This window comes from Caloenas nicobarica, chromosome 6 (genome assembly GCF_036013445.1).
Source record: "Caloenas nicobarica isolate bCalNic1 chromosome 6, bCalNic1.hap1, whole genome shotgun sequence".
NCBI lineage: Eukaryota > Metazoa > Chordata > Aves > Columbiformes > Columbidae > Caloenas > Caloenas nicobarica.
This window is the reverse complement of record NC_088250.1, coordinates 8,998,029-9,117,055: the sequence shown is the minus strand read 5'-3', so window position 1 is coordinate 9,117,055 and position 119,027 is coordinate 8,998,029. Positions and strand designations below refer to the sequence as shown.

General features: G+C 44.0%; 2 protein-coding genes across 3 annotated transcripts; one reads left to right on the top strand and one right to left on the bottom strand.

Annotated features, from left to right (window-relative positions):
* Window positions 1–15,510: 15,510 nt before the first annotated feature.
* Window positions 15,511–38,197, top strand: ATIC (5-aminoimidazole-4-carboxamide ribonucleotide formyltransferase/IMP cyclohydrolase). Its single transcript, XM_065637695.1, has 16 exons — window positions 15,511–15,589; window positions 16,263–16,389; window positions 18,122–18,198; window positions 19,236–19,302; window positions 21,450–21,538; window positions 22,815–22,966; window positions 23,099–23,255; window positions 24,812–24,937; window positions 25,096–25,203; window positions 26,447–26,532; window positions 27,743–27,832; window positions 29,507–29,635; window positions 30,600–30,692; window positions 36,144–36,326; window positions 37,220–37,375; window positions 37,859–38,197. Exons 1-16 carry the CDS (start codon window positions 15,568–15,570, stop codon window positions 37,976–37,978), a joined length of 1,782 nt encoding a protein of 593 aa, XP_065493767.1. The 5' UTR covers window positions 15,511–15,567; the 3' UTR covers window positions 37,979–38,197.
* Window positions 38,198–42,749: 4,552 nt separating this feature from the next.
* Window positions 42,750–96,841, bottom strand: FN1 (fibronectin 1). Of its 2 annotated transcripts, XM_065638247.1 has the most exons (45): window positions 96,661–96,841; window positions 96,243–96,371; window positions 94,655–94,792; window positions 92,736–92,867; window positions 92,486–92,623; window positions 89,909–90,067; window positions 88,314–88,514; window positions 87,642–87,821; window positions 85,929–86,105; window positions 84,842–84,994; window positions 82,842–82,970; window positions 81,086–81,229; window positions 78,587–78,708; window positions 77,203–77,380; window positions 76,904–77,080; window positions 75,291–75,419; window positions 75,083–75,172; window positions 74,332–74,526; window positions 72,585–72,857; window positions 69,063–69,329; window positions 67,404–67,498; window positions 66,872–67,040; window positions 66,487–66,573; window positions 65,593–65,784; window positions 61,748–61,930; window positions 60,690–60,779; window positions 59,846–60,115; window positions 59,346–59,462; window positions 58,748–58,912; window positions 57,894–58,049; window positions 56,881–56,994; window positions 54,884–55,153; window positions 52,860–53,047; window positions 51,672–51,759; window positions 51,315–51,491; window positions 50,989–51,078; window positions 50,592–50,771; window positions 49,972–50,061; window positions 48,662–49,128; window positions 48,061–48,199; window positions 46,452–46,616; window positions 45,120–45,245; window positions 44,425–44,531; window positions 44,030–44,140; window positions 42,750–43,582 (listed from the first exon to the last, which is right to left on the bottom strand). In XM_065638247.1, the coding sequence occupies exons 1-45, from the start codon at window positions 96,824–96,826 to the stop codon at window positions 43,508–43,510; spliced, it is 7,188 nt and encodes a 2,395-aa protein (XP_065494319.1). In that variant the 5' UTR covers window positions 96,827–96,841; the 3' UTR covers window positions 42,750–43,507. The 2 variants fall into 2 exon arrangements, with proteins under 2 accessions (XP_065494319.1, XP_065494320.1); XM_065638248.1 differs by lacking the exon at window positions 54,884–55,153.
* Between the last annotated feature and the right edge of the window lie 22,186 nt (window positions 96,842–119,027).

Here is a 119,027-nt window from a genome sequence, read left to right as displayed (position 1 = left end):
AATCAAAATCCATCCACAGAACAAAGCGTTGCTGGCAACTTTTCAGCTGTCTGTTTGGCAAGACGCATGTGGGGAAAATGTGGAAGAATCTTATGAAGAAGAGCACCACAGCCCATGCGGGACCATTTCCTACCTGGAAGGGGTCAAGGAAGGTTTCTGGGGGCCAGGCTTTGGAGAGGGAATAGAAATGATGCTTTTGAACATTCTGCATCAAAGCTCTCTTGAATGTACCACTGTTGCCTCTGGTACTTTTTGCTAGGAAACAAAAAGCTTCTGTGGCAGCTACCAGCAGTTACAAGAGTGGAGCTGTGTTACTACTGGGGATAAAGTTCTATGTCTGCAAATGCGTATCTGAATTTTTAAACAAGTCTGTTTGGCACTTTCCACAGTGCTTTTCAGCAAGCACTCTATACTTCCAGTAGGAGCACTGGCACTTTACTGGGAGCAAATCCTGTGTTTTATTCTGAAAGAACATTTGCGGTTTGTTGCTCTCAAGTATTTAATTTTTTCCCTAATGTTCATGGTGCAGCAATGTAGGGTGTAAGTGAGAGAACTGTCTTTCCTTAAAGCAAAAGATCCATTTTCAGCTCTCACAACTGCAAAAAAATAACGCTAAAAAGACATGGACATCAGAGAGATCACATAATGCAAATATGTCACTATTTTTAATGGTTTGGAATTGTGAAACTGAACTTGTGCTTGTCCCTCTGCCCACTGCACATGAGAAATTTGATTCTCAGAGTTATGCTCCCATGATCAGTGAAGAGAAGCACATCATGTGCTTCCAGCTATCCTGTTTAATGCTTCAAAATTCACCACCTAATACTGCGATAAGCTGCTCTCAAACAAGTTACAGATTCAGGATTATTTTCAGAAATAATAGCAACCAGCAATTTGGCATCCTCTGAGACAACTGTTATTTTCTAATGGGTTGTTCACTGTGACCCCAAATAGACAAAATTAACCTAATAAGGTATTCATTATGTATCATTTACCAGCTTGTGCAAGTGTCAGTCTGGAATGCAAGACCACACCTGACCTTTTAATAGGCACATTTTTCTAACAGCCTCTTTCTATCAGTTTGTGTTGTAAAGCAGCTTAGCTTTTAGCCTGGTGACCGATCAAAATATCCCTCTTCTGCTCTAGCACTGAGCATCCTGCTCCGTTACTGCTCCACAACTCCTATCGCGCCTCTTAAGTCCTGTTCCTGTGATGAGCAGAAGGAGCATTGTGTCTTCTGGGGCCTCTCAGAACATCTCTATTGCAGGTGTGGGCTACCAGAAAAGAAAGAAAGAAAACAAACAAGCAAACAAACAACAAAAAAAAGACATCGAGCACAGAAGCAGTGACCTACTGTTGCAAGGTGATGATAGGAGATGGTTCTCTCTGGCAGGTCAGCGTATGTTGGGATGTCCCATCCATTACAGAGGCTGCTCTACGTCAAAGCCCATGGATCAATGTGAAAATGAGACATTCCCCAGGGCAGTGCCCTGACTCCCATACACTGACGCAAACAGCAGGAGCTCTTAAAATGTCACTGCCTGTCCTGCTCCTGCACTCCGAGTTCCCATCCCCTGCAGTCTGACCTGCCGGGGCTTCTGTGGTGCAGTTACTAGATGCATAGTAAATGCATTATTAGATGCATAGTAAATGCATTATTAGATGCAATAGTCAGATGCAATTAGTTCGAGTTTTAGCCATATGCCTCAAGATGACTAAAGCTAATCTCAACGGGCAAAATGGGTTTACAAATGGCGAGCGGCAAACCAGTTGCCTATGAAAGCAGCGACATCAAACTGCATCGGCACTGACTCCTGAGTCAGTGCAGCAAAGCAGCAAAGCATGAAGCTGTAACCCAAGTTTGCAACTACCCTGCAGCTCTTAAAATATCAGAGCCCATTCTTAGCTACCATGAGTGTTTTGAGAAGTTCCTTTTTTATGATTTTTATATGAGGCTCAGAGCATCTTCCCCACTGTGGGGGAAAGAGGTAGCTGTCTCGAACCCAGAGGAAAACCGGTGCCACTCATCTTGAAGTGATGCTGTGAGATGCTCCCACTACCCGTTTTAAAGCCCATGAGCTCCTGCATCCCCTCTCTGGGGTCTTCCCTGTCCCCGTCTGTCTGCCTTTACCTTGGCTGCTCTGCGAGGTGAGGAAGATCCAGTCAACTAACCGCTAAGTCCTGCTAACCAACACAGACACATACTGCAAAGAGCAGAGATGAGACACCTTCAGATTTGCCTTGGGACAAATGTGTCCAGGTGCCTGCTCCCATTAGCTGCAGTGGGGACGCAGATACGGTATTTGATTTCTATGTCCATGAGAAACCAGGAACCGCATCAGAAGGAAAGACAGAAAAGATGCAGAGCTGCTTCTTCATCCCATTTTTTGAAGTGGCTGAAACAACCTACGGATTGGTGCCGCTGCTGAGGCAAACTCCTTTTCAGTTGCTGGAGAATTAAAGGAAGAAAAGTATCAACATGAAGACAGTTTTTGTTTTACAACAAACATCAGGCACAGGCAGCTCAGCTGTGCCAAGTACAGACAAGCACGGCTCTAAGCTGCCTTTTGCTGTGCAGGTACTGAAGTCTCAGTCCAGAAGGGTGACTCTCAAGCTCTCCGCAAGAACGCTGGCTGATACAGCCTTCCAAAGCCCAGGCTGTTCCACGGCTGTCGATGCAGAGCCCAAGGGTGCTCTGTGACAGCGTGACAGGTTCAGTAGGGAAAGGCAGACAAAGGTTCCCAACGCACCGTAACCAGCTCTATCTGTGGCACAGGGAAAACCAACTCACATAGGCTGAGGGTTCTTTTAAAATGGAAGGTCCTTTCCTTTGGGGTACAGTTTCCTTTCACTTCAATCAATAATCTTTTGTTACATTAATTCAGAGACAGAAGTCAGCTGTACTGCATTCATGCTCTTTAATTGTCCAGCTGGAGAAATCAATGCTTTTATTGAATTAGCCAGTTGCCACAGCAAGTTTTCTTTGATTTCTAAGGCTCCCATGAATCAATAGGAGCCTGTCATTGCCTCTAAATGGAGTGAAGTTGGTCCCCAAGTCACACTGGATGAAAACACAAACCTTCCTACAGAATTCTTTGCATTAGGTGGGTATAAAACTAGTTGGCAATTTGCTGAAAAACCACCTGCAATCCCTTCCTCCCCTGCCTCACCAACTGCCCTCAGCTCCTAACTCCACCCCTGCCTTATCAATTCTCATCTCTCACACTTACTATCTTCTGTTTTCTTCTTTCCTTATCAGCTTTTTTGTGCTATAGGCGAGATCTCCTGCTGCTGTCTCCATATCATCTTCGGTGCAGGAGTCTATGCCAGAAACATCTTCCCCTATGCAGGTCCCAATCTGATAAATCTAAATGTCTCCCCAAGGCTCCCTTCCCTGTGCTGTCGTCAATAAGTCATCTTTAATCAAAGCGCCGGTCCAAATATTTCGGGGGTTTTTTTGCACAAAGGTAATTTTGTTGTTGTTGTTTTCCAGCCTTCCCATAAAACTGGCCATTTTTTATCAGCACAGCTGGCTGGGAAGCATGACTCATACATAAATTACCACTTTTACTGCGTTCCTTCCCTTTGTCAGCCCTTCTGCTGTCAGCTACGTGGGACAGGACCATTATTCTTCAGTGTTTAGCAAACACTCTACACATAATGGGCGATACTGTAAATAAATGAAAATAAGATCTGGAATTAAATGAAAGCTGACTGACAGGAATTTTGTGAAAGCATATGAGCTTTGCAGGTTTTTAATCAGCCATGCGGCACTGGTACATGGCATTTACAACGGCTCTGTCGTACTTCCAGAGTGTTAGACAGGATCGCAAGGGGATGGCAATGGAAAGCAGGTCTTTAGCTCTTTTACCCGTGGCTCACTTCAGCTGATTAAGAACAATCTGTGCCTCATATGCTGAGAAGTGCAATGTAACTTGTGACTGGCACAAAATGATGGATGGCCCGGCATTTATTGCTTAATCAAAATTTCTTCCTGGAAAACCGGGGGAAGCGGTAGAAATTAATGCTAAGGAAGGGCAGGCTGCAGGAGGTGTCAAAGTGAAAAACTGATGGGGGAAACTTCAAAAGACAAGTTGGCCCATCGTTAGTGAGTGCAGAAGTTCATAGAAATGTGCAAACAAATTTTGACCATGTCGTAGAGAAGACAATAGTGAAAGGCAAGGACTGCAAAAACTAGCAAGTGCTAATCTGAGCAAAACCGAAAATCAGGGGAAAACAGCCAAATAAACTCAGAGGGCTGCAGTATTTCAGGTACCAGGCAGAAGTAAAAAAAATGAGTAGCAAGACGAAAACAAAACTGGTGCACTGCACGACACAGCTCCAACGTGGACATCAAACTAGCATCAATAATATTACATGGTACTATTTGTAGGAGAAATAGCAATGTTTTCACAGTGCCAACAATGAGAGGCTTGTGGATGCACATGTGTTTGAAATGGATGTTGTTTGCGTAGTGCTCCCTACCCCAAACACTCAAAACTTTCAAGTTAGGCTTGCGAACGGTGAAACTGGCTTGAAAATTAACAGGTTTACAAACTCCATGTATTCTGAATGTCTGCCTTCTAGTTTTCAACCTTCATGCAACTTTCAGTCACAGCTTTTGGGCTTCTGCAGTAACTGGAGCTTCATTTTCTGAAAAATAAGAAGAAAAAACCCCAATCGAACAAAAAACCAAACAAAACCAAACCACTGAGAGTCTTGTCAACCTCAGAAAAAAATCCAAACCACTGACTACTGCAAGATCTGCAGTGAAACCACACGATCAGCAAAAGCCAACTGCAAACCAAGTAACAATGAGTCTTTGGACAAAGGAGAATACAAATACAGATGTCAGTGAAGAGGTGAAATCAGAAGATGGGAAAGGACTGGAAGGAATTGATCTAGAGGTGGCTCGTTCAGATGAGCACAGATCAGCAGCTTTGAGGCACCTTGTTAAGCAGGGTCCTTTCTGCCCAGCTCAGAATGTAGACTGGTCTGTGGGGAAGAAAACCAGTAGAGCCTAATGCGTCCAGGTGGGTTTTGAATGTCTCCAGAGAAGGAGACTCAACAACCTCTCAGGTTACTATGGAACTTTGTTTCATGTATGAATAATTCTTTATCCTGCTATTATTTCCCTACACTGAGTCTAAACTTTTACCAAACGGCCAAGCAGCTCAGATCAAACGTGAAAGAAGGAAGATGTTACAATCTATTTATTAGCTGCTAGTGTCCAGTTGTACAGCAAACCTTTTGTGGGAGGAATGGCAAACTGCACCAAGGCTTTTGCTAATAATGTGGAAACTTCTTTACGGATTAAACCGGGAAGGCTAAATCTACTCCCTGCTATAGCCCCGGCTCATGTCTGTTGTGTGACGGCAGAAGCTGCTCCAGTTGTCACGCTGGAGCTCTGCAACAGAACTGGAGATGGGACTTCAAATGCTGGACTTCCCACAGCCTTGGCCTTTATCCCTGCTTCTTTGGGAACACAAGAAAACCCACAAAACACAGCATTCAGGGTCTTCCCTATGCCTAAGAGGCTTAGAAGAGGATCTCTTTAGCCTAAAACATCTCTGAAGGAAAAAGCTGCCCTCTTTACAGATGGGATGATGCTGATGATACAGTGAAACTAGGAACAGTGGATCAGTAAAGGAGGACTACAGCAGAGAAATGTCAAAACCGAACAAAAAGACAGGATGTGAAGAATTAACTATCCTTTCCCCAAAATTTAACATTAGACCTGAATCTCTAGTGTTAAGCCAGGAGTAAAAAAGATTTCACATGATTCAATCATATGTATTCTTAACTCCTAGTCTCAGTGTCCTCCTTGCTATGGTTTACAGCATCAATGCGATTTGATGCTGCCTAACATGGGGATTTCAGTCCCTTGCAGGAATTAATCTAGAAAAGAAGAACTCCCCGTGTTCTATTTAAAGGATTTTTATCTGACCCATTGTGATTAAACTGCCTCTTGCCTGGAGAAATCTTCCCCCATATGTTTGTTATAATGCTGATGTGTGCTTGTGAGAGGAGTTAAATGGACATGACCAATCCCAAGCAATTATTTTTCCAGGTTCTGACAAGGTGTGTATTTATGTGAAAAACAGTGTAAATAAAAAATAATCCTACCCTCTCATCTCTGCAGAAATAGCTAAATGTTGCATATTGTCAGCTAAATTTTACTTTTTGGGAATTTTGTCCCCAGCATGTTCGCTTCTTTTCAACTACATTAAATTAGTGAATAAAACACAGCAAAATAAACTGAAGTGTTACCCTGTCCTTATTAGTCACCCAAGTCTTGTAAGACAATGGGATGAGGCCATAATTATGTGATTAATGATATTATCATTAATTAAAAAACAGGGCTGGAGAAAACATTAGTTAGGTAAATTGAAGAACATGGTTGAAAGTCTATAGTTGTGTTTTGCAGGAAGTCCCATGAAGTTCCCTCGGGCCCTGCTGCCTTGGCCTGAGTCCCAGGCTCAGTTTTTACCAGTGAACTCATCTGGGGCCAATTTTGTCACCCTCTGTGCATCTGTTAATTTGGCCCAGGAAAGCAGCTCTGCCTGTTGGGTGTCACTGGACTGCCGGCTCCTATGGCACAGAGGTGGGTGCTCGGGGACTCCTTCTCCGAACCAGCCGATGCACAAAGCCGTGGGGTGACAAACCTGAACCCTGCCAAAGGGCTGACACGTACGCTTCCCGTGATCTGACGGATGTCAAAATAGAACTTGGTGATTATAGCTGTTTCCCGAGAGCCTTGCTTTCTGCTCCATTCCACTCTTCTTCCTCCTTGCCACTAGAATTTCCAGTGCCTACACCCACAAAATTCAACCTACAACAGCCTGTGGATACACAGAGGGTTAAAATCCCAAAAGAAAGCAGGCACTAGAAAAGCAAAGACTTTGAAGAACACGATAACAAATAGTCTTTAAAAGAACACTATAAAGCTTCCCCCCTTGCCCAACTCTCCACAGAATTGAAGCATGGCTGATAGCTCCAGTGACTCCAGACCAAGAGCCGCTCTGAGCCACAGGGTCACAGTTTCAATACCTGAAATGCCGGGAGACAACCAGAAGCTAGTGTGGAGGAAAGGCGCGCTATTGCAAAGCCAGTGCTAATCCTCCTATCGCCCCGGAGGGGTCAGACCCAGCCACCTTCTTCGCTGCTGATCTGCAGGCACCAACAAGCAAGTCAGGACATAGCTTTGCAGGCTGGCAGGAACCACGAGCAGCATTGCGACTCTGCCGCTCCAGGGTAATTAGTACCTGCCTCGGCTCTGCCTAATGAGGGGTGGTATTTGCCATCCCCATCCCGAAGGCTCCCTGCCTCTCGCAGGTGGATTTGCCACATCCAGGCAGGCAGATCCTGCGCCCACGATTAATGCAACTCAGTCCTGCCCGAGGCTTTTCATCAACAGATTTCAACTGCGCTGCAAATGCGGGCACGTTGTTGCCCCTTGTTCACAGGCAGGGAAACACAAACAACCAGCACTTAATTCACACAAGATTATTGTGCAGGAAGCAGAACTTGCACCTCCCAAGTCCAGAGCTGGGCAAAACCTGCTCAAAAGTTTCCCTGGGGACCCTGGTTCATGGAATAGTAGGTATATAACTAAATTCTGAATATAACTAAAATGTTATGTGGAAAATGACATTGTTTATTCTAGAACCTGGAAATGTTCATTTTAAGGCTTCCTTGATCAATTTCAAATACTTGCTTTGTAATGAAAGCTGAGAAACTTGGCTTTGATTGAGGTGAAAAATAAAAAGGTTTGATTTAATTATGTTTTCTGAGGAAAAAAATCCCCTTCCTTTTCCTGCCATTCCTAGTCATAAAACTTCAGTGAGATGATTTTGAAAAGCCAGACTTTGTCCTATTGCGACTGGAGACTCTGAGCAAGGAAGGTCAGAACAGAAAGGAGCCACAACTGATTATGAATGCAGGGCACACAGGATAACAGCCTTTCAGAAAGCACAAGAAACTCCTGAGGAATCCAAAGCCACTGAGTTTTGAACACAGAAAAGAAACAACATTTATTTTCATTTTTTAGCTCCACAATTATTCATTAAAATGTTATCCATGTTTCTAAGGCCAAAATACAGTGACCTGGTCCAGTTTCTTGGGAGGAAAAAAAACAGACTAAGTGATTTATGCAAAAATGTTTCACTCTATCTTTCCTTCTGTGTTTTTGGTTTGGTTTGGGTTGGGTCTTTGTTGTTAAAATGAGAGGATGTGTAAAATCAGCAAGATCTGAAAATGGATGATTTGCTGCAACCAAGAACATTTTCTATTAGAATAGAAATATCTGCCAGCTAGAGACTGCTCCAAGCGTTCGCTGGCCATGGCACTAACTGCTGCGTGATGCTGGACATGTCTCTTCATACAACCCTGTCTCTTTTTCCACCCTCCTATTTGGCCATGATTTCTATTCAGGTCACAAGGTCTTACAGCAAGCCCTGTTTTTATCCTACATCCCAGCTCTCGGGGGTCCGGATCACAGTTGGCTCTAATGTAGCACACACAAATAACCACCTATGGCATTCTTTCCAGGAGAGCCTCCTTGTGCTACCTTTGGCAAACTGCTGTTTTTTCAGGCATTCTGCAAAATGGCAGCTCTGTCTACATTTGCTCTCAGGTCTCCTGTCAGCCCGTCAGCGATCCCGCAGGCTTTCCTGTGTCCCCCAGTGCACTGGGAATGAATAGAGGCTCACAGCACTTGCCCTTCCCGGTAAGCCAGCCCCTGGATATCAGACAGAAAGGTGAGCAGAAAGTTTGATGGAGCTGAGGGACAGGGTTTGTGCCTAAACCCTGCAAAGCCAATACCGGCCAGTCTTCCACTGAGGGAAAATTACTTTTTCCTCCCTGTCTCCAGAGCCTCTCTCTTCTCCACACAAGTGTCTCAGGGACTTTTTGGACCAAAGATAACTGAGGCTGGGTTGCTATATGCCTGAGTTCCTTCTTAATCTGTTGCAGGCTCTCTCGCCAAGCTCCACTAATTTCCAGATGCTTCTTGACTCTTTACAATCAGCCTAGACTCTATTTGTGTTGTGTACTAAGAACTGCTCAATGACGATCTGCTTTGTTTTTTGCTTTTTGCTCTACAACAGATGATTCCTGGTGGACAGTAAAACTATAATATGTCACTTGTCCCTCCAGGCCCTTGCTGGGAGACAGGACAACACCCCACCCAGGGAGCATTTCATCATCTCCCAGATGCTGTCAGAGCAAATTCCAAATATCCAGGGAACCACAATGAATTAGCATGCAAATTGAATCCTAAGCCAAGATTCATGTCACTGTCATCTTTATGTATTAGACTGTAGATCATGAAAGGAATTATATTTCAGCTGGCTAATTAAGTAAACATGAAGCAAATAAAGGGTAGCAGACAAGGGGTAGGGTCTAGGAGCTTGGGTTCAAGTACTGGCTGAGGCAGAAAATCCTTGTGTGACAACGGGCAAGTTTGTTAGGGGCAGTCTGAAATGCACAAATGACAATGGGAGGCCATTAACGAGATCTCGAGATGGACTCTTGTCAAAGTACAACACAGATTTCCACTTCCTCTGTCATAGAATCATAGAATCATTTCGGTTGGAAGAGACCCTCATCGAGTCCAACCATAACTTAACTCTGGCACTAAACCATGTACCTAAGAACCTCATCCAGAGCAGTACGCTGAAACAAGAGGACTGTGAGATAAGTTAAATAAAAGGCTTGAGAACAAAGGTTCTCCCTGCCTTCTGTGTACAGGCTGGGGTCTTCCAGAAGGTCTCTCCCAGCACTTGACTCAGCCCAAACTCCAGAGCGTTCGGGCAGCTACAGCGAGCACGCTTGAGCCTCACGCGGGGAAACCGTAGCCGAAAGATGGGGAAACTAGCCAGATCGCCTGTTTTAAAAACAAAGGTGCCGTGTTTCACATAGGCATCTTTTGGTGCTTCCACTCTGATGCCAGAAAACCATTCCCCATTTGAACTGTCCCAGCGCTCTCTAGCGGGAGCCGGTCCCTGCGCAGCCCAGCAGCATCCCTGCAACGCTGCTCTGCCCGGGACACAAAGTCATCTCATCGAAGTGTCCGAAGAGCTGGGGGCAAAGGGAGACCAGGATAAAACCAGCTCCACTGGGGAAGGGTCAATGATTTCAATGGTCAAATTAGAGAAAAGGTAAAACAGCCTGGTATTATCTGAGGATAACGTAATTTCTTCACAACTACAGCAAAAAAAACCCCACAAAATTATTTTCCCCTTTCTTTTCAATGGGAATTCTTCCTTTCACTTTAATAGCTCAAGGAAGCACGTAAACAAACTGAAAGTGGTGAGATTTTTTTTTTTTTTTACTACGAAACCCCTATTTGCAATTACAAACAGACATTTCAGTCACACCCTTCAAGCAGCATCTTCCTCCCACACCTGCACCCTGTGCCTCAGCAACATAAAACCTCCACTGCCTCCACCTCGCGCAGCTGGCGCTGTGCTGAGGGACACAACCTTTCTGTGGGATGCCACTCTTCCCCTTTGCTTACACATCAGAGGCTGGTTCCTCACCCACCAATACAGGGTTTCACGCTCTGGGATTTCATTGTCCCACTGCACAGTGGTTTCAGACGATAGAGCAAACACCAATTCGCTAAGAGGAGAAACTTCTTCTTACCTTTTTATTATTATTATTCTTTCTGTGCTTGGATAGGAACAAGTCTTTGTCAGGAAAGGAATGGGAACATTCAGAAAATAAATTGTTGTTCGGTTTATGCACCTTTGGGTCTCATTCATAAACCAGAGCATTACGAGAATAACTGAGGTTGAAATGCGCAATATTTATTCTATTAGAAGGCAATAGTTTCTTTGGCAGGAAAAGCATTAGAAAGTGATATAAAAGGTTTGGGAAAACCGACCACTTATGTTGATGCTTGAACATGACCTTCAAACCCCAGGTCAAATTGTCCACACAAAGCTCTTTGGTGTCTCTGAACCTCAGCTAATAGGCTCGTCATCACCTCTGCGGCTACGGTGGGACTCCGATCACGGATTTACAAAGACAGCTGCCAGACAGCACGCCAGCCCCACGTATGTGATTTAAACGGGACCTCCAAGGAACACAGTGAAACAAAAGCTGCGCTAAGCTGATAAGGGTTGAAAAAGAAACTCAAAATGCATCGGAGCTCTTGAGTCTCTCAGTTTTTGTGGAGCACTCCCGGCGAGCCTGCTCATCAGCTCAGCTGCTGGAGTTACCCCAGAGGTTTGGTAGCTGGTGGCAAGTGACATGGGCCGTGTGACACAGCTTTCAAACAAGGTTCAACTGAGCATCACTTAGCAGCTCTTCTTCTCCCAGAATACACCAAAAAGACTTCACCCCACAGTTCCCATCAACCCTTAAAGCAAAAGGCAGATAAACCAAAAGACTGGATATAGCACTAGCCATTGAGAAACAGCCTGTACTAAACGGCACTCCCACCTCTATTGTTGTGTAACATTTGAGACGGGGCATTTGAAGCCTGCTTGAGCATGCACCTTCATGAGTACTCAACTCTGAGACAAGTAATCCCATAATACTGAGCGTAGGGGTATATACAAGTGCTTGCAAGACTGTGATCTCTGCAAGACTGGAGAACCTGAGGCCAAGTGTCTGGCAAACAGCATCCTGAAGGAAGATACCACATCCCAGAACAATGCAGATGATAGCAGTGCCCCTTGTGAACGCAAGAGCTTCCTCACACTTTCTTGTTTCCCATTTAAATAACTGTCAGAGAAGAAAACAGGAATTTGCGTAGGATGGAGATGTATGTATTTGTCTGACATCACGCTCAATACCACCGTGCTGAGATGGTGCCAATCACAGCTTGAAGGCAGCTCAGAAAGAGCAGGAAGAGGCAAGAGGTTATTTCTATGTGAACAGAGAGTGGGAGGTACATGAATGAAAGCAGGGCCTGGTTAAGGAAAATAAACTTGATACGATGAAGAACTTCAGAGTCGAAGGTTGTTTTTATACAGGCAGAGATGCCCACAATATCACGCTTTTCCAAAGCAGCGTCATGGCAATGAGCTGCATTTACTGAGGCAGGGCCGATCCAGATCAGACCACCACTGTACCACTCACCACCGATTACACTTCATCTCCTCAGCCATGGTTGCCCCAAACCAGACCAACCGGGGACTTCCACTTTGGTTTCCTACATTTCAGCTGAGTCTCCCTTTGTCCACTGTCAGGTCCAGCTCACCCCTCTGCCAGACCCCCAGCAGCTGCAGTATTAGCTAGAGAAACTCAAGCTTGTTGGCTTCCTACCCCAACAAATTAATACGTAGCCAAATTAACCTGTTTTCTCTACGCTCCTCCAGAAGTGCTACATGGAAAAAAAAAACCCAATAGAGAACAGACTTACAACAGAGACTCGGAGCCAAGCTGGAAAGCATTGGTATTACTCCCTGCAGTCTCAAGAGAAGGGAATCTAGGGTATTGTCTTGACAACAGCAAATGCAGGAATGCCATCCCTTTTGTATGTCTCTATTCAGCTTCATCCTCTTTTTACTTCTCTTTATTAACACAGCAGAGTACATTACTAATTAAGCCTGATTTTCCTTTCTTGGATGTAGGCCCTGGTATGATTTAGAAACAACCTTAATCTGGTATTTGCAATTCTAGTATTTACCTCTTCCTATGATTGCCAATATGATGTTAGTGCATTCTTGGCTCAAGATGAGCTTTTGCAATGGTTTAAAACATGAGGAAAAACTCCAGTGAGACCTCGAATCTATTGAATAGATGACAGGACATGAGCAGAGCACAGGGTATTTGAATATCCTTTAAATGTCACCAAAACCAGTTAATTAGTTAAGCTCTATAAAGCAAAACTAAGCCTTTGGGGTGGCAGACTCTCTGTTTTCCCTGCATGGCCATCCCAAAATCAGGATATATCTGTCACATCCAAATTCACGCACCCCTCTAGCACACAGACAGAATGTCCCTTCTAGGACTTCAATCCAAGAGAGGACATAGGGTAAACCCAAACCGCCCCCTGCCACGCAAGCCCCTGTGCAAACAGGAACCTCATCTCACGTGCCAAGGGACAACAAACTGCTGGAGAAGCTAAAAAAGCAAATGCCACTGTTTAGGCTGGTAACATCCCTGTTTTTCTGAAAGCAGTAGCAGCCCTGTCCTCTTGTGCACAGGCTGCCATGGCCACCCGCTCGCACGCGGCTTCTGCAGCATCACAAAACACCCTGCTTCACGAACGGCTTCTCAGGCACTGCACCAGAATACGCAATTGTTCTCCAACATTGGATAAATATGCAGAGCTCTGCTGAATTTTCCATTTTCACATACATTAATCATCCCTAAAGCCCACCTTAGCTGTACGGATCGGTACTCTTTGTACAACTTTTATTCTCTCAAAGGTGTGTATTTTCATAATGGTGGTGCTCATGTACCACTTAACAGTATATTTTCATTTGGCCCCAGCCACACTTAGGAGCAGTAATTTATTACCGCTTGTCACTAGCTGCTACTAAGAGTAATACATATACTGGGTTTATTTAGTGTGTTTAGTATTTCTTGCTTGACTCTGTCTTACGCAGACAATACTGCCCAAGCCCAGAGATTCACAAATCAAACCAGACAAATTTCTGTGCCTTCCACCTGCACTCACTTTACACTTCCCAGCTTTTTGTCTTCAAGATCTAGAAAATGTCATTTATTTGTTCTTTTTTAATGATCGTATAGGGCCTAATTCAGCCTGCCTGCTCCAGGAGATGCCATGTGTACAGTGAACACCTACGTGGATGATGAAAACATGAGAGAAGTATGTGGGGATGTCTCAGAGGCCTGCCCGTGCTGGCTTTATTGCTTAAGGACCTGATTAAAAACCCATATATCAGGCACCTACCACCCCAGACATAACACATGTAAGGGACGTGTACATTATATGAAGGCAACCAGGTCTCACCACGCTAGACCTGACAGCTGCAAAACATTTGCTGTTTTTCTGGGCGATGCTCCCTGCTGGGAATGGCAGCACTAACTGTGTGCTGCCGAAGTGACAGGACAGCCACCGAGAGGCCTCGTGCAAACACTGGCAGGGTGACAGGCAGGGGATGTGCTGCAAATTACCTCCAGAGATCCCTACCTGCAAAGCAGGGTGGGTTGCAGCTGTCCCACCGCTGCAGTTTAACCCTGCTGGGGTGGACAGGGGCACAGTGATTTTAACCAGCGATGTTAAAACCAACATGTTCTGTCACTGCTACCTGTCAACCACAAGCTAGAATGAAAACAAGAAAAACTCTTTTGCAAGGAGTTCCAGGAAATGTGCAGGTCTGTAGGAGACAAAATCTCTCTCTGTTAACTCCACTTAAAGAGAAAAATAAAAATCAAACAAAGAGAAGCATTATTTTACTATTTGCAAGCTTAATTTTTTACCTCAGACTTGGTAAACAAGCATTTTGTCTTTGTCCCCGCTCGTCAATAGATTGTAAGCTCTGCGAGACGATTTTCTACTGATGAAATTCCAACGAGTACTTCTGCAAAAAATTAATTGTCTTTATTGCACCACCTTTCACTGCAATGAGGTATTGTCTCACCTACACCTCATTTTTCACCTGCCTACTAAGTGAGTTTCCTGCCACAAAGAGGACCCAGAAAACCTTGCGCCCTGGCCACACTTGTGGCCACCCACCTGTCCCCAGTGGGACCTGGCAAGCGGGGGCACCACCAGCTGCAGCCGCCTCCTCATCCCAGCACTGCTGCCTGTTTGCAGGCCTTTCCTCCACTGCAGTGTGCTGCGTGCATCTACACGTGTGCTGCACACGCATAGCCACGGGCAATGCATGTATGTATGCGTGCATACATGCACAGCCATGTGCAATGTGAGTGTGCATAAACGCACAGCCATGTGCAATGCAAGTGTGCATACACGCACAGCCATGTGCAATGCATGTATGTATGTGTGCATACATGCACAGCCATGTGCAATGTAAGTGTGCATAAACGCACAGCCATGTGCAATGCAAGTGTGCATAAACGCACAGCCATGTGCAATGCATGTACGTACGTGTACATACACGCAGCGCAGGTTCACATGTGCGCTGCACACGTGCAGCACTGCACACCGAACACCCATGTGCACCCCACAGACACACAGCGTTGCACAGACATTCCCGATACCGGGGCACCCACAGCTCCCCCGGGCACCGCACACCCCGTGTTGCACAGGCAGGTGTGCTCAACACACACCTGCGATCCACGCACACGCGTGCCCCCCGCACCGAGCACTCCGCTGCCGCCCACGCACCGTGCACGCCCGCTCCCCCACGTGCCGCTTGCACACGCGCTTACACCCAACACGTGCGTTGCACACCCCCGTTGCACACCCCCGTTGCACACCCCCGTTGCACACCCCCGTTGCACACCCCCGTTGCACACCCCCGTTGCACACCCCCGTTTTCCCCCCGCCGCCTCCCCTCCACTCCCCGCCCCGCCCGGGCCGGCCCCTCAGGCTCCCGCCCCCCGAGCGCCCAAATCCCGCCGGGCCGCCGCGCTCGCTCCTTCCCTCCCCGCCGCCAGCGTGCACCCACGGACGGCGCCATGGCCGCCCGGCAGCAGCTCGGTAACGCGGGGGCGCCTGCCGGCGGGGCCAGAGCGGGCGGCCAGGCCGCGGCAGCCCGGAGCCGGCTGCGAACGCACGCTGGGGTGCGACCGGTCGCGGCCGCTGGAGCCGCCGGGGGGAAGCGGGGTGGAGGGGGAGCCGCTTTATGCCGCCTCCGAAATGGCCGTCGGGCCGAAGCGTATTTCCCGGCTGCCGCGTTCAGCTAAGCAGAGCGGCCCCAGAAGGCGAGGGCCGGCCGGGTCTCGGAGCGGGGCGGCCGCGTCCACCCCGGTAGTTCCCGTGCCCGGAGCGGGAGGGTGCGGGGGGACGCGCTTCCTTCCCTCCTGGGCTGCTTATACCTTGGCTTCGATCCCAGCGGGTCGGCCGCGCGAGTTTAAGCTCCCGAGGGAGGAGGAGCCGGCGGGGGGTGTCCCGGGTTCGGGGCCCCCGGGCAGGAGCCGCGGCGCTGCCGCCGCCGGACCCCGCTCCCGCCCGTGGTTCGCGGCCCCGGGAGCGCAGCCGGCGGCGGTGGGAGGGCAGGAGGCAAACCCCCGTGGCAGGCAGTGCCCTACCTTGCATCTGGCAAGATGCATACCTTGTAGAACTTAGAGAAGCTTCCGTCTCTTAGTCCTGTTGGTTTCTTTCTCCGTTCTGCTTTTAAAACCACAATATTTGTGCTCTTCCCACGTGTTAGCTTTGCTCAGCGTCTCTGACAAGACCAGCCTGGTGGAATTTGCGAAGAGTCTGAATGCCCTTGGCCTGGGTTTAATTGCCTCTGGAGGAACAGCCAAGTCCCTGAGAGATGCTGGTTTGCCTGTCAGGTACAGACACTTTCCTGTGTATCTCCACCAAAAATGCTCATTCGAGTCCTGAGGTTTTTTTAAATTGTTTCCCCATTTGTGAGCAAAAATGATGGGAAACTGGTCTGAAAGCCAGTCTTCCCTTCCAAAAAACAAACAACAACAAAAAACCTGTCCCAAAGCAAACTTCAGAACCTTCTTGGCCAGAAGCTGGTTGGCTGAGGCCAAAGAGTGCGGGTCAGCGCACAGAGATGTCAGGAGCATCATGTTGGAGATGGTGTCCTGTCTGCCTCGAGCCAGCTATTCTGTGAAGCAATCGGTTGTCTCGAAGTTCATAAACTGACCCTAGTGCTGCTCTTCACAGCCAGGTGAAAGCTGATCTTTGCATGGGCCTGGGACACAACTGACATGTGTCAGGAATAAGTTGAAGCTCACAAATGATTTTCCCAGCATGACGGTCAGCTTTTTCAGGCAGAGCCTTCAAATGTTGTGCATCCACTGTTTGAGAAGGGGCACGTAGAGTCACTAGCTGTTTTGGTCCATGTACCTGGGGAAATTTGTTTTAGTTTCTACCATGCTGTGACTGAAAAAAAAACCAGCTCTGGCCAAATAAAACTTATTTCCAGTGCGGTGATGAAAAGTCTGCCAATTATTTAGCAGCACAGGTGGTTGTGACACTTCTTTTGCTTTCAGTGAATCAATGGTAGGCCACTGGGATGCATCAGTATGAACATACACAGAGCTCCCTGTCCTCGCTGTTATCCAGCACTTGGTCAGGTTTCTCCAACTTCTTTGCTTGTCTGTGCTATCAGCGAAGCCTGAAGCAAAGAATGGTCACATTTCCCCTTCCCTCTCCAATTTATTGTTCCTTTACCATCACAAACAGTCACAGAGGGTGGTGAAACTTCAATGTTTTGGCTAAGCTGGGTAGAGTAAGAGCTAAGAAGAGTATTTGCTGAGGTATTGCTTCTGAGCAGGGTCTTCCATTCTGTCTCTAATCCATGTTGACTTGGGATTTGTTTGTCTTGGTTATTTCAGTGTATTCAGTAAATAACTGCACTGCTTAGCCAAGTGTGACCCGTGTACTTCATCTCCATTCATGGGAAAAGGGGTTGTTGCCCTTTTGGTATGGGCGGTTTGTAGTGAAATTTACACAACTTTTTGGTTTGGGTCACTTATTAGAAGGCAGGGTCCTTTCTGTCAGATGTAGCTTTTGCGCAAGATATAGATCCATGTCTTGTGAAGACTGAGAGCGCATTAAACTAACGTTTTGGCTGTTTCTACTAATCCTTCTCTACCTAGCAGCATTTTGCTAACTAGTTGACAGATGCCAACCATAATAAAGCCAATTGGATCCATCTTAATGTAGAATGTCTCATCTCAGAACTACTTCCCAGCCTTCTGTAAGAAGAATGCGTCGTAGTCTGTCACTCAGCATGGGTTTTCCCTTGCAATTTAGTGATACACCTTCCATATGTTGTGTTCTTACTGAGATACAAGATACTGAAGTTTGGAGGAATCATGCATCTGTTTTCTCTGTAAACTTCTCCTGTCATTGATGGAAGGAAAGAAAGCTAAGTTTATTTATCCTCCTTGCTGCTTTCAAAGCTCCTAGGGTTTTACTCTGCTTCCAGTAAAACCAGCATTGCCAGTAGGTGTAAATTACTGCCCCGATGGGAATAATAAACATTCAACATATAGATAAAGTCAGTATGGCTCATCTATTATCATGCTGTGTTTTCTCATTAAGCAGAGATGTTTCGGACCTGACGGGGTTCCCTGAGATGTTAGGTGGACGTGTGAAAACCCTTCATCCTGCGGTCCATGCTGGTATGTCTCAGCTAATACATTTTTAGTCTAAAAGAAATCTGTGGGCAATGAGGGTGGGAAGAAGGGGCTGATAGATGTCTTTTTTTAAGAGTTGTGTGGAAGAACTGAGTAAGGAGAACAGATTTGCTATAGCAGCGGCAGGACAGGTGAAAATCACAGGGTGGAGAAGTGCAGGGTGTCTGAATTAGCTGTTGCTATGCTCGCACCTCTGCAGTTAGCAGAGTTTTCCTCCCCAGGGCTACAAGTAACAGGGCTTCTCTGTAAATGCCTTTGCTCAGTCTTTGCAGAGTGAGTTTCAGACCTCTTCAGGTAGAGAGCTACACTGACTTTAACCTGTGGATGAACCCAGTGTGCAGCATAAGGAACATGACAGCATAGTCTTTAGTGGGTGATTTCTGCGTGCTCTTGTATTCCCTGGCTCCTGTTCAGGAAGGAAGATGTCTGATAATTGGTCAATCTGCACATTAACCCATGAGAAAATCTTCTGTTACGGCACTTGAGGTCCCTCACACTGAACCTGTTGCTCATCATACTTGTGGGCTGGAGACAATCTCCTCTGACAACTCTGAACGCAGGTGCTGTTGCTTATTCCGTGCCAGCCAGTCCACCTGTGTGTTTCTCCGAGTTCCTTTGACCCAAGCACAGCATCTTTTGCTTCTGCTGTTTCATAGGCTTTGGGTGTTGTTGGCTGATGAGCGGCAGGTGCCCTTTTCCTCTCCACGCACTCCTTAATGACAGTTCTAGTGTTTAAGGTAGCAACTGAATGCTTATAAAGGGCATTTTGGTGGCTGCTGTTTAGCACTTGGAATGCTTTAGGATTTAGCTTTGGGGGAAAAAAAAATGTTAGTATGGAGTTTGAACAGCCAAAGAGTCAGTAGAGGAGTAGCAACCATGGACTGTTGTCTGAACTGGAACCAGAAAGTTTACAGCGGGAAGTTTCTGAGGAAAAGCACAGTCTGAAGGAAGATGTTGAATTTAAAAAATGTTTGTTAATGATTTTTTTTTTTTAATAAAGATGTACTGTTGTTTGTAACTAGGCATCTTGGCTCGTAATATTCCAGAAGATAATGCTGATATGAACGCACAGGGTTTCAGCCTTGTAAGGTAAATGTTGGGAGGGTATGATGCAATTCATCAGTAATCAAAAATGAACATTGCAGACCAGTTGACACCAGTGAATTGGAGCAGCAGGGGTTGTAACATCTGCACACCATAAGATCTGCAATCTCCTTCCTTTTCCCTGTCAAAAATACAGTTTTCTACGGATGTATCTTCATCACTTATAGTAAGAGAAAACTCAACCAGGAAAGTTACATTGTGGTTTCCACAGGGAGCAGAGGTTTTAATTTCTTCTGTTTTTCTGGGAATTTTGGCACTTCACATATAGTCAATGTTGGGCCTTATTACACTTATTGCAAAGTTGAATTCAGTGCTTTTGGAGCTGATGCATCTTCCCTCAAGTTGGCTCTGGGTGTCTGATCAGATGACAATTCCTGATTTTGAAATACTTGCTTAGTAAATATACCCTTTGATATTTGCATAATGTTTACTGAGTTTCAACACATAAATAAAGAATAGACCTGAACAGACAGAAAACACACAGATAGCAGACAGAAAGCTGACTTTCCGAGAGCCATCATGAGAGCAAGTGAGCTGCAGCCAGAAATTGAAGTAACACAGTTTGTGCACTAACATGTACCAAAGGTTTTGTTTTTGTTAGAATGCATTTACTCTGTACACTCACATGGGGCAGTCTGGGGCTCCGTATAACTCATTGGTTTTAACATCTAACTAGTGATTTTAAGTAACCAGTTCTATGTCAGTGGGTATCTCCTGGTTTAGAAATGAATGGCCAAATTGAACATTGTAAATTGTAAGCAGAGCCAGAATGGGAGCCATAGTTTGACTGTGGTGATTGGGCCAGAATGTGTCTTAGCTTTTAAAATTACTTTTCAAAACCGATGTGCTTAGGATGGATGGATTTCCAGGCTGAATTTGAAAACCTGAAATTTAAAACCACAGGAATCCTCATAGATGGCTCAGCAGCAGTGGCTCTTCAGAGTACGCTGCATTTTAAAGCAGGCTCTGCTAAATTGCAGGGAGAGTAACATGCCTTTACATCAGTGACTTACAGCACAGTTGCATCCAGAGTAATAATGTGGAATTGGACTATCATCCATAAAGCAGAGGGAGCTGATCCTGAGCAGTAGGGTTTTTGCGTAGTTGTATAAAGTTCATATAACCAAGTCAAACTAGGAAACCTTTATTGATTACCTTGATTTCCACAGATGAAAGCATTAGCAGTGTTAAAGTCGACAGATTCCTGGTGGCTTGCAACAGGTCAGGAGCATGAATGGATTGGAGGGGAGTGGGTATTAGAAATAGAACAGACAACAAAAGACATGGTAGGAAATTTAGAGACACGAGGACCTCTGAAAACCATGCTGGAATAGTAAATTCGCTTGGATTAAAAACATTGTTTGTGAAGGTCAAAACAGATACTTCCTTTCACTACAGTTCATGTGGCACTGGTAGGATGCAACAGGGTAAATTATTACTTTGTGACTTCTGGAATACAGACTGTGGCTTCTTCCAGATCAGATCAAGAAAACAATTCCAGTAAGGTCAGTCTTAACCTTGAGAGGGGAAGTCAGTTCTACCCCCCGCTTTCGTGTGCTACAGAGGCTTTCTGGGATCCAGGCTGTGCACTCTGGTTTCATATACTGTTGGTATTTTAAAGTCCAGAAGGTGATAGGTAGGTCATTTTCTCTCTTGGAAAATTAGACTGTTTGTGCTTTGTTTGCAATGGAATTTGCTCTGGGTGCTTCCTCTTATGAAAGTTAGCAGATGCCTATTTTCAGTAGTGCTGAGAGTCCACTTTAAAGTCCTTTGAAATGGCTAAAGCTGTGCACCAAAATCACTACACGTTTAAATACAAGCCCATGTATTTAAAGAAACTCTTCCTTTTAACTAACTTCTGTTAGTTGAGGTTCTATACCATAACATTGTTTAATGCACAGAGTTCAATTAAATTGTAAGATGCATTTACTCTTCCACCATTGTAATATCACTAGGCTTTTGGCTGAACACCACTGTCTCTTGAGTCTTTTGGAGAAAGAAGCCTTGGTTACAGGCTCCCTGATCTGAGAGACAAGACCATAAAACCACTGGTAGTACCTTGTGCATGCCAAGACCAATTTGGCCTTTTTTATTTCTCATTGATTAACCCTACTGTTCCCCTCCATTCTCAGAGTCGTAGTGTGTAACCTCTACCCCTTTGTGAAGACTGTATCTTCTCCAGATGTAACTGTACAAGAGGCAGTGGAAAAGATTGATATTGGTAAGTTAAAGGGAGAGCAAATCTATTCTTCAAGCAGACTTGATGGTTCTAGTCTCTAAGGTCTCAGGTCTTTTCTTTTTGTTCAGTAAACCTCATTGCTTTTGAGCATACCTACAATTAAAATGACAAATGGCTGTTGTAACAGGCTGGCAAGCCACATTGAATAGGTGGGCAAGTCATGCAGTGCCCAAAGGAAGAAGCCTGATGTTCTGTAGAAGGCTGTGCTGGGACAGGCCAGGTGGAGCATGCTTCCTCTTGAAACCCTGAGAGCAGATTAAAACTCTTTTGCAGCCTGTGGCAATGTAATAAAAATAAAACCCATGAGCTTCGGAGAGAAAAAGCCAAACCACTGAAAGTGCTCTGGAGATTGCTGAAAACTTCGTTGTAGGAAGCCATTACAAGCAAAGGAGTTGGTCTGCATGTGTGGTACTTAGGACCTGAGTGTGGAAGCATGGATGTCTGTATCATCAGCAGCTTTGCTCTGCCTGCTAGTTATTAACCCCAAAAGGCTTTCCGTTCCTTCACTGCAGCATGTCTGCTTGGCGGCTTGTGAACAGAACAGACACAGATTTGTGCCACGAGGCTGGACTCAGATTGAATTTTCTTGCAGTAGTTTAGTCCAAACGATGCCCAGCAGAGCTCTCTATTAAATGTTTTGTAGAGTAATACTCTCTCTGCACGTAGCAGTGCCAGCCTCTACTTTTCCTTTGCACCAGCCTACTATCTTGTATGGTTTATTACAAAGTGGTGTAATAGCTGTGCAGAGTCAGATTTAAGGGGGAAGCGTGGCGTTTTATCTTACACATAGGGCCTGGGCAGGATTCATTAATATTTGCAGAGAGATTTGGGAACCTCTGTTGCTTGGCAGTGTAGAAGTAAATTGTCCTATAGACCCCTCCCCAGTCCAGTGTTGCAGAGGATGGTCTTTAAGCAATACATGGAGACAGCTACCCTCTTCAGGATGTGGCTGTGCTGCTTGAAGATGTTCTTGCCCCAGTTGCTCATCACAGCCCATGACCTGTTTCCTTGCTGCCGCAGCTCTGCTGTGTCTGCAAAGCCAGTGAATGTGCACATTCACTAGTGGATTGAGCCAAAGTCACAAGCTGTGTGTGTTTTGAAGAGCACTCTTGCAGTCCCTTCTCCCTGCTGGAGAGAGGGGAGCACATTCATCTGACATAAATGATTGATGCGTGTCCCTTCTTGGCTCCAGCTGCAGCTCTCTTGCTGTGCTGTGTCCAGGAGGGAAGAACTTCATGCCTCTGTCCTGCTCTTGCAGGAGGAGTTGCCTTGCTGCGGGCAGCTGCCAAGAACCACGCTCGTGTGACGGTTGTGTGTGACCCTGCAGACTACCTAGTGGTAGCTAAAGAGATGGAGACATCAAGGGATGGAGACACCTCCATGGAAACCAGGCGTCACCTTGCACTGAAGGTTGGTCGTGTTTGCTTGCAGCAAAGGGTTGGGCTGGAATGATTTGCCTTTCATTCGTTCACTTCTTTAAACACCAAATCCTTTGTACGTTGATGTTTGTAAGTTGACAGGTGTCCCCCATTCTGTCCCCAGGCTTTTACCCACACTGCTCAGTACGATGCTGCCATCTCTGACTACTTTAGGAAGGAGTACAGCAAGGGGGTGTCCCAGCTGCCCCTGAGGTACGGCATGAATCCTCACCAGAGCCCTGCACAGCTCTACACGATGAGACCCAAACTCCCCCTGACAGGTGAGGCCTGGGCTGTGTTGGCCAAAAGGGACCTCTGGGATAGCTGGGAAAGGAGGTGGTCGGGCACCGAAATGCTGTCTTGTACCTTATTCCAAGGGATGGCCAGCAGTGCCGTAAAACTACTTTATTACTGAGTAGCAGTAGCTTTGCAATGAGAGGGTTGAGCTGTGTGAGGCAAAAGAGCTTGTCTGCTGACCCTCACAAGACTTATTGTAGCTCCACTTTCTCTAGTGGTGGAAGGTTGTGTGTTCACACTGAAGATGCTTTGGGCAGATTTACATGGTACACCTTCTGCTTGACGTCAGATTCCTTTTGCAAAGGAAAACGTTACCCTTTTGAGATGCTTTACTGCTTTCCATTTTCCTTATTTAGTATCTTCCCATTCTTTTTGTGTCACCATTTACTCTGTCTAGAAACTAAGCTGGTCTTCTGTACATTTGAATGGGTTTTGTTCTTTTTTCTTCTTTCTTTGGTGGTTTTGAGCAGAGGTTTATTACCTTAGTTTTCTAGAATGCTGCTTCTGCTAATGGTGGCAGAGGGAAGGGTTCCTTGTCTTACTCACAAGAGTTTGGGACAGATCTGGTGTCTCTCTCCACCATTTTACAGGCTGTGACACTCGTCACTGTGAGGGAAACCCCGATTTTGGAGAGAAAGGAAATCTGGCTACTCCTGTCCTTGAGATTGCTTTTAATGTTGGTGAAACCAACTCTGCTGTGTGTGCAGGCATTATCCTGTTGAACAGACAATGAAGCTTTGTGTTGCAGAAGTTCCTTATTTCAATTCTGGGATCCCATAGGAAGCTTTCCCATGCCTGCGCTGGAAGTTGATTTGCTTGCAAGTCTGCTTCCCAGTATGGAGCAGAACAACACAGTTCACTTGTGTTGGCCCTGAACTGCTGCTAGAATGATCTTTTCTTCCTATCTCCTGAATCACTCACAGTCCTGCCAAGTCAGTACAAGCAGATCTTCTTGCAGGGCCAGGGCAAAAGGTTTGGAGAGCAGAATTTTGAATGACGTTGGCTAGTGCTGGAGTACTTTGTTGTATCAGAGCCATAGTCACTATATGAAATCTATTTGCTAGATTTGTAAAGAAATCTACTTGCTCAGGAGCAAGGGATGTGCTTTTTCTGTTCTTCTGCACTGCTGATGCGCCTTGGTCAAAACCAAGCTCGGGTAGGCTCCCTCAGAAAGAGATGGCTCTTGTTCCAAACGGCTGCCAGTTGAAGAACTCAAAGAACATAAGGGGGGATGTTCTTTTTTTGTTGTTGTTGTCATTCCTCTTTGACGGAGGGGAGGTGCACAGGGACAGTGTGTGTCTTGCTTCAAGGTCATATCAGCAGCTTCTGGTAGGGAAGAGAACTGTATTTGCATCTTCTCAGTCTCAAGTCACGGAAGCTTTTCAGCGCACTTAACCATTTGCCGAGGAGCCAGGGTCATTTAACAAGAACAATTTGTAGTGATTTCACTTATTAGCGGGAAAAATCTCTTCTGCTTGCGCTCCAGACTCTGGAGAGCAGACTCTGCCTGTTTTAATGTCTCTTTGCGCTGCCTTTGCAGTGGTGAACGGCTCTCCAGGGTTCATCAACCTGTGCGATGCTCTCAACGCCTGGCAGCTGGTGAAGGAACTCAAGCAGGCGCTGGGCATTCCTGCCGCGGCTTCCTTCAAACACGTCAGTCCTGCGGGTAGGGTGGCTCCTTGCTGCCGCGCTTTTCTCTTCGAACAGACCCCAACTTTTGGCAGGCCCTGCCGGTGGTGTATCCCTGGCAGCCTGGGGAGGTCCCAGGGGCAGGGACCAGGGAAAGGTTCTGGTGTAAGTGCCCTGGCTTGTGTTTCCCGCTAGGTGCTGCTGTGGGAACGCCTCTCAGCGAAGAGGAGGCCCAAGTCTGCATGGTGCAGGACTTCCACAAGACCTTAACGCCCTTAGCGTCTGCCTATGCGCGAAGCAGAGGTGAGAAACTGAGGAATAAACCTAATTCTCTTCCCAGCACCTGAGCAGCACGCTTGGTGCTTTCGCAGGCTCTTCCCTTTGCAGTGCGGGGTTTTTCTCCATAAGGATCTGGCTGACTGACTAAACGAACTGACTGTCAAAAATTGCTCTCCAAGTGGGCAGACCTTTGTGTATTGTTTCAAAGAGGCTAAAAACATGTTGGATTCTATTGCTTGATGCATATAGAAAACATGCAGAGTTGTTTTTTTTTTTTAATTTCAATGTGTGTATGTACACGCACATATAAATCTATGGGGTTTTAGCTAAAGGATGGATAAACAAATATCTGTGCTAGTAGCACACTCAAGTGTTCCACTGCATATGGGATGCTCAGGAGTACTTAACTTGAATAGAAATGTTTCTGCCCACTATTTCATGAGGTTTTTTTAGTGCTTTTTGTGCTTTAGAGCTCACCAAAAAAGTAAAAGATAAGTAAATAAGAATACCTTCCTCTGCTTAGCTGAGATAGTTGTCTAATTCTCCCATTTTCCATGGCATTCCTAGGAAATCTGCACAGATTCTAGAAAACAAAGCAAATTTGTTAAAGGTCACATTGGCTTGTGTTAATTTTTTGCCACTTCGGGGGCCACCTTTGAACGTTGCCCTCAGAAAATCATTGCATGATTGGTGGAAAAACAAACCTTTAGAATGTCAGGGACAGAAGAATTGACCTTGCTAAGTAGTAGAGCATCTGTGATGGGAGCTGAGTGCCGTTAATGGTTCACCTTAGCTATGCCACTTAATATAGAGAGTATTTATTTAAAAAAAAAAAAATTTAAAAAATTGCTCTTGGCTACATTTCTGGGTCTGGTTTCTTGCAGGAAGAGCCAGATGGGAGCATAGGCATCTAACAGCTTTCCTCTTTTTCTAACTGTCTCCCATCTAAAATGTTTCTGTATGATCCTTGCCTTTCCTTGTCTTCTTGCCATCGGAGCTGCTTGCAGTAATGGAGGTAGTTGTTACAGAGTTAGAGCTTTGACAAATGCAGTGAAGAAGGAAGAGTGTCTGAACTATGGGAATATTTAAAGGTGCACGTGTTTGAGATAGGATTTTTTCATCGTTATTGTGCTTACAGAGCTTTTTTTTTCCTTTTGCTGCGGGTATAAATTATTAGCTGTCATGAAAGATGACTGGATTGTAGGAATAAAGACTTTCCTTAGTATTATGCTGTAGTTTGGTAAGTTACAAAACTATGATTTTGCAGGTGCTGATCGGATGTCTTCTTTTGGTGACTTCATTGCGCTGTCTGATATCTGCGATGTGGCTACTGCCAAGATTATTTCCAGAGAGGTTAGTTAAACGGCAGCAAATCATTCCAGTGTAAAAAGCAGAATCACACTAGATGGAGTCACTGGTTTGTAGCAGCCATTCTGTTTGAATTTGACCCATTTTACTGAAGACTATTGGTCCATTTATGTGATTCAGTCTCGAGAGTGCAGAATTTACACTTATCTTTTGATGCATTTTTTCCTCCTACCAGTTAAAACCTGGCTGTGTGGGAGAGCCTGTAAAACAGCAGTGCTTGAAATGCTGCTTTCCAGGAGATGATGGCAAACCTCTGCCTCCGAGCAGGCCCCTGGAAATGAGCCCTGATTGCACTGTCACAAGTATCTGGTTGAACGGCTGTAATGGGAGCAGCAGAGGACCAGGGAGCTGCTGGCCACGCTCTTGCCCATGGCGGGAATGGGGATGTAGGTCTCTACCTGGACAGTTTATATAGGTTTTGTGTAGGCTCAGCCACTTTTAACTTTGCTGGATTCAACCTTAACTCCATAGCTGACTGCTTTGCGCAGCTCACGGTTTAAATACAGGGTTAAACATCTGGGAGTTAATGCTTTAGCAAACACATTTCATCCCCTTACATGTTGCTTACGATTTTATTGAGAGGGGGAAGGCACAACGCAAAGGGCTGTCTTGTACATTGAAGGCTTCTATTCAAACAAATGAAATAGCATGTTTGACTGGTTTGTGGGAATAACGTTTGGCATACAGTTACTTAAAAACAACCACTCACATCGTAGCATAAGAATGTGAAAGATGTGTATCGCTTCATGGCACCGATAATTGTAAACTCTTTCCAGTTTCAATGATGTTTAACAGCTCTTTTGCCAATTTTTTTTGTCTTACCGGGAGTGTCAGTGGTGAAGTCAAGTGTGTTTTGGTTTTTCGTGGTGTTGGGTGTTTTTTTAAGCCATGTTTATTGTTAGTGCTGAGAAGTGAGGATGTCATGCACAAGCTGTTTCCCCCTGGAGGGGAATATTAGTTATTAGTTCCATTCTGTTTCAAGTGATGGCACGGTATTTTTTACTGACTCCTAGTAGGAGCTTACAATGCTCTGTTGTTTCCAGGTCTGAAACCAATATTGTAATAGTGCCTTTGTTGTATGGTACACGTAGACCCCAGTAAGTGTGCCCTCAGTGCCCTTCTGGAAATGGCAGGTGGAGCTTTCAGTGTTAGCCCCTCTTTTTATCACATGGAAGCTGAAATCTGTGTGTTGCAGGTATCTGATGGTGTGGTAGCTCCTGGCTATGAGGAAGAAGCTCTCAAAATCCTTGCCAAAAAGAAGAATGGTGGTTACTGTGTCCTCCAGGTTTGTACTCCTGCTCCACTCTAACCCTCCACTGCTCTCCCTGTACCTGATTTCACAGACGTTAGTGTCCAAATAGCTGGGGGGCTCATCCAAGCCCCCTGCAGCGCATGGAGGTGTTTCCTCTGAGTCTTTGGGGGTTCCTGTATGAGCTGGAATTCCATCAGCAGTGTTGTGGTCATGTTAAGCCCATAGTCCTAGAGCACAGTATTTTCATAATGCCTTCCTTGGTTTTCAAAGTGATGAGGATTTAAAGTAATTAAATCTATGAACCAGCAAGAGTACTTCAAAGAAACAGGATTTCTGTGCCCTCTTTTCACTCTTTGCCAGCTTTCCTCTCACTTTTGCTGAATTTGTTTCCTCCTCAAATTCTTTTTATCTAAGATACAGTGCCTCAGTGATGTTGTGAGTCTTGGCAGTGAGAAGAACATGTAGTATATCACTGGAGGAAGCCTCGTCTGGGCATGTGGTGTTTGTTGGGCTGTCTTTAGTACCATCAATGATTAAGATAACAGCACAAGCAGAGTTTGGGCCTGGGATGATGCACCTTTACATACTGCATCCAAGATGCTTGTCAGGGAACATTAATGCAGAGTGGTCAAGTAAGTGTCAGGTTGCCTTTCTAGTTCCTGCAGTGACTTGAGACTTCAAAATCATCCAGTTTGGCTGAACGTGACTAATGGGTTAGACAGTGCTGTCAGAACCACCAAACAGGTCCTATTTCTGTCTGATTCCGAGAGACAAATGAGCAGAGAACTTTGCTATAACATTACAAAAAGAAAATCCAAGGCTTAGCCAAAGTTGCAATTGCAGTGTTACTGCCAGGGGAGCTGTAAAAGATGGCTCAGGAGCTTCAGGCAAGAAGGAACGAAATTGCAGACGATCTTGGCAGCTGATTACCTCCTGAATTCAATTAGCTTTGCAAGGATGAGGTCGCATTGGTTAAGCCTGTATCTTTAGGGTATGTCTGCAGAGGGATGCTAAGGAAAGTTGATCTGAACGAATTTAAATGGATGAGGGAAACCACATAAAGTGTGTGCACGCTCCTGTTTAGAGCTGGTAGCCTTCATCTGGTTTACTTCATGTCTCAATAACCTGAACTGGGGCTACCAAATTTGTAAATCAGCCTGTGCATGTGTAGACCTGAATGCAGTTTAACAGTTCCATTAAACTTTACACTGTACACTGGTGTAAATTAACTGCACCGCACGCTTGTTTGGAGATGTGCCCCGAGAGAGTGCATCTCTGGAAATAATTGTGCCCACTGTTTTCTTTAACGTCAAAGAGGGTTGGGAGCTGTACCTTGGGGCATGTATGAAGCAACTCAAAATATTTCCACCTTCCTGTGGAAGACTGGAAGACTTCTTGTGCAGATGTTTCTCCCCTTTCTGTGAAAGACTAGAAGACTTTGTAGATTTTTGTGGCTCAAGACATGGACGTTTGTGTATAAGCATCTATACTGCATTACCTCTCTTTGCAGTGTAAATGTCACTTCATGCTATTGAGACCTTGCTGCTCCAGTTAGTTCCAATTACTTGTGATAGTTTGACATTGCCTTCCATAAACAGTTCGCTTCCTTTGGATTCTTTGGAGAATGTGTTTTAACCTAAGCTATTACTGGACATTGGCTTTGAAGAGCTCTAAGAATGTTTTATTGGCCTGTTCTTTGGCTTTTAGATGGATCCCTGTTATGAGCCAGATGACAATGAGATTCGAACGCTCTATGGATTGCACCTCATGCAGAAGAGGAACAATGCAGTCATCGACCGGTCATTGTTCAGGAACATTGTTACAAAGAATAAAAATGTAAGTGTCAGAAGATAAATGAGCTTAAAGACTGGTGGAATGAACTTGTGTGCTTTCATCAAGAAAGTCATCACTGTTTTATTTTAAGCGCTCTTAAAATATTTTAATGAGATTTAACTGGCTTTCAACAAAATAATGCAGCAAAATTTGCAGACCAAATATACTTGAGTAAATCAGGGTAGTTTGCCTTTGTTTTGATTCCTTGCATAAATAAAAGGAGCTGGACCTTGCCCTTTATCTCCAACAACCAAAATATTTGTATTTCTTATAAATAAGAAGCTACTGTGTGTAATTCATTGTGGTGAGACAGCCATGTGCAGAGGATCCATTGTGATCTTGTTCTGACTCACTGTTTACTTCTCCCTGTTGTATACGGCATGCTGTATAAACTCTGGCCTTGCTGATATTCCTCAGTTCACATCATCAGAACTTTATCAGTTATTTTTACGTCTCAGATCTTGTTCTCATTAAAAAACAGATGTTAATGAGTACATGATTAGTCATGGGCTCAGGAGCAAGTTCAGACATTGAGGTAATAAAAATAATTTTAATAAATTAGTAATGGAATGGACTTAATGCAGATATTGGGAGCTATTATGGTTGTTGTGGTTTGTGGTCCTCTGTGTACTTAAGCATGTGCTTAGCTTTTTTTGTCTCTGAGCGCATCCGAGGACAGTGAGCAAATACAGCAGACTTTGCAGGCTCAGAGCCAGTGCCAGAGTCCTCTTGACTTGGTAGGATTGAGTCTTATCCCTATGAGCTATGAGATTAGCTGCCAAACCAATTATTTACAGTTTTTAATCTAAACAAAATTTGCTGGTAATTGAACAGGACATTTTTAGTTGTCTTGTTTTCCCTCTCTGTGCTACAGTACTTGTGATGGCTCTGGGGGTTTGCAGGTCACTAGCCAGCTGGCTACTCCTGGTTGTTAGGACGTGCTGTTGACAATGACGTTTCGTTTCAGCTGCCCGAGTCTGCTGTCCGGGACCTGATCGTTGCCAGCATCGCTGTCAAATACACCCAGTCCAATTCAGTTTGCTACGCCAAGGATGGGCAGGTAACCAACTCGGGCAGCTCTGCAGAGCCTGCTTTCACACGGTCGGAGCCTGCTTCTGTCAGGGATGAGTTTTAAAATCATTTAGCATATAGGAAGCTAATAAACAGGTACAAACGAGCTGCCCTAGACAGTGCCACGCAGAACAGAAGCTAAACCCATGTTTCTCAAGAGGCTGCTTCAAAAACTCCGTGTAATTTTTTCATGGTAATGACAGGGTGGGCCTTTTCAATGAGAGGGCTGGAAAAGCTCTTACGTGCTTCTGCAAATTTGGCCTTGAGTAATTTCTTTCTAACTACTCTGTCCTTTATATAATTTTTTGAGGGCACGTATATATGTTGTAGTCTGTATAGAGCCTTAGGAAATGACAGTAGTTTTCACAGCTGGATTCTGACTATCCAAATGGTTCTTAGTTGTATTTTCATTTTTTATATAGGAAAGATAGGTTGTGCTTTCTTTTTTCCCCTTTGGGGCATTGTCCCTTATTTTTTTAAAGGCTTATGATGGATGTCGGGATTTACAGGAATATTATCAAATGTGTAGCTGAGAATCTTGAATTTGAAAAAAAAGTCCTTTCTTTTCACATTATCGCTAGATATCCAGCTTCAATCAGTTGTCCAAAAGTTGCTGTAAATGTATTAAAAATTGTATTTTTGCCCAGCGGCTCATTCTTATAATGCTATTGTTTAGCTGGTTCTCTGCTCTCCATGGTAACTTTTCCATAGGCCTGGATTATTTTTAAAAAAATACAGAAGAAAAATAATGTTTTTGATCTGGAGCTTTGGTACATCATAAATCAGCAAAATGGATCAAACAGTGTACCCTACAGGTACAGACTGTGAATGAACTGCAGTGCTGTGTCTTTTTTGCATTGGTTCTCATCTGCATTTGTCAGACTGTTGTTACAGCCTGGAAACATTGCAGAGCTGTCTCACGGCACTTTCTGGGGTCACGTGCTGTATGGTTCTTGAAAATATATCTCTGGAGGTCTGGCATTTTTCTTTTACTCAGCTTTGGGGGTTTTTTCCTGCTTTTTAAATGGTTCTCTGTCCTCAAGAGTGTTAATTCTTGTAGCCTCAGAACAAAGGTGTCACTATCTTTGCTGCTTTTCCCTTATTACAGCAACAATTTCCCCAGTGCTTTTTGCAAGTCTGGACTTAACGTGGTGCTGCAGATGTTTCTGAAATGTGTGTGGTAATGAATGTACCATATGGAAGGGAGCAGTGAAAAGCAGTGTGAGCAGGCAGGGATTTAACTAGCCTGGCTTCAGTGATGTTTTATGTCTTTGCAGGCATGTATTTTAATCAAATATAAATGTGCATTGTCTTGGTTTGTTGTGTATGTGACAGGGGAGGCTAAGATCAAAGGTCTGTGTACTGCACTAAGAAACAAGGGACTTTTTTAACAGTAAAGGTCAGCAGCCATTACAATCACTCGAGGAGGTGGTGAATCTGTGTTGGGTTCTTCAAATCAAAGCTTAACGTCTTCCTTACGAGACTCATGCCAGTCCAAATGCAGGAACAGTGCTGTGGTGTGCTACAGGTAGCGACGGAGGAGCTCAATGGGAGCCCCCTTCTGGTTTTAAAATCTCTAGAAGTTTCCTGAGACTATTAGGTATTGAGACTGTTGTTCTTAGGGTAGAGATGGGGAAGGAAAGGAGGCCCACTGAAAACCAGTCTTACAAAGATAGTGATTAGCACAGATTCTTCTTGGTGATGCTGTGCAGAACTAACTCTGGTCATGTCACCTACCAATACGTAACATCAGATGCGTACTGGAATATTTGGGTGCGAACCAAAAAATAGCACAAATCAAGAACTAGGGATGGAAAGTAACTTCTAGATTGTTACAATGCTTTCCCAGGATCTGACTTGGTTTGGGTTATATGAGCCAAGCCTGGTAAGTCCAGTTTTCCTTCAGTTCCATTGCTTTTGGTTTTCCATCGCAGCATCCCTGTTGCCTGGCAAAACTCTTGTGTATCAGACATCCAGGACATTTTTGACAGCTTGGCTTTGTGTTGGGTTCATGAGTGGATCAGCCACTCCAGCAAGGGCTGGTGCTTGTGTTAATAAGTCCTAGGAAAGCATGGAGCGGGAGGAAGCATTTATGGACTTGAGTGTCACTTAATTTGCAGGACGCCAGCTGCCACTAATTGCAATAAACACTTTCACTTGTTTTGTCTGACTTTCCGTACCAGCGAAGCCAGTCTGTAACATGTTGATTTACACTTTCTTTGATGATATCATCATGTTTTACATTAGCAATTTAAAGTTATTATCTTTCTTTATTCTCTGCACAGTGAGATAAAACAAACCTGTTAATTTACCTTACTGCTTTCCACCGGTGGTGCTGACATTCGTCAGTAGCTCCATTGTTTGTTTGTCTTCCCAATTGTGAAGTCCTTTATTTGATTTTTATAATTCCAGATGTATTCAGGGTGTCTGTTTTCACTCATTATTCAGGGTAAAGCTGAGTAAATCCCGGCCAATCTGGATCATTTTGCAAGGATCCTTTGGGCATTATCCATCTCATCCACTCCGTGCTTTCGCACAGTATTCCAGCTCTGGGCCATGCTTTGCTCTCCTGTGAGCTGAAGTGTTCTGGTCAAGTAGTTCTCAATTTTCACCCAAGCTTTTTTTTATTAAGTGATTTTTCTACTCACCCTGTACTACTGTCTCCTTTCACTACTCACACTTCATAGGCTCTGCTTAAGCACTTTTTGATTCCCAGGAGATTAAACTCTGAAAGAAACATAATTAATTTCTGTGTAGTAAATAGGCATACAATAGAGGGGGAAGGATTCCTTCGTGGCGGATTTTGAGGTTTCGGCTCTGTTTTCATATGGGAGAAAGCCAACATTTAAGGAAGGGAGAGATGAGGTGTAGGAAGAGGGGTTTTCACTTCAGAGGAAGTGAAAAAGGTGGAGAATAAGTACATTCACACAGACCAGTGTGAAGAGAGATTTAGGTGCAAGTCTATAGCCTGCATTAAGCAGAACCTCAGCCTTCTGATTTCTCCTCCTTAGACCACAAATTCCAGGCTAGACTGAAGAAATCTTTCCCAGCACCGTTGCATCAAAACACTTTTTTTTTTTTTTTTTTTTTTACAAAGGAGGATTTTGCTTTCCCTGGATCATCATTTTCCAGTGAAGTGCATCTTACCAGCCTGTTCTTCCCAGGCTCTAACTGTGAACTTCCTTCCAGAATGATGTGGGCTCATCAGGAGACACAGAGAAGCGGCTTTTCTATTCTCTTGCCATTAAGCTGTTATAAAAACAGTTCTGCGTGTTGCAGATAATATCTCTGTAGGTTTGGGGATGCCTGTCAAGAGTTTACAGTATACATCACTTTATTTAACTGAAGTACAAAGTTGCAGCCATTTCGGAGTTGTCGAATATAAGCCAAAGTTCAGTTTTGCATCTGTTGACAGAATTTAGGTGACAAAAAAATGTAAAATATTTTGAGTAGCTCAGAGAGAAAAGGGAAAGGCTCTTTTTGAGAAGGGTCCTGACAGGTATGAGAGCTTTATTTCTAAGGTGTGCCCATGAAGGAGCTGTGTGTGTTTTCTGGCTGGGAAAGGGCAGAGGACACTTCTGGCACATGACATCACATTTTATAGAAACTTGGGAATGTTTCATGGTATTTTGGCCCCTGTTACCTGCAGTCTGCTTGGTACTCTCCACCATCTCCATCCCCAGCTAAAAAAGTTCTGCTTTAGCCTAGCCTGGAAGTACTGATGGCTTCAGTTATAGCTGAGCAGCTGATATTAGATAGCAGCCCAAGTCTTTCATTTGCCCTGTGGGGGAATAGTATCCAGCAAGCGTGTTTTATGGTCCTGGTAAGAGGTGAGGTCACTGTGGTGCGATGAATGAGAAGGCAAATGATTCATTCCTTTGAGGGCAGCCTTTGACTTAGAGCTTTACCATCTGTTTCAGTCTGAGCTGGAAACTCTGAGGCGTTGGCCAGAACCACTCGCCTCGACACGGCGTCCCTGGAGCAAACAGTCTGCTGAACAGTTCAGCTGTGGCTTCCTAGGAGGAGGAAATTATGGGAGAGAGGCTTGTTTCCTGTCAGATCTGTGGTTTGAAATGGCAGGAGCTCTCTTTGGAAAAGCAGGACTCGCAGCTCTGAAAGCCTTGGAGAAGAGTTACCAGCCTGGGTTTGGCAGCCACGGTGGCAAAGTCTGGCCTTTGTGTGCCTGGCATTCTGTCATGGCAGTGGCAAAGCTGAGGGACAGGAGACAGTCTGGAGCCCAAGAGCCCTCAGCCCGGTCCCTTGTACTCGCCAGTTGTGACTGCAGGCAGGCTGTATCTGCAGGGCTTGTTCTGCCAGTGTCCAGGAACCGGGATGTCTCCAGCTACATTCAATTTTCAGTGGTGACAGCATTTATTAAGAGTTGCCTTTGTCTCCAGTGGGAGCTTGCACCAGCCCAGACAGGGATGCAAGAGCTTGTTTGCATTGTGCACTGAGCTGTGACAAATGGCTTGCAGAGTTACCTGACCACCAGACTCCAAAGAGTCTCTGCATATGTATTTTAATCTATAATGTACCTGAAAAAATTGACAGGGGCTGAATGTGTCTGATGAGAACTCCAAAGAAAGTGGTCTGAAAAAAGCAAATGGAAACTGAGCAAATATCTTATTTTTATAGAAGCAGCTTTGAGGGGAAAAAGAATCACCTTTTGGATTTTGCTTCAGGAAGCACTAGGTCTGTTTGATATCAAGCACAAGTGCTATTGAATTAGATTAGTGGCAACTTTTTTTAAAATCCTGGACTCTGGCAGATGGCAGAGTAGGAAATGTGTTGGTAACTCCAGGGCCTTGACAATTCATGCGATGTGGTGGTCCTACTGGCCAGCTTTCCTGATCGAGCAGTGGATTTACTTTCTTATCAGCCTTGACAGCCAAACTGCCCTGTAATCCGCTGCGTGTCACAGTTGATCTGTTTAAGCTGCGTATGCCTGGCTCACCAGGAAAGATGATGGTGTTTGGGTGACCTGGGCTCAGGCTTTAATCCTCTAACTGAAGGGCCCTTTCCAAGAACAGGTAGGCAGCCTTCCATCTCTTAGCAGTCACATTTGTTTCTACAACCAACAGGATTTTGTTTTGCCTTAAGCAAAAGCCATAATTGTGTCACTTTGCTGAGGTTAACAGTTTGACTCTGATGGCTGGTGCTGTGTTATTTAGAAGGATGAAAGAACACAGTGTCCTTGGAGTGAGGGTCAGCAGAGCAGTGGAGGTCAGCAGTGCAGAGAGCTGACCCTGTAACCAATTTACAGGATAGAGCATGCAGGTATTTCAAAGTTCTCCTCCCTAATTACCTACACTCTTTCTCTGCCTCAGTGAGGAGCAGCTTATTTGTGGGGGGCCTTTCCTAATGGCTTGGCTGGAATGCAGCTCTGATTGTGATCTCTGCTCAGCAAGGCCTGATGGTGTTTTGTGTCTATGTACTTCAGGTCATAGGTATTGGAGCCGGCCAGCAGTCCCGGATCCACTGCACGCGTCTGGCTGGTGACAAGGCAAACAACTGGTGGCTCCGGCACCACCCGCGCGTGCTCTCCATGAAGTTCAAAGCGGGTGTGAAGAGAGCAGAGATCTCCAACGCCATTGATCAGTATGTCACTGGCACCATTGGCGAGGTAAGGGCTGGCTGAGAGGTTTCCCTGGACAGTCCAGCTTCTGTGAAACAAAGGCTTGATGTGGTGCTTAAGCCTGACTTGAGTTTCATGCACGGGTGTCAGTAATAGGTGATCCTAAAGAGCTGGGGTATCAAGTGGCCAGGGCCCAGAATGGTGACTTCTTAAAAGTGTCCTGATTTTTCCCCTCCAATCCTGCGCCCACCACCCCCGGTGCTGGAACCCGCCCTGTGCTTTGGTGCGCAGTTGGTCTTATCTGATAGTTCCCCCCAACAGTAAGGAAGAGTTAAAGCTGCAGTTTGTATTTCAACTCTCACTGCCCTGCCAGGGCAGCTGTTCTTCCCTTCTCACACGGTGCTGTTACCTCTGTGGCATTTTGGATTCTCAGAATCCCTCTGACCTCCCTGTTACGAGCAATAGCGAGACAAGAAAATAGTTATGTCCTTTTTAAGTATCAAAAGCCAAGAGCTGGATTGAGGACCTCGTGAATCATCCCTGTGAGCAGTTGCTTGTTTAAGGGGGTAAGAACCGGAGCTGCTGCTGTTTCAGAAGGTGAATCATAAACCAAACCGCTGTTCGTCATGTGTAAAGTCATCTACCAGATCGTGTTTGTGTGTGTTGGCATTTACGCAGAGCAGCATACTGCAGGCTGGCCATCTTGGAATTAAAGGGAGGGAGACGGAATCCCTCAAGCCCTGGGCTGAGGAGGAGGAAGGAACGGAGTTAAAAGGATACACAAGGAGTTCCCACCACCACTTGGGATGTTAAAATCCCTGCTCCAAAGCTCCCAGCAGCAGAGCTGTGGGAGCAGAAAGCACAGCTGAGCTGGGTGTCATGGGATGCCATCATCACTCACCCGTGCTTTGGGGCTGAGCTGGCTCGTCTTGTTCTCGCAGGATGAAGACCTGGTGAAGTGGCAGGCGATGTTTGAAGAGGTGCCTGAGCAATTGGCGGAAGCAGAGAAGAAGCAGTGGATTGCCAAGCTGACGGCTGTCTCCCTCAGCTCCGATGCGTTCTTCCCTTTTAGGGATAACGTTGACAGAGCTAAACGGGTAAGGTCACAGAGGGGCCGGGATGTCAGGGTGACTCCAAGGAAACGTCTGCCACAGCCAAGGCTTTTTGTGTGAATTTCGTGCGGGCTGCTGAGAGATGTCTCTGCTCTGCACTGCTGGCTGGAATGGCACATCCTAGGAAGGATGTTTCTCATGCTTACTGGTCTCACATGGATAGTAATTATGCAGCCATTGCTCATTTTGTTGATTTGGGATGAACAGAGGATTAAATTTTATTAAACTGTTTAAGAATATCAAGACAAGGCCTATTGTTTCTAGAGCAACCATTTCATTTCTGAGCTGTGGAGAGAACTGACTGCTTCCATGAGGAACTCCCCCATGAATGGCTTTGGGCAATGGAAGCCTTTGTTCAACACTTAGTATCGTGGGATGTGGATGAAGGACTGGGGCTGCCAGCTCCTTCTCAGGGGGATTTTGGTTTTCTGTCCTCTAATCTTTCCACTTGCCTCTGTCTTTGTTCAGAGTGGAGTACAGTTCATCGCTGCCCCATCTGGCTCCGCTGCCGACGAGGTTGTGATTGAAGCTTGCAATGAGCTGGGGATAACTCTCATTCACACCAATCTCCGGCTGTTTCATCACTGAGCTTGCTGTGGGCTGTTATGGTCCTTTCCTTGGTCACAGTCTCACGAGCAGCAGTGACTGGAATATCACCAGCTTCATGGGGAGGCACCCGCAGTCTCTGCTTAGGAGGTGTTTCTAAGAGCTGTAAATGAGATCTTTCCCTGTGTTAACAGAGAGTGAAGGCACAAGAAGTTGGCTTCCAATGTTAAAAAATAATTCTCTTTTGCAAATAAACATAATGGTTCTTAGCTATGTGGAGTCTGTAGTCTTTGTGTCATCCAAATACTGTGTCCTCGGGGAAAAAAGGTTTATTATTGAGGTACGTTTTATCGCCCAGTCTTTACTAATTCATGAGAAGGCCTGTGGAATGGTATGAAAGCCTGGCTTACACCCAACTTCTTAATGAACTCATAAAAGTCTCTGTTGTAAACTGAACTGAGCTGCCTTTTTTGTTTGTTTTGATTCAGCAGGTAGTTTTCTCCAGGTGCTTCTAATCCATTATCCAGCTCCCTTGTGCAAGTCAAGCTCAGTGCTCCGAATCCTGCTCCAGATGTGTGCTTTGGGCTAAGGGGCAGTGTCCGCTTGCTTTCTTCAAGGTAAAAGACTCATTCCTTGGAGTCGACATCCTTGTTCTCATACCCGGAGCTGGATGCAGAGTTCATGGGCAGGCATCTGGGAAGCATCCTGCCCGAGGCTACTTCCCTTCTCCATTGTGTGCAATTTGCATTAAGCAGATTTGAACTCTGATTAGAAAAGCAAAGTGAAAATCTGGAGCCCAGTGAGATGAATAAAGTAACAGCCCAGACACGTTTTTGCTGACAATCACTGTGATCATTTCAAAGGGATTTGTTTTGGTTCCATTTTAGAAAATCTGTTCAGTTTTGGCAAGGAAGGGTTCACAGTTTTGCAATAAACACTTCTGTCGCTGCTCTGATCTCAGCTGGTACCAAGCGTGTGTGTCTGCATGTGTTCCCCTTGCTCCAGCAATAGCAGGGGTGCATAGGTAGGACCTGGAAGAGCAAAAATGCAGGTTGTGTTCCTGGCTCTGCAGCTGATTTGTGACTGTGGGCATGTATTTTATTTTACCTGGGTGCACATTTGATCCAGACTAGTTGGAACTGAGCAAAGCAAAGATACTTCCTGGGGGATGCAAGTTGCTTAAGGGATCACAATCCATTTGCTGGCTTTACCTTCATGTTCTATGTACACATGCTCCCCTTGTGTCCTGGGCACTGCCCAGGAATTCTGTGCACCCAGCGCTGCCCTTGCTCTGGCCTGAAAGGGAACAGTCGCCTCTCTTTTCTGATCTTTGCTGTGGATTATTTTTTTCTTTTCTGATCTCTACTGTGGATTATCTCCAATCGGCTGGATTAGGCAGGGCAGGGTAGAGATGATTCTGCTTTTTGGGCTCAATCAAAACAAGAATGGTCCATTCCAAGAATGGCTCGCCCGCTGGCTGTGCTGACCCCCAGCTCTGGCCCCTGACTGCTTTCTGTGCTGTTGCTTCCCATGGATTGTCAGTGTTTGGAGTATTCCATGTTTTTATTAGCTTATACTTTAAAAATTGGATTTCAGACTCTTCCACTGTCCTTCTTTTCTGCCATGCTCTTTTGACCGCAGCTGGTATGTACCGCACTGTGAGGTTCTCTCGGGAAACTCTTAGCCTGTTCTTTACCTGCATCTTCTAAAGCGTCAGCTAAAACTGAGACTGGTAATAAGCATCTGGCAGCTCCTGTTCTCCTGTGTTTCCGCTTATCATTTACCTGTTGTTTGCTGTCCTTGGGGCACTGTTTAACCTACCGATGGAAGTTAATAGGTGCTAATCTTCCAGGTGAGATCTCTGCACGAGATGCTAGTAAATGTCTAACTAAGCGATATCTACCTAGGGCCTCTCTGCTGTGTTACTTGTGCTGAGCAACTTGCAATTTTCTGTGTACACAATGTCTCACAGCATCCACAGAGGGATGATTTACCTCCTGCTGTGCCTGTAGTAAGGTGAAAGGACATACAGGAGTCATAAAGAATTCGGGAAAGGCACCTAAGTATCCAATGTTCCAGGTAAGTGTCCTTGATTACTCTGCTTCACTTGTCTGACTAACGGCTGATAAAAAACCTCTGGTCTGGTTCCAGGTGTGAGGTGACCTCACAGGAATGCCCTTCGGGGTGGCTTGTCACCTGGGTTGTGGTGACAATTTCAACTAGCCCGCAGTGTTCCCCTTGAAGGGAATTGGCAGCCTAGCACTTGACTGGCTCCTGTTTCAGGCACAAAGCCACAGGCATTCTTCCGGAAGGAATATGCAGCTCTGGAAGCTACGGCTCCAACTGCTGCTCTGCAAGGCCAGGTCAGGAGCTGCTGTTTTTAAGCTGCCGAGAGATGCCCTAAAGGGGGGATCCAGGCCCTCCTGGTATTGATAGCAAGTCCCGGCTGACAACTAGGCTGAGGAGCCAAGAGCCTTCCTGCGGTGCAGCAGGCCAGATGGGTGGTTCTCTGTAAGAAAGGGCTGTGTTGGTCCGTGAGGGTTCATGCGAGGTTTGCTGATCTCCTGCTGGCTCAATGAATTACTTCTTCCTTTGATATTTACATGATTAAAAGGGAACCGCATAGCTCTGCTTAGTATCTGTTTCCCATAGGAAAGGGCATGTCTCTTCCCAGGGGGGATAGGTCTGCATGCCTCAGTTGATGTTTTTTGAAGAGCAAGCTGCTGACAGGCTGTTTTGCACTGTCACTATATGGCGTGTTGCCCCAGGCAGGTCCTGTGCTGACAGAAGGAGAAAAAAAGCTCCCAAAAGCGTGGAAGTAAACAGAGGGTGGGAGGAATCCTTCTCAGCCTTTGCTGTTGGTAGCACTGCATTTTTTTTTTTTTAATTTTTTTTTTTTTTCTTCCTTCAACCACTCCATTCCTTGCTGGAAGAGAGTCCTGACTCTGGTTGTTCCTGTGCTCTGTGGTATCTGAGAAGACACACCATGCAGACGTGTGTCTCCTCTTCTGGAAAAGAACAGCCAGGGGCTTAAATGCCTTTGGGCTTGGCATAGAGGTGAGCACCTTGTTCGGGAGCTGGAAAGCTCCCTGCTCACAACGGCCGCTGCCGCCTTTATCCCTGCCTGAGCAGCTGCCCTGTCTTGACGGTAGCTTGGGTTGGACAACGTTAGTCGCTCTTAGCGCTCAAGTGGACCATGGATATAAATTGATCCTGTGTTTTAAAGACCAGCTGCTGTTCTGTTGCCATTTTATGCACTAGAGTCTGGGTGAAGCACAAGGACCTTCAAAAACCTTTGTTCCTTTTGTTGCTGATTGTTTCTAAAAGGAAAGTGTGTGGTTGATACATTGGATCTCACAAGTTTCTGCTGTATCTGCTAGTGGCTTTCAAATGTTAACTGAAAATGGAAGATTCAGCCCAATGACAAAATACCCAGCACTACAGTAGGAAATGTTTAACAGAAATTGTCAGCAATGTAAACCCTTGTGCTTTAGGGCATGGACAGACCTCTCCAGAGGCCAATGCACTTTGGAAAAACAAATTGATAGAAATCTAGTTTAACAGGAACATATTCTTCTGTATCTCTGTCCATGCCATTTTTAGTTCTTGTGTATTTTTGATACTCATTTGGCTCTTGAACATCAGTGGGACAGAACTGATTTCTGCTCCAGTCACTTTACTATTTGCAAATGTTTCGGTTACTCTATAGATAGCAATCTGTGCAAACAACTGCCATGTGTGTTTCTCATGTCAAGCAGCCAAATTCTATTTTCATGCTATGTTTTATTCAATCCAGAGAAATCCATTGACTTAAGTAATACAGTGCTTTTGTAGCTAAGAAAGGAATGTGGCCTGAGGAATCATGACAGAACCCTTCATGTTCTGTATTTGCAAATGCTGTACAGGTTTTTGCAGTGTCGGCAGTGCAAGCTAAAGGGACTTATTGCTAACTTTGTAATCCAAGACTGGCTTTGTTTTAAAAAAGGTTTTGAGGAGAAATTCATTGACCTCCCTTCCCACCCCCCACGGCAGAAGCACAGCAGACTTGAAAGCGGTTTTGCCTGTTACACACCCAGGTGGTGTCTGTCCCCTGCTGTTTTTTGAGGCTTCTGCAGAGGTAAGGATTTCTGGGAGGTGGTAGCAGCACCTGAGGGTGTGCTCGCTAGTGCCTAAACAGCCTCAGTTCTGGGCTTTATTTGAATTTGCCACATTGCAAATGGAGATGAAATGGCTGAGAGTTGAGGTGGGGGGGTGTGATTGCCCCTCTGTTAACCCTTTAGATGGGCACAGGTAAGTTGTGCTCTGTTGCAGAGAGGAGTGAATGGTGGTTATCCTCCATTTGGAGCTGGGATTGGGTCACTGGCTCCAAGTACAGTTAAGCCTTCAACACATCCAGCTTCAAGGGTGTGGATGGCTTCACTAATTTTGGCAACTCAAACATGAAAGCATATTTGGTTTTAGGTATTTAATGTCTGGCTGGATTAAGGACCACGTCTACCTCAGCTCATGTCCAAAGCGGGGAATATTTTCCTTTCCCTCCCCCTTTCTCTCTCCACCGCCTGTTCCCAGAAAGCAAGCCCCTGGCTCCTGCAGTGTAACATACATACTCAGAGGGTCTCTGTGCTCTACTGGGGCAGCTGGAAGCCTTTCATTAACAAACTGCTCTACAAAGATTCACTTGAGGTTTACTTCACGCTTCATTGAGATGTTTGTTCCATCTTGTTTCAAGGCAATGTTACTCCAGCTCAGAATAATAATCTTCATCCTAGATTCCGTGGTAGCAAAGAGAATCACTTGAACTACCTGTCTGGTTTGTAAATCTTTTTATTAAAAGAGTTGTTTTTTTTTCTTTTCCACAGTAGTAAAGCTTTGGCACTTACAGTATAAAAATAATCACTGATCATAATTACACCAAATTCCTCTTTGTCAACTGCATACTAAGTGTCTTCAATACATTTTATTCCCATATAAAAACACTTGAAGGTCAGGGAAACAAAACTGATAAATAACAGTATGAGATACAAAGATACAGCTAGAAAAATACTAGGATCATTGAGAAATATTAGGACTGTGCATATTTTAAATATCACAGTGATTGGATTTGCTGTTCCTATCTTATTGCTGGCTGCACGCTTATGTGAAAGCAGAAGTGTTTGGTGGACTTTCCTATTGCTAAACTTCAGTAATGTTGTACTCAAATGTTCTTTGCATAGCATGGGAACCTTGAATTTCTACACCCTCCCTCCCTCCCCCTTAACATTTTGATCCTCCACCAATTTGTGATTTAGCATCTCCCCTCTTTAAATTTGAAAATAGTGACTGTTATTCAGCACTTTGAGCAAGACCAAGACAATCACTATCAATCATGAGAAAAGTCTGAAACACTCCAAGAGTGGCGCTTGGAGAAGCTGTGAGTTGAGCTTAAGCTGGGAAAATGGCTCCAGAGCAGAGGGCCATTCTCAAAAGATGCAGTTTGGCTAGCGTCACTCCAGTTTGGGTGGTAATCGTGGCAGATAGGTATTTATACTTTGGTTTGTCTGTTGCCATTGCCGCAAGAAGTCTTGCTGGATGTTACTTTCCCCGTGGATGTTGTGTGTCTGCCTGTACATCTAGGGGCATGAAACACTCAATTGGGCAGTTGACGTTCTGTCAGGAGGGAAGGAAATCAGTTAGTGCACTGTCCTGTGAGGACGGACACTTCTGCTGTGTGCTTTGGGCTGTGGATTGGTGCCAGCCTGTGTAGCTGTTCAGCTTTCTCGGCACAAAGCACACAGCTGGTTTACAGCAGCAAGACTAGGAGATCACTACATGCACTACCGCCACAGCCAGAGCATGCAGGCGCATCCCAGCGCTCATCAACAAGAAGTCCCGCTGACATTGTGTGGCACTGAACACTCTGTGTGGACGTGTGAGCTCTAGCGTACGGTCTGTGCTGTGCAGAGCGAGGGTTTACTGCATCGGTGGCCACCGCGTGCTTCTGACCAAGCAGAAGGCTGCACACTACTCTCATCCCTTGAGCCCTACAGACCCCACCTATCTGTGCCACAGACCAGACTGGCATTAAGGGAGGGCAGAGAAGGAGAGTGTACTTACGGTGTTTGTGGCCTGGTGGTACCGCTGTGTAAACTGTGTGTAGGTATGGCCAGCAGAGCCTTCAGGGGCCACCTCCACGCTGGGTCTGCGGCAGTTGTCACAACGCCAGCCCTAAAGAAACAGAATGTGCTGATGCAGATGGCCGAGGGGCTGCCAGAATTCATATGTGTGGGCACAGCTCCCCCAGCACCACTGAGGTTGCTCCCATTTTATACCGCATAGGCCCCAGCTCCAAGTACTTAAGCTCTTCTACTAATTTTTTTTTTCTTATATGGGCCTGTTTTGGCCCAGCATTAGACACTGTCTGATCTAAAACCCAGAAGTTTTAGGACTGCGCTCCAGCACAGCCTCCTCTTCATTCCCTGTGTTAAGCATGCCAAGTCCCTCCTGCTTACCTGCTGTCCTCCGTAACAAGTGCAGGAGCAGATGGCCCCAAAGTACTCCTTCTGCCACTGCTCTCCGACCTGGTACATCTTCCCGTCATCATAGCACGTGGTCTCATCTGTGGAGGGACAGGCAGAGCTCAGTTGCGTGGTCTGTGCTTGGCCTGAAGCATTCTCACAGCATTTTGGTGATGGGAATAGGAGCCTCTGGCCAGCACGCTCTCCCTGTCTGACCAGAGGATCACTGGCTGGCAGGGGGAACATCGGTCATTTTTATAGCTCTCCAGCCACTTTAAACTAGAACCTGAGGGTATTTGCCTGACAAGAGCAATGCAGTTTAATTCACAGTGTGAAGTCTGGAGGATCTTCAGGGGACAGGCCCTGCAGAACAGTCATGTGTTACTGATCAGGGTAATCCACACCACTTAGTGCAGTGACATGTCCCTCTTGTATGGCTCCAGGGCCAAAGGCAGAGAGATGCTGAGTATGCTGTGACCTGAGCTGACAAAAGAGGGTTTTCTTCTTTTAAAGCTTGGGAATATGAGTTTTATGCCTTCAGCTCTTGTGAGAACAGATTCAAACTGTCACTGAATCAAACATACTGATACTCTGCCTGCCCCATGGCAGGACTTTAATGGGAACAGCCCTGAGATGCTGAAACTTCCCAAGTAAGAGCTCAATCAAGTTACCATCAGAAGGAGACTTACGAGGTTCGCACTTGAATTCTCCTTTTCCATTTCCAAGGCAGGTACAGCTCATCATTTGGCCATTCTCCCCCTGACGGTCCCACTTCTCCCCGATCTTGTAGTTTACACCGTTATCATGGCACCACTCTGGAGAGGGCAGAGGAACAAGAGAAGCAGGAGTTATCCCCCATGCTGCAGCGGTGCAGCAGGAGGAGAACAGCTTGGTGTTGTCTCAGGGGCAGGAGAAAGAATCTCTTCAGCTCACGTATGTCCCAAGGAAGAAGTGGGTTCCTGCTGGAAATGGGTTCAGCTCCTGCAGTGTTTATCTGCTGAGGACTGTTACAGCTCTACGAAATGGCTAAAGGCTCTTAGGAAAAAAGTAGGATGTGACAAAGAGCAGGAAGGGGGAGAGGAAGGTTGGCTAATAGGAAGAGAAATAAAAGAGAATTTAACAGACATGGGGCAGGGAGAGAAAAATATTTTAAATGCTCTTTTTTGAGCAAATACCCAGTAGAATTGTATCACGGCGAGTGCAAAACACAATGGGTAAGCCATGTGTAACAAATGATGAAATATAAATATTAATCCTGTAAAACAAGTGTCTTCCTTGCAGTTTCTCCTCTGAGTCTACGCAAATTGCAGACATACTTTCTTTGCTTAGCTTACTCCACAATTTAAAAGCACAATTTCAATTAGTTGGATATGTGTTGTGTTAAGCCACTCAATTGCAGACTTTTGTTCCATACCCTTACATGAAGTTTGATACTCTTCCATGTAAACCACAGTCTTATAAATAATGAAACTTAGTGCCCCAGCAGAGCTTCAAAGAGCAGCTGAGAAAATTAGAAAACTCATTCCACAAGATGCTTTGTAAAGGCTGCTTGCAATGCAAAACAGACTTGGCGCTTGCTGTAATACCAACTGGAATCCACACAAGTTCTATCTGGCCCACTGCAATGATGTATATAATTAGGAGATGAAGACTCAACCATAATTTAATATTCAAAACTGTCTTCTTAAATGCCTACCCAGATACTGTCATTTAGGTATCTTGCCTATCTCACTTTTACATCTGACAAGGGCAGGGAAAATAAAACAAACACTTAACTTTGGTGAAAAAGTCATTATGTATCAGAACAATATTGATTGTTGCTGATGCAGTGAATGGCAACACTACATAAGCTGCACAGCTCAGAAGTAACCAAAGTTTTCCATCTCTTATGATGCAAAACACAGATTTGGTTTAAAAGCTTAAGAGCCCACATTCATTTGCATCATGTTTGGACCCAGTTGGTTCTGCCAAACATGCTCAGGGAGTTCAGAGACAGGGATGGTCAAAAGCAAGCTACTCACTAGAGGAATCGCATCTGAAATGACCACTGCCAAAGCCTAAACACTGGCACCAGAGTTTAAAGCCAGTTTCAGATAACCGCTCCCACTCCTCGCCAATGGAATAGAAGGAGCCGGTGTAAGTATCAAAGCAGGTATCGTCAGCTGGCTGGTTTAGTCCTTCAGACACTGGAACGAAAACAAAAGGAACAGGAATCACACACAGCAATAGGAACTACTGAAAGACAGAATAATTTTCATTGAATATGTGTTGGTTTTTTTTTTCTTCTTACAATATCCTGGCAGTAATGGAGCTACCCCATGGGCATATACTTGATGATTCTGTCAGCAGTCCAGACTCCCTGTGATTTATTTTCCATTTGCATGTGTCAGAGCAGTCGAATGATAAAAAACACCTGATATGAAGGCTGTTTTCATTTTGATGTGCCAGGTTTCAAGCAAGTTTTTGCATTTGCTGCTGGAGAGCAATGACCTGACTGAGCCTGTTTTAAAGAGAAATGTGCTGTGTGATGCTGGGAAACAGCAGGAGGTTGGTAGCTGCATGTGCACTTTTTGGGGGACAATTCAGACTCTAGCTCATGGCAGGGGGATGGAAGGAGGAGATCAGACCTTATAGTCATGGTGTTGCATATAGATTTCCACCTTAGGTGTGTACCTTGATTGAAAAGTGGGTGTTCTAGAACCACCAGTTCAGTGTGTGATGATCAGGCTCAAGACTTAATGCTCTCTGGTCAGTCTGTGGCAAACATAAGGCAACTGGGGTGCTGGAAGGGGAGAAACAGCCTTATTTTCCCAGGGAGGTAGGGACTCTAGGGGCCTGCATGGAGAGGTCTAATGGGTAGACAACATAAACCCTTAAATCTTCATTTTTTTTCTTCTCCCATCCTGCCCTCTTCTTTTTGGCCTCAAAATACACACAGGAGGGGATGGAGGGAGAGAAAAGGAGTTCTTGATCAGACCCCTGTGCCAGTAAAAGCAAAACCCAGGTCCCACAGGGTGTGTGTGGGCTCTGGGCTTTCCAGCTGTGGCAAGTGCTGTCTCTGACCACAAATACTCATGGTTGGCCACACAGCTTTTAAGTGCTGCCTGTTTGTGCTTAATCAGCATCTCTGCAGGCAGCCTGCCCTGCTGATGGACCTTCAGGATGGTCTAGGGGTGCTGCTGGATAATCAACCCAGAAGCAGTGGCAAATGACTGACAAAGCAGTTACAGTGGCCACTGGCTCCTTCCTGTAAGCATGGTGTGTTATTCTGACAGCAGAGCGTCACTGCTGGGCTGGAATCTGCAACACCAGCGTGATCCCTGACTTCCTTTCAGAGCAGTCAATACCAGACCTCCTGGTCTCAGGCACTGACCCGACAGAAGCACATTCTTCACGATTAGACAACAGACCAGAACATCTCGAGTCACACCATCAGTGTGGCAGTTAGTTACCCAGGATCAGTCGACTTCACAAATCACTTGTCCTAGTGTCCTGCAATGAACTCTCCTTGTCAGAAGTTTCCTTTCTGAACTATTCTCAGGCCTGGGCAGCAGGTAGGTTGTCTTGAGTAAGGGAAATGAGGCAGGAAACACAAAAGGTTCACCTAGACTCCATAAAGCTTTCACTTACCAGTATTGCCAACTGTGACCACCTCCTCCAGCACCTTTTGTCTCCGGTGATCTTTCAGGGCTTCCACTATGATGTTGTAGGTGGCCCCTCTGGTAAGACCAGTGAGCGTAGCACTGGAGGAAGTGCCAGGAACCCTGAACTGCAAAAACAGGCAATGCCAAGTCACCGGAAAGGGAAGAGGGATTACTCCTTAGGTGTCACCCCACTCACAGGTAAGACAGGGTGTTTGGGTTGATTTCTATACCATGATGGAGCCAGCCCATTAGACATTCTGAGAACTTCAGACAACACCAAGTTAAACTTGACTACTCTGGACCATGGTTCATGTGTTGTTACTGCCTTTTCAGGGAAACAAACCAAGGGAGACAAAGGAGAAGTGCTAAGGGAGTCTTTGGTTTGGAGAAGCAGCACCTCAGTCTTCAAAACTCCCAATCAGCTCCCTGACTGCCCCCTTCCCTAGTGAAATGTTGATACTGACAGCATTTCAAGGGCTTTCTGTTTTAGCAGTTTTAGCCTGTAGCCTTCTCCATGAAGAAGAGAATGGAGGCATTTATCCTGTTCTCAGCAACATGTTAAAAAGACTCTTTAAGAGCTCAGTTACCTGCAGAGTATCTTCATCCTGGCTGACTGGCTGACATGAGATGATGTATTCAGAGCTCTCCAGCAGTGGCCTCCAAGAGATGGTTGTCTGAGAAAGAGCTTCTTGACCTGTGGTGTCATTGTGCCTGGGCCCACGGGAATGAGGGTACGAAGGTTCGACTATGATAGGCACTTGGTACCCAGGGATTTCGATCGCTTCATCTACATTTGGCGGTTGCCGTCTTGACCCCGGCCTAAGGGGAGTTGCTGTGGTGGGTACAGGCCGTCTGTAGCCATGTTCCTCAAAGAAGACTTGTTGACCCTGGTGTCCTATTGTCTGTGGGTGCCCAGAGGTGCCTGGAAGTTGGATACCATTTCCATTGTCATATCTATTGTTTGTCAGGTAAGGGGTCCCCTCGTCGACAGAAGGTACGTCGAGAATGTCAGGTTGGTTGGGGTGCGGTCTGGTAATCAACGTGGGAAGCTCATCTAGCCAAAGAAAGGTTAGAAGCCATAAAGCGAAGCGTGGCAAATTAACAATATAGAAATTAAACAGCTAGAGTGGATGCTGTACCCTGCTCCAAGCAAAGATTAGCAGTCATCCCAAGATACACACTTTTTATGACCTTATTGTGATTGTGAAGATATTTTCTATCTCTATATATATTTATATATTATATAAATATGTGTATATCTTCCACACATCGGCATAAGAAGTGTGTTGGTATGAAATTTTCATACAACTGAGCAACAATTTTGAACACTGCAACCCAAAGAAGCCATCACTGCTTAAATTAAGAAGTAGTGAGATACACAAGAAATGAGATAGACAAGAGATGTTCACAGGTTATCGGTTTAAGAAAATCACTGGTGCACAGTAACGATCTAACTCTTTGATCACATTCAGATATACAGTTGGTATTTTGCTTGCTACAGGTATCTCAGTCTCACACTGTGGAGGGTGTAAAGAGAAATGCAATGGATAAAGGAATGGATTCTGCCTTTGATGCCATCATGTGCTAGATGGAAATAAGAGTATTAACCCTAATTTAATTATCAGTTAGGTACCCAGGCAAGTATCAAGCACCAAGCATGTTTTTCTGAAGTGTTCAAACACAGCTAAACGTGATTCATGTAACTTCATAATCTTACCTCCTGCATTCTAGAAAGAAAAACCTCCTTACAAAGCCTATTTGACTCATGAAAATGTGTGGCTGAATGGTGTGAACAGGATATTTTAAGTAATGTTATTATTTCAGTCCTGAGAATGTATTCCCCAAGGGGAAAACATCATGTCCTGCTGGCACACAACAACCCAGAGTTTTGTTTTACCTGTCCTTTTTCTGCCAACCAGTGGTTCGCTCTTTTGATTGTTCTTCACAGCAATGACGTAGATGATGTATTCAGTTCCTGGTTCCAAACCTAGGTGGGGAGCAAGGACACAAAGCAATCTTTAACTTAAGAGTTGCTTTTCTTTTGTCATTTTGTCAGAGATCTAAGGAAGAATGAGAGGTGGGTATGACTATAGTATGGGTATGCATGGTTTGGATCTGAGGTTTTCAGGACAGTAAAAAAGTGTCCAACCTCCTGCTCCTTAGAACGAGTTTGAAGTCTGACACTGCAGACACGAAACATAAGTCTTCAGAATGCATGACTGATGAGGTGCCAGAGTCATGGTTTTTTTCCTTGAATGGGTGACAGTTGCGGTGGCAGTGGAAACAAACGTCTGTGGACTGTTCAAATCTGATGGTTGATCTGATCAGAGAAGTGTATTATGTTTGTAGGACAGATGTGCTTATAGAGTTGCTGTCATTAGAAACCACAGCAAAGTAACAAAACTTTGCCCTTCTCTTAGCTGATCATCAACACATTTTATAATTAGGCCTTCCCCCTCCCTCTTCAAATTTAAGTGTTTCAGGTGAAGAGCTCCCACACGAAACAGAGACAGGTACCAGTAATAGTAGCCTCGGTGGTGCCAGGCTGAGGACGAGGCAGAACCTCTTTGGCTGGTGAGCCAGGTTTCTCATATCTGATGATGTAGCCCGTGATCTTGGCTCGTGGAGGCTGCCAGGTAATCAAGAGGGAGTTGCTTGTGGTTGTAAGGAAGCGCAGGTTAGAAGGAGCATCAATAGCTAGGTGAAAACAGAAGGAAACAAGTCAAATGCGGTAAAGGCAACCATATCCTTCACCTGCCCTGCATCTTCTGACACACTTCTCAAACTCCAGAGTAAAACCAATTGCTGCAAGTTACAGTAAATTTTATATATGACCAGATATAGGCAACTTCTGCCTGACCATATGTGATTGTAATGTGTTAGTATGAACAGAAAAGTCAGCCAAGTTCATTACCAGTGGAGGCATCAATCACTACTGGGGAACTGCGCGCATTCTCGTTCAGGGTGTAAAGGTAGATCTTGTAGTCAGTGCCAGGTTGTAAGCCTAAAATGAAGTTGAAACATAAATGTTATCTCATCTGAGAAAGCCGTCTAAGACATTTTTCATCAGAATGTCTTTCAACAGCAACTTCTTGGAGACTAGTCTTTATGACTCGGATATTTTTTCCCACCTTTTGTTCCTATAGTATTTCTCATCAAGGAAATTTAATGAACAAGAACCCGCTGTAGCTTCTGATATGACCCTGGAAGCTCCCACACCTGCAGAAGCCCCTCACTTACCAGTGATAGTGTAAGTCCGAACATCAGGGCTGATGGTCCTTTGAATGGGGTTCTGGCCACTTGCTGGGACAGCATCAACTTGGAAGCCAGTGATGGTCTCAGTCTTGGTTCTCCAGGTAATGGTGATGGTTGTCTCGGTGGCATCTGTCACACGGGCCCTGCGAGGGGGACTAACATCTGCGCCAGAAGGAAAAGGTCTCCTGTCAGTACTGTGGGGATTATGAATCTTACCATCTAAGTGTTTGTGAAGGCCTTTGCTGGAGCTTTGTACAGAGCCTTGCTTTTGACAGAGAGTAGGATCTCAGCCTCTGCATCTAGCAAAGCACTATGGGTCATTTGTGGAGGATCACTACTTACTTTCAAGAGTGGTGACCACACCCTGGGCTGGTCGGCTGGTCAGAGAGTCCTTCAGGGCATAGACGCTCACTTCATACTTGGTGGCCACCTAGAATGGACAAAGTTATACTGTGTCATGAGAAGGACCTGGCACAGTGGGACACAGTCCTGCCCTCGTTCAGTGTTTGGTAGAGCCACATTTCTTGGTCACCAGTAACTGAAGTATGAAACCTTAAAATAACTCAAATCAGTGAAGGATTGATGGGATAATTCTAATTATTTCCACCTGTAATGAAAGAGTAGACATCGACCCTGATAAACAGTGCTATTGATAATACTAGTAGTGCACAAGTGCACACACAGAGGAAATCCTGGAAGAAGCTTATTTGCCATCCCTCATTTTGGAACCTGAGCTTCCGAGCTGATTCTTCAGAAAAGCCTAATTTACACCCTGTTTTTCCTGGGGTTAATGGATGTCATTTGCTACGATAAGGTCCTCTGGCTGTGAAGAAAAGAGAATGGTGGAAGTTACAGCATGGTCTTTTCTCCTTGACTGCATCAGACCAGGAGTTCACTTAGATTAGAATGTTTTTTAAGGCTCCTTTTTGAAAATAATTCAGAAAACTCCTTAAAAACAGATCAGTAGCTTTTTAAGATAGCAGAAACCATAAAAGCAATGATTTTCAGCCTTTTGCACTTTAGGAACTCCTGAAATGTTTCCAGTGGAGAAAATGGCTATATAGCAAATTTAAGCCTACTCACAAAGAGACATGCATTTTTTACTTACATTTTGCAGATGTCTTCAAAATAGGCAATAGACTGCCAGAGCTCCCATATCACAGCTTGAAAACCTCTGCATTAGGTCACTTTATCTGACCTCTTTTGTGAAATATGAGTAAAAGCATTTTACTGGGTTACTGTTGATTGTGAACCTGACAATTCGCATTTGACTAAAGCATCCAGTCTCTGTGCTAAATGAGGAAGGGTAAAGAATGCAGATTCAGCAGGCCAATTCCTTGCCTTTTAAAAACTATGGTAACGAGTAGTTACAGCTGATGGCTAGTCAGACTTCAAACAGAGTCAGACCCTTAGGAGCTATAATGTTCTACTCCAGCCGAGGTTTCTGACCCGGGAATTTGAAATCGCTTCAAGTTCTCCTAACATCTCCTTCCCACAACACAGTCTGCATCACACAAATAAAGGAGTTACCATTAATCCAGACACGACAGCAGAGGTACTGTCTGGTGAAAGGTTGATTTCTTTCATAGGACCAGTCTTTTCTTTGGGGTTCACTCTGACTCTGTAGCCAGTGAGGCGAACGTTTGGTGCATTCCAGTTGACGGTAAGACTGGTGGGAGTTACCTGAGTAAACTTCAGGTTCGTTGGAGGTGGAATTGCTGCAAAAATCCAGATTGGCTCATGGTCAGTTTAAATAAGACAGTCTTGGACAAAACAATATTATCTCCTGAATATGTGACAGGTTTAGGCCCGAAATACACAGGCAGGCAGGAAAGTGATGTCTTTTCTGCAAATACAGGCATAAAGCACCGTGGAAGAAGAGGTATACAGGAGGAGATTCTCAAATCCACAGTAACACTTTTCAGCAGAAATAAGGAGATCTCGATGCCTCAACCCTGAAGTTAGGTGAGTAACAACACTTGCCGTGATACAAGGTTGAACGCTTTGGAAGGTGCTTCAATCTGTAGCAGGCCAGTCAGTCTGTTTAAATTTTTCAGCCTGTCTCTGCTTTTCATCACACAGCTAATAGCTCAGTCCTGCTTCACTTGCCTATCTCTGCTCATTTCTAAAATACGATGGATGATTTACAAAAGAAAGTAGGAAGCAGGCTCAGGAATTGCGAAGAGGATATAAAATACTGCAAATGCAGAGGGGAAGCATTTTACAGCCACTTACACAAGTGTAAATTACTACACAGAGAGCAAGGCAATGGAAAAGCAGAGCTGTGGTGGCCATAAGGCTCATCACACAAGAGTCTGTTCATGAGCTAACACATCTGATATCTCTAAAAACAAATGTTTGCATTAAAAAAAGGAGCATGCATTGAAACATTTTCTTGCCTTACTGTTGATACTCTCTAGGCTGTAAACAGACGAAAACTATACCTTTTCATAGCACCTGCAATTAGCATGTTGCTGTGAAGTTTTCTAATTTTACAGAGTAGAAATACAACATAATTCTCCCTTGTTGCTTTGCTCAGAGCTCAATCTAAAGCCCATGAGAGTCAATGTAAAGTCTTGAATGACTTCAGATATGCTTTTGAACAGCCCACAAAGGGTAAACCACAGAGAGCAGGCTTTAAAAATTACTATATTTGCATTTCTGGCAGGTAGTCAGCCAGCTGTTTCAATCATCACAGCACTCTGTTTCAGCTTAGCATAGCAATCTGTACACTAGGAACCACCATCTTCATTATACCCCTGGAATTACAGTCAACTTTTCATCCACAAATGAACAAGACACATCTGGTAACGTTCGAAGTTTCACAGTGGATACCATATTGCTGGAAGTAATTTTGTCTCAAGCAATTAGCTTAATTTTCCTTTTTTACAAAGGAATTTTCAATGTATTCGACATGGGTTGGATCAGTCTGGCCCGCAAGGGACTGTCCTGAATGGAGCATGTCCTCTTCTTGTGGAGGTGATGTGAGCGCGGGGTGTGGGCATGCACATGGGCTGTAGTGCTCAGGGCAGTGCCAGGGAAGGATCTTGCGGCTCTGCGAGACCTGAGGGTTAAGCAATTTCCCAGGCCTTCCTGCTGCTCTTTTGTTCCATCCCACAGCGAGGACCCCAACAGCTGCCCTAACCTCTCTGTTGTTGGTAACCAACTCTGCTTGCAAGTGCCCTGTATCCTAAAGACAAGAGCATTGTAAAAGGGTGGTTCATCATGAATTAGGCTCTGTGACTAAGGACTGGACATTAGCGATCCACTTGAGGACGGAGAGAAGGTTATAAGGTAACATATGTCCTTTCTCAAGACTCTTGCTCCTTCAATCCTGATTTTTCCTGCAATCCCTGCCTTCCCCAACGTGCACACAGGCTGACTCAGCTGGCAGTCAGCTCTCCACTAGCGACTAAGCCACCTCTCAAGAGCAATCACATCCCTTTGGCTGCCTCTGCGGCTTCCCCGGCGCAGAGCACCAGTTGCACACTTTACCCAACACGGCAGAAGCCACTGCTGCCATGGCCTGCGGGGTGGTGGAGTTAAAGGTGTACCTGTGGACTGGGTCCCAGTGAGGGGCAGGCTCTCCATGTCATCGTATATGGCAACGATATTGATAGTGTACTCAGAACCCGGCCTGAGGCCATGCAGCTCAGCAGTGTCTTCTTCACCACCTGGGGCCGGCAATAGCTCATGGATTCCATCCTCAGGGCTTGAGTAGGTCACCCTGTACCTGGTGACTTGCCCCTGCGGGCTTTCCCAAGCAATTTTGATGGAATCAACATCCACCTCAGTGAATGCTAGTCCTTTAGGGCGGTCAATGTCTGTTAGGCAAATTAACGGTAAGAGGTTATGTGATAAAAAGCAGGTTGTGGGTGAGGAAAATAAAAAGCATTTTCTATTACATGCAAAGCGGTTTTCAGTTTTGTGCAGGAGAGGGGGTACTTGATTCTCCTCTGTGCTGCACCTTGCACACATGCTTACACCTGGGCAGAGTAAGGCTGAGAGTTTGTGGGTGCCACATAGCAGGAAGGCAATCTTGGCCTTGTTGAAACCAGAAGGACTTGCATTACCACCTTCAAAACAGCCAGGACACCAATCCTTACCCACATTTGTGTGCCCTCAACACTGAAGCCCCTTTTACACAACTCTAGCAGCATTAAGCTACCTTAAAGTGATCAAGAGAAAAAAAGAAATGGGAATTTTAAGACCCATTTCTGCCACCAGAGCCAGTAACTGGTTTCTAGTGCAAAAGGCAGCCAGAGAACACACCTGGCTTGGTAAGTTTGGATTCATGCTGCATTTGCTTTTCCCTATTGTAAGCTGCTGTGCAAAGCGCCAGTCCAAGGAGAATCAGTCCCACTATTTTCTTTCATAAATTAATATCCAATTAATACACTTTCAAGAAAGCAAATTACTCAGTATATTATGTTTCAAAATCAGTTAGAAACAAACTTTTCAGCTTTGTCTTGAGTGCACAGGGAATATCCACAGGTGCAACTGGGTGATAGGCACACTGTCTAATTAGACCAATTCATTGGATTTTCCTAGCAAGGTGGGAGCTCAGTGCTAGACAGCAAGGGAAGTGAGCCTTCCTTCACACGAGTCTAGTGTGGCTACCACAGAGCTATTATATATCCATTTGTTACACAAAATGGGAGGATCCGGCGTATTTTTATATTGGATCCAAATTACACTTTTCAATAAGATTTCAACTTTTTTATTTGCCATGTTATATTAGCCCTGAATTTTCTACATTTTCTAGTTGGCAAAGGTGATTTTTGTCCATGAATATGTTGGCTTAAAATGGAGGTGGACTCTTTTCCCATCTCTGCAAAGCTACAGAGAAGCTCCCATTATCTTTAGGAGAATTCCACAAGTATTTGGGGCTGAGTTGTGGTTTTGAATACAAGCCTGAGCAAGGGAATAACATGCATGCAAATCCCTACCCCAGAGGTGTCCCTGAAAAAGGCACTTTACATCAGAAATATCCCTCTGAGTTCCATGTTCCCTCTTGCCTCCTCTTTGTGTCCAGAGCAGTACTGCTGTTTTGTACAGGCAGACAGAGCAATTTGTGGGCTGAGCTGTCCTTTCTTTTGCAGTGCTTCATGCCAAGTTCTTGATATACCTCACGTGGTTTCCTTTACTCCCTTGCACAGGGCAAGTGCTCCTAAGCCCAGTCCAGTCCACTAACAGTAATCACCAGTAACCACCTTTGCCACCTAGCTCCAGAAGGAAGATTGCACATTTTTTCCACTGATTGGTTGAACAAAACCCAAAAAGATTTTGCAGCTTTAGTGAAAGAAAATCAGAAGCACAGCATTTTGATGGGGTGGGGAATCGCATTTTGCCTGTATTTGAGGGAGAGTGACTCCATTTTTGCCAGCATCTGCAATTTAGGTGCATGGTACTTATCACAGGGCAAACCACCCTGCACTCCCCTGGAGACTGGACACCTGCCACTTGCTTTCACTGGTGACGCGATACTGCACAGCAGATTCAGACATCAATAGATAACATTTATTTTGTTACCGTGAAGTGGAATACGTACTGGTGACAGCTGTCTCAACCAAGGGGAGACTCTCTCCGTTCTGATTCTGAGCATAGACACTGACCATATACTCAACGGTGGGCTGCAGACCTTCAATAGTGACTTGCGTTTGATCTGACAGGAGAGAACAACATTAGTCCATCTGCAACTGCACAAAGCTGCAGAAAATTGGCCTCTGAATGAAGGGCCCGTATAAGTGATATCATGAATAAACGTCATTAAAACAAGACAGGATTGACATATCGTTTGTCATTGTTTGCGCTATGCTTCTCTGACAGCACACGACAAGGCATCTGCAATTTGTACCTGCTCGAAATCCCCACAGCTAAAAGGGCAGGTTAGCACAGTAGAAAAAAAATAAAGCAAGAGCAGACCAGCCTTCAGCGTTTTCCTGGATAAGACTGACCATTAACCCAACTGCATCGCAAGCATCCTGAGCGCCAATCTCTGCAGATCCCACAAAACCCACTAAGAGTGTTCCCAAGAGCAACCCAAGAGCTGACTTGGCAGGCTCTGTGGTAACGCAGTCAAGCCTGCTGTGTATGTGACTGAGTCCATGCTATGACCAAGGGTCACATTATGTGACCTTCAGAAGGATTTCAGAGGAAGTTCTGCTGGATGCTAGAAGATCCAGTTGCATTCCTTTGAAATCCAGGTCTCTCTCAGAGACACTGAGGTTGCTAAGAAAAAACCTCTGCAGCACAGTGGTGTCAAAGAAATGTGAAGCTTTCAGGGCGAAAATTTAGAATCATAGAATAGTTTGGGTTGGAAGGGACCTTCAAAAGTCATCTAGACCAAACCCCCTGCAACAAGCAGGGACATCTTCCGCTATATCAGGTTTGTCCTGTCTTCTCCTGGATGAGAGCCAACTAAAGTCAGCAGGATGGCAAAAAAAAGGTACAAGCAGGACAAAGTTTGCCTTCGAGCATATGCCTAGTGCCCAATAGCATTAATTCTAGTGGCCACATCTTGCATTCTTTACATATCTGGTGAAGGATGTCATGTATTCTTACCTGCAGGGACATTTTTAGTTTTTGTGGGCCCATGTCCTTTCTTGGGGACAGCTGTCACTCGATACCCTGTGACTGGGGACGTTGAAGGAAGCCATCTGATGCTGATACTGTTGTCCTGGACATCGGTAACTTGCATCTGGGATGGTGTGTCTATTTCTGGGCAAAAATAGGTTTTTTTGAGTATGTTGGTACAGGAAATCCTCCCTCCACAGTTGCCTCCTAGCTGAATTTTATTCTGCTCTTCCTTTTCCAGGATGTGCTTCTTAGAACAGAAAACACATGTTGCTATTTATTTGTACCTCACCCTAGCCCAGAGCAAAAAGGTCTTAACCATGATGTGTGGCTGACTGACCTCATATCAATGTCAGCTGAGGATTTTTATTGTTTTAAAGGCTACTAAATGCCTTTATCTGCAGCTACAGCAGGAGTAGGATAAGGCTATATCCAGACCCAGGAGTGAGACAACAGTCCTGAAGTTCGAAAGTCATGTCTCGTCAGGATCACGTAATATGACAGTGCATCAGAAGCACCCGAATTAAGCCAACAGTGACCCCATGACATGAGAGCCCAGCAGGATTTCCGTGCTGCAGTAAGCAGTCAGATATTGCTCATATCCCCATCAGAGCTCCACAGGGTTTTCCTCCCCCAAAAGTCCACAATCCCCCTCTGTGTCATGTCATTATCATGCTGGACCACCATGATATGCAGCTCCACTGAAAACAACGGGCTTACAACATGGGCCATGATTTCTAAAAGAAACCAGGGATCAGTGATACAAATCTACGGGGATAAGCCAACATGAAGCTGCAGGGGTTCTTTGTAGGTTTCTTTGTACTGTTTTAAAGAAGTCTCACCTGTTTTGTAGGTGACAGTGACTGGCCTGCTACTGGCAGGGCTGTCTCCACGGCCAGTTACAGCATACACGGTGATGGTGTAGTCTACGCCAGGTTTGAGGCCAGTGATGGTAGCAGTGGACATGGTGCCAGGCACTGTAAACTCCTGCACAGGGCTGCTTCCACCTAAGGAAGGTAGGGTGGAAAAAGAAATGTAATGGATCTCTGAATTACACATTTTAAATCATTACAAAAACCAGGACAATCCTACATGCATCAAACTGAAGACAGGACCCTGTTGATTTCAATAGCTGTTGGGTCAAAGTCTTTTTCAGACCAACCCAAGGAAAAGAATTAAATATGTACAGAGAACAATCTCTAAAATGACCGAAGTGCTCCAGATAGTCTCTCTTTTTGGTAGATATAAAATGATTTTCTCTCCTTTAAAAAAAATACACCTATATTTGACCATCTTCTCTAAATATGCTGCAAGAATCTCAGAGATACAAGAGTCTCCTGTCTGCTACAGTCAGACTTGCCTTTGCTATTTTCTGTGGCTTTCTAATGGCCTCAGAATAGACGTTCTGGTCTGTGACTGGCCATAGCGGCCTGTCCTCACCTGTTTCACTGTACGTGATCCGGTAGTATCTGACTGTCACTGCAGGAGCATCCCAGGAAATCACAAGGCTGGTCGGGCTGGTGGGAGTGACTTCCAGGTCCCTTGGAACATCAGACACTAGAAAAAAAAAAAGAGAATTGAGAGTTTAAACGCAGTTAATACACATCAGCTACATATTTCACCTGTGACACCGATCTCCTCTGCTACTCATGTGCCTTAGTTTTAGCACAGTGCACACATCGCTACAAGTGATGTATCTCATTAAAAAAAACATACAGCATTGGACTAGATTTAATGGAAAAGGTGCTGCTTGCCCTAAAGACATCCGACTTGATCTGAAAGTAGCATGGGTCCTCCAACCTTTTCCTAAATCAGGCACTACCTCAGTATCACAGAGTTTCACAAGCTTGTAGGGAAGTTCTACTTAACAGCAACTACTTTGGTAGAGGACAATCAAAATCCTCATGGTAACTTTTAGCCAGCATTCTCTCAAGGCTTACCCGTTGTTTGTTGGCCGACCAAGGGCACGCTCTCCTCCCTGCCACTGACGGCGATGACGCTGACCACGTACTCAGTCCCTGGAAGCAGGTTGGTAAGGGTGATGGAGTTCCGTGAGGGGGGCACACGGTCCTCCTTGGGCCTGCCAACACCATGCTCTGGCTGATGCCGGATTTTGTAGCCCGTAATGGCGGTGCGAGGAGCGATCCAGTGGACAGTGAAAGAGTTAGCAGTTATATCCGAGAAGTCAAGGCCAGTGGGGGAATCAAGACCTGGGTATTTCAAAGAGACAAGAGACTGAGCTCAACTGAACTACTGGTCATCATCACCATTGCCACGTTTCATTAAGCTCAGTACCATGACACTGCCAGATCCTAAGCCAAATGCTATTCAGCCATAGAACTAAACAAATACGTGTTCAGGATCAAAGCGAGATAAACAAGCACTGGAATGCAGACACAGGAAGAGTGTACGGCACACACAGACAACACAGCATAAAACAATGCACATCACCAGCAAACTCCAGTACACAGTTATAAAACAAGAGAGGGGCAGTGATGAATATGACAGGCTCTGCCTAAGCTTGTTATCAGGCAGACACCATTAGTACATTCAGACCAGGATCTACAATGCTCTATTTAAAGACCAACAGAAGTTCTAGCTCTCAGACATAATGAAACACAAAATTTCCTAGTGTTTCCCGAGATGCACATTTGCATCGCTCTTTGATATCTAGCTGATGACCCATCGAGAAGGTGGCAATACTCAAGAAAGAACAAAGTCCCGTTAATGAATGCTTAATGGATGGCACTAATCGCGCATGTGTCTCGGGGTGCATCTACGTACCTGTTTTCTGGATTCCAGACAAAGGTGCGCTCTCGTGCTGCTCAGAAACACTGTAGACTCTCACCAGATATTCAGTACCAGGGAGCAGATCTGTGGAGTGCAAGTACAGGAATTTAGACTTTTATTTACTAATAGCTAGAAGTCATTCAACCAACACAACTGTGCTGCTTAAGTGAGGTAATCGGGTTTTGCTTGATGAAAGATCTAAGCCTCCAGGACACTCAAAAATTTAAATCAGTTCTTTTCGTGGAATTATGGTTGCTTGCAATGCTTTAGCCTGAAGGAGCATGGTATCCTGTACTATTGCTTCATTAGTTTGTGGAGACTGGCCAGAAGCAGTTTTCTATGAGGTCCCTTCCAGTTATCTAGCAGTTTAGTTATGCACCAGGCCAAAGCTTTAGCTCATATAAACTGGAACAGGGCCAAGGATTTCCAACAGAGCTATTCTAACTCTGATGAGCTCCAGATCTGGTCTCTTATTCTGAAAGTGAGTATTGTCTCTCACACAACCAACCTGATTCTAGGACAGAGAAAAAAGCTTTGAATATAATAGAGCTTTTGCACTAGCAAAAATTAATGTCAGCTTTCTGAAAATGCCCACGTTTCATTGCCAGGTCCTGTAATGTTCCAAACAGTATTTATTTTCTGGTCCTGAGCATACAAAGCCAAAGGAGCAATGACCTTTTGCACATTCTGATCCTCTCCCTGAAACTCTGCACTGCAAGTCCTTGACATTTCTGGCAAACCAGGAGAGTAATATGTATTTAGTCTTAATACCTAACCAGGCTGCAAATCAATGCAATTGCCCCATAGTCTGATTCATCGCTGTCCTTAGATTGATGGGAAAGACTTCCCTGTGGTTTGGCTTTAACTTGGGTAAAGAAAGTGGCCAAACCCCATTTAGTCTGAGTTCGTACGAGGCTACTTCAACATCAGCTTAGATGAGCTGAGAATTTGGCCAGTTACACTTACAGTAAGGAATTTTTCTTTTGCCTCATCTTATGTCATATGTAAGGGGCCTCTTATATTTGTTCAACTTTTGTAGGTAACCCACTTACTTGTTAAGATCACCATGTTGTCTGAAGGTGAAATTGTCAGCTCTGCAACGTCTTCCTCCTTCTTCACAGGTGAGTAACGCACCAAGAAGCTGCTCAGCACGATGGAAGTTGGTGCGGTCCAAGTCACTCTCATAGTATCAGGCCCCACATTAGTAAAACGGAGATCAGTGGGAGGAGGCACAGCTACACAGTAAAAACCAAATATATCTTAGTTCTCCAATTCCTACCAGTTGATCAAGAGGTACATTCAGGGAATCACCAGAGAAGGCATCTCATGCATAACAGACTACTGTGTCAGACCCATGCAAACAGACTTCTAAGCTACGTTCGGTTCTACTATAGTTAAGAGAAAAATACGTCTGTACTCCTGTCAGGCTCCTTTAACCTCTTGGCAACTCCCAATACTTTAAATATATCCTGTGGGGCTAATTTGAAAACAAAGTAGCAAGTTTCAGTAACCTGCTTCTTGCAGCTGGATTTCAAATTACAGATGCAGAGCCAAGAGAGGTTCAAAGTTGCCATACAGCAGCTTACAGGTGGAAAAGTCATCTCATCTAGAATCCATACATGCACACACAGGAGAGGAGAGGGTATATCACTAATTTCCTACGACTCTACTTCTACTTGTGTTGAAGGATTTACAGCCTCAGGATTTTCAAACACAATAGGATTTCATGCAAGAACTAGTTTTCAGCTCGCCTTCTGCTCATGCACTATTGACCCTTGACGGCGTGGCATGGCTGTCAGTGGCCTGTACTCAGGGAGTGGCATTTTGTCTGCATCCTTTGGGGCATCATGGAAAGAGTGGGGCCGCCACTGAAATAGACTGCTGGAAGCTCAAACAGTTACCAGGGTTGGAGGGTGTCTGTTGAACTGCTCTGCCCTGTGGCACTCTTATTTGGGGGAATCATGGTTTAGAAATCTGGTGAACATACAGCTCATGTTTCAGGCTCTCGATTCTAACTGCATCCCAGAAATCTGAATAGCACAAGGTGAATGAGCCTGGCAAGTCTGCAGCCATTCACAGCATTAAAATGCCTAAAATTAGAAGACTGAGCAGTGCACATCCATCACCAGCTGCCATTGAGAAAAAGGGGTGAGCCAGGTCTGTCTGGCTTCCCTCCAGTGAGCGGCTTAATTCCTCTTTGGACAAAGCCCCATCGTCCCGAGAGCCAGTGACAGCATGAAACACCGTCCATGTCACAAAACACAGAAGTTTTCAAAATTCACCCGTTTGTTGTGTCAGAGTGGTAGGGGCGCTCTCTCCACCATTAATGAGTGTGATTACACTGATGTCGTAATCAATGCCCGGCTCCAAGCCTGTGACTGTGTAGTATCCTACTGAGGAGTCCACAAAATCTTCGAAAATAGGGACACTTTCTCCTGCCGCAACTACTGTGATGCGGTAACCAATAATGGTGGAGGCATTTAACGGGGTCCACCTCAGGCCGATGCTTGAGTCAGTTATGTCAACAAAGCTTAGGTCAGTGAGCTGGGGCACCTCTAATGAGTTAAAGAGCAAACGGGAAAGGCAAAGACATACAGAGGCAAAAGAAAGACAAGGGAGAAAAAAGCAGTGTTCATCACTATTAACATTGACAGAACTTCAGCAGCAATTGCGGTGATATGCAGAATTTCTCTTGGGGTTTGGGGGAAAAGGAGGGTTTTTGGCGGTTTGGGGTATTTTTTGTGGGTATCTTTGGTTCATTTTTTTTTTTTCTTTTTTTCTTTTCATATGGTACTCTGTAACGCAGTCTCCAGCTGCCCCCCTGGGCAGACAGAAGCTGAAACCCTGATCCCCTGTGACAATGCCCTTCCACTTCAGACTTCAAATTTTCAAGAAGGCCAGCAAGAGGAACTTAACTTGCAACAAATTTACTTTGAGCAATGATGAGCCATAAAGACTCACCATTTTCCAATGAAAATAGAAACAGAAAAAACATACCACTTTTTTTTTCCAGCTAGAAAGAGATCAACATCTATTAACATATAAAACTACTTCTCTGAAATATTAGTTGATTTGACCTTCTAGAATTTTTGTCTTGTTCAAATGGTAAGTCCAACTTTTATCATTGGGATCATAAAAAATATCAACCTGTTCGAAGGGACTAAATCAGCCTGCGCCCTCAGCTGCTGAGAACCATCACAAAGCTTCAGGTTAGATCATCCACTCTCTGAACTATTTACACTGGACTTGGAAAAGTCTCAAATCCCTGTAATGGCTTGAGGATCTGGCCCAGAATTCCTCAAGTTCTACTTACCACTAACTGCTGCAAGATATGTGCTACAAACAGACAATACGGAACAGTGAGTAATAAAACACTTTCTGGGAAAGATAGCAAATGGTTAAAAATGATCCTTAGATGATAAGTATTCTATAAGAGTGACAATGTCTTCATTTTCAGAGGTTATGCCCAGCACAGGTTGTGGCCAAGAGACTGACTTGATTTGTTGGCTAAATAGTTCAAAAATTTCAGAACTAAGCCACTAAATAAAGATCTTCTAAATATTGCCTAAGTTCCTGTGTGGCAAAGAAGCACAGCTGTGGCTGTTCTCCCTATGAACATTATTCCCATGGCAAAGTTTTCTTTTCCTGTATGTTAGGACCACAGAATTGGGCAAGGGGTGGAGAATATTAGACACATCTTTAACTGACAACGGCCAAACCCTCAGCTGCTCAAGTCAATAGATTGGTATTGATTTAGGTCAGAAGATTTGGCTATTTCACTTCAGTGGGCTGATCCCAAAATCAGTGGGAGCTGCTCTTCCTCCCTGAGGATCAGACACCAGTAGGTGAGTCAAAGATGCAGGACTCTGTATCCATTCTGTTGGATCATTACAAGTTAGCTTGTAAACAAATTATGAGACAGTAACATCACAAAAGACTGGCTTTAATAACAGTGGTTATGTTCTATTTTAATGTCTTTCTAGGAAAAGACTTATTTTACAGAATACATGCAAAAAATGCCAGTTTTCTGTAAAATCATTGTTTATCCACATGGAATGCATGTACCATATCACCTTTAAAGAGTGCTAAAAGCCAGAGACATACATTCTTAGCTTTTCCCCACCAGAAGATGGTAAAGGACTAAAGCTATTACTGCCATAATTATGCAGTATCACAGTATTAGTTCACCCCAGGGAGCATACAGCACTTCAGTGAAGCGTGAAAATTTTAAAGCAGTGTTATAACAGCAAGCAAACACAGTAGCTGGCATCATTTCAGGGCTGAGCAGAAACAAAAACAAACAAACAAAGCCCTCACAAAGGAAAATGAAATGAAACCATTTGGGAAGATGCATATTCATTTTGCCACTGTGGCTACAAAGGTAGTTTCTGCAGTCATCGCAGCATGTAGTGTGAGGTGGCACACACCATTTTGTGTCCCAGAAGTGTCACAGTGATGGACCTTTCCGTCACGGCTTTCCTCTCTGTTGTGCTGAAGTGATCTTCTGCCGCTATTGCTGCCAAAATTTCTCCTGTGCTCACTTCCCTCTCATACTTCTCTTTGCCTACTTCCTACTCCCACCACCTGTGCTCCAGATGCTGGGGCACCGCAGGGCCAAGTTAAATCCCTGTCACCCTTCAGCTCAGTGTACTGGTACAACAGATGCATCTCTTTACCACCACCCCGTTGACAGACAACATAGGCTGTCCATGCAGAGAAGTACATGGGTTTAAGAGCTGCTCTGTCACATGCTGGCACACGGCTATTCTGCTTCTTGAGACCAAATACCAAGTCTAAGCCCTTTACCACCAAACTAACGGGTGCTCTGCAATGCAGAGCTCTCGGGCTCAGCAATTTGACTTCAAGCAGGAAAAACTGCTGCTCATCCTTTCATTACCTTGTGTGATGGTTTCAGAGATGGGGATGCTCTCCTGCTTGTCCTTGACTGAGTAAACGCTGACGTTGTACTCCACACCAGGGTTTAGGTTTTCAAAGGTGCAGGTAGTCTGATCTGCACCTACTACTTCCTCCAAGGTAGAGCCCTGCTGCCCATTGGTGGGAGCAGTGGTCACTCGGTACCCACTGATGCCTGAAATACAGACAGACAACTGAAGCAATCACATTACATTTTATGAGTGATTTTGCCACCATGAGCCCCGCAGGCAAGAGGTTGCTTTCTCAAGCACCCCAAAATGAGCTTTCCAGGAGGCAGCCATGCCCCTGTCACAGTGTGATTTCACTTCCCTTTGAGACTTTACCAAACCGAAAATCTCATGACATCACAAGAAAAGATACATCTAGTGACTGAGAGTGGGGTTTTCAAAAGCTTTCAATCCTTATTTTATAGAAGTCAGTTATATAGCTCCCATCAGCTATTGTTGGAGAAGAGTTCAAACACTTTCAGAACTTCCACGCTTACTCTCAATGACATGAACTCATGCCAGAAGTCATTTTGGTCCATCTTGCTTTCCTTCCCTTGGACTATTTTTAAACCACTGAGGATATTTGAAGAAATCCTTCAAATCCCTAAAACAGCTGAAATATTTAAGCACATTCATACTCCAAAATAGCATTTTACACGGAATGTAAATCATGAAGAGTCCTATGGCAACCTATACTTAACTGTGAATTATATCCTCGCATATATTTAAAAATATGTACATTTTTCTTTAAATGACTCAACAGCAAGCTTCCTATCAAAGTCTCCCTAATGAAGTGCAAGGCACTGCAGAACAAACTTTAGCATTCTGATACAACAACAAGTTTGAGCATAGTGCGAGTTCACAGTTACCTGGAGTTGTGCTTCTATCCCAAGAGACTACCAGGACCCCAGTGTCAGGATTGGGCTCCAGGCGCAGGTTGGTTGGTGGAGACAAAGCTGCAAACGTTCAGACAAATAGATTAGTTATGGCACCAAGAGTCATGCTAGCCCCCTCAGCATCCCTCCTCCCCAGACTGTACCCTCACCCTTCAGAATGAGTTAAAAAATATTCTCCTGAAATTGTGACCCTGCATTTCAAGAGCTAGAGCCACTGTCAGCTCTGCTTCGAAAAGAAAAACACCTTCCAGACCATGAGAGGACTAGAACTGACTTCCAGGAGACAGCCTTTCATCTGGGGAGCACAGCGGAAGCAAGTGGAAGAAGGAATAGTTGTAGAAAAGCAAGTGTGTCATACGTGTAGTCACTCTCCTGATGATCGGAGTCTCTCTCTCCTGGCCATCTGTCAGGACTGTGAGGGTGTACGTGTACTCCACTCCAGGGGTCAGGCCAGATATCACGATGCTGCCCGAATCAGAGATGACCTCCCGGGGAGCTTCTCCACCTTGGCTTGGGCGCACACCCAGCTGCAGAGAAGCAGCAAAATTTGCTTTTCAGTCTCAAATACTCCTATCCCAGGTAACTATCTGCATCCAGACTTATCATCCGACATAAGTATCACGGGCCTGTACGACTCGTGCCAACTGTTAATCCTGTAACTTGTATTTTAGTTGTCCCACTGATGAACTTGATCTGAAGCCCAGAGGACATATTTGTGCTGACCTCTGTGACCTTGGCCTGCCCTCTGTAAGCAGTGAGCCTCTTGCACCTCTTGCCTTTGTTCTACTATCTTCACTGCAGTCCAAAGTAACCAGCTTTAATCTGCCCTCCCTATTGCAATGAAGCAAGAAAACAAACCACCACAAACATGGGACTTCAATTTCTCCTACCTTGAAACCAATCCTTGGGGCAGGTGTCCAGGTGATGACAATAGAAGTCTCAGTCACTTCTGTGTTAAACGGAGGAACAGAGCCAACAGGCTGATCTGTGAAGTGAATTGGCAGAGTTGAAGTCTAGCGACTGTGATGGCACTAAACAGAAAGCCTGACTTCTAGCAGCCCAAATAGCAAAAGGTATGTAATAAGCACTGAACTATATTACTTTTGAAAATCTAGTGATTTGAGAGGAATCTGACAGGTCACTTCTGTCTGCTGCTGGGCTTGATAGACACAATATGCAAGTGGTCTAATCATAGCTAGTGTTTTTGTAGTTCCTAAGGAAAATGCAAATACTGAACTAGGCTATGTGAGTCCTCTATGCATCCAGCCCCAAGAATTCGGGGAATATTGGTTTTGGCATGATACCTAAAGTGTTCCTCAAAAAGCAGCTTTTTTTCCTTCACCCACCACATACCATTCAGGCAGCAACACCACCCCCTTGTCTGTCATCCAGCTGTCCCAGCTGAGACCATCTCATCCCTCACCAACATCTTCAGCTCCTTTAAAGCCAGCAGAGTTAAAGGGAACTCAAAATCAGTCTGAGGAATCCGTGACCTCACTGATATCTGTCAGGAGCACCACACAGAAGCCAAAGCCTTTGTGTACCCCAGAATCAGTCCAAATAACTCCACTGAGTTTAATCTGAGTTGACCTCGTTATTAATGAAGAGACTCGTTTTATTAATCTATAGTCTTAAACTGGACTAGTTTCATTCAGAGAAGAGAGAATTTGAAGGCAATATTCATCTCAGATATCCAGTCATATCCTAGCTGATAAATATTTATAGATAAGGCAGTCTGTCAGCAAAATGCACCTTGCCAAGGTCAACAGTGTTACTCTGATTAAAAGTTTGAACATTTATTTTAATTTCACATTGTTCTAAAAGAAACCACATTCTCTTTTGAAAAGAGGATGTGGTTCTGGGCTTGGATGGCTTTGAGTTTTGTTACTTTATATGACTGCTTCACCATTATTTAAACAGTAAATCTATTTGTTCTTTCCAGAAGTATGTGTGGGTTCTTACGGAACTCCCTTTCCTTCCAAAATTTGCTTAATATTTCTTCCAAGCCAGCAGCAAAAGTACAGATGACTGAAATTAAGGAAAAAAAAAAAAGGATAGAATGCCATGTTTGTGTCAGTTTCTATAACTGCAGTTGAGCTGCCTTAGATGGTATGGTTGGGCTTGAGATATGACTGCCTTCAGCTTTATACAAATGACAGACTAATTATTCATTGCCTATGTTAAAGGAGCTGTTTGCTTTCCCTGATTTGTCATGCCAAAACCAAACAACTGGAATGATCAAGTAAAACTAAATTTATTTTTCACTCAGTTAAACAAAAACTGAGATACCAGTAGTAAGTTTTCCCTTTTGTTTTTAATCACCAAAAAGCTGAAATATATTTTCCTAAAAGCTTTTTGATGCAAATAACTCTCTTTTTCCTGCCAAATAGTTCAGAAAGAAGAACAAGGAATATTTCCCAAGTGGTTCTGCTGGAATGCTACTTCAAAAGGCTGCTTCTGTAAACCAATTCACAATAGCCACTTTCAGCACAAGTTTTGAAGAAAGGCCAGGGTGTTAGGGAAGAGGAATATGTGCCTATTATACTTACAAGTTGTGAAGACTCCAGTCTCTCTGGCGCTTTGCAAGTCGTCTTTAACTGCCACAAGGTACACAGTGTACTCAGTGCCAGACTGCAAGTTCCTGAGAAGGTACTTGGTGGCAGAAGGCCCCACATTGTAGGTTCTCGGTTGACCTCCTCTTGTGGGACCTGCAGTCAGCCGGTATCCTGTGATCACAGCACGGGGCCGCGTCCACAACACTAACACTGAATGCTCCGTGGTATTGAGAAACCTCAGGTTGGTGGGGGCATCGAGCTCTGGGGAGGAAAAAACATAACAGCAGTTTTCCAGCTGAATCTCTACTTCACCCCTGCTTCCAAAGCACGTCCATTAGCATGCAGAAAACATGGGTGTACAATGAGGTTGTTGAGCCTGTATTTCTCAGGGCACGAGTGCAACGATAGGGAAGAGAGAAGGTGGGGACCATGAGAGAGCTGGAAATAGGAGTGAAATAACTATATCCATGCCTCAGTGCCATCGATACTACGCTGGGCCAGGCAGACCTGCGTGTTCTGGGCTGTGCCGATTTGGGTCACTGCCATACGTGCCCATCCCATGGGAGGTCAGGCTAACGGCTGAGGCGAGACAGATGAACCCAACCGCACTTGGGAATTTCAATAGTTTCTCATGAATGCTGAGCATTTTTTAAAAATCAGCTCAGCTTAGACTTGTCAGCATAAGCACAGAAATCTAACTTCAGCCCTTTTTCATTAAAAAGATTTATTCTTTCAAATCTTTGCCCGGTCCTACTCTCTGCTCTCTCAAAATCCCTTCCCAAAACAAAACACCCCCACTTTGTCATTTTAATGCAAAAATAAGTAACAGTCAGTGACTTCCAGCAGAAAACCAGTTCCTAGATCTACTTTAAAATAATCACACAGTGGAACTGACTATACAACAATTCTAAGCATGCTCATCTCTCCCACAGGACTCATGCAACAGCTCTTATCAGGCTTCCTCCCCTTTTTATCACTGCCCCTGGGAAGCCGCTGAAACTGATAACCCAGAAAACTACACAAACGAGAGGCTGAACCAATTCAGCTTCTTCAGCCCTACAGAGGAGTCTGGTGAACGGTGGAGATGCCACCACCTTTGGCTGAGACAAGATGAGGCTCAGAGGGGAAAAGACCCTTAAGCAATTTGCCCCCACAGCAGGCGGGGTAGCACTGGCTGCAGCAAAGGGTTTATAGCATCTACATGGCAAGTTTCCCCACCTTTTCTGGGTCCCAATCATATGCTGAAATTAAGAGCAGTGAGGAGAGGTTCCATCAATACTCTTTCTTAATGGCAAGTACTTTTTTCTCCCCCTGAATAAGTAATATTTTTGTGATAAAAATTAAAGTTTTCATCACTCTCCCAGTGATTTAGTGGGAAGCAGGTTTTGTCCTTTGTTTTTTCCCTTTTTGAGGAAAGAGGGAAAAAGAAGCGAAGACTTCCTTCTTCCACCACTTGCAAAGATGGGGGAAGACAGTTCTAAAATACAAAGGATGAGTGTGACCCTCTTTAGGCCCATCTCCAACCCAGGGGGCTGAGTCAGCTTTATCTCTTCTTGGTACTTAGATCTGCGCTGTGTCATCTGACACAGATTTTCTCTTCCTCCGATTTGTAGCCTACAGTCAGTTCCTTTCTACACAACTTAATTTGCCTGCTCTATTAGGCTTTTATCACTTCCTCTCCCCATACTAAAGGGAAAAGGGGGAGATTAAAAAGCCACACACACACTCAGAGTTTATTTGTAGACTACTTTTTAACGGAAGGCCAAAAAGAGAATCACATTTACACCGTGGGAAGAGACTTGTGCTGCAGGGTTTTCCTTGGGAACTCTGAATGATTTCTCTTTCCCAGGACTTTCGATTGCAGGATGCAATTTATGTGAATACTTTCTGAAATGTGGTTTAGGCAAAGCCGTTAAGCGGATGGTCACAGCCTATGGAAAACAATACCAGACATTTGTAACTAGGCCTGTGCTGTCTGAATCAAATGCCCGTGCTCCCATGTACACCTCTGCGTGCAATCTTTCAGAGGGGCTCTACACCTAGCCAAGGCTCACAAAAACAACCACAAGAACTTACAGATCCAAGTGGGAACTGAGCTCTTCTTGCTCTAAATGCTTCCAAGAGAGTTCAGACTCCCAGGTCGCATCCATGCTTTTGAAAGCCTCACTTGAAAGAGGAGGGAGGGTGTTCACACCATCTATGTTACACTCACATCAGATACCTACGTCAAAGGGCAAACATAAGGATCCCATTCTCCCTGCATAGTCAAAGGAGATGGTAAGAGGAAGAGACACTATTCACAGCTCCTAACTTTATGGATGTGAGTAAAGAGTATTTCTCAAACAGCATGGCTATATTCACAGATCATTCCATTTCCTTTCCTTCCCTTCCTGCTCATTTTTATAAGAGTTGGGCTGGATTCTCAAAAGTTGTTCTCATTTACTGAAAAGTATCAGAACAGAAGTGCATAGCTGAATTTTGGTCCTTTGAATAATGTGACCCAGTCAAAGAACACCACAAACACAAAGTCACACTTCTACTGCCCAATAAACAGGATCTGTTCAAATTAACTACATCGCAGGTCCTGCCTGATCTGCTTCTCTTGGGTCAAAGATGAAGACAACCACTCAAACCCATGCAAAACTCCTCCTCTTCCATTTGAAAGCCTACATCTTGCCCAGACACCGCTCCTCTCTTCTCTGCACTTCTGCAAAGCAAAAAGCAATGCCTGACAGACCACGTACTTCACTTATCATCTTGCCTCACACCGGTGACATGTTGCACTGCCACTAAATCGTTAACAATAAGGTTCTGAGAGATCCCACATGACCTTTTCTGAAAACTTCATGCTCCCCATGGCCCTTGTCAACAGTCCACTGAGGTCGCTGCAAACCGGTTTTCCAGTTTTCTCTGGGATGACAGTGAAATTTCTGGGGTGGTGAGACAGCCTGTGGAAAGCCAGGCCTGATCTAGCAAAGCTGAAATGTGACCAGTCCTTTTAATGGCAAGGCCTGTCCTTACATGTGCATGCAGAACTTCTACTGCTGACAGTGGAGCCAAATAGACATGTAGCTGTCGGAAAGGAGATAGGGATTTTCAGAGTAATCTCAGCCAGGATCCCAAGTCATGCTGAAATCTACCCTAAGGTATCCTCAGAAAAAAAAAACAAAAACCACAACACAACAAAAACCAACCATGGACTGTGATCTGTGCTGTAAAAGAGCTGCAGGGCCCATCAGTTCTCAGTCAGTAATAAAAAAGTTGAATTCCAGCCATATGAAATTGTTTTAAAGTGCCATGAGAATTAAACTCCCATTGGAAAGCCCTGGAGGAGGATAAATCTGCTGAAGAGATCATTGTTTGAGTGAATCAATTCCCAGTCGTGTCATCCTAGCTATGGGATACCTCCTGGGCTATAACTGTTGCACTTCGAGTGCTCTGTTTATGTATTTCTCTAAGCGACAGAGGAATATGCACTTCAAAAGATTGAAAAAAGCATGAAGGAAAGACACTTACTGGTGGTTTGCTCTCCAGTCAAAGGTTTGCTCTCCCTGCCATGGCTCAGGGCAAAGATCTTGAAGAGATAGGTTGTTCCTGGGACCAGGTCAACTACTTCAGCAAAAGAGCTCCTGGTGACAGGCAGTCTCTGGCCATGTTGGCCAGGGCGATTGACAGGGATCACTTCCACTCGATAGCCAGACACTTGGCTCTGTGGTGGGGTCCACATGATGGTGATCTTGATATCAGAAACCTCCACAAACTGCAGATCTCTGGGTGAAGGAACTTCATCTGAAAGCAGAGCAACAGAACAGCGTTAGAGGGAGTCCTGAGCAAACAGCAGAAGCAGCTTTACGTGGAAAAAAAAAGTGAATTTTGATTGAACAATGGATAGCCCAAGAATATTTACCAAACTAAAAATGTCATGGTAACCTTACTGTAAACATGTATATACGCATTCCCAGACAATATTCAAACAGACTACAATTCAATGTCACTACATCGTTTAAAGTATTTTATGCCTTCAGTCATAGAGGGTATCTTGCTGTCACAGAAAGACAACTGAAAGACCAGATGTAATTTGCTGTAGAACTTCAAGTATTTGCAGAACCAAAAGCTTGGGGAAAAAAAAATACTCCAGGGGCTGGAAACAAGAACATCCTTTAAAAATTAAAAGAGAGGGTTTTCAAAACCCATGGCATGTTCTGAATGTCTATAATTAACTTAAAAATCCATCTTTTATAATTAAACAAGTACAGGGGCTGATCTGGCCTTACTGTAGTCAAGGACAAAATCCAGTTGTCTCTGTGCTTGTCCACAGTACTGCACTCTTGAATTCCTACATTCAAATTAAGTTTCTTCAGATTAGGACCGATATTGCCCTAAGGTTAACCAATGCACATTTTTGGAAGATACAAATGCCAAACCATAAAATCATTGAGCTGAGTTCATTCCTGGTAAATTCCCATTTGCAAACACGTGCTTGCAACTTGCAGGACCATCAAATTCCACTGCTACCACATCAGACCCCGATTCTTTCACTATCCTTTCTTTTGGTTTGGCTATTCAGCTCAGTTGGATACTTAAAGAACCCAGAAACCAGCAGTTTTTTTAAATCGTGGGTGTCTCAAGTTTAGATCATATGGTGTTATTTTGGCACACCAGTCAATGCTGAGCAATCGCCCATCCGCACTGACTGCAATGAAAAATGGTTTGGACTGGAAGGGAAAGGGAGAACCAGGTGAATGATTTGGATTTGTGTTGTAGTGTCTGAGTACATAATCTTAAGCATCTGCAGGCCAAGTACTGAGGCAAAATGATTTACCAGGCTCTTAAGAAGATCTCTTAGCAGAATCCCCTTAAGACAACTTAGGAAACTCTGATCCATAGACACAGTGCAAGACTAACCTTTTAACCTGCCTGCAGTCTGATCCCTAGGAATTATCATGGAATCATAGAATCATTTTTGTTGGAAGAGAACCTCAAGATCATAGAGTCCAACCATAACCCAGCCCTGGCACTAAACTACATCCCTAAGAACCTCATCTAATTACAGCCCTCTTCATGCACAGCGGTAGCTTGACTGCGCCAATTAACGAGTATGGATTTACTGTGACATGTACAATTAAAAACCACAACAACAGCAGCAAAAAAACAGAACTGAGTCCATTTAAGGATTTGTTTAGCTAGAGCAATGTGAGCCTGCATTGCCATTTGGCTCTATGTACTAACAGAAAACTCAGTGACTGATATTCAGAACCATTACCTGTGCGTGGGACACCAGTCGTCTCCTGTTGGATGAAGACAGGAGTACTCTCCTGATTTTCTTCCACTGCATAGATGCTGATGTTGTACTGAACACCCGGCATCAAGTCACTGAGTGTTACAGAGGTAGCGGTGTCAGGCAGGTTGAGTTCTGTGCTGCTGCCTTCCACAGAGGGTGTGTAGATAATTCTGTAGCCTAAAGCAGGAGAGAGAGAGATATATATAGCCCTTAGCCACAAGCAGTAAGCCAGCACAAGGAATGCTAGAAATGAGAATTAAATTGATCTCCCCACTGAGGTTTCATAAAAATAGTCCTGAAATTCAGTGGGACCTGTGGCTTGCCTGGGCTCACATCCCATCTACAGATTGCACACTCATAATGCCTTACAAAGCATAATCTGACCTGGACCAGAATACTTCTGAGTTTTGACATGTGGATTTAGGGTCTGTACAGTTCCCATGCTTGTTATGGGATGGTCTGCATGACAGATACAAAGAGAAGATCATGGGGCTTGTTTTTATTTAACACAAATCCAGAAGGAATTGTTCTGCATCCAGCCTCCTGAATTGGTTGCTTCAGACAGTGAAAACAAGCAAATGCTAAGCTGCCCATGTGCTTTCCAGCTGTCCTCTTGGACTGAGCAGAATTACACACTAGCCCTCTGTCTCAGAGTTATACTTAATTTTCTTTTTTAATCTAGATTTCAGATTCTAGCAACAGTGCAAAATAGGTGCACTCTAATTAGACAAACCTGTGATTGGAGCCTGTGGCCTGCTCCAGCTAATGACAATTGATGTGTCATCTACACTTTCCACACTGTGAGCAGGAGGTGCATCAGGAGCTGTTTAAGGGAATAAACAGAGGAAGACAGCAAGCATGAGGATAAGAGGGTAAGAAAAAAATATTGAGCAAAAAATAAAAACAGCTTTCAAGGTGCAGCAACACCCATTCACACATACCTGTAGTCTGTGAAGTAGACAGAATCAGATTCTGCTCTCCTTCTTCAGAGATCTGGTACACATTAACAATATACTTGCGACCAGGAAGCAAGTCAGGGATGTTGACTGACGTGGCTGTGCTTGGAAGATCTAAGCAAAACAGGAAAGAAAAAATTGCCTTAGCAATTCTACTTTCTTGCTTTCTCTCCAAATGAAATAATTGAGACCTGTTCTAATCTGGGCTCAATCACAGTCTTCCTGCAATTAAACAGCAGCTGTTCTGCACTGTATCTTTAGACCACATCAGACAAGTCATGTAGAGAGCTGCTACAGGTCTCCACACTCAGCAAGGACAGCAAGGCTTGGTGTGTGATGTGGCAAAGCAACAGGAGCAGCAGCCCCCTGCACACTGCTGGCATTTAGCCATCTCAGCTGAGTACTCATTTCATACCCTGTTGTATTTGCAATATATAAATATACGGAAAATTTTTCACATGAATAGCTTATATGGAAAGACTGACTCATGAGTGGAGAAGAATGACATTATGAGGGCTGCTGAACCTCTCTCCCTGCTCCCTTCCCCAGATGTTCACCTACGTGCCAGATGTAGGAAATTCCCCATGAAGCAGCTCCTTACTGGCCAGATCGAAGCCAAGCATCTTAAGGGGAACTGGGAATTGCTTTTCAATCTGCCTGTAAACCTCTGTCTGTAGACAGATGAGTTCAGGAGCTGCTTCATGACACAGCTCAGCTGTCTGGGCAGCCAGCATGCAGACAAGAAAGGTGGTGACCGTGCTGGTAGTCCCAATCTAAGCCACTTCTGCTCATGAGTACAAGCCTGTGAGTTCAGGGGAGCAACAGTCCAGGGAGAATTATTAAGTCAGGCGATTACTGTTCTTTTTCTAATGTTGTTCTTCTATTGCACTCATGTCCTAATAGCTATTACAAGCTCAAATCCTTGTGAGGTATTGGTATTGCCATTGTTAATACAGGAAGTTAAGAAAAAGAAGTTAAGCTGAAATTACGTGTGGTGACAGAGGCTCTAGAGAAGATGTTGGAGATGTGTGTTCAACTCCTAGGTCTGAGTCCAGTGCCCTTAACCAGCTTCCTGGCTTAGCTAAGTTGTCACATTATCAAAGATGAACAAGATCTGATCTAAACAAAAGAACTGACAGAGCAGACTGGAACAGACATCCATGAGATGACAAATAGCCAAGAGGGGCCATTTGGGAAAGACTTCTCTCTGCCCATCCTGATGGAAGGACAAAGGCATAGCAAAGGAAGTTAGCCAGGTGGCAGCTTCAAAAACCAGATTCAGTTCTCTTCTCATCTGCACTGCTGCTCACTTCAGGATGCTGTGGAAGATAGTGAATTTATGTGATTTCAAAAGGAAAAGAAGACTGGACAAATTAATATTCTTCCTTGGACATGAACTTACAGCCACTGATAGAAAAAGGACAATGAACTAACTGAGCTTTTAATCTGAGCTAGTTCTGCCACTCTCATATCCTAATTGAATCAAAATGAAAGACTGTGAGATCCTCCCTATTTACACTCGTTATACCGATAGGCACAGAAAACAGTGATGTACTGTTCACAATGCTTTGGTCTAGTAGACTCTAATATTGTCTCACCAAGATACTGCGGCTCATCACCCTCCTCACTCAGCTCATACTCAACACGGAATCCAGAAACTGTGTCAGAAGCAGAAACCCAGGAGACAACAAAACTGTTGGCTGTGATTTCAGTAACTGACTCTGAAGTAGCAACCACGGGAGGAAGAAGAGTTGTCTCTCCTGAAACAGTGTTGCCTACAAGAGAGAAGAAAGAGGTTTAAATAACCATTGCTACTTTTATGTTAACTGGGATACACAAAACAAAGAATTAGGTGAAAGAGATCGGGTTTTTCTGGCAATGCTGCTGTTCAACTTACTTGTCACTGCCGTGGTGCTGGTTGTGGTAAAATCAAAGCGGGTGACTTCTTTGTGTCCATATCGCTGAACACTGATGAGCTGTCCTTCATATATCACACCAGGCTTCAGGCCTGAGATGGTGTAGGAGTTCTGGTAGCCAGGGATGGTGGCTTCTTTCCACTGCCTTCCAGAGTTTTTCTGCAAGAACGAGGACACCCAAAGAGTGAGAGACTCCCTAGCCCGCAAGCAGTGCTATCTAGTGACCTAACCTGCTACGTAGTTACCAAGCACTGATATTCAAACACGGGTGTGACTCAAATGGCTAATGCACAGACAGAGTCAAGTCAAAGGAGATGAGAAAGGTATGCCAGGAAGCAGGGCTAATGACACTTTTGGGTGATTAAGTTTTGCTGGGATGAACTGAAAAACAATCTAGCTTTGAACTTGTTCTTTTAAAAGAAGCATTATTTGTAATATATACACTAAACTCATTCCTTCATCAAAATATGTGAAGGCAGGCATGGCTGGAAAATACATATTTGAAGGCTGTTCACCATAACACTAAGCCATCATCTGAAAACAATATACAGAAAAGTTCTTCCCTCCTACCCTGCATTTGAACTCTATGGGAAGCTCCAAAATAATGCTCCATCCTCTGAGATTTGTACTCCAGTGCTTTAAAGTCCATTTCATTCAGGCCTTGATCCAAGATACACTGAAGTCAGTAAAAAGACTTTAATGCCTTTGGATCAGGGCCTTTATTGTTCTCTTAATAACAGGCAGCATCGAGGTACTGATGGTCTTAATCACTAAGTGGTCTTTTGTGAAACTGTACTCAGAGGAACTGCAACGCAACTCATCTACGTTGGTTAAAACCAATCATTCCTCAAACATGAGTGAGCCAACAAGCAGCGGTTAACCAGCTTTGGTTTAGACTTTTCAGAAGATGGGAGATGACTGTTTATTTAATCCAATGCTAGCTGTTTATATCTTCATATCCTACTCATTCTCGCCTCCTCATTAACAGGATAAAATCTATCCCAGTTGTCTTTGGATATGCACATGGTACTAAAACAGTGTTTCTTAGGATAAAGCAGCTTATACAAGGATTGACATTAGTTCAAGTGAGGAAGGTTACAAACTTGTCTGCTTACTGTGCTAGTGCTTTGGTTAATAAGATACTTCATGAACACAGTGACCAGTAAAGTTTGGGCAGAAAAACATCAAGTGTTTATACAGCATTGGTTGTCTTTGATCCTCAGAGTAACTGTTGACATCGACAGGACAAGGACACTGAATTAGCAACTAACATTTGCTGAAATTGTGTCAGCTGTTTCTTTCAGACACCAGAAAAAAAAAAAAAGTTGTTTTTGATGAATGAATGATGATGAATGTGGCACTCACCGGTCTCCAGCGCAAGATATACTTGGTGATGTGAGATCGTTCAGGAGCGTTCCACTGGATGGGGTGTGAGTTTGGCTGATTTGTACTCTCTGTGATGATCACCTGAACAGGCCCTGTTGACCCTGAAAAAAAAAGAATTGCCATTTTTAAAATACTAGTGATGCTTTTCTTCTGCCTTCATTGTGGAGTCAAAAAGTAAGAAAGTTGTGTGGCTCACATACTATTTCTATACATGGGAAATAAGTTATATTGTCTTTCTATCCTTAATGCTTCATCGCTATTTAAAGAAGTGGTGAATTAGAATATATTCTGCGGGGGAGTTAACATGCTGTTTGGGTTAATTTCCTGCGAGTTCTCAATGAAATAGAACACCAGAGTGGTCTAGTATAGAAAAAGTCTGCAAAGCAAAGTCTTATTGTTCAAACAGAAGGAGCTTCTCAGCAACTAATTACTTTTGTCAATTAATGTCTGCTGCACTGGGAGCAGGGAAACAGATGAGAAGTATCTGCCCAGTTCAAGTCTCATCTTGGGGCATGGTGAGGGCAAATTCCTGATTTGACATTGAATATGCCCTGCAAAGAAACACTGATCTTTTACTATTACACTACATTTCTTCATCAGTCGATTTGAAACACTGAATTTTCATGACTCTGTGGAGCACTCCAGAGGCAGCGAGACACATCTTCTGCACACAAACCACACCAGAAGGGCCAGTGGAAGTCTTGTGACAAATCAGGCCCACAAACTCATGGAAATATAAGGTCAGCCGTGCTCTCATGTTTGAGACCACTGATTACATCTAGCTAGATCAGGCTCAGGCATATTTTCTCCACCAAGCTCTCTAATAGAGAAGGAAAGCTTTCATGATCCCATGGTTTTCCTTTCAATCTCTCTCAGCCTTGCTGGGAAGGTTTCACTGAACACTCAGCAGCACTGTCCTCAGGTTAGTTCTCAGAAAATCCCAAAGAGAACCTGGAATCTGCAGGAAAGTGTCTCATTTTAGCCATTAAATTACCTTCACCCTTCTCCCACTCCCAACATTTCTAATTATAATTTATTTGGACAACTGTCTGCCATATATACCTGCTCCATATTCAATGGGACTTCTAGGCAAACAAACCTGTGCCCACATGCAGAAAATTTCAAAGCTCACCTAACCCCAAACCTACATTCAGAAACATTAGATTTGGTTTATTTACACATTTTCAGTCACTCTTGTGTCTACAGAAGCCCAAAGCCCTGGTCTCCAGTCTGGAGGCATGCATATTTCACATAGCTCAGGGAGACACTTGTTTAAGCAGTCTGACAGGAGTCACTGGGGCTCAGCAAGCCCCATTAAAAAACTCAGGAAAAAAAGTCCTAAGGCAGCCTGCTTCCTATTCCTCCTTAGTTTGTGGCCCCGAAGAAAGGCAGGTCTGTAGTTCTGTCTGCCAAGTGTCCTGCCTTGTCTCTGGCTCACTAACTGGATGGCCATGGACAGAAATGCAGCCAGTTCATTGACAGCACTGCTGAGTATAGGTAAGGTTCAACAGGGTGCTGTCACCAAGACCTTCTATACAACGCGTGTGAAGCAAGTCACAGAGAAGAGGTACCTTATTTACACGATGTATGTCGGTGCAACAGACTTCTAGGGGCATCCTCTTCTACAACAGGGGCATCTATATTAAAACCCTCTTTCTGAATGAGCCTCACGTTCCCTTTCTTACCTTGCAGGGCATTTAGGGTATAAATATATTGCAACTAGTGAGCAGACAAACTCTTCTTAACCTATCTTAATATAAAAGCAGAGAATCAACTCAGCACTGAAGCTGCTACATCCATTCCTCCACATTTATGCTCAGAGATGAGTTGGGGAACCAATTACATGAGCATAGTCTTCTCCTCCTAACAGGGAAGGCAAAACACAACCTCACTATTTCATCTTACTCAGATTAATACAGTGGCAGTTGCAACTTCAAACAGGAAAGTAGAGAGGTTCCCCTTATCATGTTCTGTTCAGAGAACTGAAACAGAACAAGCCAACAAACAGGTATTGCCTGTCCCTATAATGATTTCCTGGAACTGACTGGGTAAACGAAAGCTCAAATATTTAAGTTATTCAGGGCACTGATCAGAAAAAATGCTTCATTCTGTGGAAGATTTTGCTTCTGTAGTAAGCGGGAAAGGAAAGACTACACATGTAAGAGTTTTAAGCAACAGAAACTGAAGGTTGCAAGTGTGATATTGCTAAATACCAAGAGGCAATGTAAACCCAAGTTGTGTGAACTTATAGTCATTCTCAAAACTAGCCCTGGCCTCAGGAAAAGCTGTTAAGTCTGGCCCTGTCTTTAAAATCATGACATCTGTTTGTGTCTGCCAAGGGTGGTGAGGGAAATGGTTCTGTTTAAAAAGGAAACCAAAAGGAATAACGTACAGAAACTTGAACAGGTGACACGTGGAAAGATTGCTTTCCTCATGTCTTACTCAGCAAATGAGTTAGTTATCTGTTGGGTTTCTTACCAGGATAGGCCTGCAGAGGCTGGCAATGCCATTCTCCAATACCACGACCATAGCAATAGCACTGGTATCTGACACCGTGGACGTACTTCTCCCACGAGTCTCCGATTTGGTAAAAGGTGCGGGTTTCTGAATCCTGGCACTGATCTAAAGGCACAAGAGAGACAGTTAACCACAGCATTTACTGAAACTATAGTGAAAAATGTATGCTGAACACAGAAGAGTAAGTCACAAAAGACTTTTATATGAAGAAATGTAATAACCATTTTTATTTGCAAATATAGTTAGAGAAAGTGGCAAGAGAAATTGAATCTCAGATCAAGGTTCTGTATATATCACTGCATGTGTTAAGTTAGATACTAGGGAACTAATTCAGCTGTAATGCATTTCTTAAGATACTGTTAAGTACAGGCCATCCACCTGGCAGGCTTCCCTGGGAGGTCAATGGGATGTTCCTTCAAGAAAGGACTTGTTTTGAACTATCTATTGTGGAGCCCGGTTCTGCTCCAGTCAACTAAGTTCATCTCTCATCTAAAGCTAAACCATGCCGCTCTCAAGGAAATCAATGGCAGAAGTCCTGCTGGCTTCAGCAGAATTCAGTCATACTTTACAAGTCCAAAGTCAACCATTATTTTCAGCAGAGTCTTTCCAGATTCATCATTGTATAAACTGAAGGAGGACAGACCAAATCCTGAAGTCAGCTTAGCTAGTGCTAATACAACACAGCACCAGTGCTTCAGTACACTTTCCAGTCTGACCTGCGCCTGTGTTTCTGGCTCAATGGAAATTTTCAGTGAGAATTAGCATTATGCTTGCTTGGATAAACAGGAGCCTCATTTAGAGAGAGCCAACAAAATTAAACCAATTGCACCTCTACAGATAGCTGAAATCATCTCCTCTCCCCTTCTTTCAAAGTATTAATTTTCAGGAGCTATACAATCCAAGTTCCTCCAGTAAACCTGTACAGATATTACTGTAAATAAAGCTGAACTTAACCACTAGTACTTTCTAATAGATTTTCTTGGCAATAGTTTGAAGTTCTCTTGGATTCAGCAATTGCAAACCAAACAGCCAGGTCTTATCTTCCAATCGAGGTTCACTAGGGAAGTGGGGGAGGCAGAAGAGATGAAATCTCATTCCTGCAGAGAACCACAATGGTTTTAGCTAACCTCCAGAGTGCTATTAACACGTGTTCTCATCCTGAGCTTTCTCTCTTTGCCAGAACGAAGGGCAGCCAAAAAAATCAATTTAGTCCAAGGTAAGTTAATATATGCTGGTGCTCTTTCCGCAGTTCAATGAGAAGACCTAAAGATTTTAGGATAGAGAAAGGAAAGAAAACTGATCCTAGCATCAGTGCCTTGCTGCATATTGTTTAATCAGCATCCAGTTTGAGAGCCCTGCCTGCTAGGCTGACAGCTCAGGTACCAGAATTCAGCCAAATCATCCCTGCCTGGGGCTAATGTGCCCTGTTACCACAACCTGCTACATTTTAAAAGGTACATTGCCACAATCCATTACTACTCATTGACTTCTTCTGTGGCATGTCTGCTAACCCAAACTTATGTCCTTAAAACTAGGAATGCCCTTTTACTTACCCTCCAGCAAATCCAGTGTTACTTCTACTTTTGCAGTTGTGCAATTCAGGGCAGAAAGTGGGCAAAGACTGCGCCCAAATTCACACACCAGTTCCACCATACTGTAAATAGTCTCTACACAGCCATAGAGTGTGTTTGGCAAGGGGGAACAGCTGGTGACTTACCAACAGGATCACATTTCCATCTGCCCCGGCCCTGGCCAAAGCATGTGCAGTTCAGCATGTGCCCCTCATCATGACGCTTGTGGAAGGTCTGGTTCACATCATAGGTGATACCGTCCACAATGCACTGGTCTGTTTGAGAAAGAGCAGAGACAGTTTGTCAGCAATAGCTCTAAGCATTAAGACAAAATCCTTCTGCTTGGCACATCATTCTCTCCCCCTGATCAGCTCACTGAGACTGACCATGACAAGCTCTGTTCACGCAGAAGGGAGCCCTCCTGATATCTGTGATCATCACAGATCAGTGCTGCACACACACCACTGCTCCTGGGTTCATTTATCAGCAGTGTACAAATAAGCAACACTTGCAGAAAACACATCTGTAGGACGCAGCCCAAAGTACTGTATGTACAGAACTGCCTGGTTGTTCCTTTTAAGAGATTCCATGTGTGAGAGAAAATCTAAACCAGCACACTAACTCTCTCACTTCTTCCTCTGACAAAGGTCTAGACTGAAACACCTCAGTGAGTGCTGTCTGAAGTCATTAGGACTAAACAAGGAGAAAAGGGCTACTCCAAATTCATAAGGATACCACCAGAAGGTATAAACATCCCCATGATGTTATTCTGCTGGGTATCTCTGAAGACAGAAGCAGGTCTGTTACATACCCAAGGTGCTACTGGTGCCTACTAATCTACAGCTCCCTCAAAACACAGTAACCAGAGCCCATGCTTAAGTACAATGGTGACAGTCTATCAGGTTCAATGGCAACACATCAACCTGTGATCTGCCCCAGAATTCCTAACACCAGTCTAATCACAGCGAGAAGCAGAAAGGCAAAACAAACAAGAAAACCACCCCAGAAGCATGTTGTTTTGTTAACTGGGACCCAAGGGACCCAAGTTCAGTCCCAGAGTCAATCACAGACCATCTGTCCTTGGGGAAGTGACTCAGTTAATCCTAGGCCTTCATTCCTCATCATACTTTCCCACACCACAGGCACGGCATCAGGATAAACCAAGCAGTACAAAAACCCTCCCATGAGTGCTAAAGGCCTTCTCTGGCTAATATGTTGAAACAGCTCTACTTAGATAACCTTTGCCTTTTGGAAAAGCAAATTACATCTACCTCTCTCATCAAGAAAGACCACTTTAACACCAGAATGAAACTGCAGAGAGAACTAGCTGTGTACGTGGAAAAAAGGATTTTCACAGACCAGAACTTTCAGCAGTGTATTTCTCACTGTTCTGAAGGAAAGACATTTAAAAAAAACTCCCCCAAAGCCCTTGAGTGAGCCTTTCCCTATAAATTATATCCCATTTCAGCAGTGCTGTTAAGAGTCCTTTCTTGGCTGCTTGACAGCAGCCCCCCTGCCTTTTCCAGACATGAAGCCAATGCTGTGAGCTAGCTGTAGGATGATCAAATGTCTGTGCCTTTAAGTCTTCTTTTTTTGGTATTGCTTAAGCAGTTCTCCATTTGGACCACTCATATAAATAAGTAAATAAATAAGATTAATCTCAGTGCTGTCCTGCCAACTTTTCATATAGATTAGCCAGCAAAGGGCTAATCCAGCACAGAGGAATTGAAAATTTCACTGCAGAACAATAAAACAGGATGGCTCTGCATTTAAACTTCAGACTAGTCTGGGTTTTTGTCTGTTCTTGAGGGAGGGAGGTGCCTCTGCTGAGCTCACTGTAAAGTCACAGGGGTGCTGATCCTAACTGTAGACAAAATGAGATAGAGATACATTCTGATTCAGCTCATCAAGTTTTTCCCCTGCTTGCTAGCCTGCAAAGGCTGAAATAGTATTTTTCCAGCATGTAAACAAGACAGAACTTCATGTAGTCCCTCTGATTCCCTTTCTACTCCAAAGAAAAGCTTGATGATATACAGTTCTTGAGCCTGGGCTTGAACCCACTCACAATGATGGAAAAGAAAACCAATTTTCTCCCATCCCTCAAACACTTAGGCTGAAGTGGTGACATCAACGTGAAAATCAGTACCTCTGAGCTGGGAATAGGCAACGCAAGTCCATTCTCCGCGGCCGTTTCCTGCGCAAGTACATCTCATCATATGGCCCAGGTCGTGTTGTTTATCCCACTCATCTCCAACACGGTACATGACACCGTCATTGGTTGTGCAGATTTCTTCATGCGCTGGTTGAGAAGAAAGTAAGAGGATACTTACGCGGCCAGAATTATCAAAATCTTGGGGGCTTAGACCACCCGCAATGCCCTTTCATACTGTGTAGTGGTTTCTGCATCTTAACAAGGAATCTTTAGGCACCCACTCAATTTCAAATAGCATTTTTGCTGGGTGATGACATTCTCCAAGTGCAGATTCCTAGTAGGTGTTCGTTCATTTTAATTCTTATTTGAAAGCTACTAGAAATAGCTTCTGTACAATGTCCAAGGGGTGCAGTTAGAGTCATTTCATGTTGCATACATGTCTTTATATGAACACAGCCATTTGAAGGCCTGCATGTGCCACAAGCTGTTTAAGGGCTCGGATGCTACACTGCCATTAGTTACCAAAGGCCTTTCATTAAAGAGTTGATAGAGACATTCCCTCCTACATGTTCCCTCCTGACATCATGGAGACATGCATGGGTTGTAGAAACAGACCACAATATCAATTTGGACATTACTGCCCTTTTCAGGGTAATACATCAATATCATAAATCAAGAGACTTATTCCTAATCACAGGTTGGGCAAGAAGAAGTAATAAGCCATGAGGGAGAAGCTTTGGCAGGTGTAAGATAAAAACCTCACTTGCTACAAAGCACTGAAGTCCAATGCTCTCTAATGGATCTACACCAGTTTGCACCAGCTGAGAAGCGTGCCTACCACCACCTTGTAGCAAAGGAGTAACTAAAATTGCCTTCTCCTGGCATTGCTTAAGTCTCTGCTAGAGGTGATCAGTGGGGAAAAAAGGACAAAACAAAACTTCAGAAATGCCTTAAAGGGTTTCAGGCTAGGATGTAGCTAATTGAAAGTCAATAATTGACCAACGACAGACAGCTCTTTACTCTCCAGCTCGATGAACCACTTATAGGTATTCCATAATCCCTTCATGATTCTCAGCCTTACCAGCCATAGGGCAGAACCCAAATTTCTGGTCAGCATCATAGTTCGCAGTGGTTCCACACCACCTCATGTTGTCCCTCCGTCCCTCAGAAGTACAGTCAGTGTAGTTGCGGTTGTTGTACAGGAAGGGGAAGTGGCACAGAGCACCATTGGAATTGCCACCACGTGTCTGGACCAAAACTGTACAAAAGTGAAAAGAAAACAGAAGCAAATCAAGCCTGCACTCTCCCTTAGCATGCATGGAAAAGCTTAAAAAAAAACCCCAAACAAACAAAAACACCACACAAAAAACAAAACCACTATTTTTTTTCCCATGAGTATCCTGTATATTATCAACAGGCCTCTTTTCTTGGCTTTAATTATTTCAGATCTGGAAACGTAAGCCTTGCATTGGATCAGTTCAGTTCAAACACTGCTTTAAACAGAGTTATGGAGCCAGCCATGGGAATTCCTGAGCAACAGGGAAAACCAAAGCTTACTGTGTTTGGGAAGTGGCTTTGCAGACTTTTTGTGTCAAGGCCCAGGAAATCAAGTAAACTTGCAGTTCTTAGCATACCTGTATTATCTCACTAAGGCTACCCAGTTGTGCGCTTTGGCTTAAAGTAAAGCCTCAGTCCCCAGGAAAGGATTACAACTCAGTTATGCACAAGAGAACAAGTCAAAACCTCTCTGCAGGTTGGAAGCTTCATGTTTTGCAAGCAGGAGCGGAAAGAGGGCTGTAATCTACCTGAACTACTCGCCTCTTGAGCAACTCTGCTTTACAAAAAATAGAGAACAAGGAGGCATTTGTTGAGGTTTTTCTACGCTGATTTTTCTCTTTTCCCACACTATATCACAAGAAGCCTCACTAAAACAAGAATGCGTGTGTGGACAAAGACGGGGGGTATTTTTGGTTTGGGTTGTTGTTCTTGTGTGGGTTTTTTTGTTTGTTTGTTTTAGAAAACAAAGAATATTCTATGTGCTGCAGAGAAAAGCTTGACTTTTATCAGAAAAAAACACCAACTGAAGTAGAACTGAGTTAAAAAAAAATTATGGAGTATAAGAAACAGTATTTTCATACGGGAATGTGAAAAATTCTCTCCAAGGCCACATCCCAGAGAAGATGCCCAGACACTGTTGGATGTCTGATGGGCTTCCCAGGAAGGGCAACCACACAGGTAGATCTGTGCTGTGAAGGGAACGCTGATCATCCCCAGACAAGAGGGAATGCTGCCGCATTAGTCATGCACCAGCTCTTGATTAGTGATCACAAATCACATTAAAAATCACTGCTATATATGGCAACCTGGCTAGACAGTCAGGACGGAATGACAGAGGAGTGCACAAACTGTACTCCATGGATATCCTCCTCTTCACAGCCTAATATGGGCACTGGTCTGCCAATTCAGCCAAGAAAAGCCAAAGTCTAAGTATCCTCTGGGCCACGGTACCCTGACTAGGTACTCCCAATTGTAAGGTCAGCTCAGAGGAGAGAGAATAAGACTCACAAGGGTACATCTGTATCACCCTGAGCACCCTCCGAAGATGCCAAGAGCACAAAAGTGCTCTGACACCAGGCAGTCCTCCACTGACAGGACTGCCTTGCTGCTGAGGCATGCCTGGAGCCCCTCCAGACTGCCCGAATTGTTCAGGCAGCCTGTCCCTATGTTCTTCGCTCCTTCTTCCATCTGTACACAAGGGTCACATGCATGTGAAGGTCCTTTGAGAAGAACTTACCGTTCTGCTCGGTACAGAAGGAGTATCTCCTGTCCTGCTCGAAGTTGGAAGTGGTGCTGCACCAGAGGTGTCCATCTGTGCGGCCTTCGGTGGTGCAGGAATAGAAAGTCCTTCCATCGTAGGTGAAAGGCAGAACACAGGCTTCTCCATCAGAATTGCCACCATATGTTTGGGTCACAGCTTTAAAACAAGCAAATCACAGAATTAGACTCTGGCTTAAAGCAATCCCTAAATCTTGGGGCTCTAAACCAGCAATAGCCCCTCTGGGCCAAGTCACTGGCTGCTGCAAACCCACACTGACTGCCATGGACCTGGGCCAACACAACCAAGAGACAACTGAGCCCCGCAGCTGTGTCATTCTTTTACATTCTTTTCCAAACATATATTATTGCAGCTTGATTCGAATAAAGTTATTAATGCTGCTCCCCAAGGGCTCTGTTTTCTCTCAGTAGGTTATATATAGCTCACTGGGAAATGTTTCTACCCTACAGAACCAGGCTTCAAATTACCAAAACGACTATTTCTTCACCCCTTGCACCTTTCTCCAGTATGTCTTCTTCAGAAGACATTTCTAACGCACACACACAAAAGGAATTCTACTTTGAAATCAAACCACGGGGCAGTCCCAAAGATCTCATTGGACAGAACAGACACTAAAACACAAACCCATACCTGTTTCCCGGCAGCTGACTCCATTGCCCAGGCAGGTACACAGCATCTGCTGACTGCCCTGTGTCTTGAGCCACTGCATACCCACAGAGTACACCACTCCGTTATCCGTTATGCACTGGCCATATGGCTGAGGCTGCGGCTGTTGTGGCTGGGGCTGGTACAATGCAGTCTGCACATTTGTGAAGCTTGGAGAGCCAGATCCTGCAGCAGAACACAGGGGAGAAGCGAGAGGTTACATGCAAAGCTAAAGAACAGAATGCTGCAATTCAGTGCTGAGATAATAAAACCTTAGGCACTCCATCAGATCAAAAGCACAACTCTTAGCTTCCCTAGACATATCTTAATTATTCCACTTAAACTTCAAAATTAAAAGAACAACTCCCAGTTCTGCTAACAATAGCCCCTGGTTTCTACCACTGTAGAGTGGCTTTAGAAAGGACCAAGAGCATAAACTACTTTTCACAGGAATTGCTTAAATTTTTTTTTTTAATTCATTAAAGAAATCTAGAATTAAAAAAAAAAAAAAAATCAGTAACGAAACAAAAAAATTACCAAGGAAGTAGGGAGATAAGGCAAAAAGAATTAATTTTGAATTTTTCATTGAAAAAGAAAAATAAACCACAAATATATTTATTTGCTCTGGAATTTTTAAACTTTGAATCACAGGGTTTGGCCCATTATCATTTGGAATAATACTGAGAGACAAAGAAGCTTGTTGTCTACATTATGGAAATTTTTGCTAATGATTCCCACAGGAATCTCCACAAATTCAGCTCTGCTGAAATAGGGGAAATAATAATAGTAGAAACAAAATACTGGCACCCGTGAAGCTTTGTGCTTTTTCAAGTTTAGATCTTCTGAGAGTATGAAGTTAACCTGCTGCTACCAAACAGTTAAATATCATTTAGCAAGAAAAATTTAGTGTAGCTGCGGCAAGGAAACAGAGAATTTTTACATTGCGCTTGCCAACAGGAAACCTAAACGCTTAAAATGGCAAAAAATAATTTAGAAGCTGAAGACTTTAACAAACCTTGGGCAAAAAATATATGCTACCTATAAACTAGGTAATATTTCATATCAAAACTACAAACTCCCTAATGTACATGTATTAAATAGCATTGTATGCATTCCTTGACATTTCTGGTTTTTAAAGCTCAACCATTAGTAGGTGTATTTATCTTGTCAAAGAAACCAGATGGTCTCAGTGGAGTTTAAATTAAGGACATTTCAAGAAAGTTACCCTGAGGCAAATACATAAAGTTCAAATATTAACTTGAAGTGCCATGCTTCCAAGACAAAGCTAGTAGATAGTCCCTGTGGATGCACAGCCCTAGATGTGATTTACTGCGCTGTGATTGTGCAGGCAATCACACCTGTATGTGCAAGCCCTGTTTGTGTGCAGAAACAAGGTATAAATTAATCTTACCCACACATGCACAAACAAGCAGCATCTCCTGAACTCTGACCCTTTTTGTTGACAACCTTTCCCTGACAAGACTCCTAAATACCTAAATTAGGATGGCACAATTCAGCACCAAGTCCTCGCCATTCAAAATGTGCTACTCCTTGTCCCTTCCCCTACCTTCCACACTTACCAGTGCTGGTCGTATGCAGGGAAGTGTGTCTTTCGCATTTCCATTCACCTCTGCCATTACCGGTACAGACGCACTGAAGCAAGTTTCCACGGTTGTCCTTCTTGCTCCAGGTGTCTCCAATTCTGTAGGAATTCTTGGTGTCATGGTCATTGCACCTATCTGCATAAGGAACATGACTGTTAGCTAGTTCTGCATTAGATGGCCTCACCGTGCAGTTTATAGTACTAAACCACCAACACCATCAAACGAGCTGATAGTTTAAAGCCTTTATTGAAAGCACACCTCATTTTCTGCAGCCCACAAGTCCTATATGCACTAAAGCCTGCGTCAAACTGCATAGGCTGAGATAACCTGAAAATCCTGATGCTTTAGTCTAAGGGAAAATTCCCATTTATTTCCAGAACCATAATTTTACTTTGTAGCCATTGTCAAAATTACCATAATAACATTCCCAGTGTGAACATGGTAAACTGTGTTCAAAATCAATGTGAAAAAGCATATTCTGGATTGAAAACATTGCCGCTAGTTTCTTTTAAAGCTATTTCTTTCAAGTGGAATTCTTCAGAGCTGTATCATTTCATACTATACACAGGGCACAGTTCAAGTTTGGGGCTCTCCATCACCTGAAAGAAACTAAAACCTATTTGAGGGCAATATGATAAATTCCATTTCTTCCAAAAGAAGTGTGCATGAAGCTCCAGTAAAATTAATATAAACTGCTCATGTCATACCAGGAATATTAGACTTTCTAAATCTCCCTGTTGTCTTTAATAACCCACAGCCCCTGATGAATTGAGCAAATGGGTTCAAAGGACAGCATAACAAACTACTTTTGTCTGGGTGCCAGATCCACATGGATTAACTAGTTGTTCTTCCATTACAACATTTTACCTTCTCATTCAAGGGCAACTTGATACAGTGGCTCAAATATAATAATGGATCAATGAACATGGATTTATGAAGAACTGTGGAAGGACATATGCATCACACCAGACTGCCACTGAAAGAACACACTAGACAGAATATCTATGTGGAAAACACGTTACTAATTCACAGAAGTGAAAATGAACAAAACTTGAGTATTTGCCAGGAGAGTGGTAAATTTGCAATGTATTCATAATGTAATTTGGCATATGTGAAAAAAACCCCTGTCTTATGGACACTCAGACTCTCAAGTTAGACGATGAAAAGCTGAAATAACCCCCAAGAAATCAGCTGTGATTCTGGAAAATGCTGACCATAGAACATAGGTAACAGCAGCACACACTGAAGCATAATGCCACTTTGTGGGCTACAGCTATCATTTTACATACATAAATTTGAATTTCTCTATTTGATTACATTTGGAAAACAAAATGAAAAATGAACAGGTCATTATATTGCAAATTCCCCTATGAAACAATAGTGCAGACCTGAGTTATGGGAGGAAAGATACTGCCAAATCATTTTTATTAGTAATAATAACTCCTCCAAAATTCACAAACAACACATTCTGTTTTATTCATTCCTATCTGACAGCTAATGATTTTTCCCCATGTGTTTTTGACAGACTTCATACTGTCAAGGCTGTTTTCATTTTTATAGCTTATTTCTTGACCGAGTCTCTCCAGATCTTCAGTTTTAGGCCAACCCTCCTTAGTGGTTTAGTTCTTTACAGGTCTGCTGTTTATATCAGCAGAAAGCCATTATCTGTGTGCCCCAAGGCAACTGCATATGAAGCAATTTAAAGGCTACAGGAGAGTTTCTCAAACCTTGCATAACAAAGCTGTAAGGTACAAAGTTAAATTTTCTTGAGGCAACTGGTGTAAACTGTGATAGCTCCAAAACGGAGCTTGCTCCTAACAAAATTGGAACAGAAGGTAAATAAACAAGTGAGATTCTGGATTTTAAAAGCCATGTTCGCTTTGCAAATACAAATAAAATGGAATATTTATGGTAATATCTTTCAATGATGTAAAAAAAACCTAAAAAAGTCACCTGTGCTGGCGAAGCATGTTTGCACTGAAGAAAAAATGGTGGGATGACAAGTGAGATGGGAGAGCAGATAAAACAAACCCTGTTTTATCTAATATATATATTAAACAATAAAAAAGAGAAAAAATAAGACAACATTTTAATCTGACAGACCCTGCTGTTGGAGCAGATAACTATTTCTTTTTAAAAGCACCTAATTCTCCCTCAGGCTACTTTAAAAAACAGCAGCAGAGACATTCAGCCAAACTCTCCACCATTTTGCAGACCAAGCAATTCCCTCCGGCTTCCTGGGAGATGCATGACTGTGACTCAGCTGGCCTGTGGATTTCTTAAATCTTTCTCTCTAGAGCAAGTTAAAACCCCAAATAAACCAGTCATTCTGTCACCAGCTCCCCGGTGTGTCCCCAGATCACAAATGGCAGCCAGGACGCGCAAACGCTCCCCTCTCACCTCACAGGGGTCTGTTTCCCGCCCCTTCTCAGGAGACGGCCAACCCTCTAACGAGGGCAGAAAAAGAAATACCTTTTCTGATGCAAGAAAGGTTGGAGAAATAAATCAGATAAATAAAACGTAGCAGCCGGCGGGTGCCGGGCCAGCGCTTACTTCTGGAGGTGCAGGTGATGCGGCCGCTGCCCTCGCCCAGGCAGGTGCAGTCCACCATCATCCAGCCCTGGTATGGCTTCTCCCAGGTCTCACCGACCACGTAGGATGTCCCGGCTGTGTTGTCGTAGCACCGTTCGGCTGCGGAAAGGAAGGAAGGAAGGGGATGAGCGTCCCCACACGGGATCGCCTCAGGGAAGATGAGAACGCAGCCATGCGCACTGACTGAACCAGGGAAGGAGTTGCCACCTACCCACGGGCTTGCAGGTCCACTCGCCCTTCCCGTTGCCCAGGCACACGCACTCCAGCATGTAGCCGCCTGTCTCGTGGGGCCGGCGCCAGGTATCGCCGATCTTGTAGGACTGGCCACCCTCATGGCAGCGATCTGCAGTGGGAGAGAGGAGAGCTGAGGGGCCGTGCTGAGAACAGCACCCTGGGGACAAGGTAAGGGCCGCCCGGAGCGGGCAAAGGAGGTCAGTTGGGGCAGAGGTGAAGGGTGGTAAGGAGGAGCGGGGCAGGTCACTGCCTCCTCCTCCAGCCTGCAAAATGGCATCCGCCATTTTCCATTGGGACCCGCCATTTTCTGTCAGCTCCTGCCCAGCATTTCCTGCACCTCCCAGGCCCCATCCACTCTCCTCAGCTAATCCCCTCCACGTTTCCAACCACAGCTGAGGACCGTCCAGTGAAAAGGGAATGCTGGGGCCTGAGGACATGCTGTTTCTGCCTCAGGCTCCGTCTTGTTCTGAGGTGGCACCACTTGGACCTCCCTGTGGCTGTCCTTATACAGCATGACTGACATGGTGGCCAGGATGAGGACAATAAGCAGGTGCTTGGTGTGACACCCTGGTGGGACATTGGTCCTCTTGGGTTTGGAAACCCTACCCTAGAAAGGCAGATTCCCAACCATCAGCACCCTAAAGCCCTGAGGCAATCTGGACCCAGCACCTGGCCCAGGGAAACATGACGAGGGGCAGTTTGCAAACAAGGTCTTTTTCCAAGAGAAAAGTAAAAAAAAAAAAAAAAGGAGGAACACGCATCCAGTCATTTATTAGGAGCCACTAAAATGTCTTGTTGGTTCATTTATGAAAGCGGGGAATCTAATAGTCGTAAAGATTGACTCCAAGCCAGCTGCAGTCAGTGAGACCCTCCAGTGAGCTCTAAACCAGGCTGATGTTGAGGAAACGAGACTGCTCTTATGTTAGCAATTTCCTTACTGACTCTTTTCTTACAACACTTATCATCCCTGCCCAATAAAATGCCATTAAATTCAGAAGAGCTTCAGCTCTACTTGTTAGATTCAATACTTTTTTTTCCATGCTATAATGATGGCTGGCTTCCGAGTCCTTTGCAGCAACGCTACTAGCATCAGCATGTGTGTCTTAAACATGAAACTGGATACTTTTAAGAACAAGACTTTTCTCAAAAGGTGCCTCAGGGACTTTGAAAGCTCAGTCTAGGAGTCCTGACACACAGTGATCTTCATGTGAAAGTCTAATTATGACATGAAGGGAAATTGTGAACAATTCGGTGACTCAGTAAGGAAAGGATTTCCAGACAGAGACATGAAAGGGAGAGCTGGGGAGAAAGGACCAAGGAAGAGAGGGAGGAACAAGAGGAAAGTTTGGGTCAGGCTGGTGAAAAAGGAATTGCAGAAACACATTGAGCTGGTGTCTGGATACCAAATCCCAGCTCCCTCAGGGACAAATGTTGGAATGACTTTTTGGAAGACAGAGGGACTGGCTCTCAGGTGGTGTTTATTATCATTTATTCAGAGTAGTCCTGTTAATTCTGATAGTGTTATTCTGACTCACCAGCTGCAGAGCAGACCCCGACTCGTTTTTCCAGTCAAAAAACTACTTTCATAAACGCGCTTGTGAAGATGTAACACTCTTGTATACAGTAAAAGTACTAAACCGTAGGGCTGGAACTAACAGTAGTTTTGGCCTACGTTTTTACACATAGCACTTTACCTTCTAAAAAAAAAAAAAAGAGGAATTTGGTTGTGCAAATGTATGTATTTGGGGCAAGAACTTCAAGTTCCAGGATTGTAATGGGCTTTGGATTAAGCCTCCCCAAGTTTAGCTAATAGGCATTGAGAATATTGTGTAAGTTGCTCTGGAAAATATGACACTAAGGAACAATAGCTGTAGTAATAGGCTCTTAGTTACATACTGGCAATGGTGCAGCTGATTCTCCCACGTCCTGCTCCAATGCAAGTACAGTCCCAGATCATGGAGTCCTTGGGGCGCTCATAGGTCTCCCCTACTCGGTAAGTGGATCCAGTGTATTTGTCAAAGCAAGTCTCTTCAGCTATGAGGGGAGGGAAAAAAAAAAAATCACCAACTTCATGTAACCATGCCAGTAACACATACAGTCAACAGAAACACACATTCCTTGCCTGCTCACACAGATGCTCTTTTTTTTTTCTGGGGAAAAATACTATCAGTCTCCTGGGATGGAACAGCCGAGAGGAATTTGGGTGAAATTCACCCCCTTCAAGGTCCCCATGATACTGAATAACCTCAGCTTCCCTCCCCCAGGGAACCAGAAGTTGAACATGGCATGTGGACATGCATGCCCTGAAAGGATCAATCCCCGCTGTCTGAAGTGCAACAGGACAGAAGACAGGAGGGCACAAACATCTCCTAGCAGCTATGTGTTTTGTCATGATAATTCTCCTCGTTCTGACCTGGTAAAAAAATTGAGTATATTAATCACAAATTTTACAGTAGTCCCACCGAAGTCAACAGCACTACTTGTGACTTGTTCACACTTGCACGAGTGATTACAGAATGGTAATGTCAGACCTGCCACCAGACTTGAGATCCGTAACAGAGCAACCTTCTTCACTACTGGACAGATAAAGCTAACCATGACATATGGGAAACTTGCTATTGGACTTGGAAATCCCTGCAGGGAAACAAAAGCTAGATTAAACCCCCTTTAATGGAGGAGTAAGGGGACTAAGTACTCCTTAAAATACTCTAGCCATGAGGCAGGCAGCACACAAGCCTCGCAGAACAGATTGCTGAAACATTCCCATCTGTCTTACATGAATGCTATCAGCCAGAAACCAGTTTTTCTCTTATATCTCCAGAGCAGCGTAAAGGAGTTATAGCAAACCAGTGGCTGTAGGCCAATAAATACAGATAGATCACATCTGATAATCTAAACTACACTGCAACCCAGAGAGACATCTTCCAGCAGACGTTGCATTTAAAGTTCTTGCTGTTACCTAAATTTTTCCTGAAAAAGACTAAACAATCTCATTTTACACTCAATTATAGAAAGCTCACAGCAGGGCTGGGGGGCTATGGAAAGTTGTAAGTTGAAATATTTTTAAACAAGCTGACGACACTGCACAGCTATGAAAAGTTGGGGTGAAGCAATCAAACAGCACAGAGCCAGAGCTGAAAAGTGACTCCAGATTTGAACTGCCCCATGTGAGTCCAGGACTCAGTTCAGTTCATTATAAAGAAGAGGTTGGCTCCAAAATTAATGTTTAGATCCAGTCCTCCAGAGAGATGAGTGATGTTTGGCTCAGGGTTCTGGTGGCAGGCCCATCGCTAATGAAAAGCATTTCTTAAAATCCCAAGCCAGATCTTCAATGTAATGGAGTGTGGATCCATTACTGACCCCAAGTACCAAACTTCAGACAAAAACCCGTTCTGCCAGTTACAACTCGATACAAGGCTCAGCTTACTCAGCATCAAAAGCCATTCTGGGGTCTTGATGCAGACCATAAAGACCACCAACTTACGTTCAGGCTTGCTTTCGCAGTTAAACCCTCTGCTTCCACCATAGCAGGTACAGACCAGCGTGTTTCCCAGGTAAATGCGCTCCCACTGTTCGTTTATCTGATAGTACCTTCCATTGTCAAAGCAGGTCTCTGGTGGGGGAGAGGAGGAGGGAGGAAGCAGAGCGGGAAGAGAAAAAAGTTTGGAGTTACCGAGGGAAGGGCACAGGCAAACCGCGCCTGCAGCGGGCACACGTGTGCGGGTCCCGCTGCGACCGGGGGAGAGAAAAAGCCACCCCGGGGGTCACCCAGCGGGGCCGGGGCTCCGGCTCCCGCCGCGCTCCGCGGGCTCGGGGCAAGATTCGCGTCCCGAGCGACCGGCCCGAGCCCCGCGCCGTGCCCTTGCTGTGCCCGCAGGCCCCCATCCTGGCGCGGTACTCACGCTTGCCCTGCGCGGGGCCGCCCTGCGGTACCGACGTGGTCTGCGCCTGCCGCCGGCTCTTGCCGCCGCCTCCGCGGCGCTGGCCGCCGCCGCCGCCACCCCCCGCCGCCGCAGCCCCCAGGCAGAGGGCGAGCAGCGCCAGCCGCCACACGGTGCGCCCCGGCATGCTGGCACGGAACGGCACGGCTCGCAGGCAGCCCGACGGACGGGACGGCGGCGCCGTCCGGGCCCTATATAGGCGGGCGGTGCGGGGAGGGGGCAGCCGCCGACGCCCCGGCGCCCATTGGCCTCGGCGGCCGCCACCGCCCCGCCGAGCGCAGCCGCCCCGGTCCGACCGCCACAAAGGGCCGAGGCGGGCGGGGCGGGGGCTGCGAGCCCTGGGCAGCGCGGGGAGCCCGGCCGGGGTGAGAGGCCCGTCCCCGCAAGGAGAACGGGCTGGAAAGCGGTCGTGCTATTTTGTGGAACGTTTGTTCAATAAAACGGCTTTTTTGGGGGAGAGACAGACTTTTCTTTTTACTTTGAGCAACTCTGCCTGTAAGCTGATACCACTCGATTCAAGAGAAATGTTCTGCCTGGGGGAGAAAGTGAGGTGTAACATACATCTACAGGTTGGAAATAGGAAAACCTTAAGTGATGTTTTATCTACTGCTGGTAACTCAAGGTTAGAATCTCTCACACCTCATTTGGAAAAAAACGGTGTAGCTACGTTCTGTTCAAATTAAGTTTTATAGCCTCTTGCTCTGACTTTACTCCTTGCTGTTCAAAATCAATTCTGAGAACAAAAGAAAAGTGAAAGAAGAAATGCTAGGCTTTGAACCCCTTTTAAGTATATGGGATCCTCAGCATGATGTTCTAATGTAATGCTGCTGTATACAAATTTTGTCATTCTCTTTTCCCTGTGTTCTTCCCATAGCCATATCTGCTGCTTCGGGGAGGGATGTCCTCTTCCCTAGTTTGAAGGAATACTGCAAAGCAGAGAGCATGCACTGTAGTTGTGGCTCTCCAGCAGGAAGCTGCTAGTGGGCAAAGCACAACGTGTCCCATTCTGGTACAGCAGCTGGACCAGCACTCAAGTTCACACTCTCTAGGAAGGCTGTGTTGCTAACCATTTTTATGTCTCCCATGCATATTCTGTCTTGGCAGAGCGATTATTAATCTAAAAGTCTGTTGTGGTTTCTGATCTATTAAAGCAAGTCTTCAGACAAATGTGAGTGTGAAGTACTCTATAGTGTTTCCAGACATCTTAATCTGAACATCCACAGGTGTCCGTAATTGTTCCTCAGCAAGCTGGGCACCAAGCTCTAGTTCCACTTGCTGCAAACCAATTGCATTATCTTTACTGAAATGCAAGCAGTAATGTCTCACTTAGGATGAAGACTCTCTCAGTAGACAGTGTTCAGATCCATCACATACTTTGTTCCAGGAAAGCAAGTAGTTGTGATATCAGGTATCTGTTTTCAAATAAATTTCTATTCCTCTGTATGAGGAATGCCCACAGATACATTAACACAAGCTTGCCTGCTGAAAACTTACTGGAACTCGAAACCTGACCTGGCAATTGAGGTGAGCTGTGGTGAGCTAATTCCCATCTTTCCTAATTTTTATTTTTAGATCTACAGTGCTGCATTTTTTTTGAGTTACCGGACACACATTATCCTCAAAATAATCACAGAACTAAGATGGCCATAGCGAGGGAGAGCATTAGCTTTTGAAGTGGGACACATCATCATAAACTAGCAAATATCTGGGTTCTTAAAATGAGAACCTGCTTTCAGAAAGTGTTCCCGCTTTTCTGAGACCTAAGATATGAAGAGTCATCCTCAAATTCCAGCTTACAGCATATCTGGAATTCTCTGATAAAAGCAAGGAGAAAAGCACATTGTCAGAAAATGAAGCTGTATGACCATTTATAACTGGGACGTACTTTACTCAACCTGCTCCAAAGGAAGCATTACTGAGTGGAAATCAGTGGAAAATAAGGTTTTTCCTTCTAGGGAACATGTAAGTGCAATGAGGAGGCAATATTAGGCCATTTTTCTAGTTACTCTGTATAGGTCTTGGTTGAATTTTCAGCATAGCGCTGCTTCTGCACAGCGCTTCCTTCTGCACACCCTTCCAGTGAGTTTGTGAACAGGTCCTGCTGCTGCTACCAGCTGCTAATTAAGCTCAATTAACATGGAAAAGGAAAGGGTAATGAGGAATCCAAGTACATTATGGTAAATAAAAATCACTAAGGGAACCCTGCTTAAAATGTAAAAGCTAAGTACAGGTAATCCATAACGAACAGGCTATGGTGGAACAAGCAAACATGAGGAAGCAACCAGCAGCCTTCACTGTTGAACAAGAGCCCGTGGGTGCTGGATGTTGTGCAAACACAGCCAAAGAGTGCACCAGGGAGCCTGTAACCTCTGCAGGTTTAGGCACACATGAAGTTAGTGCAAAAGGAATTGAGGTTTTTGCATTGTTCTTTAAGCATCTTGACAACTTTTTGCAAGGAAAACACTTCCAGAACCAGCAGGATGCAGAAAATGCCTTCCAAGAGTTCGTCTAATCCTGAAGCATGGATTTTTATGCTACAGAACAAACCAACTTATTTCTTACTGGCAAAAATGTGTTGACTGTAATGGCTGCTATTTTGATTAATAAAGATGTGTTTGAGCCTAGTTATAATGATTTAAAATTCATGGTCCAAAACCGCAATTACTACCAGCTCTCTGCAGGCATTAGAGGCGGAGAGTCCCTACTCCCAAGAAATGAGTCTTCCAGATCCATTTCCAGGACGCTGCTTTTAGTGACCCCCATTTCCATCATGCTGCCTTAAGTGACCATTTTTAAATGGCATTTAAAAGGTTCATGTAGTGGATATACTCCTATGAAGGCTAAATGATCAACATTGACCTTATTTTTGTCTGCTTTAAGTCCAGTTCATGTAATTTTGCATTGCACTTAGGTCTTCAAGGACAGTATGAGTATTTACACCAAATTCAAAATTGAATTTAGTCAGAAAATTGAATGAGAAATACAGAGTTAGCAAGTGTGTGGCTCTAATGCTTTCCACAGCATTAGTTACACAAATACAGAGACAAATGTAAGATTCTTGTTTAAGAAAACCTTACTGGAAGCATACAAAACAAAATGATAATTTTCAACAATGCTCAAATTAGTTTCTCGCATAGCCATCCTTTATTAGCAGCCAGAAAGAATCTTAGGAGTTGTATTTCAACACAATTTGGAACAGCCTGGTTTCACTTCTAAAGGATTCTCTGACACTAATTATGACACAAACATGTAGTAATTATTACATTGCGTGCTGTTAGACTTTTTGAGATGTCTCCAACTTATTTTGGGCAATGGATGTAACTCTTGTGCCTGTCCTGCTGTCAGTTTGTCCCTCAAGCTAACAAGAAATGAAAGGATGAGGTACCTGAAGTCATTCTTAGGATGAGGTCAGTTTGAATTTATAACCAACCTTCCATGGTTTTTGCATCCGAATAAGGATTAAGAGTTTCCTAAACCTCTGCCATGAGTATTCTGATTCATGTTTTTGCTCTTTTAGAAAATTTTTTCTACTGAAATTCTAACTTTTCAACTCTTGGTTAGAAAAGGCACATGCCTTTATAAGGTTGTCCTGACTTTTGTTCCTCCATTGTATTGCTCTGCAGATAAACCTCTCCACTGGGCTGACTTAATTTCCTTTACTGCACACACTCCTGGGGGGCTGCACATATGACTGGGAGCACAGTCTGTCCCTATAACCATTCTCTTGTGAATTCCAGTAGTAAAAAGGGAAGATGAATCAGTAGAGAAAAGGACCAAGCCAGATCACTTGTTATTCTTTTAGCAACATTAGAAGAAAGGCCACATGGACCTAATCATCTCCTTCTAAGATTATCACTCACAGGAACAAGAACCAAAAAGACAAGAGGTCAGGATTCCTCTCCTTGACATTGAGAGACCATTAAACGCTTCCTGCAGTTCTCAAATATTTTGCAAGAACTCCTGTTGCGAGCTGAAAATTTCTGAATCATCATAATTTCAAGCCTGTGGTTTTTGTTAGGTCACAGCAAAATTCCATTTCAAGGCTGCTGAGGCTCTACTGCACAGTGCTTCATTCACTCCTGAGTGTCTCGTCCAGGAATCTGGAATATCGCTCTATAAATGAAATTCATTCCTTCTGTTGGGTAACTGCAACGTACTGGTACGTAACCTCCTCCCGGCTCTCAGTGTAGGGATGAATTTCATCGTGTATAAAAGGTCCCTAACAGGGCATTAATTAGATCTTTGGCACTCTGAATGGAAATTCCCTTCTCTTTTCCCTCCTCCCCAGTCATTCCTAGTGAAATGTTCGGTGTCATCAACACAAAAAAACGCATTTCCTTTCTCTAGCTGTCCGTGGATTATGTTATTTAGTTTGGTCTACCCAACCGTTGTAGTTTGCCAGTGGTGAGTAGCTCATAACCACGGCTCCTGTTTTGCAGTTGTGTCTGCAGTACTGTCAGCCCCAGGTGTTTAACTCGTGAGTCACACCCTGTGAAGTCAGGGGAACATCTTTGGAGGGCAGGGGAGAAGAGATTTTCATTCTTTTCCAGGTAGAGGGATTCTTTTGGGGCTTCAGGTTGTTTGCTTGTTTTCTTGATTCTTTAAGGAGGTGTTTACATCACATACAAAGTGATTTCATCACATACAAAGTGATTTAAGAATGGAAAAGGAGATTCTGACATGCTTCCTGATGGCAGAACGTCAAGAAAAATTAGAAGTCTCATGAGACCCATGACAATGTGAATTGGCAGGCAAGTAGCATGTGACAGACCCTCGTTCACAGAAAAAGCTTTTGGAAAGGCAATACCAGCTTGAAAGAGCTGAAAACATGTTCTCCATCACATTTTGAGATGTTTGGTGATTTTCACAGATGCCCGAATCCTGTTCATGTTGGCTAAATCCTTTGGAAATCTCAGCCTGACGCCCTGCTGGGGATGTTCTGCTGCCCTTCTGGGAACTTGTCAGAGCAGGTCTGGGAATCTGAATCGGTGTTTTGGGATGTTGTGAGCACCACTGAATGGGGCTGTAGGGCCCAGCTTGGGACATGAAACACAGTGTTGCCAGCTCCTGAAAGAGATGTTATTTTAGGCAGAGTTGGAACTATTTTGTCTTCACAAGGGATGTTCCATCTCCCCAGTTGATGTCTAGCCTGCTCAAAGGGAATCCCCCTCTAACTGGTTGCTCATGCCACTTATTTTCCTCCCTTCAGAGGTTAAGTAGCTCCCAAGGACCACTGCAGGGAATGGTCAAGACTTCTTCTCCTCCAACTCATGGCCCAGTGCTCCTTACATGGAAGGAAATGGGATCCTGCAGCTTCTCCTCAAAGCAAAGATGAGAGAGCTCCAAAAGGCCCTGAAATGGGGCTACTGGGACAAAATGTGCTGGAAAGAGGATTGCTGTGAGGAGCCTGGGCAGCCTGGGGGTTTGCATTGCTGAGCATGGGGGTTACAGGTCACCCATCAGGAGCCAGAAACCACCTCCACAATTAACAGGGGAGAATTAGCAACACCCGTGACAATGTGAAAACTTGTACATGTTAAGCATGGACGAAGGAAGGAAAAAAGTTATGACAGCTGGTACAGCACAGTTTCTTATGACTGTTCTTTTCTTTTGAATTTTTGTGTTTCAGCCAAAATCCCGCCCAGTGGTGGTGATGGGGGAAGGCTCCTAATTTCAGTGGCTGTTTTGATTTAGTCATTATGGGTTTCTGACAATAACTTGACTTTTAAGTATTAGAGGTTTTTTGTTTTAGGGGAAGGACAACAGTTAGTTATGTCCATGTTGTTAGCATAGCTTGCATCTCCTTCAAAACCCAGAAACAGAATTGAAACCCTTCCTTTTTCCACAGCAGTCTTAAAAGTACTAAAGGAAGTTAAATAACAGTGATATCACCACCAGCAGCATGAGGTGAACCTGGCCACAAACCCTGGTGCAATTGCTTTTATTCTCTCCCAGCGAATATGGCAAATCACTCCGAGTCTTGTTTGGTTTTAGACAGGCCTGGTCAAAATCCAGAAATAAATGCTAGTGTTGGGTTCAGCTTGGCTTGCTGCGAGGAAGTTGAATACACTGAGCAAGCAAACAGCTATTTATTATGATGATTATTATGATATTTATGATGACAGGTTGAAATTGAGAGTCACAAAGGGCTGAACTGAGCCAGGAGCATCCAGAAGGAAAATATTTTGGCTCCAAGCTGCAGTTTGTCCTGTTTCCTTCTTACCCCTTCCACCCAGCCTTACATGGAGCCAAGGAGTGTGGATATGTCTTTGCCAATCTTGAAGGGTTTGCATTTTTTTTTAAAAATTTAATTTTCTACTTCTTTTACTGTTAGTAACCTGATTTTTTGGCTGCACTCTCAGAGATGAGAGAAGCTCTCACTTTCACTTGTTTTTCAGCCCTGCCCAGAAGTTCTCGCTGGTCGGCTTTTATGCTTTCCAGTTTCTAGGGAAGAACTTCAGTCTTCTCCCTGTCTTCACTCTCACTTTCTTTTCGCTCCTCTTCCAGCCTTTTCCTTCCGGTGGTCCAGGTCTCCTGGCCAGAAAGATGTTCCTTGGTTTCTGATGTATTTACTTTAACTTGGCTGTTTTTGTGGCCCAGCAACAGTGTCACTTCTCCTGTGGGACTTTCACAACTATTTCTCTTCTGTGGGTGGGAATCCAGCCCAAAGAGAGGCCCAGAATAAGGCAGAAGGGCTGTTTCTGACTTATTCAAACCCTTTGCGGAAGACAAGCTCCTAGCAAAAAATTTTAGTAAAGCAGACTGGAGTTTCATTCTGTATCAGTCAGTCAACTCAATTAGTCTGAAGTCAAGGCATCTTACAGATATGATTCTTCCCTAGGGAGCTTGCTAGTGGAGAGTTTTGGTCCTATATAGGCATAGGTAATGGTAAGATTTCTTTCCTCCCAAGTCACTTCCATTGGAAATCTCTAACTGTAGAGTCAGGCTGAGAAATGAAGCTTCCTCAGTCCTATGCCTCATTTCTTAACTGTTTCTGGTGTAGCTTTCTGTTAAAATCTAGATGTGCTTTGATTAATATTTGGTTGAAAGCTGGACCTCACGGCAAAGGACTTTTTGTGCTGACTCAGAGAGTTTCTGCTCTGTCTTTACTCCTTTGAATTAATTCCTTACTTTTAAATGTTGATTATAGTGGGCTAGACCTTTTTTTTTTTTTTCCTGGCACTCAAAATTGGTAATAGTCTGTGTATGTTTCTTTCATCAGAGTCCTTGTTCTGGTTTTGGAGTTACTTTGCAGCTTGGACTGTCTTGGAGTTCATATGTTCAGTCTGTACTGAGCTACCTATCCATGAAATCAGGGAGAGTTGGAGCTGATGCTTTCCAACAGTCATTACTTACTTCTTTGACCTTTCTGACAGTATTTATGGAGTTTGCAGTGTTCCTTATTCTTGAGATGATGAATTATTGTAGTAACAATAAATATACATCGTTTTCATGGGCCATTCTACATAATTATTTCTGCCCTCTATACTGATACAGTCACACCAAAGGAGTTCCTGTGTGCAAATGACAGTTTTATCACAGAGTATTTAGCCATTGACGTATGATCGGCGTAGTGAGATACACTGCAAGAGGTTTTCCGCTGGGATGTCACAAGTGAAAACAAGTCACGTCTTCCCAGAACAAGGAGCTGTGCCCATGTTCCAGGAATCCATTTCACTACTTCCAAGTGCTTACACATTGATTATAAAGCTTCAAAGCGTTTTGCAGGAAAGCTGGTGATTCAGACACATCTCTTCTCTTGCAGAATTCTCCTCTTAAGACCAGCAAGTTCCTTTACTGGTGTGTGGGGAAGGGATGGCATCGTAATTTAGCCTGTACTTTCTTGTCTACACCTCTCCTGTAAAGGCACAAGAGCAGTCACCAGGCAGGCACTTAGGCATGTAATGGTTGGAAAACTAAATCCTTCACCTGATTACAGTGAGGTGATTGCAGTGCAGCCTGTTGAACTGAGCAATAAAATTCACATTTTTGTTAAAAGGAGCAGGATTTGGGCCTGTTCATCTAGGGACTTGCCTAATTGGGTAACTATTAGAATTTTCCTTTTATAGATATGGAAACAGAGAACGAAAATGGGGGGTTTCAAAGGAAAGAAAAGCCTAAATAGTTTGACACAGTCTTGAGAGGAAAGCTTTTCATTGTATTGTCCAGGATAGCTTCTGGCAACACCAAAAAAGCTGAGCATGATTCTTAAGTGAAGTAGGAAGTTTTGCAAAGATGCATCATATCTTGTGGTCATCTGCTAAAAACAAATATCCCAAAGCTCTTGATGATGCATCTGGTATTTGTAGTCATTGAATACGTCCCAAGCCAGCCATATTTATTGGAGGCACATTTTTGCTTAGCTGGGTCATGCAGAAGTTAAAGCAAACATTACCTAAGCACGTATCATCAAATCAGGGTATTAATCTAGCTAGATTAGTATAAACTCGCTTGCTGTCCATTCCATAGCTGAAAGATTTATAGGGGCAGGTAGAAGCTTCAGAGTCTGGAGATATACATTGCTTCTGCATTTGATTATACTCTCCAGATTTATACACAATGTGGAAAGAAAACATAGCTAACTTTCCAGGAAAAGCATTCATATTTTCCATCGAGTGCTTTAGTATAAAATCCAGATTACATGGACATTAAATGAAGGGAAAGTTTTTGACAGTATGTCTCTTCAATTAATTTATAATCAGAGATGTCATGTGTAATATTGAAAATAAGTGCTACACATAGCATTTATCTCCTGACTGATGCTTCCTTCTCCCTGTTTTCAGGATCTGTTTCTGTGGTGTGCAGGCACATGGAAATATGAGGTTGTAAAGGGCCTAAGCCCCTTTAGAGGATATTTTGCTGAAACATAGCTTCTAAAAATTACACTTTTTTCCTCTGGCAAATAAAACAGCCTGATACATTTCTTATATGGAAAGCATTGAAGGAGAAAAGAAAAAGGGGAAGAGAGAAACATACCTTTGATAGGAATTTTTTGTAGAAGGTGGAGCATCTGTGCGTGGGAAAGAAAATATTTAAGAGAACAGCATTTTAAGGATTAGAGGAAAATCTGCATTTGTATTTTACCAATGTTGTTGTAAAATGTCTCCTATGTTAGAGCTTTGGGCTGTGGAGTACTGGTGTTTAAGCAACTCTGAAATGGCTGGGGGTCAGGTCGACATACAGACGTGTACCTCCCACGTGTCTGAGACCTAAGACTGACAGGCCAGGTCCAAGAGACTTGTGAGCCTAAGTCTCATTGAAAGACAGTACGATTTAGGCTTCTTAGTACTTGGGTCTATACAGACGTGTCATTTATGCCCCTGGCTCCCGTAGGCACATAGTGTCTGGTAGAAACACGGGCAAGGGGAAGGCAGGTCAGCTGGGAGAAGCAGCATTCGACTGGAGGAAACCCAGTGCTCTGAATTTGTTGCTGTTGTTGACTCAGGGCTTAGAGATCTGTGAGGGACTTTTTGTAGCCGAAAGGCTCAGATCCTGACCCTGCAAAGATTAATTAAAGTGTCTAACTTTACCTGTTGCAGTAACTCCACTATTTGATTTACCTTGGCTGTCACTTGAATAAAGCCAGGCATGTGCATTGTCTCTCCAGAGCCCGCTTCCCACACCTCTGCGAGCAGCATTTAAATACATCGGTATCCTCAACCTTGCCACTGGGAAAGTGTGTATGAATAAGCTGCATGTCAGGATCATAAATTACCTGGAGAGTAGAACAAATCTTGGCAGGAGATCATAGCTGCTAGAGAGATGAGAGCTATGGCAGACACATGAGGAGGAAAGCAAAAGAAAGCAAAGCAAAGCAAAGCAAAGCAAAGCAAAGCAAAGCAAAGCAAAGGAAAGGAAAGGAAAGGAAAGGAAAGGAAAGGAAAGGAAAGGAAAGGAAAGGAAAGGAAAGGAAAGGAAAGGAAAGGAAAGGAAAGGAAAGGAAAGGAAAGGAAAGGAAAGGAAGACTAATATTTAAGAGGAAGGCAGAAATTTTACTACTGGACTCTGTTCCATTGAAATGAGACCATTTCTGACCTTGGTTTCTTTGGGAGCAGGCTTGGTTTCCTAATTTCTGTTTAATGTTTTTATTTTTGTTTAACCTCTCAGGGAAAGAGTGATGCTTTAAGACCATTAGAAAATGTGTCTTCTTTATAGAAAAGCTAAAATCAAACCCATAAAGTGCAACCGATTTTTAAGCAGGCTGGAGCAATCCCACAAAAGCATATATACTGTGCGTGCCTATCTCTAAATCCATGGACTGCATCTATATCCTTAAATTTGTGTGTCAGCCTTCATGGGTTATGGGCCTAAATATTCTTTCTATAATACATCTAATGTCCATCACAAAGTCTAAACACCATTACTGTGTAAAATTAATTTTTTTCTTTGAAGTTTCATAACCTTATAACGTTATTATAAATGTGTTGGAAAACTGCAGTGCGACTTTAAGACATGCTTGGAAAACCTTCAAACAATTACAAATATGCACACAAAAAAATCTGTGCTCAGATGAGGTAATCCACAAGAGGGTTTCCAGTTGGCCTTTTGAAAACCAACTATTTTATATATAAATGTCAACGTTAATTAAAAACCAACACAAAACAGGAAGTAAAAAACCATAATGCTGTATTGGTTATGATCTGAATATGCTGATTAAGTCCTACCCCGTTACTAAGAGTTTATTCCTGTTCTTGGAGGCAGTCAAGTTTTTTAAAAGAAAGAAACAGATATGCACCCACTGAAGGATGCAGCCCATCAGATGATTTCATATTGAAACGAACATGTGGAGAACAATTTTCAAAGACATTGTGTGTCCTTGCATGATGCCTGATTAACAATCAAAATGGAGCGTCCTAATCCTTTTGGCATCTGTAAAAATCCCTCCCATGATTTAAGCATATTGGCCGAAGTTCCCTCCCTGGAGAGCTGCTGTTGTCTGCCTAGGCTTATGCCATGAATCAGTGAGACCTCATGAGTTAATATTTGTGTGCTTATGCTCATAGCCGGCTTTTATGAGTGGTACTAAATGGCTTTTTAGATCCGGTCCTCAGATACACAAAATGTGCCTTCCAACACTGCTGCTTATATCCAAGCTGCTGGAGGGAATAGGAAATGGCCTCAGCTTAATCCACCCTCTAGACAATCTTAAAATGATTAATTTTCGGTTGTCCTCGAGTGCCACACAGCAGGTTTTACTCCTGCTGAATTTTTCCAGAAATGTACTTGTTTATTACTGCTACATACATTACTGCATTTTTTTAGGGATGGAATACTATGCCAGTGCATTCAGGGCACAACTCACTACCTCCCTAGTAGGGCACACACTTGAAAAAGTTTCCAAATCAGAAATCATATACAGATAAAATAATTTCAAAAACATGCCCCATAGCGTGTCCACTGCTATGCATACCATTTCTTTTTATGAATGCACAGGGACACTGCGAACGTGCCTTGGCTAAAGGTGATTCCTTACATCTTTAAAGTCCTATCAGGTCGAATTGTCTCCAAAATGGTAGACAGATCATAAATAAAATGGTGAACTACACTCACCTCCTTCCCCAGATAAATTATCCATCCTGGGGACAGGATGGGGTCGGAATAGTGTGTTTACACTTAGAAGTGGTGGGGGGTGTTAGATGAATGGGAGACCCAGGGTAGAGAGCTGGCTGGCAGAACAGGGTCCCCCAGGACTGGAGGGGTACTCGGGGTCTCCCTCATGGGTGCTGCAATAAATGTTACAGAAGTTTGCATTGTCTGCCATGCAAGGTTTAGAAAGTGGAAAAGGGACTGGTATCTCTCAAATAGGCTCATTGCCACGATGCTCATAATTGATTAATGTCCTTTTATCCTGTCTTCTACTATGGGGTTTAAGGCAAGGAGCAGCTTTGTAAATTGCCAGTCCACACACCTCCCTGATGAGAAAAGTTTCCAAGTACAAGAAGGAGAGATATAGACCTGCTGTGGGCTGCTGTAATGAACGTGACTTTCCCAACATTGCTTTCTTGCCAGACTTCATCTGACATGCTGTCTGGACTAGTGACCACAGGTTCAGAGTAGGGCTGAGAAAGCAGCCCTGTGCACCTCCTGCCCTGTAAAAATGATCCATTAGATCTCTGAGGATCCTTTTTAGCACCCGTGTGTGAAGGCAGCTAGCCGTGCCAGCTGACCGACAGCTAACCCTCCTGCTATGCGGCCGATGGCATTGCCAGTGCAACTTACAGCACAGTGGATGTGACTATGGGCTCTGACTATGTAGTTCTTAGACAAGCATGTTCTTGTTTACATATTTAATTCCAGCGAGTTATGTGTTTAAAGTTGAGATTCATCTCCAGAGAAGGTAACACTTTCTGACGTTCAAATGCCACTGATTTGTTTTGCCTCATTGAAAGAAGACACTTTATCTATAAAACTGAACTTCTGACGTTCATTTTAAATCCAAGCATAGCTTCAGGATATTTTGATCTGGGTTTTTTTTTTTAATTTAGATTCATATCCAAATTTACAGTCATATGTTTACTAGATATTCATGTTGTATACATTCTGTATAAATGAAGAAATTATATAATGTTCATTGAGTGGAAACTAGAAGAGACAACCTTGTTAAACTGGGAGAGCCGATAGGTACAGCATCACAAGAATCACCTGTGAGCGATGACTTCCCAAAAAGAAAGGGTTTTTGTAGGGAAAAGGCTCAGCAAATGCTCATAACTGCCTGGAAATGATGATAAATCAGTCTTCAGCCTTTCCTGCTGCAAAGGAATCTGAGTGAGGTTGCAAACAACTGCTGAATCCTGCAAAGAAGAAAGGAAACTTCACCTGTCACCATTTGCAAGTTGCCGGAGGCAGTGAAAACGTAAATACAAAACTCACTGCAGTAGCAATAGCTTTGCAGTGAACTGCACAGTCACCCTAAAACCCTGTGTTATATTACAAGGGTATGCTGAGCATGATGAATGCTTCTGGTTTAAAATATTCCAGAGAGAACATTTTTTATCCCTCTCCCTTTCCAGACTTCTACCAACTGCGTTTGCATCTAATAAAATCCAGATGCTTCTCAAAATAAAATTGCTGCTATATCGCATTACGAAACTTGTTTTAAAATTAAAGTTGTGACATTTTTAGAAAATGCTCCTTTTTACTGTAGTGGACTCAAAGCAGGAAACAGTGGACTTTCTGACAGTGAAACACAGGCAGGAGATATTTATTCTTATCTGCTAACAGCAGTATTATTGCTCAGTGGTGCTCTGGTGGACAGTTTTTAACATGGCTTGTATCTAATATTTGTAGACAGCTGGATTTTGGAAAAACTATTTCCTGAAAACAAGTTTGATTTCTCCTAACATAGTACATACTTACCTATATGCAGCTACATGACATCTGAAAAATACTATAGGGTGCCAAAATGACCTGAGGAATTAAAATAACAGTGTAGGCATGGAAATTTGGAGGCATACTTCCAAAGGAAGAGCTTTTTGGATGATAAGTCAAGGAAGGCTATGAGACATCGTTGTGATGGTTTGTGACCTATTATGGCAGAGGACCAAGCTAGACAAAAAGTGAATTTATAGTGGGTCTATTATAACTACACTAATAACCATATTTTATGCTGGTATCACAGCCTGTTTTCATTTTGTTTAAAAGACCAAAGGCCTTTATGTGCAAACCCTGGCTTGCACATACCTGTCTTAAATCATCTCCACTACCACTACAGTAAAATACCTTGACTTCTTGTGTATTTTGTATTGTCACTCATCTCTGTGCACAAATTCCTCTTCCAGGAATCCTCCCTTAACAACATCTCTGGTACGTGTGGATTGTTCTTAACCCAACTGCAATATTAAGAGATATGTTTCATTTTTTTTAAAGAACTGAAATATTCTGACTGCAAGAACTGGTTCCTCTGTGTTCAAAAGGAATTCACATGTGGCCAGATGCTTCTGAAAGCCCATTTCTCTTTCTGAAACAAATGCATCTCAAATAATCACTGACTGTTTTTCCCTAGGGTTTCCTCAAGTCAGGTGCTGCATGGGATTGCAGGATGCTAACTAAGTTATTTTTTTATTCTCAAATTCTTTTCATGTTAAAAAACTTCGGGAGCCCTCCCCTTTGAAAAACTGAAAGTTTATAGGGAGAGCATAAGTTTCGGGTTCACCTTTGTAGGGGAAAAAGGTCTTTATTTTGAACAAAATGAATGTGCCATTTATGTAAAGAAAAAAGTTGGAGAAATGTTTCAACTTAAATGTCATGGCAAATTCTAATAATAAATGAAAAAATAAACCAGTTTGATGTCCATGAAAGTTTCCAGTTGTCTTAATACTGACTTGAAAAACAATACTAAGGGAATTCAGGAAGGAAAGATGTTAATGCAAGGATTGTTTCCTGCAACGTATATTAAAAGGTCATAAAACCAGCTGTCTATTATGGATGTGATAAGTGGAAATGACATAAGGTACAATAAATGAAAGAAAAGATGGAGATCTCCACTCTGCAGATACTAATGTCAACCATCTAGTCTGCTAATGTGCCTGTGTGTATGCAAATACATGCTAGTTTGTTTTGCAGGTACTACTGAAGAGAAGATAAAGAGTATTCAGTGTCTCTAGTATATTTAGGTTTATAAAAAACTTACACTGAGAACAAACACAGAAAACGAATTGAGTCTTCAAAATAACGCACTGCATTTCCAAAAAAAATATACTATTTTTCAAGAACTGTCATTTCTGTCTCCAGTTAAACATATGCTGGGCTTCACTGGTGAAATGCAGGTGTGTACAGGTGGGCAAGAGTCACAGCTTGTATTTCATACCAGCCGTGTATATTGGTGAACCGTATCTGAGAAGTACAACCAACCTTCAATGTGATGGACTGAAGTATTTTGCAAGGCCGTATCAGAGAAAACTGGTTATTGTCCTTCAACTTCACATTAAAGATGTTACGTTCAAAGTGTGAGATCTGGGCTACTTTCAAGTCTGCGGCAGAACTCCATCAGTTCTAAGAAGCTCAAGGCTTCAGCTATTAATCATTTTGACTGCAGAGAGGAATTGGATGTAGACTTGTTTACTGCAGGCACTTGTAATCGTTGGAAAGTAAGGTTACAGGGATCAAAGATCGCATGCTCCAATCCCAGGATTGAATATGCCAGAGGGGTCGACTATTGCAGCAGACATTGGCCTGACCTTGACTCCAGCCCCTCCTGTGAAGTAGACTGCTTCAGTGACCCTTCTCGGGGCTGCACCTTCCTAGGTCAGAAGGTTTTTCTCAAACCACCACAGCTGAAAACTGTACTAAATTCTTCTCCTTGTTGATGTTCCCCAGCAGCCTTTTCTTAAACATGTCTGTGTATGTGATCTAGGGCACCAGCTTGGTCCGTCCTTCCTTCCTTCCCTCCTTCCTTCCTTCCCTCCTTCCTTCCTTCCCTCCTTCCTCCCTTCCTTCCTATTTTCCCAGACAAAACCCTGTTCACATCTGACCACGTCTCATAGCTTTCCTACTGTTCCCTTCCAGACTCTTTCCAGTTTGTCCCTGGGCAACCCCATTGAAAGGCTGGAGCACCAAAATTACAGGAGCAGCATCACAGCTGAGCAGGCAGAGCATGACAATCGTCCTCTGAGTCTTGCCTACACTATTCTACTGCTTTTCTCCTCTGCTGCAGCCCAAAACGAGAACTGTAATTTATGGCAATAGCATCCCACTGATATTTTTATAATCTGAAGTTTTTCTATCCCTTAATTTTTGCTGGAGTTCTGCTGCTGAACCACATAAGCTCCCTTTATCACTGGGCAATCTACACTTGTCTCTATTAGATTTCATGTGATTGATTTCAGAGGTGATGTCAAGGTCATTTTGGATTCTATACACTGTCTTGATATTCTTGGAAGTTCTAGTGACTTTTGGCCACACACAAATATCCTGGTTATGTTCCATTTATTCTTGACAGCTGTACAAGGGAACCATGTTTTAATTGGAATAATTTGAATTTTTATCTTAGTCAGTCCCTTAAAAAGAGCATTCAGGACTGAAGAAATTCTAAACATAATCGAATTTAATGCAATCCTTATCCTGCCTTATCTGTTCTTTCTTTTGATTTTTGAAAGAGATCAAAGAAGCGGTTTATTCACAGTCTTTATAAGTGAGTGCTAGCAGTTATTTTCAGCATGCTAATAACGTGCAACAGCAAAAGAGACATGGAAACTGGATTGTGTGGCAAATGTTTCTTTTTTCCATGCATTCCAATCACTTGCTGTGGATGTAGCATCCAAATAAATATGTAAAGTTTACATACAGAGTAACAGACAGAACAACGTTCAACAAAAAGTTCCTTTCTTTCTGGCTGAGACGTATAAAAACAGCTATTCTGCTCCTAGCGCAAAATGTAGTTTATGTGCCTCCTGTACATGTGTTTGTGTATATGTGTATCTTTTGAAAACAAACCAAGGTGAATCATATTGGAAGAGTTTCACAGACTCATGTTGTTGGCAGAGCCTGGAATAGCAGCCTCACGGAAAAATCCGTTGCTGGCAGGCAGGTAGGGACAGTAATTGTTTCTCCCTTGTGTGAATCAGGAGGCTTTTTTTTTTTTTAACCTTTGCTTTATATTCCTAACCAGTGGTGTCTGTTTCTGCATTCCCATCAGTATACTGGGGACTGATGTTGTTCTTTCATCAACAGGCTTTTAAATGTAGATCCAGCCACACTGCTGGTTTAACCCCACTGTCTGTATTGCAGCCCATGAAAAATGAGAGATTATTTGGTAGGTATTCAGTGAGGTAACTACATTCACTTGTGAGAATTTGTACCAGTCTTCTCCATTACAGAAACTGGACTGCCCCAGTATGCACAGCCACCAATAACATTGAGGATGCAATTTCTTCTAATGATTTTTCATAGAATTAATATTGGCAAAAATCAAGATATTGCCAAGAGTGTTGCACTCACTGGGTAGGAGAGTGTTGCAAGAGAAACACTTAGAACTGCCTTTGCAGAAAAGCTGACTCGGAGAGGGTTTGCATGGGTTGAAGCTACTGCCTCATTTGCTCAGTTTTTTGCTACCCTGGTGCAATGGAAATTGCAGGTTTTGTAGTGGTTGTGCTTCTTCTGGTGAGCTTGCTCAGCCTCTGGGAGCCCCATGGGTTCTTCTCATGCACCCACGTGCCTCGGGGGCTACATCCTCCATTCTCTGACCCACTCTGGACACCTGTGAGCATGAGATCCTGCTTGCTCCCATACCCTTCTCTGGAGCCACCCTCAGTCCTCTGCTCCCACCCAGTTTTGTATCCTGATTTTCAATTTTGCAGGATGTGCCAGAGGTTATACTGAGCTCTGAGAGACAAAGAAGTTATGTTGTGCTCCTATGGTTGGTGGAAGGATTTGTGAAAGCTTAAGGTGACTGACAGCATTTTGAGCTGCACAGAGGTGTCAGTGGAGGAATTACAGCATGTAAAATGATGCACAATTAAACACCCAGGGTATTAATTGGATCTAAGCTTACAGCCTCTGATTGTCCTCTACTTTTTTTTTTTTATACTAAACCATAACTTATTGGCCTAAACCCAATCTCTGGAGGAGCAGATTAGCAGGACTATTATGCCATCCTGCCTAATACCCCTCAAGATTTATTCCTGCTGGGAGCTATGAAAAAAATATTGTGTAATCTCCTCCAGGTTACAGAATACGTTGGACACATTGGCAGTCACACCTCCCTGATATCAGGATCTTGATAGACTTCAGTGCTGATGGATGACGCTGGAGGAACGGAGATAAACTTGGTCCTTGGTGTATCATGAGTCTGATTTCAAAAGCAACAATTTTCACATCGAGATTAAACGTATAAGCTTGCAGTTTTAGAAGACGTTTATTCAGAGGATCCATGCTTTGGCTGTCCTGAGCATGTGAAATCCCTGAAGAGAGGCTTTACAGCCAGGCTGCTGCTGCCCTAGTTAATTCTCTTGCGCATTGGCATTTACAAGCAAATAATGTGACTCTCTCTGTTTTATTAAAACACATATTGTAAAGTGCTCAGCTAAAGAGGAAATTAAAATTTCCTTTCACACCCAAGACTTTTCCTGGTAGTACAAATACTTCGATATTGCAACCGCCAGCATGTTGTGTAGACAAAGCAGGGCAAAACAAAAAGACATATTTTGTGGAGATTGTGATGAAGGGCGTTTGTGGAGGCATGAACTCCTCTTGCCACAGAGCTGGGGCAAGAGGGGGGAATGACAATAACCCAAGTAGATCTTGAGCTAGTGCAGTTTGGTGTGATTTAATTGATTCCAGAGGAGCCACTCTCCCTGTCACAGGGTGAGTGGAAATCCTCTGAAAGGCTTGTGCCAAGGACCTAGCTATTCATAAGCCGTCTGTTAGCGGAGCTTTATTTTGACCATAGGCAGCTCTGAAACAGGCTCGAAATGAAGGGTTCAGCAGAGAGGCCAAGGGTACAGGTATTGCAGCTGTTCCACAGGTGAGATGGGAGATGTGCTCTGCAATATATTTTGATCAGACACAGCTTCATCTATAAGATCCTGAAGTGCTTTTAATTATTCACTAGAGTAATTATTCAGTGGAAATATTTATTCAAGGGAAATAATTACTCAGGAGAAAGTAGTCATGGTCAGGAGGAATGAAGCAGCATATGCAGGCACCATCCGTGCAGAACAGCATTTACAATAACGAGAGGGAAATAGCAGCTTTCCTGGTTGAAACCACAAGTGAAATTATAAGCAGGTGAAATTCCATTTGAAACTGAGCCAGGGCTGTGGGCTATCACTCCTACTCTTGTGGCAAGTGCAGTGGGCTTTTTAATGATGAGATCCAGTCAATGATGTAGAGTGATGCCTCTGGTGAGAAGCAGGAGGATCCCCTTCCATTGACATTTTCTGTCTCCTCAGTGGACTCTATCTTACATCCTTGTCAATAGGTGACAGCCATCAAAAGTGCTGTGCAATGTCTCGTGTGTCTCTTAGGAGTCTGTATCTTTATTTTTCTTTAACTTAATAGCTATTACTTTTAATTCTTTCATGATCCATGGGCACTTGGGTGTTGAGTGCACTCCTAGTTGAGAATCCATGGGACTCAAATGCCCTGATAGAACATTTTTGTGTTGGAAGGTACTGTATCTTCAAAGTCAAAACTTTGGAAATGTAAGCAAAATGTTCACAAAATTGATAAACAGTCAGACTCGCCATTTATGATAATAGCAAATACCCCCAAAATTGCAGAAAATTCTATTTAAAAACAAACAAACCAACCAACCAAATTTCAACATTTTAAAGAAGATTTTCTTCTAAAAGCTGGTACAAAATTGATACATGGCTCAGATTACTTCTGTTTTGTTCAGAATCTCGAACAGTAATATTCCTGTTTAATTTGCAATGAAAATAAATGCTGAAATTGCAGGACTTCTGAAACACCTTGGGTGCAAGTCTGCTCTGATCAGAAAGTCAGATTGCTGGTTTATTAGCTCAAATGCAAGTCTATACTAAGCCTCACTGACATGCAAGAAATTCCAATGAATCAGGGCTAACTTCACCTTTCTGCACAGGTATGTCCCTGATGCCTGTTAAATGCTTCTGCATTACAGTCTTGGGGAGGCCACCAAATAAAAGCAACTGCCTCTTTCCTCTGTTCTTTCAGGATTTTTGGACTGGCACAAACATGAGATCCTATGGGATTTTTTGCCCTGCTCTATTAAATAGGAGTTGTATCGTATAGGATGGGGCTGCTTCCCTTGAAACATTCTGTTGTAAATACCTGTATGGGGTTTATCAGCTCCTGATGTATTTGTGGACTTCTGTCCCACTCGCTTTCAAAAGCTGCTGTATTCCCCGCTAGGGAAGCAGCTGGCAGTTCAGGAGTGGGCTGATTTGAAAAATAAGGATGGAATGTGCTCTGAGCTGGGGCGGTGGTCAGGGTGGTTTGGATTGAAAGGAGAGCAACTTTACCTTCTTAATCATCCCATGTTTGCTTAATTATCCCAAAGTATGTCTTTCATTCCCCTGCCCCCTCTAAGAATGTGAGACAGGCTTGTTGTAAGTATTAGGAAGTATGAAAGGTGAATTTCCCCTTAATTTAACATATTTCTGAGTTAGGCACTCTCCCCCCAGAACACAGCTGCTTTGACTGCTGGTTTTTGTTTGCTTTTCTTAAGCAGTCTTGCCTTTCTTTGGCCTGTTTTTCCATCTTCTCCTCCTCCTCTTCTGAGTCATATGTTGACACAACTCAGCGTTGGCCCTGGTTGTTAGAGTGGAGCATTGTTGCTGCATATAGGTACAAAGAGGGGTTATTTTCATGCCTGGCATGTGAATACCAAAATTGCCTTCACTTCTGTTTCTTCGAAGTCTGGTATTTAGTGTCAAGATGTTCAACTGGTGCGAGTTTGCTTTCACAGAGCTATTCTGGTGGACACCACTTGGAGATGATGGAGACAACCGACACTGTATGAATTAATTTTTCCTGTTTTCAGCCAGAATCTGCTTTCTCTGAAGTGATCTTTGTTCAGCCCCTAGGCTGACCCTGGTGAAAGCTGGCGTCATAACTTTGAGAGGTTCCTTTTACACAGGTGTCATGTTGCCCAAGACTTATCACAACTATATGACGCTGTGCTGCGACAGCTGATTATTTATATCCTCTGGTTGGGATAGGGGAGAGAACTGTTTGTGTATCCTATGTTGAGGCATATATTATGTCCTGGAGTGACCTGAAACTCGATTTATTTTTTCCTAAATGTCCTCACTTTCCTCCATAGCCCTGTTTTGAGTGCTGCACGAATGCAAAGTGTTTCCAGTAACACGCAGGTATGGAAAGTCCTGCCCTGATGTCAAGTTGTAAATGGTGATGAAAGATAGCTGAGAACTGCAACTGTATTGTAGCATTTCACCAAGGCCATTTCATCGTGACACTGATTCCCATCTCAGGATAGCTCAGCAGGCAATCTTGTCCAGATCCTTGGACCTGATCATCCTGGAAGAACTTAGTCCTTGTGACCACAAGATTGCAGCTACATTGGGCCATTCCTGTGCACTAGAAGAATCTCTCCTTCCTTCCTTCCTGGCACCTTTCTTACTGCCCTTGTCGATAGGAAGACATCGCTGGTGAGAGACTGGGCTGATGGATTTACAAAATAGCACTTCAGACCTCAAAGTAAAAATAGTTTAAAATTGTGAACAGTTCTTAAATGACAGAAATTTATTCTTCCCCCAGGAACATAAGATACTAGGGAGCTGTTGGGCTGAACATTTAACTGGTGTCAGGGGAAAGTGTATGCTGTTCCTGTTCCCCCTGCTACAAACCTTTGACGCTTTGATTTTCTTTTCTCTGACTCTTGCCTGCCATGCTGAAGCAGTAAATATATCAAGACAAGGACTTTCTTATAGTTTGTTTTAAAAACATCATGCATTAGAGTAATCATTTTAGGCCTCGTGGTGCTAGCATAAGATAAAAGTGAACATTACTGTCTCAGATATTAGAGAATGCGTGTTTAATGGAACTTTTTTTCTCCTTTAATGATGTGCTTTGTTTTTAAAAGGATTTCTGGCCTTTCTATCCTAGTGTTATTCTTTTCTTTGTACTCTTCCTTCTCTGGGTGATGGCTGAGTGTTGCACGATTGTTACATCGGTCTTCACTCTGCTCAGGTGACTGTGTACAATGAATATGGGTTGCGACTTGTTGAGAAAGATGTATGAATCTGTGTTTATTTTTTAAGAGAAAGTGTGAGCCATTTCTCCAGCTCAAAATGGGACGAATTTAGCTTTGATGGGTTTTATGACCCCCTTTCTTTGTTTTCTGTAAACATCTGTCCAACTATTTTGATTTACAAGAGTATATTCATGGAAAAGAGCATGTCTCAAATATAGAAAGGAAAAGGTGTGACACCCTCTGAAAGCATTTGTTCAGCTGTTTTGGAAGTTCTTTGTGGGTGTTGGAGTGTTTTAATCATTCAGTAAAAACAATGCCACGTAATTTAGCAGTTCAGAGGCCATTTACACAGCCTACTCACTATTCTAAGGCTGGAATACATTCAGCTGGTCTTGACCACCAAAGATCTACTTAATTCCTCAAAAACTGGGTTTTTGAAGTTGAGTGGTTTCATTAACATGGTTTCTAAATGGAGCTCTTGCTGAACAGCTCACAGGCAACTCACATTCAGAAATACTGTCATCCAACATTTTTTTCCTCTGTGAGTCTTTTTAAGAGCGTGTTGTAAAATGCTTTACCATCAATTTTTGCACAGCCTAATTTAAAATGAGACTTTGTTGCAGAGGAAGTGATTAAATAAAAGGAGAAAGAATCCCAAAGAGATGGACCCACACAAATGAAATAACAATCTTCC

Excerpts from the sequence above, each read along its gene's own strand:
- ATIC (XM_065637695.1), top strand. The coding sequence starts at position 15,568 with ATGGCCGCCCGGCAGCAGCTCG. Across the intron at positions 24,938-25,095 it reads CAAACACGTCAGTCCTGCGG|GTGCTGCTGTGGGAACGCCT; the intron begins GTAGGGTGGCTC and ends GTTTCCCGCTAG. Across the intron at positions 37,376-37,858 it reads ACGTTGACAGAGCTAAACGG|AGTGGAGTACAGTTCATCGC; the intron begins GTAAGGTCACAG and ends GTCTTTGTTCAG.
- FN1 (XM_065638247.1), bottom strand. The coding sequence starts at position 96,826 with ATGCCGGGGCGCACCGTGTGGCGGCTGGCGCTGCTCGCCCTCTGCCTG. Across the intron at positions 92,868-94,654 it reads AATCAGCTGCACCATTGCCA|ATCGCTGCCATGAGGGTGGC; the intron begins GTATGTAACTAA and ends CTCCCACTGCAG. Across the intron at positions 43,583-44,029 it reads ACCACCAGGCCACAAACACC|AACGTCAACTGCCCAATTGA; the intron begins GTAAGTACACTC and ends CCCTCCTGACAG.